The sequence below is a fragment of the Gallinula chloropus genome (assembly GCF_964237585.1).
Source record: "Gallinula chloropus genome assembly, chromosome: 1".
Lineage (NCBI taxonomy): Eukaryota > Metazoa > Chordata > Aves > Gruiformes > Rallidae > Gallinula > Gallinula chloropus.
Genome location: NC_140085.1, coordinates 132,060,295 through 132,204,473, shown reverse-complemented (window position 1 = coordinate 132,204,473; position 144,179 = coordinate 132,060,295). Strand labels below are relative to the sequence as shown.

General features: G+C 44.4%; 4 protein-coding genes across 5 annotated transcripts in view; 1 reads left to right on the top strand and 3 right to left on the bottom strand.

Annotated features, from left to right (window-relative positions):
- Positions 1 to 1,122, bottom strand: part of ACE2 (angiotensin converting enzyme 2) — a gene marked incomplete at both ends in the record, with an annotated part of 25,206 nt that extends 24,084 nt beyond the window's left edge. The window contains one exon of the mRNA XM_084270703.1: positions 940 to 1,122. Within this exon, the coding sequence (XP_084126829.1) occupies positions 940 to 1,122 (183 nt within the window). The remainder of the gene's footprint in view (positions 1 to 939) is intronic.
- A 13,070-nt stretch (positions 1,123 to 14,192) lies between these two features.
- CLTRN (collectrin, amino acid transport regulator) lies at positions 14,193 to 34,960 on the bottom strand (the record flags this gene model as incomplete). Its single annotated transcript, XM_084265644.1, has 6 exons — positions 14,193 to 14,349; positions 18,328 to 18,522; positions 21,962 to 22,078; positions 28,715 to 28,800; positions 34,467 to 34,525; positions 34,894 to 34,960. 6 exons carry the CDS (start codon positions 34,958 to 34,960, stop codon positions 14,193 to 14,195), a joined length of 681 nt encoding a protein of 226 aa, XP_084121770.1.
- An 8,703-nt stretch (positions 34,961 to 43,663) lies between these two features.
- On the top strand, positions 43,664 to 58,026 carry ZRSR2 (zinc finger CCCH-type, RNA binding motif and serine/arginine rich 2). The gene is made up of 11 exons (XM_084278721.1): positions 43,664 to 43,727; positions 45,715 to 45,794; positions 45,938 to 46,037; positions 46,326 to 46,434; positions 46,762 to 46,848; positions 48,941 to 48,979; positions 50,771 to 50,886; positions 53,832 to 54,045; positions 56,249 to 56,304; positions 56,431 to 56,540; positions 57,307 to 58,026. Exons 1-11 carry the CDS (start codon positions 43,681 to 43,683, stop codon positions 57,786 to 57,788), a joined length of 1,440 nt encoding a protein of 479 aa, XP_084134847.1. The 5' UTR covers positions 43,664 to 43,680; the 3' UTR covers positions 57,789 to 58,026.
- Positions 58,027 to 62,373: 4,347 nt separating this feature from the next.
- AP1S2 (adaptor related protein complex 1 subunit sigma 2) lies at positions 62,374 to 92,970 on the bottom strand. 2 transcript variants are annotated; one of them, XR_014618144.1, is made up of 6 exons: positions 92,718 to 92,970; positions 91,054 to 91,232; positions 84,115 to 84,223; positions 83,028 to 83,165; positions 75,188 to 75,282; positions 62,374 to 64,247 (listed from the first exon to the last, which is right to left on the bottom strand). XR_014618144.1 is itself a non-coding variant. In XM_084279569.1 (6 exons), the coding sequence occupies exons 2-6, from the start codon at positions 91,230 to 91,232 to the stop codon at positions 64,200 to 64,202; spliced, it is 483 nt and encodes a 160-aa protein (XP_084135695.1). In that variant the 5' UTR covers positions 92,718 to 92,970; the 3' UTR covers positions 62,374 to 64,199. The 2 variants fall into 2 exon arrangements, 1 of the variants encoding a protein (XP_084135695.1); XM_084279569.1 differs by lacking the exon at positions 75,188 to 75,282 and adding an exon at positions 65,109 to 65,117.
- Positions 92,971 to 144,179: the final 51,209 nt, after the last annotated feature.

The following is a 144,179-nucleotide window of genomic DNA, read 5'->3' as shown; positions in this document are numbered from 1 at the left end:
AGGTACAGGTTGGTGTTGAGAAGCAGGATCTGCGTTGCAAGACTGAGTAGGTACAAATGCTGTGGTCCTCCCCACAGGTAGAAGTTGACTCTCAGACTAATCTCCTACAAACTCCACAGCTGGCATTTGGAAATCCACAATCTCACTTCATTTTTCCCAGTTTAATACCTCTAGACCAACAGCCCTGACTATGAGAAGCCTGATGGGAGGACAGCGGGATGGAGGGAAGGGGAAGGTCCATCATTGAGTAAAGGGCGTGGACCACTATAGAAAACCATCAGCAAATATTTAATAGAATTTCTATACTCAGAAAAAGTTTACATTTTCAGTGAGAAGTTAACAATTTCAGCAACAGAGAAGAGCATTGTCTGTGTTGACAAAAAGACCAGCATTAGTTCAGTCTTATGAAAAGCGTGAGACCTGAGCTCACAAGGGTGCAAAATTTAAATCTCATTCCCTCATGTTTCATGGCAGGACCTAGCTTGGGCCCTGGAAGAAGACCCTCCCATCAGAGCTGTGCCCTTCCCAAGAGGAAAGGGACCGTGAACAGAAACGCCACACCAGGAGGCGCTGGTGGTGGTGGTGGACCCTGACCAGAAGGGTCTTTCTCCATCCAGCTCAGATTCTGGGGCTGAACGTGCAGCTCTCCCTTGCATTCTTCCCCCATGCACTGGGATTACTCGAGGTGATGGCTGGAGAAACGTCCAGCCTCTGGCCATCTCCATGCAGTGCAATGACTGCCCAGGCACCAACTGTAGGGCTGGCAGTGGCCCAGGCACCTCCAGTAAGGAATTGCTACATGGAACCAAGCCTCTCTGAAACTAAATCACAGCTACAAAAGAAGTAGCACCCACATTTCAGTCCACCTTGGTGGACTCAAACCTGGAAGCAGCTGTTAGATTCATAAAATGAGTAAAACCCACAGAATGGAGCACTTACCATTTTATTGGCATTCTCCTCGGTGATGTTGGTGTTGTAGTTCCAAGAGGCAAGGGAGCTCTCATAGCTGATATCTTCTGCCCTCCTGTTAAAATCTTCTAGAAACTTCTGGGCTTCTTGTGTGACATCCTGAGGGGTCACGACAGCGCTCAGACCACAGAGAAGCCAGAGGTGGAGCAACATATTTGTGCCCAGGCTGAGAATCTCCCAACAAAGTAGGTTTCCTCAGGGAAGCTTCTCTGCCAGGCTCTGTCTCATCAGCCTTCAAGCATGGCTCGCGTGCATTAGAAAGGCTGAATCCAATTTGCCAGGCCTTTTATAGGCTTTATCCATTGTAGGAGAGAAAGGAAAAAGTTTTTTTTTTTATAAAAAGCCAAATAAACAAAAGTCAATGATTAACTTTGGAAAAACATAATTACTCCTGCCATTTTATGGCCTTCTTATAAAAGGCTTTTACTTTTGGTTAATGTTTCCCAAACGTGCTGTCAATGATACAGCTGTATACTTCATCTATAGCCTGCCTGTGTCTTTGGTAGCTCAGAATCCATGAATCCTTTAACAGGTTGGTGATAAGCTGTAAAAATATTTAGAAACTTCACTGAAACACCAAGCCATGAACCTGAACTCCCAGTCTAGAAGCAATCCCCATCAGCCCCTCTTAGGGTACTTGGTTGGGTGTTTAGGCCCATGTGTTAAAAGGCTTTGCAAAGCCCAAGTGATTTGGAGAATATACCTCATTTTCAAAGCAACTGGGGCATATAAAACCTCATTTTTAAAAGTCTTCACTGAACTATCAAGAAGTAGCAAAGGGCTTTGTTGGATCACAGCATCTTGCATAGAGACCTAATCTGAACTATAAATCAACTGGATTTAAGTACTAAGATGACTGAAACTACTAAAATGACTCCAATTTAATATTTACATACCTTTGCTAATCTAGCTCAGAACCCAGCACTTACTGCAAATCAATGGGAAAATCAATGCATGAATTAGTTCTGGAAATGCAGCTTGGGTTGAGTGTTATCGATCAGGCATTGCCTTAGTACTTTTTAAATTAGCCTATTTCTGCTCAGGATTACTTGTTTGGTTTTGCTTCCGGTTTGTTTATTTGTTTCTTGTATGGGGAGGGGCTTTTTGCAACCCATCCCTGCAGCCACATCCATGAGGCTGGTTTCCAGTTCCCAGCAGAGCTACTCCAACACCACTACGAGTCTGTCTACATAGGAGCAGCAGGAATTGTCCCTTCCATTGCCAACCCCCAAGAAAGGAGATCCATCCCTCCCACCTGTGACAGGATGAACACAGCATGGCCTCAGAGGGCCACCAGCAACAGGTGTCCTGAGCAAGCAGAGCCAGAAACCAGGGACCTAGCTTGTTTCAATATCTCTGATAACCATCTCCTGTGAACCAGGGACAAGTGATTGTTGTTACCCATGTGCAATCATCCTTTTAATTTTTTTTTCTTTTTTTTTCTTTTTTTTTCCTTTTTTAAGGGAAAGTCAGTAACATTCACTCAGCCCTCCCCCAGAGGTCACATTCCCTAAACTACATGTTACACTTCTTGCTGCCACCCTGACTCACTACATTTTGTGCTTCCTCAGCCGTGGTGTCCAGATCTGATCATTACCAAAACCTTGTCGGTAGCGCAACCACCATCTGCATCTCATATGCTGCACCCTGTTGATACACAGATTTCTTCTGGCAACGTTGACCAGCATTGACTCATATTCCAGTTGTCACCTTTCTGGTAGCACCACCACTTGATCAGCCATTCCCCTTTTTCTCTGTTTCTAGGGTGGCACTAATTAGTGCATTTTTAATTTATTGGGGCTGAAGTTCCTAGCACTGGTACCAGACCATTTTTCCAATTTTTTATGCCCATTTGGAATTATAATCCCCTAAAGGACCCCCATCTTGGAAATGCCCACAACCTCTTAATAGGTAGGTTTTCTCTTCCCACATCCAGATCATATGGGATACAAGAAGACTCAGGCGAACTATTGGCTAAAATGGCCCCTTTTCTTTACTGAGAACCATGAACCCTTTCTTTTTAAGTAATTGTGGGCCTTTTCTGATCCTTGTCAGTGAGCCTGTCACATGATGAAATGTTGAGTTGTGACGAAGTGTTGAAATGTGGTGATGTTTCATCCATTGTTGGTCAGAGCAGAGAATTATGCCTGTGATTACCTTGATACAATTTCTTCTCCAGTAGACAACAGGGACTATGCTGACTATTTGTTTTAACTCTTGTATTTTCTCTTCTATGCTGGCAAGTTAACCGCACAATCACTGGACCCAATACTTTTTAGGGTACTGAACTTGGACTGGATAATCCTAAATTCTCTTTATACAGGCAAGTGTTTGGAGTTTTCCTGCTTTTGCAGCGCTCTGGTGCTTTCCTCAGGGACAGGCCTGGTACTTTGTCTCCCTGGCATGGTGCAGGAGTCACCTGTGCTCCCTGCTCCTGCCTGCAGCTGCCGCCTGCCCATGCACAGCCCCAAAACCCCAAGGGGCACCTGCATGACCCAGGGGTCCCCAGGCAGTGGGATAATTGGGGGTTTCTGGAGAGCAGAGAAGGGTGTCACCTTATTTTGTATGGGGAGTGCATCTGCACCCACAGTTAAGTGCCTGTACAAGCATCATGCTGAGCTGAAAATGTAGCAGGGTCTGATGGTTTTATCTGGGACAGAGTTAATTTTCTCCATAATAGCTAGTAGAGGGCTCTGGTTTGGGTTTGTGCTGGACAGTGTTGCCATCAAAATGATGTTTTCGTCACTGCTGAGCAGTGCTCACACAGAGCCAAGGCTGTTGCTGCTCCTCACCCCACCCCACCAGCGAGGAGGCTGGGGGTGCACAAGGAATGGGAAGGGGACACAGCCAGGACAGCTGACCCCAGCTGACCCAAGGGATATCCCGTACCATAGGGCGTCATGCTCAGCGTATAAAGCTGGGGGAAGAAGGGGAGGGTACACATTTGGAGTGAAGGTGTTTGCCCTCCCAAGTCACTATTAGGCATGACAGATCCCTGCTTCCCAGGGGATGGCTGATCTCCTGCCTGCCCGTGGGCAGTGGGGAACAAATTCCTTGTCTTGCTTTGCTTGTGCCCACAGCCTCTGCTTTACCTATGAAACTGTCTGTATCTCAGCCCATGAGTGTTCTCACTTTTACCCTGCCAATTCTCTCCCCAGTCCTGCTGAGGGGAAGTGAGTGAGCAGCTATATGAGGCTGAGCTGCTGGCTGGGGTGAAAACCACAAGAGTCCTGTTTAGCACCCAATGTGAGGCACAAAGGGTTCAAGATAACAGGAGATTTGATTAGAATGTCCTAGATCAAGTTTATAGCTGTAATTGCTGTTTAACTATTAATTGGCAGGCTCCTGCACTCGCCATGGGGCTGGATTGCCTTGCTGTATAGTAGAGTCTAGTGCTTGTTCATGGATGTTTTTTGTTTTCACTGCTCGCTGTAGTGCTGTACTGATTATCTCCGTCCTCTGCTGTGCCTGGGAACATTTTGATAACAGCGATGGCCATGCGCCTGGGCTGGCAGTTGACCAGGACATTGCTGCTCTTTCTGTGGTTTTGTACTGGACAGGCTCCAGTGTGAACCTGAGTCAAAGTGGCTGTGACCTGTGAATGAGTCTACAGGACACCCCAAAGCATCTGTGGCCACAGATAAGCCCATGCCAGGGCAGGTACATCTTGAAGCAGCTGCGGCCATGGTTATACCTGTGCCAGAGCATGTATTCCTCTGAAGGGATGATGGCCCAAGGATAATTCCATGCTGCTGCAGGTACACCTCAAAGCATCAGTGGCTGTACATGAGGTCATGCTGGAGCACCTGAAAGCATCTGGCCATGGATAAGCCCATGACAGTGCAGGTTTACTTCTGAAGGGACGGTAGCCATGGGCAAGGCTGTGTTGGAGCAGATTTCCTTCTCAAGGCACTGTGGGTAAGTCCACACTGGAGCAGGTACATCTCTGAAGGCATTGTGGCCCATGGAGAAGGCCACGCTAAAACCTGTGCAAATCAAAGCAGCTGTGGCTGTGGATAAGGGTATGCCCCAGCACAGATAGCCCTGGAGAGGCTGTGGCTCACAGATAAGGCTCCACTTGGAGCAAGGACACCTCTAAGGGACTGCCATCTGTGGATAGCTCCAAGTCAGAGCAGGGACAAGGGGAGGAGTTCATTGCAAAGTTAAACCTGATGGTCTGGTCCAAAAGGACCAGGAGTGGAGACTGTAACAGAGATACCTTTCAATTGCTGTAACACAATTCCTTGTTGTACTTTACTTGTGTGTGCAGCCTTTTCTTTACCTATGGAGCTGTCTGTATCTCAGCCCACAACGGTCCTCACTTTTACCCTTCTGATTCCCTAACCCATCCTGCCAGGAGAGAGTGAGCAAGTGGCTGTGTGGAGCTGAGCTGCAGGCTGGGGTTAAAATATGACATAGGGAGAGTCACATTGAATTATGCTGCAATTTTTCAGCCTTAGATTTCTAAGTTCTTTTCTGTTGCATACCTAAATGCTATTTTTCATATCCTATCTGAGGACTATTACAAAAATTACACTCTACCTTTCTTGCCATTGCCTTAACACAAGAGAAAAAACTTTAAACTCTGAGACAAATCATCACAAACTTACACTTTGAAAAACAACATTATGACAGGTGGGAGCCTCTGGGCTCCACACACATCATACTTTCACAGATGGATTTTCTCCCATGGAGCAGACACATAGGAGACGTCTGGATACAGACTTGTTTGTGTCAGCCTTACCACCACAGCAGGCTTTCTGCAGGATGGCTGGGATCCAAGTCTATGGGGAGAGGATGGAACCACTCACAGTTGAGCGGGGGTGGGCCTTCAGGTTGGTCTGGAAAGCTGGCAAGAGCATGGAGATAGTTTGTTCCACAGCAAAAAGGCAACAGCAAACAGCTGAGGAAGGGAAGCCCCTTGAGCCTTTGCAGGAAATCCCAACCTCCAGAGAGGGCAGCGAGGTAGCAGACTTTGGATTTGGGTAACAGGAGAAGAACAACTGGGAGTTAAAAAGCTGGTCTTGACCAAAGAAGTTGTATAACATGGTGGCCAGCCTGCTCAGCTCAAAGTGAACATTCTCGGTTTGCTGCCGTTAGAGTGCAAAGGCTGTGGGAACTCTGACATGAATCATAGAATCATAGAATGGTCTGGGTTGGAAGGGACCCCAAGGATCATAGAGTTCCAACCCCCCTGCCACAGGCAGGGACACAAACCTCCAGGCCTGGATCTACACAAGGTTGCCCAGGGCCCCATCCAACCTGGCCTTGAACACCTCCAGGGACGGGGCATCCACCACCTCTCTGGGCAGCCTGTTCCAGCACCTCACCACTCTCTCTGTAGAAAACTTCCCCCTAATATCTCATCTAAACCTTCCTTCCTTTAGCTTTAGTCCATTCCCCTTTGTCCTGCCATTGTCTACCCTTTTAAAAAGCTGATTCCCCTCCTGTTTATACACTCCCTTCAGGTACTGGAAGGCTGCAATGAGTCCCCGCACAGCCTTCTCTTCTCTAGGCTGTACAAGCCCAGCTCCCTCAGCCTCTCTTCATAGGGCAGGTGCTCCAGCCCTCTGATCATCTTTGTGTCCCTCCTCTGAACCCTCTCCAACAGTTCCACATCTTCCTTGTATTGCGGGCCCCAGACCTGGACACAGAACTCCAGATGGGGCCTCACGAGGGCAGAGTAGAGAGGGACAATCACCTCCCTGTCCCTGCTGGCCACCCCTCTTCTGATGGAGCCCAGGATACCATTGGCCTTGCGAGCTGCAAGAGCACACTGCTGGCTCATGTTAAGTTTCTCATCCACCATGACACCCAGGTCTTTCTCAGCAGGACCACTCTCAAGGAGCTCTTCTCACAGTCTGTAAATATGTCTGTAATTCTTCCAGCCCAAGTGCAACACCTTACACTTCGCAGTGTTGAATGCACAGGCTCGTTCTCCTTCGGGGTACCAGTCCTCCCCTCCACCCCTCAGGTCTGCAGCACGAGCTGCAGCTCCCAGCTCCTACCTGATGCTCCCAGTCCAGTAGTCCCCAGGGCTGTCTGACATCTGCTTAAATAGCCGCCTACCAACGTTTAGCTGTACCCTGGCTCTGTTGGAACAGTTTTCTGCCTCATCGCTCATGCTGCTGGCTGAGCTGTGCTATGAAACTAAGGCTGCAATAACAGAGGATTGCGTTTAGGGCATGCCTCAATAAGAAACCCCTGCCTTGCGTGTTGGGCACCACACACCCTTCAAATACCATGACCAGGCCGTTCCTCCAGGCAGGAGCCCTGCTTAAGCTCTCTGCTACACTTTGCCATTCTGCCTAGTGAGCAAAAGATGGATGTAAGCATTATCCGGTGACTGATTTGAGGAGTGGGGCTCTGAAGGGCTGTGGCTGTGTGGCCCCGGGGTCTGCCTGGCCTGGAGCATCCCCAGGGAGGACAAACCGCCATGGGACACACACCCCACCGCCTGCGCAGGGCTGTAGACACAGCTCCTCTGCTGTTTGCCAAGGAGAGGCTTACATCAGTTAAATACCTGGCAAATCCTTGCTCCGTGGACTCCCCGTGAAGTGGCTTTGTGGAGGCAGCGGACAGACCGGGGGTGCCTTCAGCCCCTCTGCACATCGCCTTGATGCGGCAGTAGGGCTTGGAGAGGGGCCATGCTATCACAGCTGCACCTGCGCATCGCTGGCGGGGGGGGGCGGAGAGGGGGCAATCCCAGATCCTCTTCCTCATGCTTCAAACTGGGGGCTGGGCAAACAGTCCTTTTAATCCCCCGAGCAGCCTTTTTCCCACATGACTAACTCTTCTGTATGCATGACATCTGCCTTTTCTCAGATGAAAGCCCTCCTGCCAGCACTGGGACTGGGTCGCTGGCTCCCAGGCTCACTAGCTGCCCTCAGCCCATGAAACAGGGGCTTTCCCCACACTGGGAGCCCCCGTGCAAGAGGGGGTTTTGGTGAGGTCCTTGTGTCCACTCTCTAGGCAGGGAACAGAGCTGTGTGGCAGTGAGGATGGATGTCTCTGCTCCCCATCAGGCAGGCACAGCCCATCCTGCTCAACCTCTGAGCCACCCAGGACCAGCTCCCATGCAAAACGCATGTACCAACAGCCAGTCTCTGCTCAAGCATCAGCAGTTTGGGCTTGGCTGGCTCTTCCTCTGTGGGAATGAGGCAGGGCAGATCAGCAGCCAGTTGGATTAATTCCCCATTGCCCAGTGAGAATGGAGGGCAAGGTGGTGACTGCAGAACACAGAGACTCCCCACCTGCTACCCCATGCTCAGGACTTCTGTGTCAGAGGGGAAGAAGCAAGGGGGGAGGTGCTACCTGGTTTGCACCCACCTCCTGCAGCTGGCTCAGATGTGCAGCCATATCCTGGTGACCTCCTGGAGTGGGGAGGGATTTGTACCCCACTGGCCTGAGTCTGGGGCCAATGACATGGACGACTAATCCACATCACTCCATAACCACCTGTCCCAAGACAGGCTGCTTCACTGCCTGGATTTCAGACCTAAAGAGAAGCTGTCACCTCCACACTGCTCTTTTGCCTCCAAGGAATGCACAGGCCAGTGGCTGTTCTCAAGTCAAAGTACACTTGGCATCACCAAGAGGGGGAAAGGTGCCCCATGGGCAGCGGCAAGACCCAGATCTGAAGAGAACATCAGGAACTCTGTAGAGATGCTGTCACAAAGCATCAGGAAACCAAGGTGTTTTTGCAAGGTTTACAAGAAAGCTTTGAAGCTGAATGATTTTTAGGAAGGCAGGTGGGTGTACAAACTGGCAGGTTAAATTAGGATATCATAAAGTGTCACTGCTGAAGGCCACAGCCAAAATCAAGACTGGGGTTAAGAAGGCAGAGGATTGGGAATCACTCAGGGACACAATATTTTGTATTTCTTACACCTTGCCCATTACAAAAAGCCTTCTTGCCCCAGCAGTGAAGGGAAAGGTACGGATTTTGTGAAACACAGCTTTCCATTGAGGCAACCCGTGTTTCTCATTTCAGTTTTACTAAGGTGGGAGTGAGTGGTCCCAGTTTGTTTTACAGTGATGATATGTCTTCACATCAGCCTCTACAATGTCATTCATACACAATACCATACAGAACATTAATGCAAAGTCTAAAATTCCTGTTGGGCCACAACTGATAAAAGCTACTCATTAATTTGTAGCAATTAGAATCTAAATTATAGGAGACAGGCAGAAATTGATAGATAATGCCAGAACATGCTTGCCATTTCTCCAGAATTAAATGTTTTCTATTTTGCCATTGCTGTAGCTAGTCAGGTGCTTTGATAGCTTCCACCTGCCACCTCCAAGGGAGAGGGAAACATAGTAGGACAGAAGACAGACTAGAAAGAACAAATGTTTCTTTTTGATCTCGAATCAAATTAAGTTCCTGTCGAACCTGCTGACTTCAGTGAGAACAAAGTTGAATCTGTGCTGTAAAGGTGGAATTCCTCTGGATTGATGCAAATATCAATCCAGCCACGGAATATCCAGTTAAAACGCCGATGCATTATGCTAAGAGCATACACAGCGCTTAATGCAGTCACAAAACTGAACACACTGACACATTCCCGCTGGCAAGTGTGTAATCACTCATCACTGGCAACGTGCTTCAGCTTTATGTGAGTTGAAAACCAGCAGGTTCAGTCCATCAAATTAGGCATGTCTAACTGCAGATTTTTCATTAGCAATTATCCGGTGGCGCAGGAAACTGTGGTGTCACTCCGTCGCAGACATCTATTCTTGCAAACCACATTAAAAGGAAACAAAAACCATGACAGGCCAGAAGGAACTGTTCGTAGAACACCGAGCACAGACTGCTCATTGCTAATGGGTTGTGGGCAGTTGGTCAATGCATTTTCTGTGAAAAAATCGGCACATTTAAAGCAGCTCATTTCATGTGTCACAGGTTACGGTGCTGATGAACTGACCAAGTTCCTGAGGGCATCTGAGCCACATTTTTAAGAGTATCTAGAAACACAGACTCCCACTTTTCACTGGGAGTTATTTTAAGTCTTTCCTCCACCTCTGCCCTAATTATTGAAATTTCTTTTGATCCCCCACACGTGGGAGGTTACACGTGAGAAACTCTTTCTGTCAAGATGTGATAATACTCCTTACTTCATCAAAATTGGCGCTCAATTCTTGGAACCAAATTATCAAACCAGAAGCTCTTGTGCTAATGCCATGACTTGTATAAATTTGGGAATTATATAATTTTCATGGTGATGAAGGAACAAGACTTGAATCCTGCCCTGAGGCTCCCTCTGCCCACTTCACCCTTCTCTTTAGCAGACAACAGCAGAAACAGTGAACTGGCTTCCATTCTCCTCCCTCAAAACACAGAACAGAGGTGTCCCTTTATGAAGGCATAGCCAGGAAAGTGTTCTCCATTAAGGTCTCTGCAACAGAAGCAAAAGTCATACCTGGACAAGAAATAGGAGCACACAGCCTGCAAGAGGCTTGTGAGGTGATCCATCCTTCCAGGTTCTTCAGCAGCAGCAGAGCCCTGGGGGAATACTGGGTCCAGCTGCAAGTACCAGACTTCAAGGTGTGCTAATATGGGGATGTTTGGAGGAGAGAACCCACAGACACTTTCTCAGGACTTTGTATACTGTCCTGAAAGAGGCAAATACTGATGTGACAGAACAAGCTTCAGTTTAATTTTCTCCAGCACAGGGTAAGCATCAGCTTGCAGGACAGAGTGGTTAGCTTTCCTTAAAGCACCTGGCAGAATTGCTGGAGTGAGGGCTTCAGCATCTGCCCATGGTTTGCAATCTTCCCTAAATAAATACTGACAAACAAGGACTACTAATTTCATTTACAGAACCTGCCTGCAATTGATATGATGCCGAAGGTCACACGTAGCAAATGGCTGTGTCACGACTGACTCGGTCCCTAATTTAAGGAGGGCATTGTAGAGCTCCCAACGTTCTCCAGCACTACAAATGGGTAGCTAATGACTGAGAGGATAAACGACTTACTCATGCATGATTTGTACTCATTCTAGCCTAGATGCCAATCCTCTCTCTGAAGTAAGCTGAAGAGAACAGCAATGTCCTTCCTGAAATGTCGACTTGCTGAGGATGCGGAGCTAGTGATAAGCATTGAGGATTTTCTTCAAAAACAACTTCTCTGGCTTTATTGCTTCAGTTAATTGAATTTTATTGTCTGTTCTCAAATGCAGCTCTTGAAAAATGCAACAACTGAGTCTCAGCCACACCACATTCCTTTATCAAAATTCATTGGCACAGCACAAACGGAACCGAAAGTAGAAACAACCCACTGGTTTTAGGAGGCAGTTACAGAGTAGTCTGTAATACTTGTTACTCACTTCCCCGTTTATTACCAGGTCATACCATGGCAGGTGGTTTAGAGAAGAGAAGGGGAAAAAAAAAAGCAGCAAAAGTTACAAAGTTACATAAAACATCTGGGCTGGGTCCTCAGGAGGTGTAAATTGTCGTGGTACCATTTGCCGACTCTGGAGGACAGGCTTTACCAAATCAGAGCACTCTTTGTTTTCTAATATGATCCTGCTGCACAAAGAGACTAGAAGAGAGATTTATTTCCTCTTTAGCATCGTGCCCTTGATTGACCTAGTTTGTGGTACCTATTTCAGTGAAGGAGCTAATACCAGCACTGACCTCAAAGCATTGCTAAGTGTGACACCTGCGTGTCTGTGAATCATTTGCTTCTCTCAAGCCATTTTCTGTCAGCAGAGAGGTGAGCAAGATCTATGCTGTGGGCAAATCCCACATCATCATTGGCAATTATGCCAAAATTAGAAAATTATGCCAAACTGCTGTAAAGTAATTATACGGCTAAAAGGTGAGTTGGGAGGAAGTCAGTGATTAAATACTTACCATCAGAGTCAGCCCACATCACATACTGTTTTCTTCAGAGGAGGTTTCAGTCTGTTTTCAAAGCACTGATTGGTTCCATGGACTAAACTGAACCTTCACTCAGGCCTTGAGAAGTACGCTCAGAAAAGCTCTGCCCTGCTTCATATGGAGTGAATTTTATTTCAGTATCATACAGTACAACACAGGACAACAGCAACTCTTAATCTGTAGCCCGAGGTTGCTTTTGCATCACCAGGCTATTCTCACCGAAATCGTTCATGGGTTCCTGCAGAGGGGCTGTGCTTGGAGCAATCCACCGTGGTCATGCTGCAGCGTTCATGTCATACCAAGAATGTGGAAAGTGTGATGGTTTAAAAATGCTGGGATCTGAATTACTCCAATAGAAGTGTCTGAGTGAAAGACCTTGGAGCAACAACCGAGGAAGCACTAATGCTGCATTCCGTATCGTCCCTCCAAATGATATTAAAATGCCAGTAAGCCTAATCTTTGACATTCCTGAGAGAAATATATCTCCATGTCACGGATGGTAATTTTGAAGCACTGAGATATTATCACTAATAACTGACTTTATTAACCTTTTTCCAGAATGGAGCAACACACCCAGGAGATGCAGTCCTTGTCCAGAGGGACTCACCAGCAGGACATGACAGATGACTGTGACAGATGAGACCACGTGAGGCAAATGATAAGTGGGTTCCAGAGTTTTATTTTGCACTTACCCCTCTTCTCCCCCAGCTCCCCTAGGCTGGGGCTTCCTGTGCTCAGCTGCCTTCCTTTGCCCTGCCACTTCTCCTTCTCCTTCCAATTTCTCCCCTTCTGCTCACCCCATGCCCAGGAGCCATCACTAAGTCAAAAGGAAAGCCAAAGGTACTCACTGCAGCTAAAATGCTGAAGGATTTGTACCTTGGAAGACATAAAGACTGTACCATTCTGGACACTGGAGGCTCCTGTACAAGCAGCTGTTAACCTGCTTTACCCTGTTCCTGTCTGTGAGGAGTCTGATTGAATAACTCTATTAAGTAAGTAGGTTCTCTAATTTTGCCTCCAAACATGACACTGCAATCAGGATATCTAATGGTCAAATCCTGCCTCCAGTGATGTGGGCAGCTGTTTGGTGACTGCTGATACCGTATTTTCCTTCAGCACACTTCCATTCTCACTGTGCAGTCAACCATGTGTACAACTGCCTTTTACTGGGGCCCAGGTCTGAAGGCAGGCTGACTTCTGTCACCGATTTAAAGGGGAATGGGACTGGGGCACAGGCAGCACAGTCTGTGCATATGGCTGACCCTGAACGAACCCCACAGTGCAGCTCCAGGTCTGGCACCATTTGATGCCCTCAGCTGACGGCCTCACAAACAGGAAACACAGCTCTGCATGGTCTCTGCTGCCTTACTGCTGCCTGATGACACGTTCTCAATCAGTCTGGGTGCATCGAGCCCAGCAGCTCCTGTTTCAAACACTGAATCTTTCCAAAAGCTATCCAGCTGTCACATGAAGGTTCCAGCTGACCCCGGGGTTCGCTATGTCTCAGAAAGTTGCTCTAGCTTTACTATTAAAAAAATGTAAGGAAGATACTCTCAAAGAGCTGTGAAAAGCCCTTGCAGATTTAATGAGAGCTGGGGCTACTAACCATGGATTGCACCTTTCAAAAACCCACACTTTTTGGCAAGTTTTAATTTGAACACGCTTCAAACTTTTATAATTTTAATTTCCAGGTCATATAATCTGTGACTTCTGACTGTCAAGTGAAAAACATTTTTAGTAACAGGTCCTAAAGCTACAGATGACCCAGCTGCTTATCACCTGCTCTTAGGGAGGCTGTAAAAGCTTGCAGGGGTGGGGTTTTTTTCCCTCTATAAATTAAAACTTTCATACACTGATCAGTCTTCCTTCCAAAGGCATACTGCATAACAGCACACAGAAGTAATTTTACAAGGTAACTTTTGCATATGGCTCGAAAGAAAGCCCAGCAAGAACTGGCAAAGAGAGACGATTGCCCCAATGACATCCAGGAATAATGCAGTTTCATATTTATGTCAGGGAAAACCAAGCACTAGACATATTTAAATAATCATTAAAAATTAAGCGCCTGCCGCAAGGCACGTTTTAACCCTGCTCTGCCACACGTCTTCTGGGAGTCTTTAATGGATATCATTCCAGGTCTTCTCATTTGCTCTGCTCATGAAGAAAAGCTTTGTAATGGAGGTTTGAGTGTGTGTGTTATCAGCAAAAGGTTCTCTCGAGGGAAATTAAGTGAAAGGACATTTCTCTGCTCTTCATGTTTGATATTCAAGAGTAGTGACGAGATAAGGTAGGCACAGGAGTTCTTTCAAAAAACCACTAGGTAGCAATGGCAACATTTCATAAGGATGTGAACCGTTCGTCATCTGCTGCAAAGACTCCATTAATGTGGCCTGCTTTTAAATCCAGCGTTTCGCAGGGAATCCCGTTTTCTACTGTTACTGTCACTTCACATTTCTCTTCTAAATTTTCTCTCTCTGTCAACCGTTTATTCTTTCTGAAAACAAGGGAGAGAAAATAATCTTATTCTGTTGACCTGCAACATTCCACCACGATTCCACAGACAGAAAACTGCATATTTAGTCAGTACTTTATCATAGGTTATGTCTGAGAGGCATAATCTGGTGCTCCTCTTTGCTACTGTAAATGTATCACAGGGAGGCCACAGATTGGAAGCCTGGGTTTAGCAGTTTGAGCTCAGGATTGGGAACCAGAAAACAGAGTAAATACTCTTAAAATATTCCTATTTAAAAGTTCCTTGTACTGTAAAACAACTGGCAGATGCAGGAGGAAAAGTCAGAGCAAAACAAAAATGGTAAAAATCTCTAAATGTGCTTTTGGTTTACGTCAGGAAGGACATCCGACCCTGGTATGTATGTCATAGATTTCACCCCATGATGTAGACAAATTCAAACATATTTGTTAAAAATGGATTGGCTTTAGACAACAGCCTCCAATGATGGAGATTTCTGAGTGCCCTCACACTCTTTGAGGATCTTCTCCAAAAGTCAGATACTCTTACTGCTGCGAATCTGCATTTTTGCTTCCAACATCGTTAACAGCCACCTTCCTACCCAGTATTTTATACTTTTGTTTCCTAGATCAAACAGTTTTCACCTTGCCGGGCTCCAGATCTCACCAAACGCATATTAAAATAGTTGCTGAATAAAATTATCTAAAAATACAACCATGAGAAGATGTAATACAGAAACATCAGTCAATATGTCATGATTTCCCTTTAATTCTAGATTTATTCTGACCTTGAGATCTACTAGTTCATAGTTGAGAAACCTGCTGTACTTTACAGCCTGCAGCATCAGCGGTTTCAGAGGATAAGAAACTCAAAGGTCAGCTCCACTGCTCCTTCCTATGCCACAACATTTACTGTAACAATCTGACTCAGGACAATCATAACAACTTGGCTCAGTGTAACTGCTAATAACAGCGATATTAACAATAATAAAACTCTATTGGCCTTTGGGAGATTCTTGACATTTAGAGACTTGCTAAAAATAAACATGGGAGGGAGCAGTAGAAGCCTCTGACCTCTGGTCACTCTATCTGCTCTTAGAGTTATAAAAGGAGTGTGTTCTTTAATATAAAAACTGTGGGGGCAGAACACAAAAGAAGATTCTGAGGAGAGGGTTTAGAAGAAAATAAGGGAGTAGAGATATGTGGAGCTTGTTGCCATAGGAATTCAGAGAAGTAGAAAAATTCTGAATCCAAGGGGAGACTCAGGAAGTTAAGGGAAAACATTGTGGGTTATCCAGTACGTGAAGACCAAACATAGTCCATGAAGGCCCCCAGCTGCAAATTAGATGCTGGGAGAGTGACAGAGGGAAGCTTTGTGTGTCCTTACTCTGTTTTCACTCTTCTCAAGGCAAATGTTTGTGGCCTCTGCTGAAGAGGGGAATTTTTTTTGGGTGTAGGGGTGGACTTCAGACAAGCCCAGCATAGACAGCAGAGGATGGTCATGCACAGAGTATGTGCCAAATCTATTATCTGAGGCAGAGGTGTCTTATTTCTGTGGTGACAGGAGAACAAACATAAGACTGGGAGATGATGTGTCTGATCCAGCTCACCATAGAGTCAAAGGACTACAGCCACATGAAGCTTTCCAGGATGCAGGAAGATGCAGGTTAGAATTTTTCCTGTTGGTAGTGATGCACAGTGACGACCTAATTAAGAAAATCTTCCAGTTCAAGAAATGACGCAGGAGTCTAACCCACTACTGAACCACCATTATAGGCCAGTCATGCGCCACCCTGAGCACGAACAGCCTGAAGCACGTGCTTCTGGGCTTATCTGAACCCAGGTATTTAGCTGGTACTTTAAAGGCCAATAAAGACCAAATGCCAGATTTATGAGGAGTCAACACCTTCCTTGGGGCCAGATTTCCACCACAGCTTACTAGGCAACAGAGCTGTCATTATGTCAGGTCTGAACAGGTTTCCAAGAAACCTCATTACTGGACATGTTTTGTCAAGTCTTTGACAACCAGGTCACATACTTTGGTGCCTGAAAAAGAGATGAGCGCTACTGAAATTCTCTTCTCTGGTACCCGGCTCTTATTCTGACAAGCCAAGTAGCCCAGACTTTTTTTCTCCAGTCTTGGCAACTGGAAGAAATACATACTTGCTTTACTCTCTCTCTCTCAGCCTCCCGTCCCTGCCTGCAGATGCCATTGATGTGAAAGGAGGGTCAGAGTTTGGTCACTGATGAATCCTCTACGAGAAAAAGTCATACATAAAGGCAGAGGAGGGAAACAGAGGGACCATGAAAAGAAGCGTAACAACTAAAAGGATGAGAAGAGCATGAGACAGAAAGGATGCCAAGCCACTGTAGGCAGGCAACAGCAAGATGAATACTGGTGGTATGCTGAAAAGAGCATGAAGTTTACACCATATTGAGGGGGACTGCTCAAGCTCAGCCGAGTTGTTTTCAAAACAGAGGGGGAGGAATGCTGTCTTTCAGCCTGGTATAAAGCACAAAAGAGTGTTTTAGCCTGAAGACTCATGCCTATTTAGCATGATTTATTTCTATTTCCCTTATTTGAAATGTTCAAAGACCCCCTTTGAGTTAAGCACTATAGAGACACACAGTCATGATAGGACACACAGGGCAAGCATGGGCTTCAGGTCACAACGTTACTCTCCAGTGTTACAGAAGAGGTTGCCTAGGTTCAGGGGAAAGAATAACATAGCTCATACCAGATGGAATGTTGTGACAGGGCTTAAGCTATCTGCACATCTCCAGCACCTGCCTAGACTCTTTCCCCAGCATCATCTCTCAGCTAATTGTTTGGTTGGTTTTTGAAAAAAGGGTTTTGCAAATTAATTCAACTCTTCTGAATGCAAAATAGTGGTTCTGACTACATTACTACGGGTTCACTATGACAACCACTTATCCTTCACAATAAGTGTGATTTTTCTGAGATCTTTTAACATGGCTCTTCGAGGTGATAAGGAGGCAGAAATGAAGAGCCTCTGCCCTACATCACTTTTCATATAGGAATCCCTTGCTGTCATATATTTGTGAATGCAGTCCACTATGCACACAGTAATTAAACATCATCTAGTTGCCAGCAGAAATTTACCCTTTTTCAGTTTTGCTGTTTCCATATAACTCTATTGCACGTAGTCATAACTTTGCATTAACCTAAAGTCCGTAGCGACCTAAACCACAGCAGAATCTCAGCTTAGCTGAGAAATTTTTATTCCTTGTGCCCAACTCTGAGCTAACAGAGATGGCAGGACCAAAACTCCACCTACTCTCTGGCCTGCTCCAACACGCCCACACTAGGGGAGCATGAATACCCTTCTCTTTTTCACCAGTGCCACTACAGGGCAGAAATTGAGAGGAGAGTATCTCTCTCCTACCGTACTGCCAAATAGCAAATGCCTAGGCTCATGGGGAGATCTGGTCATGAACCTGCAAAGGACTGGGTACTTTGGGCTCATCAGGTCATGAATGGTAGGTTAGACCATGCACCATTCCATGGAACAGGGCCTCTTCAGCTCTACATTAACCATTATTGTGTCCTCTACTGACGCTTCACAAAGTGCAGCAGCAAAACTTTTTTAGCCCTGCCGCCCTTTGACACTGCTGCCCTGGAAGGGGCCCAGTCACTGCCACCCTCCTCCCTCTTGATAGATATTTGGGTAAGAGGAAGCTCACCAATTCCACACTAAACCTCAAGAATGCTAGAAAATGTCTTTGTAAAGCCATCATCTCTATTTAGGGGGCCTCCAGGATTGTGTTCTTATACTCCCTTTTTCCTCATTACACCCCAGCATTATTATGGCATCTACACATTGCAGTTAAAAATTTTAGCCCCTTTAAAATGGGTTACCTTTACTAACAGGTGGAGAGGGAGCAAAGCTACCATTTCTCTGATGCTGATCTGAAAGCAAAACCAGCCCAGCTGACTTAACTTGCCAGTATTCAGATAAAACAGAAGAAAAGCTAAGCTTACCTCTTGCGTTGCTTGATCCCTGCAACAACAAGGAAAACAATTCCAGCCACAATGAGACAAAGAACAACACCAAACACGATAATCCAGACAGGCGTGGAGGGTTCAACCGGGGGTGATAAGGTTGAGGTTATCTTCAGGAACTGCAGTGTTTTGTCACTCAGTAGGAAGGCACTGTTGATTCTGTTCCGGTTCATCCTTCACAAAAACACACAGAACATCACCGCTCTTTAGAAAGGAATTTTATAAGTTAAAAGGATGGGGGGGTAGGGGGTGTAAAAAATTTAAAAATAGGATTTTCATGTATATGCTGTAAGTCTGGCAGAGCAGAGTTTGATCCAGCACAATGTGCCCCTGTACTCGGCATTGGTGAGGCCACACCTCGAGTACTGTGTCCAGTTCTGGGATCCCCACCATAAAAAGGACATTGAGGTCCTTGAGCAAGTGCAGAGAAGGGCAACCAGGCTGGTGAAGGGGCTGGAGGGAAAATCATATGAGGAATGGCTGGGGGAGCTGGGGGTGTTTAGCCTGGAGAAGAGGAGGCTGAGGGGAGACCTTATCACCACCTACAACTACCTGAAGGGAGGTTGTAGAGAGGTGGGTGATGGTCTCTTCAGCCAGGTGACAGGAGACAGAACAAGGGGAAATGGCACGAAGCTGTGCCAGGGCAGGTTTAGATTGGATATTAGAAAAAATTTACTGAAAGAGTTGTCAGGGCCTGGAACAGGCTGCCCAGGGAGGTGGTTGAGTCACCTTCCCTGGATGTGTTCAAAAAAAGGGTAGATGAGGTACTTAGGGATATGGTTTAGCTTAGGATGGGAATGGTTGGACTTGATCTTCAAAGGTCTCTTCCAACCTTGTGATTCTGTAATGTTGCTAGGATTACACAGACCTTCATTTTAACATAGATCCTGTCAGTAATCCAAGGACACTCATACACTTAAAAGGTTCTGAACACCAGATTTTTGTATGTATTGACCTAAAAAATTGGAAAATACAGATGAGGCCCAAAGTACAGTGTTATTACTTGTTTCTGCTTTGGGCTATGTGCTGAAGACATGGCAGATTGTGATCTGTATGTTTGGCTCTGCTGTCTTGCTCACACAGTATTCAAGATTGGCATGGGAATGGCAGATCTACCCCACAATTTTCAGAGGATTTACTCATCAGTGCTCCTTGATTCCTCAAATTGAACTGTCCTGCATGTTATGGGGAGGTACATCTGCTCCTGTTGCTGTAGGTTTTCTTATGTCCATAAAGCGTGGGATACGATTTGGTCCAGAAGAATCCCTACTGTGACGTGCAGGATGCAGCTGAAGGCGCCTGCACCTTGCACATTTTTTGCATTATGAGAAACTAAGTCTGAGGAATACAATTTTTCATATGAATAGTAAGACTGCTACTCTCTGAAGGATATCTTCATCCACAAACATTATTCCTAAGCATTTGCATGTATTTCTGAATCTACGAAGCCTTAAAAGGCTTTAGCAGTATCTTTCAGTAGCTTTTGTGAAATGTTCTGAGAAAACATATTATAGATCTTGGCCTTGAGAGGTTATTTGGAGTTGTATGATTTACAGCACCTCCTTCTTGTATACGATCCCATTTATTTACCACAGAGCAAGTACTTCCTAAGAAGAGATACAAGCTTTTGCAAATTTCTTTTCTTGGAAATCATAATGTTTGACTGTCCCTCAAACAGGAAGTTCTTAGCCTTAGTGGGAAGCCAGCATTCCTGGAGAGGACTGAAAGCCACAGCATATTATAAGACTCATAATACGGTAAGCCGTCTTTGATTTAGAAAATATTTTCATCCTTCCTGATATGAAAGGATCATTGTGAACAGCTGAGATAAGCATTGTTCACCCCCATCTAATGGCTGGAGTTACAGAACTATGTGCTGAAGCACAGGCGGGTAACTACAGGTGCACCTTCTATTTACATATGCATAAATATATCTGGCACATATTTATGCAAGACCTTGGGACTCATACAGAGCACTGAGAGGGTTTGCCTTCCTCTTTATTCTTAGTTTTTTAGAGAACGTCACATAATACAACCCTGGTCCGTGGGTAGCGTTCTTTTGTGCTGCTGTAGTATGAAGAATTAGAGTAATGATTTAATACAGAAGGCTGCAATCAGAAGCAACTGAATAAAAAGTGTTGTCGTTTTACTGACCATTTTATTTCTTGTTTCTAAGTCAGGCAGGAATTAAAACTTTTCATAAATAGCATATTATTCTTTGTCAGGCCACAGACAACAGTTAAAAACCAAACATGCTATAATAGCGTCCAATTTCTGTGGCAGGCAGGGAGCATAAAAGACTTAAATAAATCAGCTTATGCTACTGAACGTATCAAAGAATAACAGAAATGCAAAAGCCCTGCATTCCAGCACTCTTACAGAGAGCTTCAGTGAATAAATAATCTGCTTCCTCCACTAATGCTATGAAGCTATTGTTCGGTGTCTCTGTAGGAAATAGTTTAATCTGCTCATAAGCTTAAAAGTTAATCTTTCCAAAAGAACGCATACTCATTCATCAGGAATTAGGCATTACACCTCCACAGAGATAACACGAATTTTCAAGACAAAGTACAGAATGTCTTAAAACAAAGAGGTCTGTTTTCCACCCCGTGCTTGAGAAAGGTGCATGAGCTCTGCTGCCCGTGGGAGCCATCCCTGTGAAGCCCATGTGTCGGTTTGGTGGGGACCACTGAAGTCAGGATGCCTGTTTGTTCTTCCCCCCCCCCCCCCCCCCTTCAGTCTCCACACTCTGGCTTTTATTGGCTACCCAAGGTGGTATTTCATAGAAAGCCAACTGCTCCGTACTGCACGGCCCATGTGTCGGTTTGGTGGGGACCACTGAAGTCAGGATGCCTGTTTGTTCTTCCCCGCCCCCCCCCCCTTCAGTCTCCACACTCTGGCTTTTATTGGCTACCCAAGGTGGTATTTCATAGAAAGCCAACTGCTCCGTACTGCACGGCGCGTTGGAACAGCGACTGCTCAGCTACAATAGCGACTGGCATCCTGTAAAGAGCTGGTATGAAAGGAATGGGAGTACTACACAACTTAAGGCAAGCTGGGACACAGCCAGCAATGTGCACAAAGAGTTCACACAAGCTCTTCTCGTGTGAAAGCTGACATCTAAAGGCAGATGAACTGTACTTGAAAGGCGCTGAAAGGGAGCCTGTGGTCACTGGTCCGGGTGTAGGTGTGCATATGGCGTGCAGCAAAGTTAAATGATACAAAAACCACCCAGGAAGCGTGCAGTTCATCATCTGAGGATGAAAGCTCTCTCACTGGGAGACATCGCAGCAGGATGAGGGCAGTGTATGAGCCACACTCCAGACAGCAAATTACAGGTATTGCTCTGGAAAGGGACTAGATTTCATCTGTGGCTTCAGCACTGAGAGAGACTGTTTCCGAAGTCATAATCCCAAAGTTCATATGTTTTGCATTCAGTGGGAATCTTAAAAATCCTTCTAATCTCACATGCATGAAAGAGTACTGACCCCTTGCTGTTTGAACTGCTTGGATTAGTCTACCCTTCTAGAGGTGGAGTGCTCACTCATGGCCCAGACAGAGAAAGCTTCTCCAGTCAGCAAGGAAGAAAAGGTTGCAGAAGCAATGACTGTACCTGATGGCTGCCTCTACCTCACTTCCAGGAACAGTTGTCACATTTTTGGAAGGATCTGTGACCACAAACCAAAATGACACCCGATCTGTCACATTGCAGAGCAGCACGTTGGAGATTCTGTGGATGGTTAAAACAAAAATCATCATTAAAGAAGCATGGAAGGAATTATTGAAATATTTCAGATTTTCTTAAAATATTGCTTTCATCTAGAGGGGGAAAGAATTCTTATATTTCAAAGAGGTAACAATTAATATCCAAGAAAGAAACACTAGTCCACATTTCCCATTTCCCAATATGTTCTTTAAAAATTTAGGTTTACTGAGACCGAACTTGATCTTCAACTATGGCAAAGGCATTGAAGAAGTAAAAATTTAGTTTTTTACACCCAGTACCACAGGAGCCAGGCATGGGGGATTCCTCACATGACTTTCAAGTGAGTGCTATCCTTCTACACCATACATATGTCAGAGGGAAGAATAATTTAGTTTATGTTTGAGTTGGGTTGGGTTTTTTTACTTTCTTCTGCACAGAGTCAGGCACAGAGCAGAGAAACAGGCTAAATTTCTACATTATACTGGCACTGGCCTATGCCCTTTAGCTTATGCTATGACAAATACTTCTCTTATCTGTTTTAAAAGGAGATTGCTCAGTTATATGTGAAGTTAATAGTGGAAGGGTAAGGGCACAGTCATGCAGCTTTTCACAGCATACTATATAAAGTGTGCAAAATGTCTTTTAAATGGCTTTTCTATAACTCTTACAAATTTGTTTTCTATGAATAATACTAATAAATGGTGAAACTATTGTTAGGGAAACCTCACGGAATGACATCATTATGGGTATCCAAACTAAAGAAGTGAAGGCTAATACATTAATATCCTAATAGTGGCTGAGGATAGGTGGTGCCCCTAAGTTCTTCTATCTGTTCACAGTTTATTCCCTCAACTAAGAAACAAGCCAGGCAAACTCATGCAATATACAGGAATTGTATGAGGTGGTATTTATTACCCCATGACAAGGAACACAAAAGGGCAGCCAAAGCCTTTATGCATTCAACAGCAGCTAGCTAGACACATAAAAATGGGAAAAAAATACTTAGTTCTGTATCATTAGAAAATAACCCAAAGAATTTGGCTCAGAATTCAGACTCACTGGCTGTGCCCAGACCAGGAGCAGATACTCTGAAAGTCCAGAACCGACAGTCAGGATCGTTTCTAGTTCCAGGGAGCATCCTGGACTTGGTTCACTCTTGCACAAGGTCTACCTGGCCAGAAGCACCACAGGGCTGCTCTGCCTTGACAGACCCACTCGGGATGATGGGTCTTACCTGCTGTCCTGGAGAAGGAACCCCTGCAGTGAGCCAGCACAGACAAATGCAGCCTCTCTTTTAATTAACCGCAGTGATGTTTGTAATGCTCATTACTAACTACTATAATTGGCCTGTCCGTCATCAAAATGCGAGTTTTAACATTTCCTTTCCAGCCTGGGCTCTTTCTCAGGGTGACAAATCCCCGGCTGCCAGCAATGTCCCCTGCACAGAGCTCTGTTTCCTAGTGCCACCTGCCGGCTAATTACAAACATAATTAGATGGCCTCTGGGGTGACCTGAGGAGCAGGAAGCATGAGGTAGGAAGGAGTAGAAGGGAGCCAAAATCGTCATGAATGTGTAGTCTCCATCCAGAAAAGAACGAGTTCGCTTTTAGGGCAGGGTAGCATTGGCTTGATCACAGTAGATCATTATGTATATTTTGCAGAAATATTTTACTTACTACTGAAAGCTTTTTGGGGTGGTGTTTTGGGTGCCTTGGGTAGCAGAACCTTTGGTTTTACACAGAAGATACATATATTCCATAGAGAGATGCTATGAAATGGAAAGCAGTGATTTTACAGAGCTGAAATACCCGCTTTTACCTCTCTGGAACAATGTCCATTTTGCAAATGCAGAGAATTTTTATGGATAAAAGAGGAAAGCCATCCTCTGGAATTTGAAAAAACATGTTCACATCAGTTTGCTGGCAACAGTCAGAAGATGAAAGCAGATTTATTCCTCCCAAAACAAAAGCAAAGCATAAAATTTATGGGGGGTGGGGAGCAGGGGGGGGAAGAGTCTTCTTTTGGCTGGCGGCTGACAAACCCTTGCTGACTTCACAGAATATATCAAACTGCATTTGCAGACAAAGTTTTCCATCAGGAGAATTTATAACAGAAGGACTTAAAGCTTCATGTTACTGCAGTTCTTAAAGCTGGCATTTCTGTGGTGCAATCAAAAACTGGTCCTGGTAGAAAAATCTGGGTTCATGTTGCCCTACAGATGTTCTTGAAACAGGGTGAGTGAGTAAAGGTTTGATGCCGAAAGAGAAAGACAAATTTGGTAGATAAAGACTGGCAGGACACCCTGACATTCGCATTCTTGTTCAGAGACTCCAAGACTCTTCAGTCTGGGGTGCTCTCTACAAGTGCCAAAGCTTTCTGCACGAGATAAGGCAGCCAGTCATCATCAGGGGCAGCATCCCTCCCTCTTCAGAACAAACAGCACTGAATCAATCAGGCAGCAAACCCTACATTAGGAGTACATAATTTTTGTCTCCTTTCTGCTCCCTGTTGTATCTAAAATCCTTGCTCGATTATAAGCATCCAAAACCCGCCTTCGCCGCCGCTTTTCCATCAGCTGAGTCTGACTGCTGTAAATCCTTCCAGGCTCCAGAGAGAATAATTCCACTCACGAGAAGTTCAAAGGGGATTGAGTAAACACCAAAACAGACTCATTCAACAAGCACCAATGTGGCAATTTCTTTGCAGCAGGTCCTCCTTTCCCCTCCTCCCTGCCCCAGACCCGTGCTATTTGCAGACAGGCGTGATTCACAGCATGCAGAAGTATTATAAAACACTTCCTTTACCCCATTTAGATTTGAGAAACCAGACTTCTCCATGCACCATGCTAGTTAAGCACATTTGTAAACACATATGTGGACATCTTTATGTTTCTTTAGCAGATGATAGACTTCTGTCATGGGGATTACAGGGGACTTATCAAAACAAGAAGATCCTGGTTCTGCCTTATGGCACCATGGAAAAAGTCCAAAACTGCTTTCTATTTTTTTTAACACTCCCAAGTGAACACCAGTAAGTAGAGTGCAGGAAATCCTGATGGTTCCTTAGTCTGAAACACCATCACAGAAAGGATTGTTCAGGGATAAGAATGAGCTGCCAGAGACTCAAAGGGAGCTGGATGCCTACAGCAGCTGTTAGCTCATCAGAGAACCAGAGTCTCCACGTCCCAAGCATCTATCTCCAGCTCTCCCAAAAGTCATCAGGCGTCTTCTAACCCAGTTGCCTCCTCCAAAGGAACCTATTTTCTTCCTTTTTGTGAACAGCAGCCATGGGATCACCTTGATGTAACAGGTTTAACTCTAGAAGCTTATTTTGTTGTTCTAAATGGTCACGATATCTGTACCCTGTCTTTGGAAGATGGGTAATGTTGATGAATCTTTTTCTAGTCACTTCATGAGGAAAAGTGCAGCTTTTTTTTTTTAATCTGCTGATGGGAGGATCGTGTGCAAAAAATAGATTCTGTTCCTTGAATGAAAGTAAATGCAATGACATTCTTTCTGCTCTAAAGATTAACCAGTCTCAGGCCCAAAAGAGATTCATATTATTTCAAATGAGTCACAGATTAGAGGAACCTGGGTTATTAACAAGGACTAGAGACAATTTTTTAACACTGAGAGCTCAAAGGTTGTCTTGTATTGTTCATGAATGTATGGGTTCAGAATTAATTAAAAGGTCATATATAGAGCAGAAAATAAAGGGGGTTTGTTTCTTCACTGAAAAAGAAGTATTTTTAAAATTTGTATTATTAATTACTAAATAATTTGATGGATTGTGTCTTTCTTCTGCTCCCCACAAACTTGAAAATTTGACAAGCCTTTCAAACATTAAACACAGCTCCATGATTTCAGTTCAGAAATTAACTTTAGGAAACTTGATGTAATGTGCAATCCTGCCCGTTCTGTGCTCGGTCACACGGTGGTTACACAAGGGCAACATCAACTGCTCTTTCCAGCAGCGCATCCAAATGCTCATCATTGGCTTTTATCCAGCTCCAGAAACCTAACAAAAGGTGACTCCAGATCCCAAAAGTGATGGGACAGGCTGCAACAGTGGCTATGCTGATCCACCAGACATTATTTTTGTGGCCTGATCCAGCTTGCTGAAGGTAATGGCATTTGGTTTCATGTGGGAGTTCTTTGTGTCTGTGAGTTGCTGCAGGGCTGTGGGTGTGTGAGAAATTAATGGGATGTTAAAGAGGAGGTTTGTCACATCCTGGTGTGGCCCTGGGCAGAATTTATACCAGTCTTCGTTCAAACAAAAATCTTTAATTAACCAGATGCAAAGTTTGGGTAAATTTGGATGGTACCAGACTGCAGCCACAAGCAATCTGTTTGTTCTTTTAAGGCAGGCTAATGGAACATTGATCTTTTACAGCTCCTGAAGAGAATCTGTTGGCATTTATCTGTAAAAGCTCCTGTGGTGTAATGCAATTTATCTGCCACAAGCTTCTGCTGCTGCTTTCCTCTTCACCACACCCCAAGCCCACGCTGCTACCCTTACCAGCCATGCAAGAGTGCCGTTCTGTGCGAACGGCATGCTGCTCTACCCCCTGCCATGCTCAGTGCTCCCGCACCTCCATGCCCGCTGCAGAGGGGATGCAGATGGACTGGACTCCCTCCTTTACACCCAGTTCCTCCCAGCTGCCAGCAACAATGGTAGGGAAAGGAGTGCATTACTTCCAGGACTTCTAACAGGATGGATGGAGGCTTTCGTAGGTTTTCTGCTCCCATCTAACAGACAGGTTATTTGGGGGGTACTGGGAGATTCATCTAGTTCTTCCTCACTGAACAGGAACTCTGAGGTCCCTTGGGACCTGGGAGAGATCTGTGGGGAGGAAACTCCTTGGCCTGTTGCCTAGTTAGTTTTACCAGATCTCAGAGGTGCACGGCCATCCTTGGGTTGACACGCTGTCTCCATGTCACCCCAAAGATACTTAGAAGTCCTAGAAAATCATACCTCCAAGCTACACCTCAACAAGTTAAACCCAATGGGGAAGTCCTATACTGTCTTAAAAAGAGGTAAAGATGTCCATGCCTAGCTGTTTCCAGATATTATACTGACTTCTTCTCTGACAAACCTAATAGCAGGAAAATTATTGATGCATGCAACTCCACCTCCAAACTGAAGCAACACTGAAATTATCTTATTAGTCCATCAGAATACTCATCTTTGTAGGAAACTGAATTAAGCAAGCATAAATTCTGTGATTTCCCAGAGTGGATAGAGATAATTTCCATTAAAACTTGAACACCTTTCATACTGGCCTGATATTTTTCCCCATTCCCACACCAAGCTTTCCAGTATTAGCTGAGTCTGCAGAGAACCACGGTGCTTGAAGAGGAAAAAGATCACTGGCTTCTGACACAAGTGTTTTGTTGTGTGAAAGCACCATGACATTGAAGGAAGAGAATATTTTTTTTTAAAGGAGCTAAAATAAATATATAAAAGCAAACCTTTATGGATCAGATATTGGAAGAAAACTTTGCAAATTTGAAAACCTGAGGAAAATCCCTGAATAATCACCTTTAATTGGCTTGTATCTTAAACTAGTTTTTTTAAGTTTACTTGTAATTGGGTGCAGCAGCATACTTGGCTGTTTTTTTGTAGGTCGGTGAGATTGCTTTCTTGCTCAAAAGAGACAACATCAGGGGAATAAAAAAGAAACAGCAAGGAACCAAAAACTCTTGTCACACAGAGGGAAGGGAAATCACCTCCTATTTAAGACAAAGTGTGGCAGCCACAATAATCATCATCTGTCTGAAGTTAACTAATATCTTTTTAAATGTGGAATATGCTTCATCTGATGCGATGAAAGCCTGAAGGAGGGAGGTTTTTTAAGTAAATTGAGAACCTTATACTCATTAGCCAAGCAGAACCATAAATCTGTTGAAAAACAATGAAAAAATGATAGGCTTATAGAAATACACATGCAAGGTTTCTCATTTAAGAAAGATAAGAACATACTGAAAATACAGCTTGCTAAATGGTCTGGTTAATCTGGTATCTAATTTCATAAGTAGCAAGGATCAGAAGCCTGAGAAGAATATTCAATACCTCAGGGTAGATTTAATCCCAAACCCAATTAAAGTCTGATGTATGTCTGAACTGCAACATCTGAAACTCCTTGATGCTGGGTGACTCACCAGCTACAACATCAGGGCTAGATACCCCCAGCAGAGCACAGCACTGGCATAGCCACCCGCCTTCCAGTTGTCCAAGTCAGCTCATCCTCAGCATTCTGCTGAAGGTGTGCTCTCAGAAAACATGCACCAAAGCTGCTTATTCAAGGCTCTGTGCTGCATTTCTTGACCTTGCCAGGCTGCCCCTTCGCCTCCTCCCAGTATGGTCTCCAGAAGGTATCATGTCTCACCACCAGATTCTGCTCCAGCGAGCTGGCACAGTCCCACCAGGTTCCACAGCTGTGACACTTCACATCAACAGGGATGCAGCTCCAAAGATTTAACATTGCTTAAGACAGACAGAGTGTGATGTTCAACACGTATTTAGGTGTCAAAGAAATACTCTGGAACAGCCTGATTTTAGAAGCTGCATATAATGATCCCCACAGTTCGGTACGGCAAAGGAAGAGCCACTACATGCAGCAGCATTAATATGTATAAGGCAAATCAGAGTAGATGCTTACTGTGTTGTGCTCTTGCTGGAATATCTCCTCATTGCAAAAGCCACCATTGCTTTGAAGAGGTACTCTTCATTAGCATCCCACGCATACTGTAAAGGAAGATGGAAAATAATCAGTTTCAGCACCGGCGCTGGCAGCACGGAGAGGGAGGAGAGTCACTGAGCTTGAAATGCTGTATTGATCAAGAAAATGAATAAATTCTCTGGTTGTGCTGTGAAAATATATTCCTGCCCATTATTTAGTGTGCACAAAGGACTTTTTATAAAGCCTATTATCAAGTGCAAAGGATGTCTTTGAAAACTGAATGCATTGAATGTTTCTAAAAGTTGACCAAACCAGAGATTTGAAGTTTCTTGTACCAAAGACTAGCAGTATTACTAGAATTCTCCCCACACAGTTGCACCCATGGCCTTGCCTCTTTTGCTGGATAAACCCTGTTAAAATAAAAAGTTTCAATCCACTCTCAAAGACCATTTGTCTCTGCCCAAACACAACAAAAACCCCCAACCCAAACTAATATTGAAGGCAGTCTCTGGGAGCTGAATGTCAGGACATAAAATGAGATTATGGCTTTATTGCTGCACGGCATCTTTGCAACAAGAAACCAGATGCAACTATAGCACAAATTACTGCATCACACATGAGACAAGAGAAAGAAAATAGCATCCTTACTCCTTCAATAAAACACAGGCTCCAAAAAACTGTTCTCTGTTGTCTTGATGAAAAATCATGCTTCCATAATTACAGTTTTCTGAGATAGCTTCACTAGGTTCCCCTGGGCTTTCATTCACATATGCAATTCTAATGACCTGTAAGAACTGCACCTATTACATTTTTATAACAAGAGCCATGACTGAAGCATACTGATTGAATTTCCCCTTTCAGCAGATTACAAAGATTAATAGTTCCCTGGAATTATATTAATGGGGGTTAGAGGCTGATTTCTTCAGTCGATCAGAACACAAATCTAATCTTTAACTTTCAGCATAAAAATAATCTGCACTATAATCACCCAAACCAGAAACCCAAGGGCGTGGATACTTAACCCTGCTGACAACTTGCACCTACCTTTTCCTGGGCCACTATAAGACATTCAAAAACAAGCAACACAAATCAAAAAGCAATAAACAGCATTGACAGTGCCAAATCTTAATTCTGGTTTTTCAATTCTGAGTTTGGAAGCATGGAGCTACAACCTCTCCACAGAAAGAAGAAATCCAACTTCCAGGCACCAGCCCTCATTTTGCTTTGCCATCCTGTGGACTGGTAACCTAAGCAGGGAATGAGGCAGTCATTTAAAGGGCAGAAGGTCATACTGATCATATTTATCATCCCTAGACAAATGATGAGTTGTGAAATGGGCTTTCTTGAGATGTAGTAGGGCAGGGATAGGAAAGCTGAGCAACAGACAACTCGGATAACATTACAATCCAGATGTCGTGCTGGGAATCTGGGTTGTAACTCACCACTTGCCCTGTGAATGAAGGGAGGTGTAAGCATACTGTGATAATGCATGCCAGTCTGGGAACTTAAACTGTAAAGAAAAAAGAAAAACAAAAAAAAAACCAAACCCTCTGACAAGAAATTACAGAAGCCTGTATTTTGATCCCACTGAACTGATGAAAATGTGACAGCAATGACAGCAACTAATACTAAAAAATATATATAAAGTAGCAAAGGAATTAATCTAGATGAGAGCCATAAAACTATTTACCATCATTTTAAAGACATCTGTATTTAACCCACAGAGCACAATTTGCAGCTAGAAGGCAAGATCTTCCTTTTTCTGCGTGTGGGACTATTGGCTGAATCCCCACATGCCATCTGCAGTCTTTGAGAACAGGTCCAAAAGGACAGAAAAGAAATCCAATTTGTTATCCAGTGGATTAAACCACCCATAGAGACAATTATGGGTCCCTTCCAACTCAGTATATTCTATGAAGCACACTCCATTACATGCTTACATGGACACAAATGTAATGCAGCACTACCAAATACCTGATATGTTTATGTTTAGTGCACTACATGTATACATGCACAATTCATCACTATCAAGTATCAGTTTGCATAAATAATGCAGTACCCTCAAGCTTCTTTAAGTCAGAGTAACAAAAAGAACATCTCAAAACAAGGAAAGTGATTTGTAGCGAGGAGCTCCAGCCCCAGCTAGAAGAGTAATCACTTCCAAAAAAAAAGACAGAACAAAGAGAAAGCTGCAAAAAGTGGGGGAGGAGACCGGCAAGGAAAGCTCAGCAGAAATCAGGGGTCTGCTTGAGTGAGGGGAAGATGCTGCAGATAACCTTGTGGGCAGAAGGACAAGAAGCCCCAAGAAAACAGTTATCAGGCAGGAAGGTGAGGAGAGGGAGATGGCTGTGGACTCCTTAGAGCAAGGACATGTGTACATAACTGCATGCAGGAACACGCAAGGAGGAGGCAACAAAATGAGGAGGAAAACTCTGGCAAGAATAACTTCTAGCAAATAAACTGTGTGAAATCAGGACAAGTGGGCACGAGTTGCCAGAAGCTGATTTCTAACCATGGGCTTTCTCCAGTCAGAGGGATAGGTGCAATGGAACCTGAATCATTCTATGGGGCTTTCTCAGTTTCATCTTTATCCTCCAATTCCAAAGGCCTGAACTGCAGCCGATTGCTGAGGATGTTGCTTCTGTTGTTATGTTCCTATGAAGTGCAGCTATTGAAGAACGTTTTTTGCTGCTGTAGAATAAATACATTAAATATCACTTGCAACCACACACTATGTAACAAGTCTGCTGTCAGTGAAACCTTGATGGTACCAGAACTGTTAATGTTTGCCATCCTCTTTGCTCTACGAAGGCGCAAACACAAAGATGCACTCGCCATCCTCTGTATGTCAAGGAGGAGCAGAATTAGACAGAGCTGACTGTGAAAGCCAGTTGTTAGTGAAAGGGGAGGTCGATGAGAGAACAGGTAGAAGACGATGAGGTGAAATACTTAGTGCTCTAAAGAAGGAAAAATTTAAGTGAATAGAACAAGGTTATAATATTACAAGATTGCCCTGAGCAGCCTGATGTGGTTTCAGTTTTGAACCTGGCTGTGAGCAGCAGGGTCCTTCAGGGTCTCTTCCCTCCTGAATGGTTCTGTGTTTTACCTAGACAGCCATTCAAGCTGCAGTGTGCCTACAACCACAAGAAATCACTTCTGGGCCCCATTCGGTGGCAAGACACCAGGTGCATGTCAGCCTTTCTCCCCTTCATCCTCTACCTTGGAAGCAGCCTGAATACAGGAGCCTGAAGGGAAGTCACCTCCTACTTCACCTGGCTGCTGCCCCTGAGCTGCAGCTCTTTGACTCTCAGAGTTAAACCGAGTGGTGACACAGAGTTACATGGACTTCTCTGTGCACACCACTTCTGCTTACTCCTTAGCTGTCTTTGTCCCTTGTGAATTAATTCTACCACTCTGCTAACTCCCTGAATAGGAAGCAGTGAGGGACTAGCAGCTATTCCAGAAGCCACTCATAAACATAACACCATCCTCAGAGAGACTCATAAATCACCTGCCTTCCATTTAGGCTTACAGACACCGCGTTTCCTCCCACCAGTTAGCAAACGATGTCTCTGTCAAGTACACCCATTATTTGCAAATAAAATGATAACAGCTAAATACTAGCTGCTCTTTCCAGCTCCATTGTGATAAGGACTGTACAAATACACTAAATGGCACTCCCTGCCTCAAAGTACAGCCTACCTTGTGAACAAACTAAAAAATGGTGTCCTGCCTTTATTGGCCTCACACAAAGTGGATGGCACGCACCAAGCCATGTGGAAAACTACACTAACCTGTCTCCTCAGTCCCTGAATGTATATTTGAGTTATCCTGACAGTACTAGAGAAAGATGCCCACAGTATCAGGGGTTTCTGTTATCATCTAGCTTGGAAATGAAAGAAATAGAATTTATTAGCAGAGTATCATACTGAGATGTTTTAAGCTGACTCTGTTCTACTGCAGTACCATAACAGTATTACACTTTTCTTTGCTTAAATAAATAAAATAAAATAAAATAAAATAAAATAAAATAAAATAAAATGTGTCGTGAGTTCTTCAAACAAAATGAATTTCAGTTTGTAGCAGTTTCAGTTTCCAGTTTCAATCATTTGCAGAGAAGATTTTAATGGCTACGGGAAGATACGAACACTTGTGCACTTCATAAATTATTCATTATTTGTGGGTAAATTTGTATGACATTATACCACCTACAGTAAATTGTTCTAAAATGCTTTTCTAGGTCGTCCCATACTTAGGGCTTTCACACACTTTGTTATATGAGACAAACTACTGTGTACAAGAAAAATTAAAAAAAAGACTCCTCAGTTACTGCTTTATTCTTGTAATATAAAGTGCCTTTAAGATTAATGATTTGTGTCATAAACTTTTTTTACAAAAAATTTTAATAATCAAATGACCAAACAAAACCCCCTTATTTTACTACAGATGGAGGAATAAAAAGCACAAAGAAAGAGCATTACTGAGAACTGCAATTTTGATTCTTTGCTACTAATTTTGAACCAAGATTAAATCAAAATATTAGCAGCTATCATCAAGAGGAGCTTCAGTAATGATTTTGACATATTTTCAGCCATAGGATTACACTATTTTTAATAAATTTTTAAAAACCCATATTCACATTACAGTTTAATTAAAGTCTCTCACCCAAGATAATTAACTTCAATACAAATTTCCACAGACAAATACTTTAGCATGTATCTTGACTATTTCTTTCCAATTTGTCTGCTCTGTGATGCTGCCAGTGGGGTTAGGTCCCTGCTAATGTTAGTTTAAATTACCTGGCATTTTAGGGTAATTTTAGAACAGCTTCTATGGTCACAGAGGGATCGTTGTATCTCCAATCCCTTATAACATGTAACCTACAGCTTTTTGTTTCCCAAGGCTCCTAACATAATCAGACACCAGACTGCCAGTGGAGATGACCGTCCAAGACAATATCATACCTGATTTTACGCTGAGCCCTGTAACAGGCTGCAGATTTGCTCTAAGCGTTCAAAACTGCAAATGAAGTAGTGGGCTCTGCTGTTTGTCACAGATCAGGAAGGGCCATTTGGTCAGCCAATGTCCCGTTACCCCACGTATCACAGACCCTTACCACTCACGTCAGTACTTCTGTGTGAAGCCCAAGGACTTGAATTAAGCCAAAGTGTTTCAGTCCTCATGAGACTAGCCTGTGCACCACATGAAGAGAAGAAAGGTCACTATCCAAAGCCCTGTGTTGGTAGACAATTGCTGAGATATGCTTGAATGGCCTCTATATATCACGCTTGTCTGAGAGCCTGACGTAAAGTCTCATTTCATAAAGACCTAACAATCTTTTCCTGCTTCTCTTCCCCGAAACGCTTGACCTTACAGTTAGCCCTCTCGAGCAGAAGTGCTTTTCCCAAAATACAGGCTTGGATTTATGCAGCACCTCTCATGCATACAATGTAACATCTCAACTATTTCTCCAGGAAAAAGAAAAAAGTCTTTGACAGAAAATTATCTTTAGAAAAAGCAAGCTTTATACTTCTCTTAAAGGATGTCATTTTAAGGAGCAGGCTAGCTCAAATGTCAGGGAATGGGTGCCTGGATCATGACTTGAGCAAGCTATTACAATTAATACTTCAGAGGAAATTGCTTGGGCTAAAAAAAAAAAAAATAAAGTATATATTACTTCTGTTTTGGCAGATACTCAGTTAGGAAGAATATGTGAAGATACTTTACTTACTGCATTATCTCCCAAAGCTGTTTTGATACTAAGCCGTACTTTGAAAGCATTCTGCGCATCTGACACAAAGAGAAAAAAGCAAACATACATTGATAGTCAGCCAAAAATAGGATTTTAAATCATTTACTTCACTATTTCACAAAGAGCAGCTTCAAAAATGTGTCTTAACAGATCACCTGGTTAGGAGAACAGAAGTTATTAACATGAAAAAAAGCTGCAGCCCTACGGAGTCTCAGTGAGGTACACCACAACCTCCTTACGTGAGATCAACTTCCATGCTTAATTTGCAAACTCATAAAAGCAGTGAATGCTCAGCACTTCAGTCTTCAAACCGGAGACAATCAGTTAGAGAAGCTGTCAGCTTTGTAGGCATACACACATAGCTACATTTACCTGGGGAAGGATGGGAATCGGCTCCAAAACTTACCTGGCTTGCAGAGCTCGGCATGAGCAATGGTAATTAGAGAGAGAGTAAGCAGCAAAACCCGTAACATCCCGTCACCGTGGAAAGGTTGAGGCAAAAGAAGTGAGTCTCCCCTGTAAAGCACTCTTAAACTTTCTGTGACCCGGGATTAAAGCATCAGCAGCACAAGTGAGCAACCAAGTAAAAGGTTTAATAATTAACCCCCGTTATTTTAGCTAAAACGGGCACTAGAAACAACTGTCTGCTGTTAGTTATTTACTACCCCTCTCTGTAGTAAAAAAAAAATAAATAAAAGCGGCAACAAGTTTTTAATTTTCCTTCTTAGAACAACACAGGACTTCACACAGTGCTCCAGGCCAATCTCTGTTTCCCCCGAGATGCGATGTCAGATGGGTACACAAGATGTCTGAGGGACACTGCACCAGAGCAGCCAGCGACTGCAGCGGTGGGACACTGTTCTGTCACCCACACCAGCTGCATTTGAAGCTTGGCTGCCACCATATCCCAAAGGACTCTGCCACACAGCTTCCTTGGGAAACCTTCTGGCCCCACACAGGACGCTTGAAGATAAAGGAAGACTGGGCACCCTTTTCATTCCTCCCAAAAGAAATGCATGATGAACACAGAAACCCCAGATCCAAAGAACGGGGCCCCTCATTCGCCTTTGAACTCACAGCCCTTCTGCAGGGCAGACCTGGTTGTTCCAGCACTGTGTGTCCCCCCATCCCCACCCCAGTCCCACTCCTGAGTCCTGGCTCAGGAGCTTGTCTGACCATGGCAGAGTAAATGCCCGGTTCCACACAAACCCCCCACATCAGAGGCACTGCTTTGCACAAAAACAACACTTATAAAGCTGGAAAAATACTTTCCTGCTGTCAGAGGAGCATTATGGAAGCAACTGCAGTAAGAAAAGGAACCAGGAAAGGACTTGATAGAAAGCAGGTTGAATAAGGACATACATTTTGTTTTGTAGACATGACACACCATGCATACATACATGCACCTGTGTATGGAAATAACCACTCACTCTATTAGTCAAACGTGTACCAAGACAAACAAATAAATGCAGAGGAAAAAGAATTCAGAGCCCAAAACATGTAGCAACAGTCTTTGCAATCTGGGCAGCAAGACAGGATTATTTTACTCCACTCTGCTGCTGTACTCTCCCTTGTAGCCACTCTGATTAGTGGCTAGTTCCTAAATTAAAGCTCGCTTCAAAATTACTTTCAGTTGGTCCTTCAGCACTGAGAAGTGTGCCTTGAGACTGCAAAGGCCTTTGCAAGAATGACTACCAGTGCGAAGACTTTACTTAACTGGGGGACTGAATTGATGGAAAACAGTAACCAGGATTTACTATGTAGGAATACTTGGATTTTCAGGTAATGGAGAACTTACCAGTTCACTAATTTAATCGTATTTTTAGAAGCCACTGTTAAAGGACCTGATATCCCATCTTTAAAAGTCATTACATCAAGCTGATTCCTGGGCATCTGTTTACTCTTGCTAGGCAAACAGCTCTGAGTACGAAACTACTGGACACATTATCTGCTTAGACGTTCAATCTATGCCTACGGAAACAAAAAAGTGATGTATTCCTTTCTAATGGCAGCTTAGGTTCACACACTGTACGCACACACAGCAGGAGGAGAGCGCTAAAAACCGTACAGATGTATGGAAGTGTTTTATTTAAATTTCCTAGTTTAAAAAGCTCTTAAGAGGACCTGAACATAATCAGTTTCATGCTTAATACATGTGCGTTTCTTCAATAACGAGCATCCCAGCTTTTCTGTACCTGTGGCAGAAATACTGGAGAACTTAGGAAGAGAGCAGAAAAGCCACACGTTGCTTCCCTGCTGCCAGAAGGCAAAAGGAACCGAGCATCAATACATGGCACCGCTGTAAACCACTGTACATCAGATCTGTCGCTCAGAATCACATGGAGCTGGTGTCAAAGTACATCGAAGGCACCCAGAGCCCAGCAGGAGCAACCTCAGAGGACATGACTGGGTTCCTTGATCAGGGCTGCTGACTCCCAGCCGGGATGGCTGATTTCCCCCCATTTGTATTGCTGGCAAGCAAGCAAGAGGAATGATTGTTTTCCAGCAGTGAGGGGAGGAGGCCAGGAGAAGAAGCAGCGTGATAAACACCCCAGCTCAGAGCTCACAGGGAGAGCATCTTGCGGTTGATATACACGTTCCCAGCAACTTGGAGGCATGCCAAATGCATCCAGCTGACTGCCCGTGCCCTTATCTGGCTGTATATGCACAGAGCACTGCACATAAGCAATCGATTGCTGCACATCTATAAATCTTCTTCCAAAGCCGGCATGTTTTTAAAACAAGTCAGGTGGATGAGCAAGCCTTGCCCAGCTGTTAGTGGAAAGCTAGCTTTTCTTTAAGTCAATGATGTTTTAAAATACTGTCTTAAGAAAGCACTGTAACTTTTCAGGTTACAAATTGAGAAGAGCAGCATAATCTGAAAAGACAGATATTTTGACACTTCATCTCTCTGTAATAAACCTACATGTGTGGATAACCTTCTGACCAGCCTCTTTTCTCCCATTTTGGCAAGATATATAGCACTGTTTAAGCATGTCTGCATTTGTTTGTCACCAATTAACCAGTCAGGCACCAGTCTGCTTGAACAAATTATATGTATATGATACATGCATATGTTCAAGGTATGTTTTTAATTCAGCTCTTTGTCAGGTACTAGATTTTTAAATAGTTGCTCTTTTACAGTAACTTTGTTTTTCTTAGCTGCCTCTGAGCTACAGGTCATAGCCATGCAAAATCTCACACACATCCTAGGAACATCACTCATTTAGTGCAAAACATTATTTCTCCTCTTGTACTAAATGAATGCCTGCATGGTGGAAAATAACAGTACCTCTATAATTTTTTCAGTGTCTGTGACCTCCAGAAGTTCATGTATTATCTGCATGCGTATCCTTAACGATATGCCATAATTTGGACTTCCAAACAAGAGAGGACTGAAATTTCAAGAAAGCATATGACTTGGTAAAACAAACAAACCCCTTCCATCTTCTCCATGTGATCAGCAACGTTCTTTTCTGCTTCTTTCAATGTCTTTGAAATGGAAAATCCCAGGAAAGTAAAAAATTGATAGCTATCATATAAGTTAATTAACAGCTATGGCCAAACTTAACCTCAGTTTTCAAATTTGACAAATTAACAGTTTTAAACTCCAAGGAAGTTAATCTTTAGTCTTAAGTAGTCGTGTTCAACTCTTATGAGGAAAGAGTCAATGTGCTACTGTCAGCATTAGTCACTCATGGAAATGTACCTGGAGAACCGCGGATGTCACTGCAGACGGTGCCTTGCGGTGCCCCGGGTGCAGTGGAGACGACGAACGCGGCACGTCTGCCCCAGGCTTCAGAAGCCAGAGATTAGCATCTAAGCAAATGTCGCCCAGCAGACGAGACTGTTGGGCGGCTGACACAGGGCCAGAATTTATCTCATTAAATGGGAGTTTTTCCGGGAACTTTTGGGAGAACAGGGTGCTGAAGAAGGCCTGTAATCACTATCATCTCTTAACGATGCAAAAGTGACTCACGTTGTCACAGAGTGCTTCATCAGTGCTCACAGAAGTAGACGGTATGCAAGAAATCATTTATCCTTTGACACAGCAGCGTTGCCATGAAGCAGCAACTGGGAGAAGGACATGCTCTCCAGAGTTCACATGCATTGCTTTGAAACGTGCACTTCTCGGTGGAAATCACGGAGCATCACCCACACCAGGGCTAGCACCAAGAATGACCAACCACCAGCTACCAGCACAGAGGGGATGGTGAAGGATGGTGCTGCTGCTGTCACTCCACTAGTCAGTTTATAGTACAATCAAGAGCCATGAAGTGTCAGTGAAAACTGACCACTTTGCATCTCAGCCTCACTCTTCCTCAATGGCTCCTAGTCAACACGTGCTTTGCGAGTCAACCAAATCCACACTAGTGACTTGCTGCCATTTCCCATGTGTTCTCCTATGTTCATTTCCTTCAGCCAAGGAAAGAAAAGCTGTACTGTAAAGAGGAAAGGTACCCGTCTTCTACCAGAGCCTATGGCAGAGATCATGAGGACAGCTTTTAAATAATCTGTATGCCCACAAAATGCATCTTCCTTTTTTCCCCATGGGGCTTGGGCATACTTCAAAGAGAGTGAATGCTTCTTAGCCGCCTACCTCAGTCCCCAGCGGTAGGAAATACGAGAGAAATGGAAACCAGAAGACCCACATGGAAATGAAGTGCAAACCTGCGCTAAGCGGAGTACCTGTGCTCTTGCACTGGGCTGGTCAGCTGCACATGTACACCTCTGCAGACAGACCTTACGGGACATGCAGACTTATAATGCGACATGGTAACGTAGCGTGGGGATGAGACAAGTTTCTCTGCTCTGTGCCGTGAAGGATAACCAGCGCACCCCTGCCTCCCCGTGACAGTGTTCACACAGTACCATACACTGCAGGTATATTTCCCTTTAAGGAGCTCCACAAACATCTTGAAGGTTTCCACAGAAAAAACCCGTGCACTTGAAAAGGCCTCTGGTCCTGAACCACTATCAGCTACTGACCAGAGCGCTGCACAGCTCTGGATACGCAAATGGCTCCGGCCAACCTTGAAGAGCCCATTTGCTTCTTTCTGACACTATTATCAAGTGAATCGTATGGAATCCTGCGCCTGCTCTTGAATATCAAGCTGCTGTTATGTCTCTAAATTAACGAGAGCAAATAAGACGGAGAAAAAGGCAGTTATTGTATTCCTGTTTCAAAGAGGGATGACAGCTTTTTCCAGGATCATTATGAACATCTGTAATAGTGGATGGATTTTGTGTTTTCTTGTATAAAGGTCCTCCCTTTCACTACTGAAAGATACAAGCTTAAGACGTTTTTTCCCCCAGTATATTGGGAATATGCCATAATGAAATGCAGCATACTAACGGAAGGAATAATTGAATTTCTCAATTTTGACTTATAAAGAAAGGTTCTTGTTATGGCACTTACTCTGTTGAAAGGAGGATGAAAAGTTATAGTTCTAATTCCTTAACGAAACAAGATTTATGAAACACATTTGGTTGTGCTTTTCCAAAACTTTCATGGGTGTCAACAGCCCATCAATTGTAAAATGCACAACACTGCCATCTTCTGTATCTAAGCAGCAGGGAATCACATTGTTTTACATGTATGTTCAAGCACAGTGAAAGTGACAGTGGTGTCAACGCCTTCCTCTTAAAAGACAATCTAGAATCAGAAACATAGAGAGCTTATAGTCTGAATATTTATTGGTCCAACAGCAAATCTAACTGCTGACTACAGCAGTCGCATGCTTGTTTTGAGTAACTTCAGTGTAGATTCAGAATAAATAAGAGGATGGCCATTATGCTGTTAATGAACAGCACAGTCAATTAGTCTGATTTTGACAAAGCCTGCTCTGATATGCTTCACTGCCAGCAGCGCAGGCTATTTGTGCAATACACTACCTCCAGAATATATGAAGTAAGCTTCTACATTGTGGTTTACGACAGTAATTTAGACCTTAATCAACAGTGTACATTCTTAATGGCTATGCGAAACATACCCAAATAAAGCCTACAAATTCATCGCCCCTGAAGGCTGCGATTTATAATGCATGCGGCTGGGGCATTGATTACTGACAACTTGCATATTTCGACCCATCACATCCACGACAGCCTCTGCATTGTAACTCTTTTCCTGCCCTGAAATATGTTTCCAATCAAAACACATAGCACGCCTCAGAGATATTGAGCATGTATCAGCAGCGTCAGTTAAATTTGTCAATACACAAGCCTGGCATGCCCCAGCTACACTGGAGCCATAGCTTCCCTCAACTCAATTTTGAGAGGCCACAGGCCAGGGTAGTCACGTCCATCACCCATGTTCACAGCAGCCAAGAGCCAGGGTAGAAGCTCACCTCGTGGCCTCATACACCTCATGCTTCCACAATCACAGAATCACAGAATCACAGAACCGTAGTGGTTGGAAGGGACCTCCAGAGATCATTGGGTCCAACCCCCTTGCCAAAGCAGGTTCTTTAGGACATACCACACAGATAGGCATCCAGAAAGGCCTTGAATATCTCCAGAGAAGGAGACTCCTGCCTGTGCCAGTGCTCTGTCACCCTTACTGTGAAAAGGTTCTTCTGCGTATTGGTGTGGAATTTCCTGTGCTCCAACTTGAGGCCCTTGTCCTGTCCCCACAGACCACTGAGAAGCAGCTGGCCATTTCCCCCTGTGTCCAACACTTCAGATATTTATAAACATCCCCACAAGTGTTTCACAAAGTAACTGTTGCTACTTAGCAGAGCACAAGCTCTGGGAGCTCCCACAGGTAGGGAGCACCCACCTTGCTGAGGCACTGGAAGGGACGGAAGAAAACCAGGCCGGCTCTTGCGCTGCGTTACCATGTGCGCTGCTTTACTCGGTGGGGCCGGCTCATACGTGCTCACAGCAAAGGATTCAGTGGGTTGAGCCTTTTCTGGTCTTTAAAGAGGATTTAGTAAGTTGGAATTTAATATGCTGCTTTCCCACGCCTTCGCCGAACCCCAAACACTTCTGGCGGGAGGAGCAACAGCAGCTCCAGCTCATCTTCTACCATGCGAGCAGCTCCGCTCTCGGCACGCTCCCCTTCTGCCGGAGCTGTCCCTGCAAAGTTCAGAAAACAGGGCGAGTGGACGTAACAATCGTACCAGTCTCTCAGTGTATGAGTGCTAATATGTGCCATTGGATTGTTGTATGCTGCATCCTGGGCTCTCTACTGATACACCTGTTGTGGTCCATGCTCAAAGTCTGTGAGTCAAAGGTGTTTATTTTCAACAAAGTCCTTGGGAGGCCAGGTTTTCGTCCCATCATCATGGCACTCATCCATCATTAATCTATGTGACTCCCAGTGTAATGCCATTGGTACAACATACAGCAATTATAGCAATGATAAATATACAGTAATAGGCTATTTAGCAATAATTATAATAAAATTTCTACTTTATTAACTATATTGGCTATTCTCACCTGAAATCAGATCCCCCTGAGGTACACATCAAACTTCTCCATCCCTCTGCATTACCCACCAAGTACAGCTAGGTCCTTGAGCAAAAATAATCCCAGACATGGGTTTACCTTTGCCTGAAGCAGGGATAACCCAAACCGTCTTCCCTTGTATACTCTTCATACGCACCACTGAGACTCTGTCTCCTTCTACAGTATGTGGAAATTTTGACTGGGCAGGGCCAGCTCGATTGTTGATCCCCTAGAGTTAACTAACCACTTGGCCTTTCCTAAATGTGCATCCCAATGTTTGAAGGTGCCACCACCCGTTGCTTTCAGGGTAGTCTTTAAGAGCCCATTATATCTCTCAGTTTTCCCAGAGGCTGGTGCATGATAAGGAATGTGGTACACCCACGCAATGCCATGCTCTTTGGCACAGATGTCTATAAGATTGTTTCAGAAATGAGTCCCGTTGTCTGACTCAATTCTTTCTGGGGTGCCGTGTCGCCATAGGACTTGCCTTTCAAGGCCCAGGATTGTATTCCGGGCAGTGGCATGGGGTACGGGATATGTTTCTAGCCAGCCAGTGGTGGCCTCCACCATTGTAAGCACGTAACATTTGCCATGGCGGGTTCGTGGGAGGGTGATGTAATCAATCTGCCAGGCCTCCCCATATTTATAGTTCATCCACCGCCCTCCATAACAAAAGGGCTTTAACCACTCGGCTTGCTTGATTGCAGCACACGTCTCACATTCATGGACAACCTGTGAGGTAGCGTCCATGGTCAAGCCCACCCCTCGATCACGAGCCCATCCATATGTTCTGTCTCTTCCTTGATGACCTGGGGTGTCATGGGCCCATCGAGCTAGGAATAATTCACCCTTATGTTGCCTGCCTAGCGGACGTTTGCCCTGATTTCTGAACTTTGCAGGGGTGGTTCCGGCAGCCGAGGAGCACACTGAGAGCACCTCCGCCAGTGCGCCATGTCCACCCAGACAGAGGCGGCTGTCCTTCCCCCGGCTGCATACCGCGGCACCTTCAAACGGTTACCACCCCCGCCCGGGGAGGCAGCTAGATAACCACGACCCCCAACCGCTCCCCACGCCCCCCATTCCCTCCCCCGCCCCATGCCTCCCTGCACTCTCCTCAACAACCCGGCACCAGTCGCCTGGGGGCGGTGGGTGCCTCCGCCTGCCCCGACGAAGGACCCCACTCAGTCACCGTCCCGTGCTGGTTACTGCGTGGTGCTGAGCTGAGCTGAGCTGAGCTGAACTGAGCTGAGCCGAGCCGAACTGAGCTGAGCTGACTGCCCTGTCCTGCCGTGCCCTGCTCTGCCCACCGGTCACGAAGCAGCCCCACAGCCTGGATGGACGGACGGACGGACGGACGGATGGATGGATGGATGGATGGATGGATGGATGGATGGGTTGGTGGGTGGATGGATGGATGGATGGATGGATGGATGGATGGATGGATGGATGGATGGATGGATGGGTTGGTGGGTGGATGGATGGATGGATGGATGGATGGATGGATGGATGGATGGATGGATGGATGGATGGATGGATGGGTGGGTGGGTGGATGGATGGGTGGATGGGTGGATGGGTGGGTGGATGGGTGGATGGGTGGGTGGGTGGATGGGTGGGTGGGTTCGCGCGCTCTTCCCGTCCCGCCCCGCCCCGCCCCTCGCTGCTGCCCCGCCTGTGCGCAGCAGCCGGAAGGGATTTTGCGCCCTTCCGCCGCGGGGTCACGTGACATCCCCTTGGTAACGCAAGATGGCGGCGCCCATGTTGCTGCCCGAGTCCCCTCTGGGGAAGTTGAGGTAAGGCCGGGGCTGCGGCTGGCGCCGGCTCTTCTCGCTGCCCCCAGGGAGAAGGGGAAGGGCCCGGGGATCCCTGAGGACGGTTACGGTCCAGCTCCGGCCGAGGCCGCCCGGCCGCGCGGCGGCTGAAGTTGAGGCCGCCGCGCGGCCGGGCCTGGGAGTGGCGCAGCTACGTGCGGTAGCGCCATGGCCGACAGGCCGCCGCTGCGCAGGGGGGTGCGGGACGCGAGCCGCTGGCCGTGGGGGGCGGCGGTTGAGACCGCAGCCTGGCGCCGGGGGGCGGCGAGCGGAGCCGAGGGGGGTGCCCGAGGCGGGGCCGGAAGCGGGCGGGGCCGCGGTGGGTGGGTGGTGGGGGGGCGCGGCGGCGCTTGGCTCAGCCGGTGCGGGTGGGCGGCCCGGCCGCGGGGTGAGCCGCTGCCTCTGCTGTGCCCCGGGCGGCAGCTGCCGGGCCTGTGCTGCGTCCCGCCTGCCCGCGCTGCTGGCGGGGGTCGGCGCCCCGCTGGCTGGGGGGAAGAGGCGGCGGCGGCCGCGGGGCAGTGTGAGGCTCCGCGAAGGCCACGGCGCGGGGAGGCAGCTGGCCTGTGTGTGTCTGGATAAATGCCGTGCCCCATCCTCTCCGCAGGGGACGGGATCCCCTGTCCTGGTCTCTCAAGTTTTTTGGAAGCCCCGTATGCTCCACACTTGCTGGAGTGGCGTTGCTGGTCAGTGCTGTTTGGCTGGAGGAGGAGGAGAGCCCCAGCCCTTAGCAGCAGGGCTGCCGCTGTCCCTTGTGCCTCAGCTTTATGCCCGCTTCCTCGGGTGCTGCTGTGACCTGAGAACGAGCAGAGTTCCTTTCTCTTTTTCCTGGGCTTCGAGAGCACCTAGGAAATCCTGGGAACTGGGGAGGGGGTATGCTCGCTGGTACCCCCTAGCCACCCTCTGAGCAGATTCGTTTCAGGCAGGAGACACTGCAGGAGTCAGTAGGCTTGCTTGGTCAGAGATAGAAGTCTCAGAGGTGGGCAAGGCACGCAGTCAGGCATTGGTCTTTAAAGGCAAGTGTTCTGATGCCAGGATGGCCGCCATGGTGTTACTGGTGGCGTGCACAGGTGTGCAGATAGCAACATGGTGAGTAACCCTGAACCCCAGCTTAGAGATGCGGTTGAGGTTTTGGCAATCTGAGTTATACCTATGGAATCTCTTGAAATTACATGCTTTGAAACAGGAAGATTTTGATCTCCTGACAGTATTTGGTGTGGCAGAATGACAAGAGCTGGAGACCATCAGTCTACTCTTTTTCCATTATGAACTGACTAGGAAGAGACAAGCTGGAATGAAAAGTGACAGAAAAGGGTCACTATGAAGAGGCCTTCAGATACCTAGAGGGGTTTTAACCGTAATGAAAGCACGGTGCTGCTTGTAGGCAGCCTTGCAGGGTGGTTGGAAAAGCAAGGGTGACTCTGGTCAAACTTCAGTAGCAGAAGAAGAGACCTGAGTGTTATCCATGGTGCTTGTTAAGTGTGTTTTGCAGGCATCTATACATTAAGACTGATGCCTACAAAGAATATCAAGGGAGAAGGGAAGGGACTGAAAATTTCATACCCTGTAAAAGAGAGGAAGGTAAGAATGTGCTGACAGGTGTGCCAAAACTATAGGGTAGGAGATCCTCAATTTTTTTTCCCCTAATCTTACCTGGTGACCAACCTTCAGGAGCTGAGCTGAGGGAGATTTCATGGAGTTGGCTATAATGTCAAGTACTTCAGAGCTCAGGATGAGACCCTGTGTGTTGTGTCCAAATGTGAACATTGCTGCTGTCCACGTGCAGCTCTACCAGTGTAACTGCAGGTTTCCCTGTGATGTCAGGTGTCCCTGTAGAGGCACTGTTTCATATGAATAGCTCTTGAAATGTTTTTGTGGGGTATTGTGCTGCTGATGTAAAGTGATGACGTGTATGACAGGAAAACTTAGCTGTTTGGCTGTTTTAATGTGAATAATGTTTTCTCATCTTCAGCCATCAGAAGTACAGAGCGATTCTGAAGAAGGAGAAGCGGAAAAAAAAGCGTCAGGCACTTGCCAAGCTCAGGGACTCAGGTAACTCCAACGTGGTTTGTATTGTTAACAGAACTTGTGGTGATTTTCTTTTCTCTCTGTTTTATCAAAGGATCTAATTTTAGGCATTCTTGCTGGCTGTAACATCCAGTTATTTAGATGGATTGTTTTGTGTTTTTTCTCAGAAGCTACAGAAAAAGATGAATCGGTCTCTGAGGAGGAAGAGGAGGAGCTGGAAGAAGAGGACGAGGAGGAAGAAGAAGAAAAAAAACTTGAGGCAGAAAGGTGAAGAGTTTAGAAAATGGCATATATGCAGCAGATACATTTGCAGTAAAATCCATTTTGATACTTTGAAAAGTTTTGGTATATTCTGTAAAATAGAATCCTTTGTGTATATTTCAGGCTTTGTCATTTTTCTCTAAAACCTTCCTCTGGGATCAGCTGTCTCTTTAAGAAGATCAGATAAGCTGTAATTATTGCAGAACTAACTAATTTTAATTGTATGCATGACAATCGCGTCAGTTCTGGGTAGTTTTTACGTTTTGTCTAAGTAGTATCTGGTTTCCTTGGTAGACAAAAGCTACATGAGCAGTGGCTGCTGAGAGAAGAAAAAGCCCAAGAAGAGTTCAAGCTTAAGAAAGAAAAAGAAGAGGCTGCAAGGAAGCGTCAAGAAGAGGAAGAGGTAATGGATAAACTGAGTGTTAAAATTGTGTCTGGCAGTGAGGAAGACTTGGTGTGGTATCTTGTACTGTTATTTAGTGGACCCAGTTTTCTTGATGTTGGTATGTTTGAAAGCATAAGCTCTTCTTTTCTTCCATTCTAGAAGAGCAAAGTTAAAAAGAAAGGGGGTGGGGGGAAAAGACTCTTTAAAAGGTTTTTATCCAGGAATTTAGTTGCTTATGGTAACTGGGTGAAAATTTAATGGTCAAGGAGTTGTAATACAAGATCATAGTATTGAATTTGACTGATTAGAAAGCATTTTTTCTTTCTCTGTTTTTTTATCATAAAGAGGAAGATCAAAGAAGAATGGGAAGAGCAGCAAAGAAAAGATAGAGAAGTGGCACAGCAGAAGCAGCAGGAGAAGAGAGAGAAAGAGGTGATTCCTGGCAGTGGGAGGATAAACATGTTACATATCCTCTTATGTTATCAGATGCAACAGCCATTGCATGTTGAAGAGGGATGTTACTCTCATTAGCAGACGTGTAAATGTGTTTGTTCCTTCTCTCCATTCTGTCTAAATTCTGGAAACTGCCTCTCACTGCTAGAGGATCTGTGTCCCTGGAAGGATAACTAGTTTTAACACACCTGGCTGTTCATAGTATGTAATTTTTCACGTCAGTTAAACACAGAGGCACGCTGTGAATGCAGGTTCTGAACGTGCCCTGGTTGCATCGTGTGTTGAAGATAACCCCTGCTCAGCTGAGCACAGTCAGCTGTGAAGAAAAGGTCTGAGGAGGATGTGGGATATGGAATGACGTTGCTGCTGTTCCTTAACACAGTTAATCAAAAGATACGTTACAGCTCTTCTTTACCTGACTCATCCAACAGGACGTATCTTTTTCTCAGAGCTCCTTGGGTGGAGAAAAGAACAACACTGAAGATACCAGTCCTTGATAATATTTCTGTTAACAGTACATTGGTCTTAAGTTTTAGAAGTTGAATGACCTGGATGTAAGATGTCCATAAATCCAACACAGAAATCACCAGCAAAGGGTGCAGCTTCCTAGGACCTGGTCGTTTTAGTTTCTCCACGTTCACAAGAGATTCCAGTCATTTCCCTGGCAGGTGTCTTGCTGCTGGTCTGGTAGCCACAGCAGGAGGAGAGACGTGCACAAACAGTATTCTCTCCTGCATTTGGTAGTGTTTTGTGCCAGTGATTACACAGCTCTTGCATGACAAATGAATAAGAGCAGTTGTTGTATTTCCTGTTGTACTTCGTCTTGTGTTAAGTGTCCGTTTCTCTCTTTGCAGAGTAGGGAAAGGAAATGGTGCTCGTGTCCTTCGTTAGGTTGAGGTATAGTTCCAAGAGAGTTGAACCATGGTAATGGCAGGATTTTGTTTCTTCCCTCTCCTTGTGTTTGGGTTTGCCCAAGCCCTCAGTGGGCTAATGTAGTTCCCTGAACTAGATGGAAGCTGCTTTCTTTATGGTTTGTTTTGGTTTGGTTTTTGCTGGGTTACTGGTTTAGTGAGTTAAATTGCCCCACAGAGGCCATTGAGAAGCACCCAGAGGGAAACTGGGTACCCAGCTGGGAGTGGAGCCACCCATTTCAGCAGCAGAAAGTAGTTTGGTCTGTCTCTTGAAACAGCAGTTTATTCAAATTCTGACTTACACATTAAAAAGAATCCCTCCCTAAGATGAAAAAAATAGATTTTTCTGGTTTGGTGGGGGGTTTTTTGTTTAGTTTTTTTTTTTTTTTTAGTGGAGTAGATAATGTTTGATATAGTTGATGATCAGTACCAGATGCTGTCTGGGTCCTGATCTTGGACTGCACTCCTCTATTTTATTTGTTCTTTCTCTTTTTAAATTGAATTCTCTTCCAGATGAGAACAATGCCAGCATATTTTCTTGCATTGGTTGTGTTTAAATGTTCTGGGTTGTAGGGTTTTTTTCTTGGAACTTCTTCAGATAATTTGTTGGAACTAATTTCCAGTCAGTTTTGGAGAGTGACTTTATTGTTTTGCTCAGCCCACTCAGAAGAAGGAAGGGGAAGAAAGCATTGTTGTTTTTCCTATGCTTGGAATGCTAGATGCAGTGAGCTTGATATCATCGTTTCTTAACAGTTCCATGTATTGCTTTAACAGTGTGTTACATGAAATGTTCTGAGTTAAAATCCTCAGTGCAACTAAATGATTATGGACTTAATTGTAACCAGGCTGAGTACTTATTTAAGTACCGAGTGGTTCAAGTATAGTTTTGAAAAAGAAGAAAATGAAACTTCTGAAGTTGTCTAGCATTTAGATTAGAAAATCATCTACATGAGGGTCTTGTCTGGTGTATCCTTTAACAGCTTTGTAGAGTGGGAATTGCTACAGAGCAAAAGTAAAAATTTCCATTTTTAAAGCAAACCCCATCCAACTTTTATTACGTGCAATCATTAAGTATTGTAAATTAGGTTCTTAACTGAAGAAACCAGATGTTTTGCTTGTCCTCAGGGTTTTCACTAGTCCTGTGTTTGCACCATTTATAGGCAGCTGTGCAGAGGATGCTGGATCAAGCTGAAAGCCAGGTATGGATGCTCGGAGCTTGTTTGAAAAAGAACTGGAAAGTAATTTAATTGCCATCCGCTGCTTGCCTTCTAGCATGTTGTCCATCTGCTCTCAAGAGCCTAATGGCCTGAATAAATTTAATATGCAGTGGCTTGCATGAGCTGTAAACAGTTATTTGCTGGGTGGAGCGTCACTGGGCGCGTTCCTGGCTGGCTGGTGGCGGTGCCGTTGTGCATGCTGATTCCTCTTCAGGAGACCCGAGTCAAAACGGGTCTGGAGGTGCTGCTGCAGTGCTGGTAACCCACCGTGGGTGATGGTTTATTTGGGAGTTGGAAATCTAAATCAATCTGTCAGTCCTTCTGGGTGGCAAGACAAACTGGTCTTTTTAAGCAGATGGCAGGCTCTAAATAAAAGGATTCAGTGGTGGAGGAGGGCATAGATCCCTAAGAGGGGGGGAAGGTGGGGGAGGGACAAGCTGACTGCTCGGGTGCCTGGAAGAGCATGGATCTCAAGGTGGTGGCCTGTAGTAAAGACAACTGCAGGTTTTATTTGTATTTTAAAGAGGATGGATTCAATTTTTCATATTGCTTTAAAAAGTAATTTGTTTTTTTAAACCTGTCATATGGTTAAACTGCTGAAGAGTCTTGTTCTGCTTCAATCACTAGGATGAATCCAAAAATTATTCTGGTTAACCACTTGTACGTTGACTGATGTGGCTATGCTGGAACTGCATTCAGTTCCAAATTGTGTCCAAACAGTTATTTGGGTAGGGAAATCCCTGTGTCACAACTTGGGTAGAAAAATGCTCTCAACTACTACCTGGATGTGTTAGCAGACACGTCTGCAAAGTGATACGCGGGAGTGTACACTGGAGGCTTCATTATAGTATTTGTTCTGGGTTCAGTCAGTTACTGTTGAAGTGACAGTGCTGTTCTGTTGAGAAAAAATTATGGCCAAGAAAGTCATGAACAGAACTGGGATCAGGGTCAAATGCTGCTCGTAAATAAACAGAGTTTTCAATAGATTTAAAACAAGAACTTAGGCTAGTCAGCTTTACAGATCTTTAAAATGAAAGACAGATCTAACAAAATGAAAATTCCCTTTTTAAAATGAGTGTTGTGTTTGTAGTCGGTCAAGGCTTGCAACTTGATAATCCCATTCTGAATCAGAGGAACTGTACTGGCCCAAGAGGATTGGTATGGAGGCTTTTACTTCCACTGCTGGCTATGAATTTTTATTTTCATTTTTTTAAATTCTGGCCTTTGGCATGTTACTTTATTTTAGCCTTTTCTGGCTGCATAAAAAGCAATGATGACAACCTTACTGAGGTAAGTGAGTAGTCCCTGGCTTTCTGTCTGCCAGGTGTATAATGTGCTGCTCAGCAGGTCCCGGAGTGAAGTAGGTGACAGGCTTAGCTGAACGGGAAAAACCTCTCCCAGTGCATGTCACTCTCATGGGTAACACATGAAATTCCTGTTTGAGGAGCAAATATATTGCAGCTCTTGTGGTTGTAAAATCTTAAGCAGCTTTTCCTTTAGCCAAAGAGAGCATCCAGTTTAGTGGGTCTTTTGTTAAAAAGTTATAAATATTATAGTTTTGTTCTTAAAACTGAATGATGACCAAGAGAAGTGTTTTCCATCACCCGAGGCCAAGGCGTGGGGCAGCTTTGTGAAACAATGCTTAAAATAGAGTCAGCTTTCCTTGTGGGAACACTGCCCTCTGAGCTGCGTGTGGATGCGGTAGTTTTATTTGGACATTACATTTTTTTAATTCTTTGTTAATCTCTGTGTATTGTCATGTGCTTTCCACAGCTGGAGAACGGTGTGTCCTGGCATAACCCAGAGCCCCCGGAGAACATAGGAACGGAGAAGGACAGAGCGAATTGCCCGTTCTATATTAAAACAGGTTCCTGCCGATTTGGAGACAGGTAATCGATTGAGTATTTACCAGCAGAGAGGTGGAAGGGAAGCAGCTTCATTAGGTCCTGTGCAAGCTGAAGAGAAATTGCTGTATAAATTACTCTCATGTGTTTGGATGCGGTTCTGTTATTCATGATAGAACGAGACATCAAGAGCAGTAGAGTTGCCTGGCTGGAATGGAGCTGTTATTGTTACGGTGCATTCTGATGACACTGGTCAAACTGACTTTTCCTTAACTTTCATACATGCACAATTATATTCAGACAATGTATTTGATTTCTGTTACTGGTACAGGCCTGGTATGTCAGATGTTGGGTTTTTATCTTGCTAATTTGCATTTGCTGCATCATCCAAAAAATACAAAGGAAATCTCAGATGGACTAAAGCAAGTTTAGGTGCAGCTGCCCAGTTGGGAAAGGTGTTGTGTAGCTTCCAGGCTTGTCCTGTTTGTGTAGTTTAAATGCACAATACGTTCATTCTTGATATACTGTTATGGGTGCCCTGTCTCAGAATGGAAATACAGTAAAAAGCAAGAACAGAGAAGGTTAAAAAGGTGATCAGAGATGAGGAACAGCTTCTGCAGGAGAAGTGGCCAGCTCATCTGGACTCTGCTTTCAAAGAGGTGGTGGAAGAGGGCTGTGGTGAATAAGCATTGAACTCATCAGTAGGATGGGAAGGATTATATACTTTTATTATGAAACAGTTCAATTAAGTGTCTCAAGTGCTTACCAGCCTTTAAAAAAATAAGTACTTATATGAAACTAATGGCAAAACTTGTTGGCAGAGGACATGGAGACCAGAAGTGTAAATGGGCCTGTGACATACAGGTTCATCAGTGACCATTAATGATCCGAATGCAGCATCCAGCTAGAAAATCCCTGAAGTTTTTTGTGTGGGAATAAAAAAATGTCTCAGTAGGGAAAGAGTCTGATACTCAGTACTTGAATCTTCAGCTCAAATTAGTAAGGCTGTTTTACCAGTTTGTATCACTGAAACATGAGGTTCATCAATTACAGCTTTCCTTATCTTAGGGGTAATTTCTGTGATGTATAATATTGTGGATAATTATGTGAGAACTTAATCCTGTGGGAGCTTCCAGTCCACACCCTTTTTCTATTCTAAAATATGCATTGAATTCCTAAACAAGACTTTGGCCAGCTTTTTCACTGCAGGCAGCATTTTTGCTTTTCAGATGTTTAGTCCTTTGTAATCTTTGCAGTATTTTCATTTTGGAGGTCTTTAATAGCAGGGACCTCCGTGGATTAATTATGGATTGGATAAAAACCAGTTTTGCCTTTAACTGCAAATAGGCTTGGTCAATAAATACTGAGAAACTTCATAATCTGCCCTACTCTCACGTGTAGTGGATCTCAGCTACCTCTCCATCTTCCTTCCTCCTCTTCACTTACCTGTCTCCTTCATACTCTGATCATTTTAACCCCTGGTGCTGCCCATATTTGAAGGACTGAACGCAGCTAGGGTAAGAACTGGAAGAATGGATTGGAAGCTGCAATGGACTGTAGTGGTGAAAAACTGAGAGTCAGTTACCAATAAATAACTGATGAATCTTGCAAAGCTCAGTATGCCTTGAAGTTGAAACTGGATGAGTTCACTGCTATTAATTTCCTGAGTAATTCAAACCCTAATATTTTGTAGTGGATTCTGGGTCATTCATTTTCCTTGCCCAGGGAGGAGTGTCCTCTCGAGAGATTCAGAACCTGCTGGGACACTGCCCTGTGCAACCTGCTCCAGGCAATCCTGCTCTGGCAGGGTTGTTGGACTAGATGATCTCCAGGGGTGCCTTCCAACCCCTGACGGGCTGTGATTCCTTGGGGTTCCTTTTGTTCTGTCTCATGCTGTGCTTATTTTCTGTGCAGACAATGCTGGCTAGTTATAATGTTTTGAGGTACATTGTTAAACAGAACAGTGAAATGAGGCAGCTTCTAATTTATTTTTTTTTTTGTAAAAAATCAAATTATTTGTCTCCAGTTTTAGTTGTGTACTTTGGGTTCTGTTGGTTGTTCTTTGAATTCTGAGGTGCCAAGCAGAAAGGGAGAGTCAGCGTCTGACTGACTTAGTGTGGAAAGAAACTTTCTGAATCTGAAGTCTGGGTTGTAATTGCCTGTTTTGAGACTTGACCTCCCTCCAATTTGGCTGTGCTTTGCCAGTGCTAGACAAAGAGTAGACTAGTCTGACTGTTTTTCTGATCATGTCATGAAAAGGAGAAATGTGGTGGAGAGTGTGTGACCCAGTTGCTCAGGGAAGTGTTTAAAACCGAGATCTTAAAGCACAGTAAAATAAACAGGGAGGCTAAAGCCTGAAGGTTTGTGGGGAAGAACTGTGTTTCAGCATGTGGGAGAGGTAGCCTGAATGTGATGGATGATGAGGGAGATCTGTGGCTGCTGAGAAGACATAGATTAGGATCAGACTTACTTATGAGAAGGATTTTTTTTTAAAGTGGAAAAATACCGATCTCATACTCATCCAGCGTCAGGGCTAAATGTTCTTCCTCTCCCCGCTCCCCCACTGTGGTGAGAACAACTCCAGTTGAAAGTTGTCCACTTTGCAGAAGGAAGAGCAGGGACTTGCTCTACAGTGTCTGAGGAGATTGTCAGTAGTCTTTCTGTGCAGCCCTTCAGAAATGGAGGGCGCATCAAAACCGAGTAGCCTAGAGCAAATCGCTGTAGCCCTCGCTGTGTTGCTGGTGCCCGTAGCTTTTGCAGGCAGGCTTTTTCCAGCCAGGTTCTATCTATGTACCACAAAACCCATTAAGATCATACACAAACTCACTTCCCAAAGATGTGTTTTAATAATTGAAACGAGTTCATCTTCCACTTAGTGATTTTCCTTCGTAACAGCTGTCAAAATGGCAGGAGTCTCAAGTTTCAACCAGGGCCTCTTCTGCTGGAGGCGCTGACCTTTTCCCTCCGCTTTCCCCACTGCAAACGCCCAGGTGCTCTCGCAAGCACAACTACCCCACGTCGAGTAAGACACTACTAGTCCGAGGGATGTTCATTACCTTTGGCATGGAGCAGTGCCGGCGGGATGACTACGACACGGATGCCAGTCTGGAGTACAGCGACGAGGAGACCTACCAGCAGTTCTTGGAGTTCTACGAGGACGTGCTCCCGGAGTTTCAGAACGTGGGGAAGGTGGTTCAGTTTAAGGTATGCACCTGTGTGTTACCACGTGTTAAATATCTAACATATACTATGTAAGTTGTGCTTTACTAGCCTTAACAGGAATTCTGTCCAGCGTGCCCTAGCTAAAATCCCACATCCATTAGAGAACTAGACAGTGTCCTTACAACAAACTGTATCTCATGTCACCTAGAAACTTGTCACTGCTGTTAGCGTTGTCTTACTCAGGGTGAAACTCCTCTCCCATTCTCCTGAACAGTTATTCATGCTGCTCTGCAATCTGTTTACCCCACAGCCCCTTCTTCATTTAGCCCTAGACACGGTCTGCTGAGAGTGTTAGAAAATGTAAATATATCAGGGTTATTGTATATGTGCCTAAGAAATGAAACAGTGGGGGTACAAAATGTATTTGGACTATGCATCCCAACAGTGGTCATTTTAGGACTGGTTGGATAAGATGAGATCAAACGATGGTGAACTGAAAAGGCAGTAGATATTTCAGTAGGAGGAATTAGAAAAAAGGTAAGCCAGGTAAATGGTGGTGTGATTTGCCATCCATCCTTAGTTTCTGCATTTGGTTTGCTGAATGTTCTTTGCTGAATTTTCCAATTTGTATTTTGATTTCGTATGGGGGAAGATAAGGGACCTGTAGATGGAGCCCCATGTTGCCCCAAAATATACAGCTTGGATGGTGAAATCTCCTTGTAGCAGAACCTACTGCAGCATCCCTTTCTGCCTGCCATTCCGGAGCATTTTCCTGCAGTCACCAGGAGGCACGCAGTGTCTCTTCTCCTTTTGTTTCCATCTTCTGACAGCTGCCTCAGAACTGAGGTTGTATCAGCATTTCAAACAGGAGGACAGTAGAAAAAGTGAATTCTCAGTAGTTGCATAATGAGCTTTATAGGTAAGAAACCTTCACTGGTTTGGGGAAGCATCCCCTCTGTATTTGGACCCACAGGATATTGAGAAGCTGTGCTCTGCCCTCCCAAGATGGGAATGTAGGTTTCCAGTGAAGGGCGAGTTGAAGGGGTGCCTTGCCATCCAGCTCCGATCCTGGCCTCTGAGTCGCTGCTGTCACACGCAGCTGGGCAGAGCTGCACGTACATGGGTCCCTGTGACTAGCAACAGGGTGAGAGCTTTGAGCTCAGCTTCTGGAGTGGCTGTGCAGCTGTAGTACAGCTCTCAGGGGTACACGCCTTACACTGCAGATGCTTAGAAATGGCAAGGTGGTTGCAGGGCTCTTACCTGCGTTTGAGTCTCTGCTCCCATTTAGAGTCAGATGATACGCAGCTCTCTCCAGTTGACTCCCCTTTCCAGTGTAGCCCAGGGTTTTACTCTTGCTATTCTTTCTGGGAAGCTGCTCCAGCACCTGGAAGATCCTTAATAAACATGCTTCTTTCTCCACCTAAAAGCATCCGTGGTGAGATGTTTGAAACATTCTCCTTTGTTCTTGTGTCAGTGTTTATCTCAGACAGTCAGACTGCTCTAGTATGTCACAGTACCACTGCTTGTTCCAGTCCGAAGCCCGTGCCTGACCCAGTGCAGTGAGAGGTACTCCCCGAGGGTCGGCCAGGGTTCGGTGAGGAAAGGAGCTGCTTGCCTGGCCTGGTGTGGATATTGGAAGGGGTCTAGGGGCAGGAGAGGCTGGGCTTGCAGTTCACCCGTGGAGAACAGGGTTCTGCCCAGCTTGGCCCTGCCCATGCCAGAACACTTTGTAGCGACCAACAAGCTTTTTTTAAGTTAAATTGTGTTGTTTTTGAGAGCTTTGGATACACTTGCATGCTAAGTCAGTATGAAAAAAAGGCATTTTGGAAGTGTACAGTGAAAGCTAGTGACTTCAGCTTTTCTAACTCATCTCACAGGGATGCTGTGAAGCAAAATTGCTCCGAAGAGTCTCTTACTGTAACGAATCCCACACTTCCCCATGAGGATACTACAAGTGTTTTGAGAACAGTATTTGGCTGTTGCACAGTAGGGTTGGCCCAGACCAGTGCAAGACAGTTGAGTACAAGCTGTTACGTGAACTGAGTGAAGCAGAGGTCCCAGTGTTAATCAGAGCATGGCTCTAGGAACCTTTTAGTTGGCTAAAACTAAGTGTTCAGAAGAAAATCACGTGTAAGTTTACGCTGATGAGCTGTCACAAACCAGAATGGCTGCCATCTCAATGTGCCCAAGCTGCTGTAGAGCAAAAACCTTCCCTTGTACTGACTGCAGGTTTCCCTCCCCGTAGGTCAGCTGCAACTACGAGCCTCACCTGCGAGGAAATGTCTATGTCCAGTACCAGTCGTAAGTACTCGCAGTCTTACTAAGCTTTGTTCCCCTGCTGTGATGGGAGCCTGAAATCGGTAAGGAAGATCTGTAATGGCTGTATGAGGATGGTAATGCTGTGTGTGGCTTTTTTCCTTTTTAAAGGGAGAAGGACTGCCAGGCAGCTCTTGCTCTATTCAGCGGACGATGGTACGCAGGCCGACAGCTTCATTGTGAATTTTGTCCTGTGACAAGGTGGAAAACTGCTATATGTGGTAAGTCACATCAGGGCTCGGAGAAGGGAACGTGTTGTATTGGAAGAGTACTTACAGAAGCAAAAAAAGAGGGAATTAGCTTGTAGCTTTCAGGTTTGCATAATGTTCCAGTTCGTTTCATGTGTAGATCCAGGCCTGGAGGTTGGTGGCCCTGCCTGTGGCAGGGATGTTGGAATTCTGTGATCCTTGGGGTCCCTTCCAACCCAGCCCATTCTGTGATGCTGTGATTTGTGTTTGGAGACAAATAGGCTAACTTGCTTGTGTAGATCTAGGAAAGAAAGGGAATCCTTGTACCGTGTCATGTAGTGTGCGAATCGTTCTCGTGGATTGGCCTTGGACTGGAAAAGGAAGTTTGGATCCTGGCTTTGGAAACAATAATTTTAAGGTGGAAGTACAGCAAGTACTAATTTCTCTGTTCAGAAAGCAACAGCAGTTTTTGAATCATCAACAGTTTGTAGCAGTAACTGTCACATTTGACTTTAGTACCTTCATGTAAGAATGTAAATATAGGTAAATTATTTATGGAAATTGTTTTAAGTTAAAACCTTCATAGCTGTTAAAAAGTAATCCAAGAAAAGGACATATTGAAAAATAATCTTGTGTGAATGAAATTGGTAGGGCATCAGGTGCATGTTTTCTCTGTTTGAAGCAGCAAAATTCAGTTAAACAGCTTGCTTTCTGGTAGGTAGATAACAAAGAGATTTAACAGGTGTGGTTCATGTATTTAAAAAAGAAAAACCAAAAAGCAACCCCTGATGTGTTGCAGGCTTGTTTGAAAGGCAGAAGTGTCCCCGAGGGAAACACTGCAACTTTCTTCATGTATTCAAAAATCCCAACAATGAGTTTTGGGAGGCCAACAGAGACATACGTCTTTCTCCTGAGCGGACTAATCAGTTGTCTAAAAACTCTGAGAGGAGGAACAGATCGAGCCATCGAGACGACTATTACAGCCGGTCACGGAGAAGGGGCAGCCCCAGCCCGGACCACTCCTACCGGAGAAACGGAGAGTCGGAGCGGAAAAAGAACCGCCGCAAGAACAAGCGGAGGCGCCGGTCTGGCAGGTCCCGGAGCCGGGAGAGGAGGAGGTCTCGCAGCAGGGGGAGGAAGAGGAGGGGCCGCAGTCGCAGCAGAAGCCATAGTCGAACACGCAGTAGGAGCAGAAGCCGGAGTTCCTCTCGATCCAGGAGCAGGGGTAAAAAGAGATCGAGCAGCAGAGGGAAAAATAGCGAAACTCCCAAAACAAAGTGAGAGTTCCCTTTAGAAGGTGCTAATTGATCATAGAGCTGACAAGCATTTCCAGTAGGGCACCAGATACATTTGAGTTTCAAATAAAGTGTTCTTGCACATTAAAAATGTTTCTTCCTAATAAAGGAACTTTAGTTTATTGTGTGCTAAGCTTCAGAAAATTAAAAGCCCTATATAAGGTGTGAATGTCAAGTACTCTAGCTACTCTGTCCCTCTGAACTGCTGCAACACCCGGATGCGTACCGAGTACAAATAGAAAGAGAAGTAAAGCTTATCTGGTATGTGCTGATTTCTGTGTTACGTGTGTGTTAAGTGTTCGCTGTCCCTGTGAGGAGTTAGTACAGAACAGCCAGCGCCCTGCAAACTGAGCTGCCTGTAAAAGACTGCTGCTTGTATCCTTCCACCTGTTTGTGGGAAATCTCTCTCTAGGCACAGGAAACAGAATCATGTTAGGAGCTGGAGAAAAGGGACATAAAAGACATCGCTGTTTGCCTGTACGATCCTTGCCCAGCGTAGGAGCTTTGTGGTCATAAGTGTTGGATTTTTCTCTCCCCTGACTGAGCTGAGCTAATTGCCTGTAGGGATTGCAGCAGACTAAAACCGAGCAGGATGTACACAGAGAAACAATCAATTTATTCAGTACCTAAATCTTCGGGTAGGAGTGGAGACGGTGCGCTTGTAATCCTTGACTGAGGACAGCAAATACTTGGTGTGCCTCGTGGTTGTTTTCAACAACCTGCCTAACCCAGGCCGCAGAGGGGGCCGGGAACTGAAGATGGGTTGAGTGTTGAAGGCTCAAGACGGTTGCAGAGTTGCCAAAGAAACTGAAGGGTTTATACCTGACGGGATACTTTAGGGTTTTGGGGGAGAGGAGGACTTGACTTTAAGCCTTTTTAGGCTTCTATTAGAAACAGCTGACAGCACCCTACTGCCTTGCCTCTCGGTGGTCAAGTGGAGAGTAGTGCACATAAAAATTAAGTTATTGGGACAAAACCTTCTTGAAACGACAGCCATATTAGTGAAGTACTGGCAACTGGATAAACCCTTACACATATCTCTTCCCTCTGACAGGAAAGCTTTGTGCTGGTACATGGACTGTACTTCCCATGGCTTAACTACTGGTACTTGCGTTTTGTGGCACTGAGGGAACAGCTCAATGCTGCGGAGACACCTCCCTCTCTTTAGCCTCTCCAGAGACCTGGGGCTCCTGCCCTGAGAGGACGGTTTGGGCCACCGAAGTCATAAGCCTCAAGTAGACTTGAAGTGCTCCCAAACAGATGCTTGTTATGACTTCAACCACGCAGTGTGAAGTCCCATAGAAAATTTGGGTATCCAAACTATGATAGCATTCCTCACAGCAAGGACCTTGTTCCCCCAGGATAGTTAAGAGTGAATGAACATTGCTTCTGGATACGATATATATATTTTTGCTTTTCTAAATGCATACCACACCTAGCATGCTGATGATGCATTTTCCTTCCTTCATGTGTAACTGTTGTCCGATATGGAGTAATACAACAAAAGTGCTATATATTGTTCAGTTCAGACCCGACCTTCACTATGTATTGTCATAACCATAGGCGGAATTATAGCTTAGTTAATTTGATTAAGTGTTTTAGTTATTAACAGATGTAGGACTTGTAATTTAATAGCATAACTTTTGAAATAACAACTTTGTTTGAAAGGCATATTTCAAAGGACAGACAGCACGAAGTTTTAAATTATATTTGAGAAATTTCTGACTGCCCGTTTCTCACCATGTATCTCTCTCTGGCTGGAGCTTACAGACGGGTTTCCCCGGAGGTTTCTGTTTCTCCAGAGATGCTCACGGGTCTAGTTGGGTCCCTTGTGCCGAATGCAGCACACGGTTTGGTTCCCCGGAGCAGAACCGAGCTGGCAGCTCCTGTGACCTCTGCACTTCACCACAGGTGCTGCCTTGTGTCCCACAGCTCGTGCTGCTCAACTAACCTGCGGGTTAGGGGTCTCGGGGAGCGGGGGGGGAGCTGATCTGCACCACGTGCAGTGCCTTGTACATCCTGTGTCAGGCGGCCGCTGAGCATTAGCCGAGAGAAATCGATTACGGGGCTCAGACAGAAGGGGAATGGGGTGGGAACCTGGGACCAGGCAAGTGAAATAAGGAAAGCAGGCCTCTAGGATTAGGGACCATGTGAGAATTCCGCAGGTGATTAGGCTCCTTGTCCCCCCGGTTTCATAATAGGATCTGGGAAGCTAAACTGCTGTATTAAAAAAGAACAAAAAAAAAAAAAGTTAGTTATAATTAAAGCAAGAAAAACTTGCCCAGATATGTTATGTCAGAATTCACTTTATTTCTACTACAATAATGGCTGAAGCTTCAGTTTCTTTTCTTTGAGGTCTGGACCCAAACTTGCCAGCTGTATGGGTGCAGCGTAGCTGTAATTATCATTCACTTCCACGTGCAGCCTGCTTACTGCACAGAAATTGAGTGCTGTAGATCTGACATTAGTTTGCATTTGTTAGCATGAAACCTGGAATTCAGCCAGTTTTCTAACTTGGGAGTTCATGTATTTCAGTATTATTTCCCTAGTTCATACCTTAAGTAGCGTTATATGCATGGCTTTGTGTTTCCTTAGTAGCCAAAAGCGAGCTATTTATTCTGAAGAGGAGAAGAGACTACGAGTTGTTAAAAGTTAAGCTTAATTCTTTTTTTTTTTTTTTTTCCAATGGGGAGAAGCTCCCAAAGAACACAGAAAGGATTTAAATTGGCAAGGACCAGCTTGTTCTTGCTGCGTGTTATTCTGGGTATTCCATGTAAAAAGACCTTACAAAGTGAATTTTAAGTTAATTGGCCAAGTTCTGTTCTGGCTTGTTCGAAGGGCTGCTGAAGAGCAGAGGCTTTCAATGCCAGGGTGTTCTGCTCAGTTGCGGGTTGTGCGAGGATCACTGAGGCGCTTTAGAGTGACAGTGAGAGCAGGCGTTGGTAGAGGGCTACAGGCACGTGGTTAGGGTGGGAGCTGGACCCCCCACAGCCCCTCCAGCAGTTGGGGTGAAGCAGGTGCTGCCTCTCTCCTTTGGAAGGAGGAACACAGCTGAGCTGGGCAGCACCATGGGGCTTTCTCCAGTGGCAGAGGGGGAACAGTGACAGCGTGGTACTGGTGACAGCAGTGGGTGGGCAGGCACAAGGGGAGGGGGCTTGTCTCCAGGCAGCACCATGTCCTGCTGTTGTGCCTGGCAGCTGCTTCCCTGTGACATCCCTTGCTGCCTGTTCAGAGTAGCTAACTGCAGTCACAGGGTGGATGGGGCTTTGCTTTTCAGGCTTCACACCTGAAATGTCCGTCCTTCTTCGGCCCCTCCCTTCCTTGAAGGGCAGATGGTCTGAAATGGGTCCTAAGGGGCTTCCCAGCTCTCTGTCCTCTGGCTGTAGCATGTCCTTCTGGGGTGCAGTTCTGCGTTACCACACTCGGTGTATCGGGAATTGCCCTGGAGCTTACCAGTGACAGTGCTGTGTGCTAAGGAACATTTTCCTGACATAAAAGCAAGAGCCTGTCTGGAGACTCTGTTGCTTCCTGTCCTGGATCAGCACTTTGTACAGAACATGAAAGTCTCTGCTAATTAATAACTTAAAGGCTTAATTTACTTTCTTACATCATCTAAAGAGTGCAGCTGATTTTGCTTTCACTGTAAGTGTGTTGTAATTAAAATAAACCCCTACTATTCCACATACCCTTCTATTCAGCACTGATCTGTTGGCTGAAATCTGTGGTTTTGATTTAAAAAAAAAAAGAAGAGGTAACACTGACAAGTGACACCTGGGTAAGTGATGAGGCTGATTACAAAGCAAGCCACACAGGCACGACCCATGGCACATGGTGACTTAACAAGGCTGCCACAGGGTGACCATCACCTCAGCTTAACCAAAAGGAACAGTGGATGTTTAGGAAGGCCCCTTTGAGCTTAAGGCTCAGAGATGAAGACACTCAGGCCAATAACCACTTGCCAAAACAATCCAGAAATACTGATTCTTTCACTCCCTCCCCCTTCCCCCTCCCCTTACAAGACAGGAAATTTAAGGGACAGGATTTTCCTTTCATGCTATTAAAGAAACACCCTGAGACAGTAAGCTTTCCCCATCCTTGTGCAGGTGGTATCAACCAGTTCAGTTTTTTCAGAAAGACGGAGAACAGATTAGGCTGAGGAATTTTTGAGACTAGGAGGACTGCGAGCAGTGCACTGACTTGCTTGTAACACCACGTAAGGCACTGGAGATTGAAGCTGTATTATCCAGAACCATCCCTCAAGCAACATGTGGTTTGGTTTAATTTTCCAATGAAGCGGCACAGCCACATTGATTTACCATCCCCTGTAACAAACTTTAAGTTTCACGTGGTAAGCCTTCCCAAAACTTGCTAATTTATTGCTTTCTGTACAATTTGAATGGGTGTAAATAACTTAACTTGGACACAAGATACTCTCACATTTTTTTAATAAAGTGCTCGAGAACAGGTTAAGCACTGAAATAAAAGTTCCCTTTTTTTAAGCTCGCCCTGAGTAGCCTCTTCTTTCCCCCACAAGCCCCAGACTGCAGTCACACGTAACACACAGCAACGGTGTAAAAATGGACATTTATTACAACTAAACCAATGTGACAGACAGGGGTCAAACAGTTTATTTGTCACGATCACAACAAAGCTCAATCCAGCCAAGCACATAACAAGTGACAGTGTAAACTTTAAAAACACATTTAATACATATAAAATCGCTTCAGGTTTGACTTTAGGTAATTTTACCACTCCAGTCTCACATACAAGGTCATCCCGCTACCGCTTGAACCTCACCCAGCCCCACAGGTTGTGCGCTGGAGACACCCCCCCCCCACCCTCCGCTTTTGTGTGCCCTGGGGTAAAACCGGATACCCTAAAGGGTGCAAGTAGGAAAACTCTAAGAGGGTGAGCTCCCAGGCTGGCCCCGCTGCTGCCATGAGCATTTATCCTGGCATTCACAGCTTGGGGGGCTTGTGATGCAACACTGAGCCGTTCCTGGTGGGCTGAGTATCACCCCAACCACACCAAGCCTACAGCCCGGCTCTCCAGCTGGGACAGTAAACACTCGCCCCACTAGCGATGCCAAAGCCAAGCTCTGAGAACTGGCACTGCTTGCTCAAGGGAACAAAAACCATCAAGTTCACCTTGAGGAAGGGAGGGGGACAACCCCCCGCTTTCTCAGGGACCTTGCAGATACACAACAGAACTTGGCTACTCCAAGGTGTGGCACTGGCACCTCAACAGTGGAAAGCAGACAGGAATTCCATTTCCTCCAGTGAAACAGGGCTAGCTCATAGCTACTGAGAGTCTGCAACAGGTGTCAAAATGTTACCCAGTCTGTCTGCTCTTGCTGCACATCAGCTGGTTCAACTGGGAGTTGTGCCAGGGATGTCACACATGAGCAGTGTGAGTCAAGGAAAGCAAGTAGAAGGATACTGACACTTAGTGGGGGTCAGTTCCTACACACCCACTCAAGCATGACTATAAAACACCAATCAATACAAATTAAATTTGTAGAGTTTGAAAGAAAAAATAAGAGAAAGTCCCTTATGTAAAGCTCCTCCTTTCCCCTCCTCAGAAGTACCCAGTTTTCACTGCACACCTCCCTCTGCAGTCAGAAAGCCTACCTCCTTCCTTGCTAACAGCAGAGCTAGAGTTTCCTTACTTGGGTGGGTTGGTTGGTTTGGTTTGCTACATGCATTCCCTTTTCTGTATAGTAACTTGCACAGTTTTGCTCAAGGTAGCTACAACTGAAGTACACCTTCATTTCCAGAGAGTCGAGTAGTTTGCAGTTCTCCTGCAAAAAAAATAATCATCCTATCTCCTTAACAGTTTTCACCAGCTGGATATGTGGCTCCTAACAGGATTCTTTGGTATAATGACAAATTCAGTAGTAAACAGGTATTTCCAATCTCGATGCATCAACTGAAATAAGCAGAGTTACCACAAGTGGTGACCAAAATGCAGATGAGCGAAAGTCTTTGGTTGCATAAACACAATTTCTACACCGTAACACTTGGTATCTGGAGTTGTCCACGTAGCATCTTGTCGTTGAGAGATACGCTATGTCATAATGATACATTTACTTCCTGAAGTCAAGTTTGCTTATAAAAACCAGAACACTTACTGAAGTCAAACGCAATCTTCCTATGAACGCAGCGAAGGGAGACACTGAGTCAATTTAAATCTAATTCCCTTTCATTTATGATTTCTGGACTTGAGTTTCTCGTTCCCTTTTCAAAGGAGTATTTTTCTTGTAGGCCTGAATAAAGCAGCTTAGCAAAACAGTTAATACTGACAAACAGCATCTTAACACCATTAGCTAAACATTACAATGAAGGCAGTGAACATTTACAGTATGAAACACTGAGATGTCATCAGCTGAAGTGACGATTTATGTCAATCCAATCTCTTCAAGTACACTACGTGGGGTCTCTGCTTCCTACGGAGGGAAAACGTGAGACAGTGGTAAATGGACCCGGTGCTGCCACCGCATAGTTCCGCACAGGGGTTAGTACCAGAGATGCTTAATTAAAGAAGAGAAGCTACCAGACACGACAGCAGAGGAGTTCTGCAGTCGGCAAACACGGTATTAGCCGCGCCTCTCAAAGAGCCGTTAATTAGATTGCCACGGTTCACAGGGAGAGCTGGTAGATTTTATTGCCCTTAAGCGTAATAAACATAAAGCAATTCAGATGTACCAGCAGGGAACAAATCCCAACCCAGGAAGAGAGAGATGATTTGGGGAGGGATGAGGAAGCATCTTGCAATGGAGTCAGTGATTTTTGTGGCGAATTGTTTCATGGGTCTCAAAAAAAAAATCTGTTAGGGAAGTATGAATAAATGGAGGAATGAAGTGACCGACACCACTAAGATACAGTATCCCTTCAGCTCTTCCTAAAAAGCCTGGGTTTTATTTTCACACCAGCCCCATGCTTAGTTGATGAAATCAGATCAAGGCACCTCGGTACACCTGGTGTCAATAAACTGGCCACCTAAAGAACTGGACCAGCTGCCAGGATTTGAATGATATTATTCCACACCAGGCATAAAGTTTTAGGTTAAATCTGATTAATAAAAAGCTTTGTTTAGACTCAGGGCAAGTTGCTCAATTCAAAGCTCCAAAGTTATCACCAGTTTTGTATCCATTATTGCTACAGCATCTGAAAAGAAACAGCAGTTTAATTAGAAGCGCCAGGCTGCCCTTTGCCATGGTTATTAACACCAGCAGAGTGAGTGAGAAGGGATACTGTGTCCTCACTGAAACAGACAGTTTTAGTACCCAGAGTATGAATAAACTTACTTTAGCATCCTAAAACAAGACATGTCATGAAGCAGAAAAAAAGGCAGATAACAGTTAAGGCAGCAAACAAAATTTTTCAACTGCTAAGTATTTATTAGGAAAAAAAATTTGTCAATAAAATACATAATTAAGCACCTTAAATCTTGCAACCACCCCCAGAACATGGTCCCTCTCAATCCTGACTACACAGCACTAAATGATTGAGTTTACAACCATCACTCAGTTCATGTATAAGGTGGATTCAGTATTGAAGGAACAAGAAGTCACGACCTTCTAAAGGCAACTTCACTTGAGAACAAGTCAGTGCTTGGAACAGACCACCACTGAGCACTTCCAGATGGCTTCCAGAATCCAGCAGCAAATAACAAATTGCAAGAAAAAGGCAAGTGAAAACTGGAAACAAGACATTTGGCATTATTTCAAGAGCTGCTGTTTGGGCTTTTTTCCCCCCTCACTGATGCAATATTTAAATATTCTTAGAACTGTGGTGACCTTGATAAAGCCTGGCAGGATGGCAGGATTAAAGATTTACATGTGTATTTTAATACAAATCCTCCAAAAGACAATACTAATTGAAGAAAAAAAAGCTATATAAAGTTCTTAATACAAGCTGTTGTGTTATATTCCCGTATTACTCAGAGTATTCTCACAGAATACAACTCGGAGCATTTAAGAGTTGTGAGAATATCCGTAATAAACCAACATCTCACATTTCATTGATTAGAGAGCAGTGAGCACTTACAGTTACTCCGTGGCAAAACAGTGTATTTACTAAATTACCTGGTAAAAAGCTGCTCAGTAGCTACAAAGAAACAGTGCCCTGCTGCCGCTGCCTTCAGAGCAGGTCAGTATTACTGTCTCCGCTGCCAACTCGAAGTTGCAGCAGGTAATTTTCACCAGGCATATACTTCACTCCAGATTAAATTTCTTCCAGTAAATCAAGGTCACCTCTAACAATGACTGTACAGCCACATATCTCAAGGACATCAGCTACTTGCCCACAGACACCTCACTGGTAAAACTCAGGGAGATTTTAGCTTTTTAATGCTACAGCAGTAACCTTGAGGCAGACATGCCGCCTCAGCCTGCGCACTGACAGCCTGTTCTCCAAAGGAACAACTAATGGCTAACATATTTTGCTAGAGGAATAATTTCATCAATTATGACTTGAGACAAACAGAATGAATTATATTATGTTTTGTTCGTATAATTTGTTTCAGGAAGTGTCAAACATTTTATCCAATTGTTATGGAAAGCATTCTGCAGTATTATACACTACCTGCAGCTCAGAATCACCCAAGGCAAACAATGCAAATGTGAAATATATCAGAACACAGATGAGGAAAAACTCATTCACATGAGACAAAAGTGCATGCAATACTTTATTTCAAACATGCCAGGAAAGCTAATTCATTACCTAGTCATTTAGAAGCAAGCAGCTGTATACAGATAACAAGAAAAACAGCATCTCATTACAGCTCAATGCACAGCGTTTTAAGCCAACAGGCATGAAATAATGCAGGCTGAAGCAGCATTAACCAGACATTCAAACACGTTGTTAATGTCTTACAGAGAAAAAGGCAAACTTGGAAATGGAAAACCGTTCCTATGATCTCATTTCCTAAGATTTCAGAATGCTGCAAGTCCAATCCAGACCTTTTGTGCAGTCCCCTAAACCTTGAGGTTTCATGTCAGTGTAACATTTGGAAGGTAGTGCATTACCACATATGGGAAGTACAGGGAACTGGCCAGCTGCGGTTAGTCTCGGTAGCCAGCTCCTTGCTGATTACATGTGAACAGTTCTCAAAACCAGCACTGTTCTTAGGTTGTGAGTTATTCTCTTCTAATAGGCAAGCAGAGGATGCAGTACGTGCTCCCTCACTCTGCCCACAGTTTTTAATTGAATGGCACTTGTATTCACACTCGTGGCAGTTCTGATTTACATGGTAGTCTGCACTTAAAACTGGAAATACCAGTTGAAGGAGACATTTCAAGTATGCTGTTAATGGTCTTTTTTAAAAAAACCCACCCTTTCCAGCCCTACACCTTGTAGCTTCATATTTACACATGTCATTCTCGCTGCCCTCATCAGTTCTGCCTTCCTCCTCCTAAGGCAAATCACACTATTGTGCCAGGCTCAAAAAAGGACACTGGTATGTGCACCTTCAATGGAGATGCAAGGTCTGCATAGAATTGTGTGTAGCATCATTTAATACTTGTGGGTATATACACATTTCACACACTACTACTCCTTCACAAGTTTTTCTGTAAGTTTAAACTTCATCTACAGGTTTTATATGTACCTTTAAATACCACAACTTATTTGAAGGATAAACGCAGGTCAAGTAATGTTACAGCACAGATGTTGCAGTATATAGGTGTTCAGCTCAGAGAATTCTACAGAACTCCTAAGACTTCAAGCTTACACACAATAAAAAAGTTAAAACCATATGCCAACAAGCACAAGTTTTGTTGAAATGAGACACGTGAAGAGACAACACTGTAAAACAAGAGGGGGAAGAGGAAAGTACAACAGCAGAGAATGGTTGTGGCATTCTATTAGATTCCAGATGACTGGATTCACCAAGCTGATGGTAATGTTCTGCCATGAGTAAGTCACAGGTCTATCTCCTCTGAAATTCTGCATGCATGATGAATGAAGCCATTTAGTACACTGGGACATTAAAGTATTCATGACGTGGCTACAAAAGAAATGTACATATTCTTATACGTAACAGGCAGGTGGACAGATATGCAAGAAAACAAAAAGACTATCTCACTACTGCATCTCTGACAAGAAAAAGACATTTGATACAAAAACAGAGTGCCGTATTTTTGACTACTCTAGACCCTCAGGGGGTGGAGGGTTAGGAGAACCATTGTTTTACCCACCCCCATATCTGCATCCCAGGTCCAACAACTTCTCATCCTAAGCACGGTATTACGTAAGCTCGGAGTTTCTTCTCAGCCAAAAATTGTTTGAAGATGATCTACTGTTTGAGAAACAGACCACCCTACAGATCTGCTCCATTCTCACCTCTCCAGAAGGCATTAACTACTAGCTACTATTGGAGACAGAGCACTGGGATAAACCAACTTCTGAAGTCTCCTACCACATCTGTTGTGATAAACACAGCTGGGTAACAGGCCTCCATAGCAGGCCTGTGGGCAGCACCGTGCCAAGGCAGCACAGCAGCAGCACGACTTCCAACAGAAGAGGTACCTCAAAGAGAGCCTGTATAAAACATCCCAGCTATCTAAGCCACCTCTGGGAGCAGGCAAAGTTTTCCTTGCTTTCCAATTATGCCACTGAACTTAATACTCTATTATTAGCATAACTATCACTGTACAATTTGTTGAATAATGAGTTAGAAAGCAAGCAATAATCAATGTTCTGTATTAATACAGAATTAATCAGTGCCTGAAGACACATAAGGACATTTTTAGTGGAGCAACAGTAATTTGGAGGTATCAGCCTCACATGTCCATTACACAGCTTCTGTGAGGAAAACAAAAAAAGGCACAACATACAACTCTTATCAATTACCATCTTTCACAATGTACCAATTAAAAACGTCCACCTACTTCAGTATAATGACCCCCCAAATTTATAGAAGTCTTACAACAGAACTGAGAAAGTTCCCATTTCTTCTAAACCTAATAATCTCCTCTGTGCTGAGAAGCAGGAGCTCTGCCTAAGAAGAAAACACTAACTCCAGAACTGCTGGAACCTCCACAGACAAAAACATTCCCAGGAGATACTCATGGAAAACTTCTGCTTTACTTAAACTGCTGGCATAATAAATTCATTAAGACAACTGAAAACCCAGCATATTGTTACAGCCTCAAATGCCCAGATTTTCAGTTTTTACCTGGAACATATATGCACACATGTCATTGTGATTCTCCTCCTCCTCCTCGAAAACAAAACCCCTCATGTCTTCCAGTGTTTCACCCTTGGAAACCTGGAGCCAAAGTTGGTGCCTTCACTGAAATGCCTGTCAAATCTTGTAAAGTGAAGAACTCTGTTACAGTAGCTCTCTGGGCAGAACGAGGAATGAGAACATCTCATTTTCTAGCACTCTTACAAGGCTGATTACCATTTGCTTGTGTTCAAGGATTACCCCAGGTGGCACCACACTCTTGAGCACACTCTTTGGCCTGGGAGCTCTGACCATCTTCCCCTTTACACAATCAACATGAACAAGCCTGACCCAGAAGTGTTCTCGTTTATCCACTTATCTCTCGGTACTTTAAAAACTTCTACACCACCCCACCCCCCTTGGGGTATTCCCAGCCCTGTTCATATTTTCAGTGGCTTGTAACTCAAGGAATTAACTGTCTTTGATGTGAAAATCCTGGTATGCAAAATTAAATGATTGACTCAAATTACTGTTATGGGATTAGTGTCTCATCTTGACAGAAACTTATTATCTACTGATAAAGCCAGACAGATTGTCAGATAACAATAGAAGAAAGTGGTTATTTCACTCCTGGCAGCTTTTTAGTTTACAGAACATATAAACACCACCTGCAAATAGACTAGGAATAAACTGACATTACAGAGGTGAATCTCAAAGATTAAATGGAAGACAGCAGTGACTGAGATACGAAGCGGTAACACAGCAATGCTGTGAGATGGAAAACACTGACATTTCAATGAGACCTCTGTAGCCCACTGAGGGCATCCAAGACCATCAAGCACAGAGGGTCCGGCACTGTGGACAGCCTGACAAACAACAGAAAGGAAAATAAAGGTTGGGCAAATAACTTGCCAACAGAGAACCAGTTGTCACAAGCCCCAACTATGCTTAATTTATTATATATATATATATATTTTTTTTTTTACACTGTTCCCAGCCTCATGGTCTCCAGAGCAGCCACTCTGTCTGAATACCAGAAAAGACACTTTGAGGGTACAGACAGATGTCAACTTCTATGATCTTGACTACTTCGGTTTCCTTTTGTGAGATTCCAGAGACCTCAGACACCTGAGCGTGTGCAGCACATCCTGAAGATAGGTAGCTATCTTGATCTAATCAGTTTACAAATGAGTTGATCTAGCAGCTAGGAAGAGTCAGCAGTATCCTTACAGCATGACACAATGGCATACTAACATGAAATCCCACCACTGAATAATCACCGCCTATCTAAAAATTAGGATGCAAGTTGTCTATGTAACACATATGTCTCAGAACCTAGCTTTGCCAAAGCAGTAATAGCTCCGCAAGCTGCACCTTGCAATTTCACAATCTTTTAAAGCTACTAGAATCCATCTTTTTCCAACTGACATCTGTGTTTACAACTCATTTTAAAAAGCTGGTAATACTCTCTGAAATTTTCAGCCTGAGTCATTAGAGATTTTTAAATTAGAAAAAATGGGAGAGTTGATTTGAGGCAACAGAACTATTTAGCTACAGCAACCCAGCTGACATTTTTCTCAGCCAACTTTGTCATGACCCAACCTAATTAAAAATCATAATCAAACTCAAATTACAAGGGACTTCATTCAAGTCAGTCCCCTGAACAGCATACCTGTTACATTCCTGAGAGATATTTAAACTGCTAAAGGCATGCAGCGATGAAAGTTTTTTTAATGCTCCCCAGGCAATCTACTTAAATGCTTCATTATCAACACCACCACTGGAAAAATTGCCTAGCATCTACTTAGAAATTATTTTCTTGCCACAACTGAAGCAATTTTATGTCTGCAGTGGACAAGTAAACAGTCATGTTTCCTCAGGCAGGAGACACAAGAAATAATGCCCCCACCAAAGGCCTGAAACCCGGCCTTCAGCAGTGCCGCCATTTTACAGGCCTCCCACGGCAGCGACACAGACTTTCTGAAGGCCTTTTGCAGGGTGACTTTGCCTACGGTTGTGTTTTAACTTTCTTCCCAAAACCAATAATGCCTATGAAGATGAGCCATGTTAAACAGCAGGTAAACAATTCCAACTGCTGCCATTTGCTGCCTTGCCTCCCCCTCACCTCTGCCTCCCCCTCCAACATTCTAAACAACCCCCCAGCTAAAACAACAGACAAGCCATGGGAGCACAGAGCCCACAAAATACAGGCTCAGCTGTTTGGGATCAGTTTGACAGGAACAGGCTATGGGAAAAAGAAGGATGAGGGCTTCTGTTTAGAAACATTAATTTCTTATAGTAGGGGAGATTTACATTTAACAAGCACTTCAGCAACGCTTCAGAAGCAATTACTTATACAGTCTACTTGTGAATCCTTATTAGGAAATATTCCTAATGAAAGGCTGCTGCTGCTCACTTGCATTTTCAGGAATTTCAAAATAGTAGAGTATCTGTTTCCCAATCTTTGGTTAGCTAACTATGCAGAAACTGCAATTACATACTTACTGGCAAAATTCTACTTTACTTTCAAAGGAGAGCAAAGTGTTTCTCAGAGAATCTACAAGTGCCCATGAGGTCCTGAACGTGTTCAAACACAAATATTAAGTATGGCACTATTCAAAAGCAAAGAACAATCCTATATCAATGCCAACTTCAAGTCTAGATCTTGCCTGCAGCTTCCTATAGAAAGGGAGCAAAAAAAGAAATCTTTGACATTGGTGCTAACAAATTAATCAGCACAACATTCAACCAGAGAGTGAAACACTAACAGTCATGACACAAGTTTTATTAGGTTATCCAAGCACATGCACACACTGTCTGTAAAATATCACCTCAACAGACCAGAGCAGAAAGATATAAAATCAGTAGTGGCTTGTGTGCCTTCCTCTTAAAAGCAGAGGTAAAAATATCAATGGAAACTTCATGTACTGTAACTGGATAATGGTGGGTGCTTCCTGCCTCTTAGCTGCTATTCTGATCTGCTGGATCAGAGGTGATAATAGCTCCAGGAGGCAGTGCATTATACCTGCCAATCAGCTGCTATGCAGTGAGCTTTGAAGAGTTGACAGTCTAATCTTTAAGGGTCAGGGTGACTCTAACCATCCACTGGAGGCTCCACTTCCCCACCACAAACACACGAGTGATTTAAGCAAATACTATTGCTGAATACATTGTACCATGAAGCCAGAGCCAAAATTACTACAGTTCACTGATTTCTCTATCAGATAATACCATAGTGTCTGTATGTTTGGCAGATTGCCAAACTACACACATAAGGATTCATTCATTTATTATTTTTCCCCCCAGCACTGCAGCTACACATTTGCCTTACTTATTTCCCTTTGCTTAAGGAACCATTTCTTCAACTGCAGGGCTGTATCTTTGGAGGGAGGACCAGAACACACTGCAGTAACAAGCCCTGTCATACCCAATATCATTCAGCTTCCATGGCAATGGCATTTAAGCACTCCCCTTCCTTCCTGTTCCTGCAGCCACCTCAGAGTTGTTTGGAGAAATGTTTGCAGGGCCAAGTTGTAAACACGAAGAGGAAAGCTGCTGACTGTATGTTTTGAGAGATGAGCAATTTCAATTGGATGGGTTTAAATGGACCTGAAATCCAGCTCTAGAATGGGCATATAAATAACTTCCCTGGCACAAAGAAAATAGGGAGGGAAAGGACAAGTGAAAACTCCTCAAGTCAATACTGCTGCAGAAGCTTCTTGCCACGGTCCTACGACTCAAGCTAACAGCAGGGGTGCATCTTAAGAGTAAATTAGAACTTACCTAACCATGCTAGCTGATTTGGGGGTTCACAGCAGACATGAGTCAAGACACATGGGGAACGCTGTCTTTTTAAAACACTTAGTATGTTGTTAATTGTTAAAAATAAAACATAATTTAAGACAGCCTATTAGCTTTAGCAGAAGTCCAGGCTGCCATCAAAAGCAGCTCCCTTTTACTTCCATTTTCAACGTCACTGCTTTCCTCCTGCTGGCACTTCGGTCATGCGCCCTGGCACATTCTTAGGTTTTAGCTAAGAAGCCAGGAGCCACAATCACAGGGCACGTGCATCAACTCAAGTCCCACCACAAAGGTGGCAGCAGGAATGGATTTGGCCTTCCCAAAAAGGAGTCACTATCAATGTGGTTTAGGTGATGACTCAAGACCATGACTTTAATACCTGTAAACTGCTCAATCCAAAGCCTAAATTCTTCTGTTCAGTAGAAGTCAAGCGCACAATAGAAATGTCACCTGCCAAGCACACACCACTTAAGTTTTTCAACAAACTATAAGGCTTTCCTTAAATTTCACCAAATTCTTTAGACTGCTTCTAAATATGTGGCATATTACATTTGCTATACAGCACATGTAGACCTCAATACCCTAGTTTACAAGCGAGTCTCTCTGAAATAACCCTAAAAAAACCAAGATCTACTGATTCAAGTGCTTTTTTAATCCTTGATCAAATGACAGAGATTAAGTAATTTGAAGATGTGTAATCTATTAGTTAAATATCAGGTTAACCCAAGCACAGTAGCTCTATGAGTCAAACTCCTCCCCTTGCCCAAAGAAAAAGATCACCTGAGGTAAAGGACCTTCTTTACCAGAGATGATTCCTATATACAAGCTGCAGCTTCTTCCAGCAGGCAAACTATCTCCATCTCTTAGTAGGTGCAACCATCTCTCTGTCCCTTGCCACTCACCCCAGCAGATGCCATCCCTCTTTCTCCATATTCTGTGCAATCATGACAACCATGCAGAGCACTGTGTACAGCAACTATTCCTTCAGTCCTTCCAGGAAACAGTGGCCTGTGGGCATCTGATAATACCACTGTTGAAATTAATGGGGACAAAGACACTTCCTCAGCTAAAACTGCCCACACATAGAATTCAAGGGCATGCTGTAGACAAGCAAACTGGAGTCCCACAGAATTGTCTACACCTGAGCTTGCATGATACTGAGCTGGTCTTTGCAGCCATCTAAGACAACAAAAATAATATTAAGACTCCTAAGTCTTATGCTTCTCACAGGTCCCAAACAACATACATACTTTTTAGTCACAAGGCAACTTTCACAGTGGCAATATTAATGCTAGCCTCACCGTGACAATGTCACTCCTCGTACATAAACTTCTTGTCACGAAGAGGGGAGAAAAAGGATTAAACATGAGGAAAACACGGGGAGAGAGAACGGGGGGTGGGGGGGGAGGGAAATCAAGCTTGTGCATTTAGGTTTTGTTCTTACTGGTTTTGAACATGTCCAAACTCACATAAATTCTATTTTGAACAAATGACTTGTTGGCTGCCCTAATTCTACAGGTCTAATACACGAGCAGATTATTACCTGCTCCCTGCTCCCCAAAACCCAACAGCTGTATCACATCTGATAACTTACATGGCAAACACACCCATACACACAGTGAATCCGAACACGTTACAAAATATTTTTGTCTATTATAAACAATTTCCTTTTGTCTGGAAACTAAATCCTGATATTTATAAAGCTGCATATGAAATTAGATCTATTACTGCAGTTCCACATTACAAAAGCCAATTTGTTTACTGAACTACTTGTTTATCATGATATCAAATAAGCAGCAGACTAATTAAGTTTCCTCCAGCCAATAATTTTTCATGTGTATTTTAAGCTTGCCTTATGTATAAACAAAATCTTACCTTTATTAGTCGAACTGCCACAATGTATTCCACTTATGCTTTGGACAAAAATATGTTGCAATGCACTATATATGCAAATAAGCTTTGTTCTGTCATGCAGCATCCGGCACTTGATACACAGTCAATTGCAGCAGCAACCAGTCTTTTTAGGGCCTATTTTCTTTGCACAGCAGATGTAAACAGCTCATTTTCCAGTAAATACACGTTTACACGGGTTGATTGTAAGTAAACAAAGCCAAACATCTGTTTAGTTATTAGTTTTGGTATCCATTTCGCTAACTTGCATTATCCCACTTAATTATCACCACCAAAGAAAGCCAGTAGAAGTCAGACACTTGGAGTTGATGCGGTTAGTACAAAAGAGGAAAATAATAGGGAACACTCAAAGCACTCTTCAGAGACCATCATGCAAGTGTTGCAGAAAGTTAAGCCCATCACCCATTTTCCGTTTACCCTTGCAGGGACTTAATTACACGTGCAGCAGTCTTTGCATAGCACCCATTTAATCCATGCCACCAAAATGGTAAACTCGGTAGTTACCAATCATTTAGATGGGGGTCAAAAGGGCTAATGCCTTAGAATGCTCTTAATCATAAGATATCCTCAGACAAACCTCCCCAGTCTTCATTCTGGCTCTACAAACACAAAATCAAGCAGCAGTGAAAATGTAATACCAACTACTTCATTTAAAAAAATAAATAAATAACCCCCCAAAACACAAACACCAACACCCACCCCCCCCCAATCATATACAGCTTATTTCCATTTACAACAAAACCAAAATATTTTAACCTGCATAGATAAGTACATTTGGTTATTTCACTCAAATGTATTGTGGCTCTTGTTATTCTTTACATTAATACAAACTTATTAGGTACTACTAAGTCCGTTGTTAAGAAAGCAAACAAATGCATCAGTAAAAAATATCTGTTCAAAGACTCCAAGTAGGGTCATTAAAAAACCTCTTAAGTTTATTTTTCAATTCTAAACAAGATAAAGGATCTTAGCACATTAAAAGAGTAAGCTCTAGAGAGTTGTTTAGAAAGCTTCACCTGTACTTGAAGGTATAGTAGTTCAAAGGCTTGGTTTTTTTAACACAGAACTTAAACTCAGTTCTTTATTGAGCGTAACAGAATAGAATGCTAACAAATTTACATATAGTTAATTCAGTGACTAAGTGTTATTGCTAACATCACAGAAACAATCTTACTTTAATATTTAAGGGAAATTTGCTACTAAGTTATCATTACTGTTTGCTGAGCTGTATGTGATAACCCAGTCATTATCACGTAGTAATGCCTGGTGCAAAAAGTTTAAACACATAGATCAATGTGAAAGCAGAGATTTCTCCAAGAACTGTGAGCTCTTCAGACTTCTTTTTGCCTTTTTAAAATCTAATTTTCAGCATAAGATTTAGAATATATACATTTTTAATACAGCTCAATATGTACCACCAGAACTACTACTGCTGCTAGATAGCTTGGCAACAAAAAACATAGCTTCTCCTTTAAAAATAATAAACAAAAGCCCCAAAACACATACCAGCAACGTGCCTGACATCTGCACGACACACAGATAAGACCACAAAGAAATGAGAATCTAAAAACCAAACACAATGGGATGCCTCCTGGGGAGATTCATATTCTTTTCACCTACTATTCTGTGGAGCTCTAAAACCGCCTTCGCGGATAGCGAGAACGTTAGGAAAGGGTAGCAGCACTGCAACATGACACATCACCTCAGAAAATTCTCAGGCACCACAGTAAAAATGGCATTTTCCCCTCACCATCTCAAGGCTCAAACATTAACATCAGTCTTTTCAGCCTTCTCCCAGACTCAGGGAACACGTTCTATTAAAATGCAGATTAACGTGCTCCTTCAGAAAGAGCATCTGATTCCCAAGATAAGATGCTCCTAACTGTCAAGTAGTCTTCTGCAATCGTTCGCTAGATTTACTACGTTTATTGACCAAAACCCCAGGACAAAGCTTCTCAGAACAGCTGTGGCATATGCAGCAGTGCTACAGTTTCCATCCCATCACCCTGATGCGGTGCTTCTTCAGAAGGCAGCAGGAGAATACCTCTGGAGAAAAACCCTACTGGCTCAGCCTAGAGGTGATACACATTCCCGTAACAGAATCACAACCTGTGGGGAGTTTGGTGCACTGTTAACGTGCCCTCAGCACGGCCTACAAGGGTTGCTTATGTCAATGAATGACCAGCTTAGCAGGCAGCTTTGCCAAGTGGATGATGTTGATCAGTACAGGAATTCACATCAGAGAAGGTACCCACCAGGCAAGGGCTTTCACTTACACCAATCTGCCCTACTGATAACTGAAACTACCTAGTGTTTCAGTTTGCAAAATCGACTGAATGCCTGCTTGATACTTATATGGAAGGCTCCTTCTGCAACTTCTTGGTTCTTAAGAACTTCTAATCAGCATTTTGGAGTGGGATTACTCACATTCTATGCGCACATACATTAAACAGAACATGAAAACAGGAGAATATTCTGCAGACAGATTTAGTAAAATCTTATTTTAAATATCTGCACAAAAGCTGCTCAGGTGAAAAGCAGATTGCTTTCTATCATTTTCACTTTGTAAAGCCAAGAATAGATTAAAATCTGACAACATGTTTCTGGAAAGACAACTGGATTTCTAAAGCATTTCAACACCACAGCCTGCAAGTCTATGATAAATCCGAAGCATCATAACACATCCAGAAAAGCAGGAAAGTTCACAAAGAATGCTATAGGTACTGAACAGCATTTCTGGAAAGATAATAGAGACTTACAAGCAAAATTTAACTTAATCAGGAAAGAAGTCATCTGACAATGAGAGAGCAAGCAGTGAAGTATGTTATAACTCCATGGAAATGCAGTGCCACTTTTTCAAGGCAACATTTAGAACTGAAACAGTTAACTTCCCCTCCTCCCATTCCTACTTGGGAGAACAGAGATGTAGATTCTACTATTCATTTTCTGGACAAACTCCTATTGCTTTAAACAGAAGAACACAATTTGTTAAGTATTTGCAGAAAAGCCTACGCTAGGGTACAAGGAGGACAGTTAAAAGATACCTATTAAAATACAGAAATACGTTTGATATCAAGGTTTACAGACCTGTCTGCTATTAAGTTTACAACTAGCTGTCTTGGGAGGTTTGTTCCAAAAAGAAGTGATGTCCCCATGACTCCTGATTATGTGTATTATCAGTTCATTCCATCTAAATTCCAGCTGAATTTATATTAGATGTTTATGAAGCTATGAAAAGGTCTTTTAAAATGTTGGCAGTTTCTATAAACTCTGTAGTCTATAGTACAGCCAACGACAAGCAAAACAGCCATAAACATACTTTTATACATATATATATATATGAATGGAGAAATGCAATTCTGTAAAAGATTTTAAGCTACTTTTCACTTGAACAGAATGCTACAGAGAGCCAAGTAATTAACACAACACACACAAAAATAGTTGCTAGCATGACACGGCTTGGAACTTTAACTGACATGTATGAAAATGCCACGCTCACACAGACCCACACAAGCATTTTGCAACTTCAGTACGCCCTTGCTCTCCATCCTGCAAATACTCAATTTAAGAAGCAGCATAGCTTCTTTATCAAATAAAACTAGAACCAGTTTAATTTGGTGTTTTTAAATAATGTCTAGAAACCAACACCATAAACCAGCTCGCGTTATTTTTGGTTGACATTTACCTCCAATGTAAATGGACAAAGGCAGACACTTCACAATTAAACCAAAACATCAAACAATATAACTGTATTGTAGCATCTTCCCTGCTAAATATTTTACATCCTTCAAGGACTGGAGTCTGAAATGCATTTTACAGATGTGTCAGCTACAAAACCACTAAACTTACTGTGTCTTCTACAAATTGGAAGGGATTTCCAGTCCACAAAGATCACAGCTATTTCCAAATCCTTAAATTAGGAATGAATAACATATTCCTTTCTCATTCATCGTAACTCTTTCAGTTCCCCCCTCCCCCCCAGGACCTACTGAACTGTAGTTACAGGTCCTTATCTGTGACTAAAAATCAAGCACACCTATGTCTTCAGAACTGTAGTCTTAAACTGACCAAGCTGACTACCTGAAATTGACCCAGAAGTTACACACAGAACACAAAATAATCAAAGCCATCAAATTTCCATCACGATAAAGATTTTATCATTCATTCTTCTTTCACATTGAGAAGAATACAGGTGTAGCCAAGGCAAATAATGCTGCTGCCAATTTAGGAAGGCAGTCTATTTCAGTAGCGTATATTTAAGAGCTAACATTAAGCAAAAAGACTGCATTAATTGCATGAGGAAGTTTCTCAGGAGACTAGTAAGAAACTGGTGCTTACAAAGGCTGCTTCCTAAACCAGACAAAACCCCTTATATTCCCACTCCCTCCAGGCTTAAGTATCAGGGATTTTCTTTTGTTATTACTAATGCTAACTTTCCTTTACTTGGTCATATCTCAAGGACAACCTAATACCACCTCTCCACTACGATTCACACCTTCAAGCCTATGGTTTCCAATTAGCATACTTCACCACTGAGGAAAAAATCTCTTCATGACATACATAGGAAATCAACTAAATTCTCTTTTCCAAAGACACTCACTCCAAACTGAAAAGCTTAAGCTGACATAGTAACCCTAAGCACCTAACACAAGTCAGCTGTCATGAACAGTTTAAGCACCCTTCTGGATATAGGATGAGGTAAGGGCTTGAAATAGCAAAGAAAATAAGGTTAATGGACAGAGTATCTATTATTCTTCATGCGGAAGGGCTAGCAGAGACTACCTGAGGCCAAACTGCAAAAGCCTAAGAAAAACCAAAAATATATATAGCTTCTAAATTTTTCATTACTAAATAGCAGTGGAAAAGTCACACTTGTTTGTTACAGTAGACCCACCAGCCTTTTTATTGAGACATCTCTTCTAGAAGATGTCTTTTTACATGTTTTATACATTCTGCAATCAACTACTAAGAGAACACATGTAAGCCCTACAAAGGAATAGGGTGGGCAACATCAGGAGGATTTTCAAAATACTTTTCCATGTAAGCAGAATGCATAGGATGAATAAGTAAGACAACTTTTTGGTAAAGCAAATATTTAGGAACTTTTTTCCTACAAAAGATGAGTAAGTCTGCACGGTTTTGCTTTCAAATGTATACATAATTGCCTGGCTTAGATACAAGAACTATAAACTCCCTGATTTTAGTGTTTTAGCATAGCAAATGACCGTGAACTTCCAAGCACCATACTGAATTACTACGAAATAAAAGCCCAGCAGTTAAACTTCTAAGTGAAACAAATCAGATCCTCTCTTTTCCACAAAACGTATTTTCTTGCTAGTTTCATGCATTATAAAATTAAGTATCATGAAATCATGCACAGGACTCTCTTAGCTGTTCCACACACTATATATATATAAACTTAACTCATGCAACAACATTCTGCATCCACTAGTTTTCTTCTCTCAGCATACCTGAGCTGCTGGCACAAGCAAACACACACCTTTACAGAAAGGCATGCCTTTCTAACCACTAGTTAGGTATTGAAACTTTCTATAGCAAGCAATGTATAAAAATATCAAGGCATGTGACAGCATTCTTTTGAACAGAAGTATTTCTAGCAACAGAATTACAACACAGCAGAAAAGCACTGGAACAATTAGGTTTTACTGCCATTCATACATATAAAGGCCAGTATAGACAACTAACTGACTATTGGTAAATTACCAGTTTGTAATAAGTGAGGGGGTGGACAGGTAGGGAATGAAAATCTGAACTGAGGCTGTTATTAAAGAACAACTAAGTAGAGGTGAAAAAGGCTTAAAAAGTTCGTATGTTTTAGTCACAGGAACTCTAGCAGTTACTAAGAGGACTGCACAGCACCAAGAATGGAACTATAGGTGCTCAGAAGCTCTGGGAAAGCTGCCTCCAAGAACACAAGGAGGCAAAGCTATTAAGAACTAATTCTCTATCCAGCAGTTTATGCCCCTGCATACTTTCTTTTAACATCAAGCAAATAGCCACTTAATGTATTTGTAATGATCTTCCTTTGTGTAAGTACTCTGTACTGCTTTTCATCTTTAGGGTGCTTCATACATTAATGAATGTAGCGTCACTAATTAATAGTGTTGTGTATTCAACACTGATTAATAATTTTTAAATTAGGCAATATGAGTATTCAGGGCCAAATAAAAGTCCTTTTCTTGCACTTAATTAGGATGTGACATGGTCAAACACAAACACACAACCACCCTGCTGGAAATGGTTTGGATTTGGAATCAAACCACATTTCATTCCAGTAGCTTTGAAATATTCTGGGAAGCAGAAATTAACTGAAAGCACCAAGAAGTCTCCAGTTGTGACACACTATTATTTTAACAACCCTCTTCATCAGACTCAGCATGCACATAGCAGCAGCTGATACAAAACCAAACCTCTGCAGAAAGTGTGCAACTTTATTGGAAGCTCAATTTAAATATGAACTTGGACTACTACAGGGTTTATAGCTAAAAATCAGATTGAGGAGCAGTTTTACACTTGATCAACAGTTGACACAATGTAACTATGAATGAAAAACAAAGTCAAACTTAAGTGATAAACTGTTACATTTCAACTTAACCAGAAAAGATTTAATAAGCCCTGACGGAACAGAAATCTCATAGAAATGAGGAAAGGAAGGCAATCCAGTAAAGCTACTGGGGCAAGGGAGAGTCTCCCACTGAAAATGTTATTTCCTTTTACAAAGAAATTGTAATTAATGAATTTTTCCCGTAGAATGCATTTAGCTATAATGCATTTTGCTTTAGAAGAGCTCTAAGAAAACAGTGAAAATAAAATTCAAAACCAGTGAGAATGAGAAAACCACAGTAATTCTATTTTATGTATAATTAACTACGCATTTGCAGGAGACAGACTAGAATAGATAAACTGTTACATCTGTTTTCATATAAAGAGCAGCAAAAAATTTAAGAGACTAAATAGATTATTCCCTCCTTGGTAAAATGAAACAGTACCTCTGGTTAAATTAATTACTTCTAAGAGTAAAGGGCTCAACAAAAGCTGCATTAGAACAGAAGTAAATTAGCACATGTATTTCCTTCCTATAAAAATAGGGTAGCAAATCCTTGTGTGATGGCTGACCTTGTTCATGAGGCTAACTAGCTGTTGTGAGAGGAGAACTGCAATGTGTTGCGGATTTGCCTGTACTCTGAAAGGATTAAAAACACAACTACAAGGGTAAAGAACATTATGTGTTTCCCCCTACTATTAATACCACATTCAACAAAAAAAACAGCAACAACAACAAAAGAGTACCAAGTGGACACACAGAATGCTTACATGACAATTAATTAATTAACTTACGGGACAAAATAACAAACTGAAGGTTCACATGAGGGGAAAAACAGAGGTGCTAACATTTACATGCAATCTTACCACTGAATCTCAGCACATTTAAAAAAAAAAAAAAATCAAGGCTTGTTATCCCTGTTAAACCTTATGTTCCACTGATTCACACACAAGACTGATTCCCCCAGCATACCAGAGTTTTGTGACTCCCATTTAGACATTCAAGATCCTCAACAATGACTTCAAGATTACAGCAATTAAGTAAGCAAAAAGCCAAACCAAATAAACCCTCAGCATAGGCTGGAGAAACATGGGGAAATTGTACTAACGTTTTCTATAATTGAACCCCTTCCCATCAAACGTTTTCCAAAGAAAATGGTAGAAGTGCCATCTGTCTGGCTTCAAAATTAGTAATAAGCAACAAAAGCATTCAAAGCAAAAAAACAAGTATTCTTATACTTCAATCTGCATGTTTCTATGTCACTACTATTACTACGTTGTCAATTTAAAAGACAAAAATGTGCCAAAGTAAGCAACCTATAGCAGAAAGGCAGGTCTTTAGAATAAGAACTATACCTGAAGGAGTCTCAAAGAAGAGAGTCTAGCTTCTGGATTTCAGCAATGAAACAGTAAAGAAGTGAACATGCATCAGGTATGACAAAAAACTAATGGTCGATTAATAAAAAGAAGAAATTAAAGACATGAAAAAAACTAAGTAGAAGCAACATGAACTGTAATTATCTAGATAGACACATAAAACAGCCACTTGCATTTCTAACAAAACACAAAATCACAGCAGGTTACAATATACATATGCCAAACAAAAAGAGAAGAGCAGACATCATCATCATCATATTGCACAATTAGTACAACTAAGTAGAAAGTACATGCTAAGCATGCTAAAAAGCATCTTCTACAAGCTGAGAGAAACAGAAGCTTTTTCTAGTCACAGCTTACCATGCTATCTGATACTTTGGCTAGAGAATTTGAATTCGCTTACCTCCTGTAAGAGATCTGCCTGTTCAATGGCTTTGAGAACATTTTTCTTGGAAGTCTCCTGAACTTCCCCTCCTAAAAGGAACTCATCCAGAATGAAATAGGCTTTTTCAAAATTGAAGATGATATCAAGTTCACATACCTAAAAAGAACATCAGGCATTACTGCAGAAAGAGATTATACTATCTATTAAGGTATAGCCTCTCACAGACCTGAGCTTGTTCACACCTTTGCCAAACTTCACCAAATCAAGATGTTAGGCTCAAGCTATAACCTCTTAAGCCATGTGTGGGGAAACCAAACCTTTGAGGAAAAAAAAGAATGTTTTGTGGGTTTTTTTGCTTGCATTACAAACAGTTGTAGCAGCCTCTTTGAGCAGCATTTCCATTGTTAAAAAGGGTTCAATTCAGACAGTCTAATATGGCTTTTCATGAGGCAGAAGAACACCCCTATAACCCAAGTTCTCTTCTCGCCTGTGCTACCCAAAGACAGGTCATATAATCTTATGGAAAAATCTGAAAACAGGATGAACTCAAATTTCTTATTTATCTTGTGCATTTCATAGTCAGAAGAATTAGGAAGGCAGAAAGATGAGCAGCAGTTTTTCTGAGAGCACTAATGTACGTTACTACTGCTGCTTGTGTTTGCTATCTGGGTAAGCAGATGTCAGCCTTTTCTTTCCTGGCCCCTCCTGCTAACTCATAACCAACTGCCTCCTTCGGAAGCAGATGTTCCAAGTGCTCACACAGGAGCGTGGTGCCAGGGAGAAGAAAGCTGGGTGCCTAGATGGAAAGCTGAGGCTAAGACTTTTATGTGACCTCACGTGAGTACTACAACATTAAATAAATATAGGCAATTAACACCAGATTAATAGCAGTTCTTCTCCCAGATTAGTAATTTAATTTTGTATGTTTTAACAGTTATGTAGGCAACTATCAATTTTGTTTGATCAAGCAAGCGACATACGTGTTAGATACACCTTTTCAACAGCTAGTTGATCATGGGTTTTTTAAGTGCTGTGGGCATAAAACAAAATGATACAATACAGAGAGACTGTGAACCTATAAATTAAGAAGAAATTACTAACTCACACTGCCAAAATACTTGTCAAGAAGTTCTACATAGCGATGAATTATTTCCAGAGTTATTAGTTCGTTGTCCTGATCTTCAATAGCACAGCAGAAATAGAGGCTTGCATATCTGTAAAATCAAAATAATCTTGATTTCAGCATAAGAAAACTCACCAAATGAATGCACCTGACATGCAGTATGTTCTTAGTGGTCCTTCATACTCAACTTTACCATACTGTTAATCTAAACCAACAGCCACACAAGTTCCAGCAAGGAATGGCTGAAAGACCAGCTGACGTAGGCACGTACAGAAGGGATCTGCCTCCTCGAGTCAAGCAAGACTTCAGTCTTTACCCTGCTTTAGCTGATGGAATTAAATTAGGCTGCGAAGTGGCAGGAAAAAGTAAATGGATTTAGGTTTTTGACCTCCTACCAGAGTTTTGAGGCAAAATATTTTCTCTGTCTGCAACATCAAAACACTGATATCAACAGATAAGAGATCAACAGATTTAATCCTGAATTGGTATCACAAGCTACACAGATATTCCAAGCTATAAAAAGTCCTCTTGGGAAATAAATTGAATTAGCAATTAGGATTTGGTCTTTATAGAGAATTTAACAAATGCCAAAAAATCCCTCCAAAGCTAACAGTAATGGCATATATCCCAACTGCTGCTAAGTCAACAACTCAGTCATTACCAACTGTTCCGGTACCAGACTAATGAGAGGCCACTGACTAGTGCTACTTCCACCATAGAAGGCAGGGAATTCTTTACTTCAAATATGATTTCAAGATCCACTTTTACAAAAAGACCATCCAATTCTAATGTGTGCTCCCATACAGTTATTCAAGTCACATTTTAAAAAGCTGTTGCAAAAACAAAACTGGAATGTAAGCTGAAAACCCCACTGAGTCTCTTCTGAAGTGCCAAAACCATATGCCATACAGACACACAAGGCACAAGTGAGACTGAGGAACACCTGTTGTATCTGATAATTCACACAAACCAAAGCCAGCTTTTGTTTGCCTGTTTACTGGGGACAACCAAACACATTATGCGCTCTGAGTAGCCAGCTCAATTTATAAAGGAGTCATCTGGATGTGAATGCTGAGTTTAAGATGCTTATTTGTTTCCCATACAAAGAAACACATACATCTTTTCAACACTACACATTTTATCAGCTGGGATTTTATAAGCCCCGAAGAAACAGTCAGGATTTTTGTCTGTAAGTCCTGCAAAAAAAAACCAAACAGTTGTATTTTGTAGTAAATTCCAATTTGTCTCCCAGCCACTTAACTAAACTAACCTATTTTATGACCCAAAAGTCACGCGTGCACAGAACTCTCAGTCAAACTGCTACAGCTTCATCACAAACAACTAATCACAGTAATTTTTTAATAAAAGTTTGAAACTATTATAAAAAATACTGTCTGCCACTTGTTTCCATTCTATCACAAAACATGATGGGAGGAGAGGGGGAAAGAAAGAAAAGAGTGCTCCATTGAAGCACTTAACTTTAATTCCCTTGCTCTTTCATCTCTTCACCATGGTGACTTCTCAGCTCATCAGAAGTTCTATCTGAGCATAGTTCTTTTGATTTTACACTGTTGTTTGTGCCTCACTAATTCTTCAAGGACATTCACAGCCCTTGTAGTAGCTTGCAAGATTCAATCTGTATAAGGCATCTTTCAGACAAAGCTATTTTAAAAAGTAAGTATTGGAAAGTGATACCATAAAAAAAAGCATGTTTTCAAACTTACAGAGGAATTTAGAAGTCAAACTCTAAGATACTTTATTTCACTGCAGAAAAAAAGTCTTTGGCACATTAGTTGACATTTACGGTAATTACCAGCACTCAGGCAAAATCCAGCTCAACAAAGCTTCCCTCCTATTCAGTCGAGCAGCACTGATCATGATCAAGCGTAGCTAAACTGTTCCCTTACAGTGCTTAAACACAAGTTTTTAAATCACATACCAACAGAGCTTATCAAATCAAATTTGACTCATATTTGAAATGTATCCACATGGGACAGTCTTTTGCCCTTCCCTGTTGCTCAATAGGCTCCTGATGTATATAACTACTGTATGCAAACACCCCCCACCCACCCCACCCACCCCCCAAAAAAAAAAAAAGAGGCAGCAAGGGGAGAAGGGAGAGAGACTACCTAGCATAAAATATTTTCCCAGGAAGTGGTCTGTGGGCAGCACCCTCTTTCAGAAGAAAACCTAACAGACTTTTGAGAGACTTTATTTGGCAGCTGGCGAGTAGACCACACATTTAAGCTCTGCCAACTGCAGTTTTGGAGAAAGAATATTGACATACTGAAGGCCTGGGTGATAGATCACTGGAACAGGCTGCCCAGAGAGGTAGTGGAGGCCTTATCCCTGGAGATACTCAAGGTCAGGCTAAATGGGGCTCTCAACGACCTGATCTAGTGAAGATGTCCCTGCTTACTACAGGGAGATTGGACTAGATGACTTTTGAAGGTCCCTTCCAACCTAACACGTTCTACGATTCTGGGTATCTATTGTTATAGACTCAGAGTATTTTTCAATGTATTTTTTAAGCAGCACCCATAACTAACAGATCACTACTCAACAAGCAAAAAGTTCCTGTCATCAGGTAGATGAGCATAGCATTTTTTTGTGGAAGGAACCAGAAATTCACAAGACAATAGTTGCACTAGTTCAGTGGTGGGAAGCCTCACAATTAGCAGTCGATGCTTTGGAGTTCTCCACTACTACTCTGGTTCCAGCCAGAGTCAGAAACTAATTCTGCTCAGGGATCAGGTCACCATGGGCAGAGCGTAACTTGCAAATCCTATCAGCTCTGATGAGAGAACACCTGCTTGCAGTCATCCCTGGCAGTCTGTCACCAGAAAAAGCTGCAAGCAGTAAGAGTAGTGGCATCCACATCACATTGCATGCAAATTCTAACAGCAGAAATTTGAGGCCTACAGTTTGACAGGAGCAGAGCTTAACTGCAGAAGACAACCAGGAAGAGGTAGATAGGTGCTTAAGGGAGCCCGAGAATCAGGAGTTCGTGATGGCTTACCATAGCTGACCCAGTGACAACTAGGACCACTGAAGCTGTGCTTGCTAAAAGATTCTTTTCTTTCTCCTCCTCCATAAAACTTACATATTTCTTTAACAAGAAGTTACGAGACTCCAGAACAGGCAGATCAGTCACTATCCAAAGATACAGCAACCAATAGTAACAAACATTAATAGCACTAACCAAGATAAGCATTTACAGTTTCTCATTTCAGCAAGGAATTAACATAAGGTTGGTACTGGCAGTTCTCTAAGAAAAAGCTGCTGGGTTTTGATGCTGAGGTCCTCCTAGTGCCACACTAACTAGAATCCTGCACAAAGATGACTTGATCAAAGCTAAACCAACCAAACTTATTTACAAATGCATCCAGTCAGTTTTAGAGAGTCACCTAATCAACACCAAAGTAACATTTTTAACAGAAAGCCAGCAGTTAAGACATACATAAGGAAGCACAGGGATCACATCAACTCCTGAGCACACACCACTAGCAACACAACTGCACCTTAGGTCAAAGTATTCTGAGCCAAAGGAGGACACCACATGCAGATTGCACTCTTCTGTTGTTTTCTTTCAGTCTGGGAAGAGTACAAAAAGTTTTAAAACTTACTTTTCCATAAGTCTTTAACTCAGCCTATGAGCACGGTTATTTCACATGTAACTAAGATGATTGCCACCACAATAAGGGCAGCACAAGCTAGGAGAGATACAGTTCCAAACTGACACATAAAACCAAAGCCATAATCCTTAATCAAATTACCAAACAATAATGGTGTCCCACGATCTCAGCCAAACACTAGCGAAGTAAAATTTACGTAAAAATCAGTTATTCTGCAACTTCTGACTAATACTGCCAGAAGGCAAACAGTAACCAGCTGAAATATTCAAACAAAAAAAAAAGGGGGGGGCAGAATCTTAATTTTTTTTTTTTTGTAAAATTAGAAATTTTGCAAGTGGGAAGCTGCATAAACAGCTACCAATGCCACCGATGCACCAATACTACCAGTTAGTTCTTTAAATGACAAAACGTAGAGAGCAATCGTTAATTGTGTCCACTAGGTCTCTAGTCAGCTACCTGCAGATGACTCCCTGTTTTCAGAAAGTGCCACTGCTGTTGGCTTCCAGTATTTTTTTTTTTTTACTTCCAGCAAGTCACTTCCAATCTCTATTTCTCTTCAAGTGAGAAGTTTACATCCTCTCCTAGTGTCCACCAGCCTGAAAAAGCCTTTTCCAAATAGACTACATGATACATCCATCCTAATCAATTAACCATGTCAAAAACAAGGCATCTTTCCATCTAGGTCTTGTAGAGCTAAAGAAAAAAAAAATAAGGGCATGATGCCTGACCCTATTTTGTAGCCATTACCAATACTACACGTATGAAACCAAGGAAAATTGTTATTCACACACATTCAGATGGATTTTAAAGACATTTAGTTCTATTTTCTTTGAAGCGTTTTTTCAGAAAGCATCATATGAGGATAAAATTCTACAGAGCTAAGAGGCTAATCAAAACAGTCCAGCTTTCCTAATAAATACCAGGATAAGTATCAGAAGGCTGGAAAAGGTACTGGCTTGCCAATTTTGCATTTGAGTTCATCCTGTTCTTGCAAAAAGGCACATCAATGAGACCCTTGAGTATACTTCTAATAATGCCAACCATTCTTTGAGTTGCACTATCTAGGTCAATTCCCTCTTACGCCTGAAATGTTGACAGTAAACACACTCTAAAAACAAGAATAGCACAACAATTTCAGCAATTTAAGACTCATACTAGCAATATGCACATGCAACATGTACAACAGCACTATGTACATACTTTTACAGCTTATACTCCCAGCAAGAGACCAGACAAGAACACATGCTAGCAGAGATGCTCAAGAGCCTCCTGTGTGCTAGCAGTAGGGAGCACTTTGCAAACCACACAGAGTGGTTGCAAGTGTGTTGCTCTTTTAGCGACCCACCTTTAGACTTCACCTATTATGGCTGTCTTCTCAGGATTATCTATTTCTGACCTACCATCACCCTTTTCAAAAAAATCCACACTAGCTGGCACTCATCAATTTTAATGATTGGATTGGAACGTGTGACACTTGGAAAAATGCCTGCCTCAAACCTAAAAGCTGTTACCTTCATCAGATACAAGAACTAAAACTACCACCTCTTCTACTCACTCCTGGTGATGTTTTGGCCTCACAAAACTCACCAAAAAAAAAAAAAGCAAAACAAGATTTGAGATGTTCCTTAGCTTGACACAAGCTTATCTTCAGCAAGACTTCACAGGCCAATCATGCCAGGTCAGTTTGCAGACAGAAATAGGCTACTGCAGTCAGCTGTGCACACCAGCAGTCTAGCAGGTGGAATGCAGTCTTCCTCCAGATGAAATCAGTCTGGATTTATCCCCCAGGAAATTTCTTCATTCTTCTTGACCACAGGACCCACGGCACCCTACTGAGATGCATGAACACCATTGCTTTTGGCACTTTAGAGTCACACCCAAATTTCTACCAGTTCCCTAGGCACAAAAGGATGAGTAGTTGTTAACAGCAATGAACACAGGAAGGGGAAGCAGCTGTGTGAACCAGTGAACTGTAAGAACTTCAAGACTGGGCAAGGAAGGGAACAGACCAACCTACTCTTAATTTTTCCGATCTAGACCCACAAAAGCCAGCTCAAAGATAACTTGCAGGTATTATTGCTTAAGGAAGCGGACAAAGAATTTTAGCTCACTTGTCTACATGTAGGTAGCAGAAAGAGAGAAGAAACAACTGTGTATGCTTATTTTAAGTTCGTGCCATACACATTTTTCCTCCTCTTTCCTCCTCTGTGTTAAAGGTCTTCACACTTTAGACAGACTAGTAACATTCACATGCACCAATGTATGCACAAAACCAGGACTTAAAGTATCTAAACTTTTTCAATTCTACCTCTTTGGTACAATGGAAAAAGAGTTGCAAACTTCATCTCAGCTCAAGCTCTCTCTGTCCTCACTACAGGACAGAGAGACAGGAATGCAACAATATTTATTGTAGGGCACAAATTATTTACCACCTTAAAGAAAAGATAAGAACACATAAACCCTCTGAAGTTTATAACTAACTGAGGAAGGGAGATAACTCAAGGTTATGTAGCACCAGCTTTAGCTGGAAGAGAGGTAGCCTACCAAATTAGGATAAGGATTAGTGTTATTTGTGGAAAAAATTCTTTTTCCACTACTTCATTATAATACATTCTAAAGACAAGCACAAAGCTAAAATTGCTCACCAAAGGCTCCTATAAAAGTTAGGGAATAACTGAGAAATGAAACTATTGCAAAGAAAATTATACTATGCTTGCACCAAAAAAAAGCTAGCCATGATTTTCTCAGTTAGGAGAAAATGCTTTCTGCATTCATAGAAAGGAAGAAAACAAAACCCCCACCACCCAAAAAACAGACTAGGTACTCTGAAACAATGATTTCCTTATCTCTATGAGCCTTTAAAAGCAAGTTACACTTTCAGGCGATTCATGAAGTCAATGCCCCAAGTTATGAAATTAAGTTTTTCTTTACTACCTATTAAACCTCACATGCTTTGTATTTGTACACATTTATGTACTGTGTGAATCCAAACAGAGCCCTAAGAGCCATCACTCCTTAGGAAAGTAGAAGGAAACCTCATTTCTTTTCTTCAGCACATTTCTAAACGCATGAGTGATTCTCCACACATGAATGATTCCTGCTTGGTTATCAAATTAGATTCAAAGGAAAAGTCAGTCGTCTTCATAACCAGCAGAGGGAAGGGGGGAAAAAAATCCAACAAGCAACAAAAAGGGGAAAAAAAATAATCAGCCTTCATTATTTCCTTGCTACTTATTACACTGTTTGTGATGTATGACAATTACGAGGTTAAGTGAGACGGAACAACCTTTTGTAGACAATCTTCAGGTCTCTCCATTCCAGGAAGCTGCACATTTTCGGTTTGCGGGCTAATACTGTTTGAACAAGTTCCCTTGTGATTTTCTTCTTTTCTTTGTCAGATAATGGGACATACCACTTCTGGAGTCTCAGTTTCCCCTGGCGACTAAAAAGCAACATAAACTGCATCTGTTGAATTAGAAAAAGGGAGGGGAAAAAAAAAAAAAGATTAATCTCAGTCTCTTAAAAGACATTTCTGTGGGGAAAACCAAACAGGAAACATAGATAGCCATCCCTACCGCTAACTACACGATGTATCTCCACAGCGGTGGGTGGCAGATGTTATGCAAGATTTGGAAGTCCCAATAACACAAAAGATTCCGCTGAACAAGGTCGGTCAAAGCCAAGACAGCAGAAGGGATACACAAGTTTCAGGAACGGGTGTCAGAACCGCCAGGTAGCGAGCGGAATACAGCCAAATTTCAGACAAGCCACGCACAGCACCGGCACGGCTGCGTTTACTACGGAAAACGACCAAAAGAAAGAAAACCCACCCAAAATCCCCAACACAGCCGCCTTCCCCATATATCCAAACTCATTTTGCAATTCACCCGATTAGAGCCTTACGGCAGGGGCAATTTGCAGTGAAGATCTTTCGGAAAAGCCTCGGAATACTTTAAAAAGGCATTAAGCCTCCCAGCGGCACGGCAAAGCCCAGTCTGTCCCCGCGCTACACAAAAGGAGCCGAGATGAAGTGCTTTCCCTGCGGTCCTGTGTTCCAGCTCTCGCTTCCTCTGAAGGAGTGATGTTGCAATAACGTTTTAGGAGGAACTTGCCGGCTGCGTTTTCCAGCGGCTGTAACAGCGACGGAAAAAGAAGCTGCTTTTTTTTTTTTTTTCCGGTTTTGTTTGGGTTTTGTTCCTTCTCCTCCCCCCCCCCCCCCCCCCCCCCGCCCTTTTCCCTCAAAGTTGCGCTGAGCGGAGGAAGTTTCCCAGGCAATACGGCTGGCGTGAAACACGATGCCAAAGCCCAGCCTAGTCCCGGGTGACAAGTCCGACCAGCGCCAGCACAGACAAGAGGCGGCGGCAGCAGCGGCGGCTCCGAAGCCCGGCGGTACCGGGGCTACTCCCTCCGTGGGGGCAGCCTCCTCCCTGGGGGCAGCCGTCCGGTGCCGCAGCCGCCCTCCCCATCTCCCCTCCAGCCGGCCCCGCCGCCACAACACTCCATCGCGCTCCTCGGCTCGCAGGCGAACCCTCCCGGCTCCCCGCCGCCCCCCAAACAGCCGCCACGGCTCCTCCCCACCCGGGAGCGGTCGCCCCGAGAGTCGGCCGCCGGCCACACGGGCGAGGGGCAGCCGCAGAGGTGCGGGCCCGCCCCGGCCCGCGAGGAGAAGGGCGCCAGCTCCCCTCCTCCCCCGGGCGAGGAGCAGCCGCCGCCCGTCCCAGCCCGGGGTGCGGAGCGACCCGCTCGCCGCGGCGTGTCGGCGCGTTGGGAGAGAGAGCGGGGGGAAGCAAGAAAGGGAGCCGCCGGCCGCTGGAGAGGAGGGGTCCCGCCATCCGGGGCAAGGGAGAACAAACACCCCCCCCCCCCCCCCCAACCTGCGCGCCCCACGGCAGCCTCTGCGTCCCGATGCGGTGAGAGAAGACGAGGCCGCCTCCCCGCGGCTGTGCTCACCGTGCCCCAGGAGGAGGAGGAGGAGGACTCGGTGCCGCTACCCAGGCTGCTGCTGCTGCTGCCGCCGCGGCTGCCGAGCGGGACTGAGGGGAGGGGAGAAGCCGCCGGTCTCAAGCCTGGCGCGGGCGCGCGCGCGCCTCGACAGCCACCCGCCCCCCTCCGCTCCCCCCCGAACTTGGGCAGGCCGGGGCGGGGCCGGGCTCCCGGGCGCCGCTGCCGGGTGGGGGGGGGGAATGGAGGAGGGGGGGCGGGGAAGGAGGGGGCGGGGCCAGGGGCCGCCGCTCTGTCCCCCTCCCCGTCCCCTCCGAACTAAACTTTATTAGCTCGGCGCGGCTCACGGCGGCGCCGGGTGTGCTGGTGACAGGGTGCGAGACGCGGGCATGCGCAGTGCGGTAAGGCGGGGGGGGGGGAGCGGAGAGGGGGACACGGCACGACGGGACGGACACGAAGCCTGAGCTCGCTCCTCGCCACCACCCAATGGGGGAGCTCAGCGCCGCGGAGGGCGGGAGGAGTGGAAGCAAGGTGTTAGCCAATGAGAGGGAGAGAAGGGCGGCGGGGGAGGAGCTGGCGGCAGGAGGCGGGGTTAGAGAAGCTGATCCGCGTGGCCCGAATTAGGATAGGGCAACAGCAGGCGCGGCAACAGCCAACCGGGAAGCGCAATGCAGATAGCGGTCCGCAAGCAGCCAATGAGCCGGCGAGGCGAGGAGTTGGGGGAAATGACATCAGTCAATCAGGCGCCTGGAGACCGAGGCTCCTCCTTCGACCTCCCCATCGCCGAGGCGGGGGGGAGGGGAAGAAGGGGAAGGGAAGGGCGGGGCAGCCGGCCCGTGCGCCTGCGCAGAGCCGTGTTTCCCTCTAGCACGTGCGCGCCCCGCGCCGGGGGCGGGAGGAGGAGCGGGGGGGGGGGGGGGGGGGGGGGGAAGGCAAGGCAGAGGCGCGCGCGGGGCGGGCGGGCGGCCGTTGGGCGGGAGGCGGCGCCACGCCCCCGTGAGGTGCCGGGGGCGGCTCCCCCGTGCGAGGGGCGGGGAGATGCCCGCCGAGCTGCTCTCCCAAAGTCACCTTGGTTGCGAGAGGGGCTGGGAGTCGCCAGCGTCCCCGTTTCCTAAGCGCGGGTGTAATGTCTGTGGTGGTTAGCTGCGAATCGGCGTGCTGCCGCTGCTGAGGAGGCTTTCCGCGCCCCAGCAGCAAGACCTGGGGCTTTGTTCCGTCGGCTGGTTTGGGGGGGGGTTGGTTTGGGGGGGGTTCTTCCTTTTCCGTGGCTGAGTTGGGGTTGTTTGAGGGTTGTTTTGTTGGTTTAGGTTGGGTTTCTTTGATTTTTTTTTCGTTTCCCGGCGAGGTGGGCGGGAAAGACGGGGTGAAACGCTGACTGAAAGAAAGGGAGATGTGTCTCCTCCTGCCAAAGTTGGAGCACCTCGTAAAAAAACACCCAAACCCCCAAAAACATAGCCACCTGAGGGCCCACAGCTCTCTACAACGCTGGGGCTCGTCCTTCCGCCAGCGTTAAAGGTGACAGTAATGAGGGGAAAAGGAAAAAAAAGATTATTTTAACTAGCTGGCCCTGCGATGGTGTAACACAGTGACTGACAGGACTGGAGGAAACAGTTGTGCTCCTCTCTGTAGTTCTCCATTAGGAGTAGCTCCCAGCGCTTTGGGATCTGTCATGCTTTTATTACTTTTATTATTAACGCTTTCTAAAAAAAAAAAAAGTCTATTCTTCTGGCTACAAAACAGCTGTGGCAGCAGAAAACCAGTGTCGGAAAGGCTTTTGTGTTAAAATACGGGTGGTCTGAAAGGAAAGGCGGTTTTCTGGCATTTCAAGGAATGCTGTCATCAGTTGTACTTGAGGAAAACTGGAAATATATTTCCATTTTATAGCAGGGGTTATAGCTGTAAGAGAAAAGGGGCATGAGAACAAGGAGGCAGGCATGAAACCAAACTGAACGGGTAAGGCAATTATAATATTAGCAGTCATGCAGGAAGTGAGAGCTACTATGGCTTGTTCCTGTCATATTTAATGCTTGTTTAGCAGCTGTCAGTTGAACTTGCTTTTCATCAGCACAGAAACCTCTGTGTATGGATCTGTTACCTGATAGAGTCTTTGCTTGTACCAGTGTATTACTGTGTCCTAAGTAGTTGCCAGTTACTGCAGCTCCACTTGTGAGGCTATTCCATGGTCTGAATTATCCTTTTGTTAAGAAAGCTTTCATAAATGATGTCTTTCCTAATCTGCACGTTGCTGTTCTTGAATTTAGTGTCCTATATCCTATGAGCTCTCCATTATGAGTGCATGCACACTTCAGGAGTTTCTAGGTCTTCTAAGTCATTATTTAAGCCAGAAACTAACTTCTTTCTTCATCAGAGCTACTTCCAGTATATTACCATTATTACGGTAATGGGAGCTCAGCAGTGAGCCCACCTCTCTACAGCCTCTCTTCAGGTAGTTGTAGGTGGTGAGAAGGTCTCCCCTCAGCCTTCTCCAGGCTAAACATTCCCAGCTCCCTCAGCCATTCCTCATAGGATTTGCCCTCCAGCCCCTTCACCAGCCTGGTTGCCCTTCTCTGCATTTGCTTAAGGACCTCAATGTCCTTTTTATGGTGGGGAGCCCAGAACTGGGCACAGTACTCGAGGTGTGGCCTCACCAATGCCGAGTACAGGGGCACAATCACCTCCCTAGACCTACTGGCCACACTGTTTTTGATACAAGCCAGGATGCCACTGGCCTTCTTGGCTGCCCAGGCACACTGCTGGCTCATACTCAGCCTGCAGTCAGCCAATGCCGCCAGGTCCTTCTCTGCCTGACAGCTCTCCAGCCAACCTCCCCCAAGCCTGTAGCACTGCATGGGGTTGTTATGTCCCATCCATAGGGTTGTTATGTCCCATTCATTGCCTGCCAGGCTGCTTTTGGCTGTACAGGTGAGGATGCAAGACACAACTGAGTGAGTTGGCTTTGGGATCACATCTGGCTGTTGGGAAGGCAATGACAAAGAGGTAATGCTCTCCTTTCTGTTTGTGCTGCTTCTTTCAGGAACTTCAGAAGACTTGCTGTTTACGTTATTATCAGTGTTGCATGCAATTTGTACTAATTACCTCTCTTTATGCCAACCCCATCATTTGTTCCTGTAAGAAATTATCCTGTCACACGCGCATTGAACTTGCAATATATTGAACTAGCTGTAATTATCAAATTGATAAAGATACATATGATGCTTAAAGCATTAATATGATGGCTGTTGAGTATTCTGCTCTGGTGAGCTGACCCTGGCAGGAGGCCAGGTGCCTCCCCCAAGCTGCTCTGTCACTTTCCTCCGCAGATGGGCAGGGTAAAGGGAATGTAGTGAGAGGCTTGTGGATCGAGATACGGACAGGCAGAGATCACTCACCAGTTACTATCATGGACAGAACAGACTCAGCATGGGGAAAATTCATGTCATTTATTACCAATCAAATTGGAGCAGGATCATGAAAAATAAAACCAAATCTTATACTGCTTTTCCCCCTCCCTACTTCCTGGGCTCAACTTCACTCCCATTTCTCTCCCTGTTTCTCCTGAGCAGCACAGGGGGATGGGGAACGGGACTTGCAGTCAGTTCATCATACATCTCTGCTGCACCTTCCTCCTCAAGAGGAAGACTCCTCAAACTCTTCCACTGCTCCAGTGTGGGCTCCCACTCATGGGAGACAGTCTTCCACGAGCTTCTCCGTCATGAGGCCATCCCTTGGGTGCTTCAGTTCTTCGCAAACTGCCCCAGTGTGGCTTCCATGGGGTGCAGTCCTGCAGGACTGGACTGCTCCAGCATGGTCCCCCACAGGGTCACAAGTCCTGCCAGCAAACCTGCTTTGTCATGGGCTCTACTCCCTGTGGGACCACAGGTTATGCCAGGAGCTTGCTCCAATGTGGGCTTCCCACAAGGGTCATAGCATCCCTCAGGTATCTCCACCTGCTCCAGCCTGGGGTCCTCTATGGGCTGTAGGTGGATGTCTACTCCACCATCATCTTCCACGACCCTCAGGGGGACAGCCTGCCTCACCTCTATGGGCTGCGGGGGAATCTTCGCTCTGGTGCCTAGAGCACCTCCTCATCCCCTGCCTTCTTCACTGCCCTTGGTGTCTGCAGAGTTTCTCACGTCTTCTCACTCCCTTCTCTGGCAGTAAAAAACTGCTGCTTGGTTTTTTTGCCTTCTTAACTATGTTATTCCATAGGCACTACCACCGTCGCTGGTTGACTCAGCCTTAGCCAGCAGTGGATCCATCGTGGAACCAAGTGGTATTGGCTCTGTTGGACATAGGCAGAGCTTCTAGCAGCTGCTTGCAGAAGCCACCCCAGCAGCCCGCCTGGTACCAAAGCCTCGCCATGCAAACCCGTGACAATGCATACGTCATGCAGCTTAATTTTAGACGTGACACAGTGAGTCTTCTGTTCATTAGCCTTTGTTTATTGTCTTATTACCGGTTTTAACAAGATGGATTGTAAAGAATGAGCTCGGTATTTTGGTTTCCAAGCCACAAATGATAACCCCCTAGTTTATTATGGATTAATTTTTCAATTGGTACAGTTGTAAAATCCTTGGTATTCTATTTTAAATGTAAGGCAAGTCTTCAGGGGATATATCCATTGACCATAAGATATTTGAGGTCTGCAGCCAAGAGTTTGCTCTCTAGCCTATTTCCAGCATAACATGAGACGCAGAAGAGAACTGCCTGGAGCTGGGGAGAGAGGCAGGGTGGGAGGAAGGAAGCTTGCATCAAATAAGATTAAATTTGCTTGGTTTTGCCTAGTATGGTTCATGTCAATTCTTGAAGGCTTTTTTTTTCTTGATTGGTTATTTGGGGTTGGGGTTTGTTTGTTTGTTTGTTTGTTTGGATTCTAATTAATTAGAATATGGTAGATTTGTTAGGAATATTGGGTCTTATACTAAAATTCGTAAGGCTGACATCTTGGCATTTGGCTGTTCATGCACGGTGTCAAATCGGAAGTCCCTAAAAGAGTTTTGTTGTGTTTTCATTGTTAGCCAAAACGATGGGTAAGCCGGAAGGCCTTTGTAACAGAAAATGTTTATTCCAAAGGAAAAATTGTTTATTAAATTTTAACACCTTTTTTTTTTCCCTTCAGGAAAGCAACCCAGTATTTAGTAAGTCTGTTCCTGCCTCCCTTTCTCAGCACCTTGAAGAGAAGGGTAGCATAGTTTAAAAGGGCATACTGTATCTTTGCAGGTCTTTACTAAAGTAAGCAGTGAATGTATGAGTGAGACTCATTTTATTGTTAATTTATCTTCTTCATGCTCAATATCAGACTCCATTTTCATTGACTGAATAACTGTGGAGTCATTATGAAGGCAATAAGAACTGAGTTACTAGCCTTGAAAGTGATTACTGCTAGATTTCTCCCTCTTAAGCCTCCAAACAGGATGTTACGTTATTATATGCAATTCTCTTCCCTGATGTACTGTCTGAGCGTTGGCCAAACTATCAGTATACCACTGTACCACTGTGATTCATGCAGAACACTTAATCTCAGTAGAGCCAAAGTAAGTATACATGAGAACGAAAATGACAGTTTTCATTGCTGTGTTCCTTTTTTTTTTACGTGGAGCTCTCTCTCTTGATGAAATACTATTTAGTGCAATCTAGCAGCCTGATTGCTAGGTGCTAGTAAATCATCAGATCATGCCTGGAATTCTTACCCGCCTGTCTTTCCCGTGGAGGGGTTACAGGTTTGACTTCTGGATGTTCAAATTCTTTTAAATACGATTTCTAGCAGTCACGTGTAGCTAGCTCTCCCTCGGGATCGTGGATGTCAGGCCACATGTGTGATAGGAACAGCTACGAAGTGAGCATCATGAATGTTTGTCTGTGAAGTTGAATTTTCAGGGCTGAAGGAATAGTTTGAAGCTGAAGAGTTGTCTTCCAGCCTGCTTATGAGAATTACAGAACCTAAGCCATGGCTTACGTGTGTCATTTGCTTTGGAAAATAAAAGGCTGCTTTTGAAAGTATCTAAGTATGCAGAGATGAGGTAAGGGAACGTGGTAGCTGGCAGTCAGCAAGGGCTTCCTCTTACTTACAATGTTCTTTAGCCTGAGCCTGTGCAAGGCACAGCAGCTATTTGAATAAAAGACACGCAAGCCAGCTGGTAGCATTGTGTGTGTTGGTCTAACAAGCAGCAGGCTTCTCTCTTTTTACTGAGGTGGTGTTCTTATCTTTTGGTTTTCAATATTGATGCTGGAGTAGTGCTCAGAGGCCCCAGAAGTCACAAAAGGAGCTGCTCTGCAGACAGTTCTGAAAAAATTGTCACAATTCCTGATGCTCCTTCCTGTTCCACTGCTACAAACTGTGCCACAGTGCAGGGAAGAATTGGTTTCTGAAGCAAGTGTGTGTGAGGAAATCTGGCTTTTCTGCCCTGCAGGGCAGTTGCTGGGAGGAAGGGAGAGATGGGGAGAGAGGAAGGGAAAGAGAGGAGGCTGGGATTTCTGAGACTGCGTCAGTACTTTAAGGAGTTGTTGAATGCAGCATCTCGCATCTATCTTGCTCATCCTCTGGCACTCCTAAGAAAGCAGTAGCTGCCGCTGCAGTTTGTGAAGTGGCTGATGCTGCAGGTTAAGCGGTACGTACTTACTGGATCCAGCCCCTCAGATGAAGAAGTGCCTGGACAGGCTTGTGCAGAGCTGCTCAGTTTCACTCAGCATGAGGAATTTTTTTAATACACCAGAACACAGCTCAGGATAGGACACCTGTGAAGTCAGACCCATTCAGAGCAAGGCAGTGTGTAGGTTTTCTGGAACACGGTTTGATCACCCTAAATCCACTGAAGTTCTCAGGCATGTATGTTCTCTTCTGTCCTTGCTATGAGACATGCCCCGCTGATGATCCTGTAAGGCCTCTTGATCTGACTGTGTGTGGAGCCTGGTCTAACATATCTCAGAAGGTACTGCCATTTTCAACAAGGAAATAATCTCCTCTCCAACTTCTGACTTTGCCATATTGGCACGTTTGTGTAACCAGGACACAAGATACAGACTTGGATAGCATGTGTCCTCATTTTCAGCAGACAGAAACTTTTCATGGAAACTTGGAAACTGATCTGAATATGAAATGGTAACCCAAAACTAAAGTGTTCCATGTTATAATCAGACTCCTAAATCTTCCAAGCTTCCACGCTGATCCTACAGTATTACACTAAGCTTTATTTCAAATCCTTCTGGAAAACTCAGTACAACTTGCTCTGTCATTGTAAAGAAAATATATTACATGATCTGCCTAGTTCTTGCTGCTGCTGTAAAGGGACAACACAGTCTGTAAGACCTTCATTTATTGCCATTTTCTTTTTGGCTGAAGTGTTTAAAGAGAGCGAAACTGGGACATCCCAAGCCCTGTGAACCATTTACTCCCTAATGTTAAAGGCTCAATAACAATTTAAAAGATGCATAGATTTTCGTGATGGCAGTATCTGCATGTGAGAAAATTTTATCTGTGTGGATTCTTGTTCAAGCTGTCTAGACACCCTCTATTGCCATTATTGTGTAAAGCCTGGCTCTGCAGTGCCACCCCCTGAACAGCGAGTACAGCCAAAAATCTTTGCTGGGGGAATGTGTGCATCAGTTGAAAGTGTGTAGCTGGGATCTCAAGTTTTTGAAGGATTTTGAAGAAATCAAAAGAACATAGGAAATGAGTGTGATAAATCTCACTGTGATACCTTATGGAGGGGGAAAGTGGTATTTGCAAACAAAATCTCTGTAAACAGTTGACTGTCTTCCTTTATGTTTTCGCACCCCCATACCCAGAACCACCAGGGCGTGTGTGTTCAAACGGTCTGGCCAAGATAAGGGTGTTGATTTTGAAGTCCTCATTCTGCCTCTAGGTTTCTTGATTGACAAAATAACCCATTTTGGACTTGCTTTTTATGCCCTCTAGGAGAGGGTGGTGGTTGGGATTATTTGCCTTGCTATTTTGTTTCACCCTTCACAACTTCACATGTGTTACGAATGTCTTGACTTCAGGTATTTTATGGCTCTGGGCTTGTTCTTTGCCTGGTTTGAGTCCTTATCTTTAAGTCAACTTGTTCCTTCTCTTCATTCACGTACCTTTCTTTTTAGTATGTGTTCCACTGCTGCTTCCAGTTCTTTCACACATACACGCTTTCACTCACATTCCATTAATACCAGTCCCAATGTTTGTTACCAATTGCTGCAAGAGAGCCAAGGAGCTTCTCTTTTTACCCTGAACACTTTATTCCCCAAGTGCAAGTCTTGCTTTTTATTTCCATCTCTACAGTAGCATATCAAATACAGTTAGAAGCCTGTCCTGGTACGAAGATTCCATTTACTCTCTGACTTGAGCATTCTGCCCTATTCCAATGGGTCATTAGTGGAACAAAGCCAAAAGGACATTCAATTATTTGCTCAAGTCTGAAAGGCCAGTGTTTCAAAACTGTGGAGTGTGCTATTAACAAGGATGAATCCTTTGGCAGTGTATCCTTTCTGCTGGAAAATACTTGCTGCGTGGAACCTAAGACCCTTATTACAAATTCATGAATGATTTTAATCCATCCTGGCAGCTTTCATAAGCATTGCAGTCATCTGGAAGCAAAAAAAAAGATCACTGGTTTGTGCAAAATAATACAGCTATGCTCATATTTGATCTCTCTAGTGGGAAAGGAATACTTAAACTTTAAAAAAAATAATAATCAAGCGACATTTGTACTCTATTACCTCTCACTGATCTATTTAGAAGTCATGTTGAATAAGCGATAACAACTCAATGTGGAACATAGGCAAAAGAAAAAAATCTGTCTAAATTGTGCTTAGTCCTAGATGTGTTGGAGGAGCTATAAAATCACGTTGTAAAACTTAACTACCAGTCATCAGAAAGTAACACTCTAATAGGAGAATCTGGCTATCAAGAAGTCCTCTCATTTCTTCATAATATTTAAATGCGAGTTTCCCTCCAAGCTCTCATAACTTACAGGCACTGGTTGCTGGAGAGAGAAATCTGTCAGAAAGGAAATCAGATCTGAGAGCGAGCAGCTTTTATTTCCCTGGGGCACTCTGGTGCAAAATGATAGCAACAGTCAACAAGTAACATTTATTGTGGTAGATGCTTGAAGAAGCACCCAGTAGCTGAATTCTAGTACAATTCTCATAATATTATTTTTCCCAGTCAGCAGCTGTTGTGGAAACAAAAGAGATATTGTATGATCACGAATGAGAGAGAGGAAGCATGCATGGGAGAGGCTGCACTGAAATCAGTAGTGTTCCAGAGCAGCTCTGTATAGTACAGTTGACACTGATGTAAAGCCAGAACTAAAGACTGAGACTTTCAAAATTCTGTCTCTTGTTTGTGTAGAGCCAAGCGCAGCGAGCTTTGGGTAGGACTTCTAAATGCTATGAAGTCTCTTCCTTCTTGTCCCACTTGCTCAGATTTGCAAAAGAAACCAACGTAAAGAAAGCTTATAATTAATCTCTCTTCCCAGTCTTCCATGAAGAAATTAGTTTTACAGCTTGTTTTGCCACCAAATAATCAGAATTAGGCATCCTTCCTCTCTGTTCCATCATGAATAATTTCTGTTGAGGGGTACTGTAGAACAGTGTAGTGAAGTCACCCCCAGGCAGCTAACCAGTCTGTGTGTAAACCACACGTAGATTTTTTTAAAAAAAGCCAAACAAACAAAAAACCCCAAGCCTGAAACAGAGCAACGAGGCAGGGAATGTTTAGGTTGGGTTATATTTATTTGCAAACGTTGGTAGCAGATGGTTACCAACATTTCATCAGTATGGCTCTTTAAGCAACTTAAAAGCTGTAACAAACAGCACAATTTATGTAGCAGCTCGCCTGCTTTAGCCCACTCATTCTCACGTTACCCAGAACAACTCCCATTACAATTCATCACGCAGCTAAGTAGCTAAAAGCGAGGAAATAGGTACAAGTGCAAAACCAAGAAAGCAGCATGGTTGTCCAGACCTGGAGATCAGTGGTCTCTCTGTCGTGGATGCCTGCTTTGAGAAATAGTTCTGCGCACAGAAGATCATTTTCAGAACATTTCTTCCTCTCCTCAGGACATAATGTGCCTTCGTTATTAAAGGCTGTAGAAGCTATAGAGGCAGGCACTACCTGAGCTGCTCAGTAGGCATAATTTATCGATCGCACCACTCTCTTCTTAAGAGAGCATGTTTAGCAGGAGAACTCACCGTGTCGGCTTTCTTTCCCCACGTTACCCCTTTATTTCCATAGAACACCCAAGCTGGCTAAGATGAGTGATGACTGGCAGATGATGGTAACTAGTCACATGGATACCTATATGATACGTGTTGGTTAAAAAGAAAATAAACAAATCCAAATGGGGGTCTGGACTTAGTTTCCCAAAACGGCAGCCTCATAGTATCACACCTAGTATCACACCTCGTAGTATCACACAGGATACGCAGTACCTCCCACAGAAACGGTTTCATTCAGCTGGGTTCCTCTCTCTTGGATACCTAATTCACTCACAAATTCATAAAGAAAGATCATGCCTTCATAAGCCACTAGGCAGACCTATGTGTGATACCAAAGTGGAGGTAGAAGAAAGCATCAACTACATGACCATAAAAGGTATGGGCAATATAATAAGCAAACAGTGATTTCAAAATGGAAACACAAATGCTTGCTCTATAAATATTTACCAGAAAGCTGCCTTTCCTGTCCTAGCAAGTGGCAAGGAGCAGAGTTGTCACTTGTTAAAGAGAAGTTCCACTGTAGAGAGCCAGAGAAGAGGGTGGCACCACCATCAGCTCACTGCCTGACGACCTTGCAGCCTGCCTGGCTTCAGAAACCTCCATTCAGCAACAGCTCAAAGTGCCCATGTCCACGTGCGTGCGCGTTCGTACCCCAGAAAGGATTGCTGGCTGTACACTAGCAAACTCAAAGAGTTATGGATTACACTCAGTTGTGCCTTCCTGGAAAACACTGTGTTCACCAGTGACACAACTATAAAAAGCAGCGTCTTTACTGGAAATGGGTGTAGCTTGTGCTGATCTGATTGACTACATTAAAAATACTGGAAGGCTGAGAAAAAACAACAGTTTGCCTTTCCTGTCTTTCATTTGTATGTAGCAAATCCCACAAACATCTTTCACAAGCCTATCTCCTTAATCAGGAGTGGTGTGCTTTTCAAAGACTCTTTCTGTGTAACTGGCCGTGTTGCACAGCAAGTGTTACTGAAGAGCAGGGTGGGTGTGTTTAGATCCAGTGCTTGCAGGGTGCGTTTCGCTGAGGTCCCCTGTCAGCAGTGAGGAGCTCTGTGCCAGCACATCAGCCCAGCGTGGGAGCATTTCTATGCCGCAGCGTGACCGGCGCTCGCATCGCCTCGTTGTTTCTGTACCAGCTCGTGTGTAGTGGAACATGGAGCCGGTGGCACTCTGTGCTGGGACCGGAGCCTGGGCACAGACAGGGGTGGCAGGGCAGGGTGACAGGGATGCAGGGCTGCCATCGCTCTGGCCTGCCTGCACCTTTGCTGCAGATCCACCCAGTCCTAGAAACACACTGGCGCTAAGGTCTGTTTTGGGCCTTAAAGCAGCATCAGACTGAAGTCAGCAGACTGAAGATTGGATGACGGATGGGTGCAGGCTACAAGCTGGCTCAGAGCCCTGAATACCTCTCCAGTTTAGATATCACCACTCTGGAGGAGACTTTGGCAGCATCTATGCTTACCTTCCACTGAGCACTGAATCATCCTGCTCAGCTGGGGTGAGCGGCACCTGGCCAGGGAAGGGATGCCAAGGGATGCTCCCGTGCCAAGGGGCCATGCCTGGCTGGGGCTTGGAGCAAGTTTTGGGGCTCAGGGCACTCCCGGTTTATTGGGTGCAGGCAGAGGCGGCTTCCCAGTCATGCAGGGCAGGCGCCTCCGGAACCAGACGGAGCCAGATGCGTGGGGTCTGTCTCTGAGAAAAAGGCAGATTCACCAGATGCCAGGCAGGCAGATTTATGTGGCTGCTCTTTTCTCCCTGTGCTGCAGCGTGGAGCCAGTGCCTCACCGCCTCTCGGGAAGCAGAAGCTGTGGGCCTTGCCAGCGGTGTAGGCAACAGGCGCGGTTAAGACTTCTCTTAGAAGTTGCTGGTAATGACATATTTAGGTTACAGCAGATCACATTTTCATTAGTGGTGCTGCTTCTGGAGAGGAGCGCTGAGTAGTAATCATTATTATTGCTTTAACAGATTGTATCTGTGCACGGCTGCCACCTGCCACTCTCAATACTGCTCTGTAGAGACAGCCCAGGTTTTAAATCCTAGTGAGTGACCTTTTTATCAGTTCCATGTTTTCAAAGCCCACAGAAGCCTGCCCCCAAATTATACAATTTAGAAATAAATGCATCAGAGAGTTCCATTTCTTTGCTATTTGGCTTCTGGGTCTTTAACATCCATACAGGTCATTTTTCACTCTTTCTCTCTGCAGCAGGCTATAATTTTAGGTGAGGGAAAGAGGGAAGGGAGGAGGGGAGGGAAGGACAGAAGAAAGGAAGGAAAAGAAGGAAAGGAGAGAAGGAGGGGAAAAAGAAGGGGGTCAAGGGAAGCAAAGGGAATAATGGAAGCAAGCAAGCAGAAGAAACTAATTACTATAAAACAACTGCAGGAATTCTGCCTTTAAGAAAAGTAACAGGTAAAATAAGTTTCACATGCAAACAGAGACAATAGCTCTGTCAAGACTTGGCTCGGCAAACAAGAGTGAAAGGCAAAGTAAATGAATATATTTTATCCAGCAATAGCTTGTCAGCTGGAAATTATCCATGCCAGCATAGACATTAAGAGGCTGTAAAGCCACCCCATTCACTTCTCATAAATTCCCTGGCTTGAATTCATGAACTTGAGATTACTTGTCCCCTCAGTACTTGTGTTTCTTGGGACACTACCCCACTGCAGTCCAGGTAATGCATTGCGTTGGTGCTGAATTTTACTTGATTTTCCGAAGGGAGAAGGCTGGGATTGCAGGCTTTTACACTTGACTGCTGCCTTTACTTTCTGGACTATTGAATATGCAGGTGCAGAAGGACAGAGTAATTCGGGATCTCTTGTTTCTGCAGTTGGCTGAGTGTCACAGAGGTGGTATTTCAGAAGAGGAATTAAGACAGCGAGGAAATTCAGGAATAATTTCTTTGGTGATGCTACAGAAGTGCACAATTATTTTAGAGAAAACAGAGTGCTTTGAGCTATGTCTGGAGGGCTAACCTTCCTAAGACCTGTCCAGGCAGTCAGCTGGGTGAGCAGGAAATATGGTATAGATTGTTTGGAACGTGTGACATTGGATAGTTGTACTGTAGAAATCTCTACATTCACCAATTTAACGGAGATACAGAATCATAAAATCACAGAATGATAGAATGGTTTTGGTTGGAAGACCATCTAGTTCCAACCCTCTGCCATTGTCAGGCACACCATCCTCTAGACCAGGTTGCCCAAAGCCCCATCCAACCTGGCCTTGATCACTGCCAGGGAGGGGGCAGCCACAGCTTCTCTGGGCAGCCTGTGCCAGGGCCTCACCACCCTCACAGGGAAGAATTTCTTCCTAATATCTAATCTAAATCTACCCTCCTTCAGCTTTAGGCCATTACCCCTTGTCCTATCACTCCATGCCCTTGTAAATAGTCCCTCTCCAGCTTTCCTGTAGGCCCCTACGGGTACTGGCAGGCTGCTCGAAGGTCTCTTTGGGGCCTTCTCTTCTCCAGACTGAATAAGCTCAGCTCTCTCAGCCTGTCTTCCTAGGAGATGTGCTCCAGGCCCTTGATCATCTTTGTGGCCCTCCTCTGGACTCACTCCAACAGCTCCATGTTTTTCCTGTACTGGGGACCAGAGAGCTGGATGCAATATTCCAGGTGGGGTCTCACAAGAGCAGAGTAGAGGGGCAGAATCACCTCCCTCAAACAGCTGATCATGCTGTTTTTGATGCAGCCCAGGACACTGTTGGCTTTCTGGGCTGCAAGCGCATATTGCCAGCTCATGTTGAGCTTCTTATCCATCAACATCCCCAAGTCCTTCTCCTCAGGGCTGCTTTCAATCCATTCTCCACCCAGCCTTTAGTTCTGCTTGGGGTTGCACTGACCCATGTGCAGGACCTTGCACTTGGCCTTGTTGAACTTCATGCACTTCACAGGTGTCCACCTCTCAAGCCTCTCAAGGTCCCTCTGGACAGCATCCCTTCCCCTCTGTGTGTGGATTGCACCACACATCTTGGTGTCATCAGCAAACTTGCTGTACAGGTTTACACCATTGGCAAGTTTGGGGGCATCTTTCACTTATAGTCCAAGGCTTTTGTCACAGATCTGGAGAAAATTACCCCAAAATGGGATCCTTGACCCTGGGAGCAGTGTCATTTATGCGCACACTGTGGTTTGGCCGCAGTCAAAGGTATGAGGTCTGCATTGCTTCTGTTTTAAACCTGTGAAGAAAAGAATGGATTGTGTAGTTGAAAGCCTGATAATGCTGTTATCCTTGTTCAATTTTTTAGCACCATCTGTTCTTCCCAAGCAGAAATTCCTGACAAATCATGTGAGCAAAAAAACTTACTTTATTTCTCCATGCAGCAGACGAACCATTAGAGTTACGGAAATCTGGTTGGGCAAAGAAATATGTTTATAAAATGATTGGTTTAAGTCTTAGTTGCCTGAGAAAATGACTTTTTAATGTACTGACAGCTGTCTCCCTCTGGCATGTTTTCAGTTTAACAGTTTATGTTGGAGCCAGATCATTTGTTTCATAACTGGCTGTAGCATAACAAACAGCACTTTTAAGTCTCCAGCCGGCCCACGTGTCACATCAGTGTTATCTGTCCCAGTCGGGATACTTTTCCAGTCACTGTATTTTCTTAATTGTGCCTGAAAAATACGTCGATAATATGGCCACATGGCAATTCTCTTCTAAGTCACATAGATAAAAATGGGAATTGGCTGAAACATTTGGATCTTTTTATTAGGTCATTTTAATTTAGAGTCAAGGAAGCTACCCAGCACTTTAATGCATATGTATTTATTTGCTAGAATAGTTCTGTAATGCTTAGTTAAATCCTAGCTAGAAACCAAATATTATTATTATTTTCTCATCCCTAGAGCTTCTAAAGCCCAGTGTGCTGGGCACCATGCAGATACAGTTGGGATGCTTATAGGCTAAATCAGGGATTCATTTCAATATCTTCATACCTCGCTTTCAGATAAGAGGGCACTGGGCTTCAGGCTCTGATCCCTCCATCTGTATCCAGTGGTGTCCAGTGGGCTCAGGGCGCTTTTGCGCAGTGAGTGCAGAAGTCTGTGCATGCTTTGCTGTCACCACACCGTCCCTTGAGCACCACACAAGAAGGACACCCTCACTGCCACCCCTTTTTTCAGCAGCGCCTGCACCTTGGGATCAAAACTGCAGTCTGAATGCAGAAATTGTGATGTAGTAGGGGCAGCTGGAAGTGAAACAGAGGGAAGTTGTCTTCATTTCCATCTAAAGGGGTCTTTCAACATCATTGTGTCTTCTTAATGGTACATGGCGGACATGACACGGAAATGGCAACACTGGAGTATTATTTCTTTTATTGGCTCTGTGATGCTACCTTTCCCTGTTTCATAAAGACTGTAGGCCAATTGATCTTGCAGGTGCCCTGTGTATATTCTGTGTACCATTATGCCACCACTACTCATTGGATAAGGTTTCCTTAATGACATTTTGAAGAGATGCTACTGATTTCACTGATTAGATCCACTTGTCATGGAACCAGAGGAATGTTCAAGGTTTAAATTCATTCTTTGTTCCTGAACCATCGCATTTGTACGCTCTCCTAAATCCCATTCTTCAAACAAATTTTGCAGCCGAGGTGGGAAGGATCTACTGTGAGCAGAAAAATGTTCTTGCTAACTAAACAGTGAGTGTCACTGGTCCCTGGCGTATTTCTGAGGCGCATCTGTATCTGCGATCTGTCCCTAGGCTATATACACTCTAAGTGAAACATTTATTTTGTGTCACAATAATGTGCTTATGGACCATGTAAAAACAGAACAAATATTAAAACCTTTCCAAGGCTTATGCCACAAATGAATAGATGCGTGAGGAAGGAAAAAAGACAAGCTCTCTGTAGAAATAAGCGTCTGGATAAAACATCTGCGAGGGACAATGTGTCTGGAGGATAGGTTTTAGATGAAAAAGAAGCCACATTAAGTATCTATTTGTTGGCAGGCTGGTGGAGGTAGCAGCATTGTGTAGGAAAGGTGGTCTTCCAACCTGAGGCTTCCAAGATATAAACTATAATCTGTGGCAGTACTAGTGTGACACAAGGAACTACAAAGGCAGCATTACCGAAGTTGTAACAACTGTGCATTGTATGGCTTCCTTTCCTTTCCTTTCCTTTCCTTTCCTTTCCTTTCCTTTCCTTTCCTTTCCTTTCCTTTCCTTTCCTTTCCCTTTCCCTTTCCCTTTCCCTTTCCCTTTCCCTTTCCCTTTCCCTTTCCCTTTCCCTTTCCCTTTCCCTTTCCCTTTCCCTTTCCCTTTCCCTTTCCCTTTCCCTTTCCCTTTCCCTTTCCCTTTCCTTGATTCTGTGTGTTCAAATGTGGTAGCTCTTGCAAGATGCTCTTTCCTCTGAAGTCTGTCCTACAGTATATTTTTTTGCACCTATTTAGATGACAGTGGAGTGTCAGGAATGTCACATTAGGTGTGTACGGATATGTAATAGCATTCATGAGCTTCTGTGATGACACAGGCTTTGTTGAAGCTCTCTGACTATAACAGATCTCAAATAAGTGATTGTTCTGAATAAATTGTCTATGCTATTGTTTTCCCACTGCAAACAGAGGAGACCCATTTTTAAACAGACTGGATAAAAATGACACAATTCAATGTGTGAAAGAAAAGGACAATTTCTATTATATTTCCCCTGATATTTTCTGATCACTTCTCTTTTTTCTTTTTTTTTTTTTTTTTTTTTTTAATTGCACAGTTCTTTCAGTTGAAGAACAGACAAGTATTGGGAAAGTGTTCCCCCACCGCCACTAATAAACATGGGAGTAGCTCACAATCATTCACTTAATGTTTTGGAACAAGGAGTCTCTTATGCATCTACAAAAGAGACAGAGCTTGGGAAAACTTTGATATGGCATTTCTCCAAGCCGCAGCTGAAGAGAGCTGTGCTCCCATTTCTTAGATTTCAGCCACTAATTACAGCAGGATACTTGTCCAGTGCATTAGTGAAAGCCTTCAGTAACACAGAGGTGCCGCAGCAGTCAATATTCGTGGTTTGGCAGACAAAGTGAAGCCTCAGTATTTTTACTGGGGAAGATGGTGCTGTCTTCCTGATGAGCCATTGTGGTGGGTTCATGACCTCTCATGGTCATTACAGACCCCACATTGAATTCTGTGAAGAGGTGCTGTCAATCCAGTATAGATGATAACAGCCCCACTCCTGAAACTCTCACTGCAGCTTCAGCCGGATGCAACATTTTTGCTGCCTTAGGTTGTGATTTACGGAACGTTCATAAGATATTTCACCTCAGAGCAAGCAGAACAATGGCAGCAAGTAGGGTAGTGAGCCTCAGCAAGGACTGATGTACACAAATGCCCTTAGAGGAACAAGCTTCGGAAGGACTGTGATTTACACGGCGCTCTCTTGTCCAAATAGACTGATGTTTTGGGGGATTTCACAGGCTGCTCTAGATGCCTTTCTGTAACATATACTTTTTACCTGCTTGCCTTCCCCAACCCTGCCCCCACTCCTGCTCTCAGGGATGCCTGTTATCCTGGCCACCTCCAGCTCAAAGGGGCATCACTCAAACCAAGGGTCAGATTTCTTGCCATCAGGCAACGGGTTCCTCCCTACCATCTCCTTCATCACACGGCTCCTCTTTAAACCCTTTCCAAAACCAGATGGTGGTGAATACGCTGATGACGATGCCATGAAGCAGAAGGCAGTCTAGGGCCCCACTGCATCTCCTCTCCCTCTCCTCTCTGGGGGCACTGGTGTCCCTGAGGCAGTGCTGCTGCTGCAGAGGAACGTGGCATTACTCGGGGAAAAGAAATGTCTGAGGTTGGAGAGGATCCACACTCATGTATTGGGTCCCTAATTGATGCAGTGCTTGGAGACTGGAAAGGTACTATTTAATAGGGCACATAAGAAATAAAAGACATTTAATTTCCAAAGTCTTCTGTCTTAGACAGCAGTGTCAGCTAAAATGTGTGTATTTTTAAATTTAGCTTTCATACTATGTTCAGTTCCAGAGCCAGTCACATTTTCCCCGTGATATTACTGAAGTAATTCTCAGCTGAGTCCGCAGCCTTATTTTGTGTCTCATTGCTCTCTGATAAGTGGGAACATACTGCAGGTACTAGGCACGTACTGGAAATGCAGGATTACAGAAGAAGGTTGTCTCCTCTTTGAGAATGACAAAGTATGGGGCTGTCAAGACCGGTTGTCTTTTGGAGTAATTCACAATCAAAATGTTCTCTAATCTGTCCTAAGGATCAGCCTTCCCTTGAGAAGCCTCAGAATGCCTGCATTGGATTCATGGTGGAGTCAGATTACTGGGGTGGGTTTTGTTTGTTGTGTCTGTTGTTTTCTTTTTAATTAGCGCAATTAATTAAAAACATTTAGTCGAAATTTTCAGTAGGACCCCTGAATGGAGGAAACCGTGGCTGGGGAGCTTGCTGCTCTCCATGTTTCGCTGCTCCGGTCCTGTGCCACTCCAGACAGCGCCCTGTGAGCAAGTGCCCTGCCCGACACGGCTTTGGGCGGCTGAAACACCCACCGCCGCCCCGCTTTCTCCTCAGAGGCGTTCCCGCCCTTTGCCGAGCGTCGCTGTGAGGACGAGACGCCATCTTGTGGTCCGGCTCTCATCTCGCAAGCCCGAGCTCGCTTCTCGGAGAAACTGGTTCCATGATCCCTCCAGTTTGGGGACCCAAAATAACTAACCCAACATTTTCGGCCTTCGTTAGAAGCCCCCGTCCTCCGCTGAGATGTACGGGCTTCTGCAGCAAAACCCAGGCAGTCCTGAAGTAAAATTGCCTGCTATTAGTCAGAACCTACAAATTGGCATTTGGAGATAATAATCATTTTATTCTTCTTTTTTTTTTTTAAGTTATCAAAGCAGTATGCTGATACATGCAGTTTGCTTTTTTCAAAGTCAAGCAAACGTATTAATTTTGCAAAGTGTAATCATTTTGTACAGCTGCTTGGAAAAAGGTGGCGCAAGCATTATTCAAGGGAAAGCTTGTTTTCCGTAATTTAGGGTGATATAAATAGCTCTCAGGACTACCTCACATTTTCCACATTTCCTCGCTCCTCAACCTCAGACACAAAGCTAAATAACAAGAACACCAAAATGTAAAAGCTGCTTAGAGTATGAAGCTTACAGGCTTTGTGAGCACTTAAATGTAGATTTTTGTCCAGCTTGTTACTCAAGAATTACCCATGAAATTAAGATGCAGTCTATTGCTTTTGATGCGCCACCGCCAGTGCTCTGGTAGGTTTTAGGCAGCATCAAGATCCGCTTTCTTATTCCAGCCTCTTCAGGCAATGAAGAAAAAGCCAAGGGTACGATTGCAGAAATATTTTAGCAATAGAGGACAACTGCCAGCAAGGCTTTGTCACCAGGACTGCACCGTGAGCTCCAGTACAGGGCACATGGTAGGCAGAGCAACAGAGCCCGGATTATGTCAGAGGGAACTCCAGCCTCTGGAACTGCTGAGGAGTGAAAGCAATAAAACAGATACGAAGGTGCTTTCCCTCACATTCCTTTTGGGCTACAAGTTCAGTTTGGCTTGGTTTTAAAAACCGGTGTTTTTATCTGTTGGACCTGCTCTCTGGGCACAGCTACGCACTCTCTGCATACGGCCCCTGGCTGTGCTGGTGGGCTCACAGGCATGCCAGCCATGTTCACCAGTCTGTACTCATCAGCAAAGCAGGTCCAGAAGCTTCCCTGGGCATCAAGACCAACTGCTGGGGGACAGCCCATGTCCGTGCCAGTTCACCATCTGGCTTGCAGATGGAGGCAGCTGTAGATGTGCTGCCTGCTAGCAATGGCCCCCCTGCTGCTTTGACTGCCAGGCTGTGCCTGGAAGGTGCTTTGGGGGAGCCCTAGCTTGGCCAGAATGTGGGGCACGGCAGTTTAGGGTAGATAGTCATGGTCCTGTGCTCAGGATTGACTGGGATGGATGAGCATTGAGTAAGAAACGTCAGAGGTGCTACATACACAGCCAGGGGAGGAGCAGAGCAGCACAGACTGTTACGGGCGATTTATTTGATGTAATACTGTACGTCACTCAGCAAAAACAAAGAGCTTGGAGGATGAGGGAAGGGAGGAAAGCAAAGGCTCAGTGATGGGACATGCCTGGCGAAAGCTGCCAAGCCAGCCCATGGCTGTGCTGTGACCAAAACACCCACTGATGGAAAGAGGAACCTGCAGCTGGGTCCCGGCAGTGCTGCTGTCCCAGTCGGCACCCAGCCTTGCACCTTTTCCAAGCAGAGAGATGCGGAGAGGACTTGCCACCTCTGTGCTGTATCAGCCTCCGTGCTGGAAGGCAGGTGATCAAGGCAGGTTAGGAGAAGAGAGGAGCGGGGAGCTCTCCCCAGCCAGCCATTTAATAGCTCTAGACAACGTGTGCTGCTGCCTCTTAACTGGTGTCAATTTGTGGAGGAACATAATGGAGTAAAGGTGCGAGTGCAAGCAGGGGATACAGTGAAAAGAGACTCTGTACTGCTGCCAATTGATTTTTTTTTTTTTTTGGCAGCAAAGAGGCTTTTATTCTCACTGCATCGCAATGAGGGCTTCAAAGCCCATTTAAGTGCCTGTTTACCTTTCCTTTTACTCTGCATTGCAGCTGGCATGCCGAAAAAGGACAGCTTGCTCTGAATGCACATTAAGGCTTGGCCAGCATGTGTGTAAAGCAGAAGTGGTATGCCACCATTTCATAGCCAGCAGGCGCTGGGATCAGAGAAGAAAGCTGAGGGCATGACGATGGCGTTCCCATTCCTCCCAGGTGCATCCTCATCCGTGTCAGTGGAGGCACAGCCATTGGCACTGTGGGCTGCGCTCAGATGTGCCACACCACAAGGGATGGAACTGCAGAAACACGAACTACCGGGGCCCGTTACTGGGATCTGAGCGAGTGGTTTCTGTGTGGGCACTTCTGCCTGCAAAGGTACAAAGGTGGTATTTCTCTGCATCCACACGTTTGTGGTGAAATTTTGATCAAACTGGCATGAAATTTTGTACTGAGTGTTGGTTCTTTTCTCTCTGCCTCCCTCTTTTTTTTTTTTACTTTTTAAAATTAATTTTTTTTGGTCAGCTGCTACACTGATTGACATTAGGAAAAAAAATAAAGTGAGGAAAATGCCTTTTTCCTTGTTTGCAAATGTTTAGTTTCCCTCCTGCCTGTATCTGCCAAATCTGACAAGCAGCAAATAGAGCAGCACAGCATCTGCTTCGGGTCAGGTCAGGAGCACACGCTGCTGCAAAGTCAGCATGGTCAGGAACCAAAGTATCTATAAATGTCAGGTGTATCTTTCATAGACCGTAGAGGTGAAAGGAGTTCCTGTGTTTGAGTGCTCTGGTCTTCTGTACCAACAGACCACAGAGCTGTTCTCTGCAACTGCATGACAGCCAGCTCGGGAAGACACTTAATTTCATTTTAAGAGCCTGTGCAATTCCCCTGGTAAATCATTCCAGATGTTAATTTCCCTGCTTCAAGGAAATTGTGTCCTGTTCCAAGGCTAAGTTTATCTGGCAGAGATCAGCTTCTAGCTACTGAGTCTTGGTAGGCTACTGCCTGCAGGGTGGAGGGGCCGGGCCTGGAGGAGCTGTGCAGGTTTCCAGGGGAAGATAGGGGAATGTGTGTGGGTGTTGCTCCTGTATCACTAACAGGGTAAATGCACAGCCTTGGCCAGTGCCAAGAGTAGCTTGCAATCCCACTAAGGTCCTCTTCCATGCTCCTTCCTGTGAATTCCTGCCTGTAAAAGTAACCCCCAAGCCTAGAGTGTCTAAAATGATTCTAAGACCTAAACACCTAAAATGATTGTAAGATCTCTCACTCTTTCTTGAACAAAGTAGGTAATTCAGCCCTTCTGCATCCTAGGAATCCTTTCTGGATCATTTTCTGTGTCCTTCCTCTGAAATCCCCCTCTCCAGCACCCTCTCTGGTGGCACGCTATTCCAGCAGCAGTCTTGCAATGACTGCATAGAGAGGCAAGATCACTTTCCAGCCCTGGCTAATGGATTTTGCCGTGTTGGAGAGACTGCCAAACTCCCAACTCATTGCTTTCTGTGAGAAGCAGTACGTTCCCTCAGCTGACAGATACGTCAATGTACCTCCAAAAAGGTGATTGAAAAGGCTTCCCAAAGACAGACTTGCCTTCCACAGGGGTATTGTCCCCAGGTCAGGCCTGGAGCTCGTCTTCTGCTCTGATATCCACAGTCCTTCTTTGGTTGCTCACCCAGAATGGTCAGCACAGGTCTTGGTGCCGGGGGCTCTGTTTAAAAGGTTAAGCTCCTCAGGTGTTTTTGCTGAAGTTAAGTTTCTGCTTACCTCTTGATCATGATGATCCTTCACTGACTATGAGTTCAAACTTAGGTATTGACATTAAGAAGAGACTCTTCCCTCTGAGGGTGGTGAGGTCCTGGTTCAGGCTGCCCAGAGAAGCTGTGGCTGCCCCCTCCCTGGCAATGTCCAAGGCCAGGTTGGATGGAGCTTTGGGCAACCTGGTCTGGTGAGAGGTGTCCCTGCCCATGGCAGGGGGGCTGAAACTAGATGGTCTCTGAGGTCCCTTCCAACCCAAACCAGTCTATGATTTATGAAAACTTGCATGTCCTGGTTTTGGCTAGGATAGAGTTAATTTCTTTCTAGCAGCCCGTGGAATGCCCTGTTTGGGAGTTAGGATAGGAACAGTGCTGATAGCAGCCTGATATTTCAGTTATTGCCAAGAAGTCAAGGACTTTTCAGTTGTTCATATTGCCCCGCTAACGAGAAGGGGGGGGTGGCACCCAGGAAGCTGGGAGGGGACACAGCTGGGACAGGTGACCCAAGCTGGCCAAAGAGAGTATTCCATGCGAATTACATCATGTTCAGCATAAAGGGGAGCTGGTGGGGGGAGGAGCACACAGCTCCAGGACACACAATTTTGGGGGACAGTCCAGCTTTGGGATGGCTCTGAGCTGTACAGCCTGAGTTGTGCAGTTTGATGAGAAACTGCATTTGTGTATCACCAGTTCCATATATTTTTTCTCTAAAAGTCCAGTTGTTGTTATTTCTCTTTCTTCTGTCCTAGTAAACTGTCCTTATCCCAACCCATGAGGTTTGCCTTTGGAGTTTTTCTTTTTCCCGTTCCCCCTCCCCCTCCACCCAGAGTGAGTGGCTGCATGGTGCTCAGCTCCTGGCTGGGGGCAGAACCATGAAATATTGGTAGATGAGAAACTTAACATGAGCCAGCTCAGAAGGCCAATGGTATCCTGGGCTCCATCAGAAGAGGGGTGGCCAGCAGGGACAGGGGTGTGATTTTCCCTCTCTACTTTGCCCTCGTGAGGCCCCATCTGGAGTTCTGTGTCCAGATCTGGGGGCCCCAATACAAGAAGGATGTGGAACTATTGGAGAGGGTTCAGAGGAGCCACAAAGATGATCAGAGGGCTGGAGCAGCTCCCCTACGAAGAGAGACTGAGGGAGCTGGGCTTGTTCAGCCTAGAGAAGAGAAGGCTGTGGGGGACCTCATTGCAGCCTTCCAGTACCTGAAGGGAGCTTATAAACAGGAGGGGAATCAGCTTTTTAAAAGGGTAGAGAATGGCAGGACAAGGGAGAATGGATTGAAGCTAAAGAAGAGAAGGTTTAGATTAGATATTAGGGGGAAGTTCTTTACAGAGAGAGCGATGAGGTGCTGGAACGGGCTGCCCAGAGAGCTGGTGGATGCCCCATCCCTGGAGGTGTTCAAGGCCAGGCTGGATGGGGCCCTGGGCAGCCTTGTGTAGATCCAGGCCTGGAGGTTGGTGTCCCTGCCTGTGGCAGGGGGGTTGGAACTCGATGATCCTTGGGGTTTCTTCCAACCCAGACCATTCTATGATTCTATGATTATGTGACCCATATTTAGTCACCTAGGAAGCTTTTAAAATTCAAAAAATTAAGAGAAATACTTAAATCTGAGTGCCACCAGGACATAGCTGTCCAGAAACCAGGAACCTCTTGCACCCTGGCACCAACAGCAGCTCCCAAAGGGGAAATTCTGTGGCAAAATAACCTGTCCAAGTACAGTCACTGACCTTCTGCCAGATCCAGCCCTGGTTAAAGTTTAGTTTGTAGAAGCTGGTCAGGATTATTTTGCAACTCTAACAGTGTGGATGATACTAACAAGACCCTGCTGCGGCATCTCAGTAATTCTGTCTGAAATGACACTCCTGGAAAGATCAAAACAGCAAAGATTAATTGAAAATTCAGGAGGCCACAATCACCACTCCCACATCATGCAGGAACCTACTTCTTGTTCCTGCTAGTTAAAGCACCTGGATAAACAGACATCACGAACTAGTTTTCAGATTTTTTTGGCCAAAGTAATTTATTTAAAAAAAAAATTATTCAATGATGTTTATCTATGATGTTTTATAACTGCCAAATGGGGGAACAGTGCTAAGAACTGGAAAAATTCCTCCTCTTCCAACATACTTATGTTCTCACAAAAAAAACCCCACCCCACCCAACTGTGCATTTAGAACATGAAATAGGCATCCAGTTTCCTGCCTTCACCTCAGAGGCATCAAAACCCACTGCACCGTGTGTTCTACCCAGATCCATCAAGAAGGGATTGCCCCTCGCCACACCCACCCTCAGTCCAAGCTCATCTTTCTCTGTTAATATTTAACAGGCTCTAACATGCTGGGATGCAGTGACCAAAAAGGTCTCTTACCAAGTAATCCCATAGTCAGATTCTTTTTTAAGTTTCTAACACTTCATCATTGCCTTTGTGAAATCCTTCTGATTCCTTAGAAATTCTGACATGGCCTTAATACATCTTTCATAAAGAATTACTGCAGAAGTGACAAGTTAATTTCGTGGTGCAAAATATGAGGACAGCGGTAATGTATTATTGGCAGAATTTAGTCACAATAGGAGATAATTTTTCTATTAATATAAACATAATTTTATCTCTTAGTTTATTATTAATGTCTTTAATTTGCAGTTATTCAGATGTTTTCTGTGTATTTAATTGTTGCTCCCCCCCAACTCCCGAATAAACTTAGTGTATCTTTATCTATAAATAAAATATTATCTATGTTCAGCAATTAAAGGAAAGCAACACCATTAGGATTGTAAATAATTGAACAGTAGAATTTATTTCTTACAATAACCCATGAAATAAAACTGAGGTAAAGAAAGTCTTGGGCTCCCTTTCTAATTTTAAGCAGACTTAAGAAGTATACTCCCATCAAGGGCACAAATCAAATGTGTCATCTTTATTAATTTTCTGGTCATCCATTGTAAAAATGCTACTCGGGGTAAATTTGTTCCATCGTGCTATGGAAGCTCCTGCATAGCCTCAGCATAGGAATTGCACAGTGTCAGAGCGTGGCAGTGAAAGCAGAACAGCTCTGCTCCTCAATGCATTTTAAAAAGAAAAAAAACCAAAATCCCAACAAAGCAAAGGAAAAGGCATTTTAGTTTGTCTCTTTGTCATTTATGTGTCCTATGGAAAAAAATAAAACCAGAAGACTAATTAATTATATCATACACCTGCCCTCAGGCTTTTTATGCAACCACCAGCTGTGAGATCCAGTCCCCAAATCTGTACTGAGGCCGTTCTTTTTCTCCTGTCTTGGAAGTAAGTCAACCGAATGGGTTATTTGGATACCTAAATTACCTAAAATAGGACAAACAGAGGCTGCAGTGCAAGAATACATTCCCCACACCTGCTCTTAGTGGGAAGATGAGTTATCACTCCAGCCTTTAAGGTGGAGGGAACAGTACCAAGCATGGGAAAAATTCCTCCTATTCCAACATACTCATGCACCCTCCTTTCTTTCACCCACAATGTGTCCCAGCCGATGCCTGGGTGGGAGAGGTGGGGTTTCTGTTGTAGGACAGTTGAGCAAGAGACCAAAGGGCATCAGATTGCTTAATTTGTGAAGCCTTCCTGACTCCCCCTCCTGCCGGATGCTGCCATGGGCTGCACTGTGTCCCTTGGAGATGTCGTTTCTTGGCTGTGGAGATCACAAAGGACTACTTTTATCCAAGGAAGATAAGCGAGGTGTGAGAAGCCCTCCGGGAGCTGTGTGATAAAACCAAGAGAAGGAAAACCTAGTGAAAAGTTTAAAAAGTCAATGCCTACCTAGTTCTGTGCTAGTGCATCTGCAAGGCTTCAGAGGCCACTGGTGGCTCTGGACCAAGCCCAGGAGGCCACTAGCACAGATGCAACAGTATTGTAACCATGCTGAGACCCTCCACCTGCAATCCTGCCCACCCTGCTGGCAGTGGCTGAGGCTGAATGGGGCTGGAGCAGCGCTGCAGGGTGCACCTCCATCTGTGTGTTAGTTTGGCACAGGCGTGAGCTTTTGAAGCGAGTGTCTTTGCCCAGACCCACTCTCTGCGCATCAGTTCAGTGATCACAGAGCACTCCTGGGTTGCAGGGGCTGGATTTCATTGGGAAAACTGAAGGGGTTGAGGTGCTTCATGGGTGCAATGAATGCATCACTGTCTTAGATGAGCATCTGGTTTACAAGGCTAAACTACAGCTGGATATATGTCCTGTATAGGATGGTTGTAGCATAGGATTGTGTCCTCAGCACAACTGTTTCACACTAGAGACCCACGCCTATTGACCCATGTTCCCTGCTAATACAAAACCTCGCTGAAGAGTGACACCCCCTCAGCTCCCTGCCTGCCTGCACCAGCCTGTGCTGTCCCTTGGGTTTGTTCCCCTCAGCCCTGCCAACCAAGGTCTTCATAGGGGCTGGATCACTGACAAGACCCGACTTCAGAATGAGAAGAAGGGCTATACTTTGCCTAGAGTTGAAGGACTTGTTTGGCACAACCAGGGGCACAGCATGCTGCCGTGGGGCACAGGAGGGAACAGCCCAATGTTGGGGAAACACTGTCATCGTGTTACTGTTGCTTAAAGTTTGCGGAAACGCCATTTTCCTGTTGGGCTGACAAGAAGCTGAAACCTACTTCCTGAACACCTTTCCCACACCAGCCTCCTTTCCCTTATTTAGCCCAATTAGTAGGAGTTTTTGAGGTCGACTCAGTCAATTTTGGAAGAACACAAACACCACTGACAGCTGACACTTGGAACTCAATAGCTGTGCAAAGGTTGCTCTAAGAGTAGACGGTACATTGCTCATTATTCTTCTGTGCCCCGGCCCCATGATCTACTCATGAGGGCAGAAGTATTTTAATACATTAACTGGAATCTCTGCCAGCTTTTGGACTGATATAATTTGTGGCCGATGAACTCCTGTAGCCCATCATTAAATTCCCTATTAGGTTCTTTCACAGGCTGCTGCTGAGGAAAGCTTGCCAAGTCTGAACAATTTTTGTCTCAGGGGTTTCCCGTGTGCTTCCAAACCCCTGGATGGAGCCTGAGAGGTTAACAGAGAGACCTCGGGAAGCGCCTACTGTTTCTTAATGAACACCTTCTGCATGGCATCTTCTTGAATTTCCTGGTGGAACTATTTAAGGCATAAGGTCCAGTTGTTTTAAAATACCTCGTAATAGAAGATTCTATGAACTATAATGCTGAACTGAGGTAGAATAAAAAAGCTGTCTGATACGGTGGTGGACTTGTCTAGTTGACTGAAACGACTTAATTTCTTTTAAATTATTGTTTGATTATTGACTCTGGTTGATGTGGAAATCAGGATTGAAATATTTCTCCACCAACTTTCTGAAAATCAGGCAAACTTGCATCTTGCCAGCGTAGCTGGAGTCAAAATAAGGCTGGTAGGAAAAGTGACACAAGTAAAGGCTTTTCTAGAAAGGTTTTATAGAAATAAAAGGCTGTTTGCCAGGTGGTAATTTGTCTAGAAGTCCCAGTAGAAATGACAGCAATGATAATTAGAGGACAACAAGGTTTCTAAGAGTTCCCCTTTTTGCAGATACATGTGCAATCTTTCCGTGTCTTCCTCTTCCCCTAAGAAGCATTTTCTGTTTTTTGTTTTTATAACTCATGTGGGGTTTCTGAAGCTGTGGCTTACTGGTTTGTCACTGCCTGGTGTCTGTCAGGAAGGACTTAAGTCTTGATAGCATGCAAACTTAAGAACAAGACAGCAAGTTTATTCTAGAAAAGGGAATTATTGAGTCATTTTATCACAGAAATTTGAAGTAGAAACACATAAAAGAGAAAAATAAATCTATGAAGGGCAATTCTGCATGATGTTTAGCAATCAGAGATGCTCCCACATCTCAAATAACACAAGGGCCTAACAATATAGTCTCTCCAACCCAAGGTATGATTGTGATTGAATTTTCTCTTTTTATCTAACATATAGTCTTCTCCCTTCCTGTCTTGTCAGCCTGCAGGATGCCCTTCCCACCATTTCTCCAATTCTTCAGCACAGCTTTAGCATCCCCAAGCTCTTCTATCCCTCCTGCCTGTGATCATTTATGGTTCTTCCCTTCTGAGCAGAGGGACCCATCCTCCTCTCCCCTCCCCTGGAACTGGCTTCTGATGTTCAAGCTACAAAGGCTTTAAACAGGACACATCCCAGTCCTGGGACCTCCTCTGCACATGCACTGATTACGCTGCAGTAACTAAGCTGGTCTTTTCTAGCTTAAAGGGTCTTCTTACCTTTCATCTCATTTTCAGGATCACTACAGAGCTTTATAAAGCTTTTGCTATGAGGAAGGATTTGCAGTGCTGACACCTGATTACATCCACAGTCTCTGGCTCAGTGATAATGCACTGACAGGACTACAGGTGACAGAGATGGGGGTGACAGACTTGGAACTCAAATCAGAGTATCCAGCGTGTCCCTTTTTCACCCCCCTCCACCTTTTTATTTGTCTTCAGGGTTCTACTTAGGTTTCATAACTGGGCAACACAAGCTCAGCTTTGGTTGCTGGACAGAGCAGAACTAGGGCTCTGGGGCACTGGAGATGTTTTTAAGCACTGAAACTACTGCTGCTGGCAAAACCTCTGCTGAGCAGCAGCTTTCTGGAGGTGCAAGGTCCTGTGATATGAGAAAGGGGGTTCTGGCAACCCCAAGCAGGGACTCTGCGAGTCTGGGGTTCAGGATTGACAAATCCTGCAGGCGGGAAAGCCTGCTGCTCCTGGGGGAAGGAGTGGGCACCTTCCCCTAAAAAACCCTGCCACTGGGCTTGGCCCCACGCGGGGAGGTTTTGTGCCCTGCAGAGCTCTGTGCAAGGTGTGCCTGAGCCACCAAGCCCTGACAGGGGGATGGTACCAGGGGTGCTGTGGTTGGGGATATCCTGCTGCTGTGGGAAGCCAAGACCTTTTGGCCAGTGCTGCATCATGGCACTTGCAAGGCTGAGCAGCAAAGTTCCCTGAGGCTTCTTGAAAACTAGCGGTGTCATTACAGCAAATGTATGAAAGGAGAAGTTTGTTTGGCCACGGATGTTGTTCATCCAGGTTACAGCTTCCACCCAGTGTGTGCTAGGTGCCTTGACTCTTTCTCACCCTGTGTCACAGGGCACCCTCCTTACTTGCCTTCAGTGCTGTCAGATGCTCTGGGGAGAGCTTGACACTTCCCTCTTGTTTAAATTTGTTGGGTTCACAAAGATTAATAACCATGAATGATGCTCTATCTAGCAGCCATCTGGGAAAAGCTGATGACAAGTCGTGCAAATCTGGTGTCTCCTAGCAAATGCAGATCCGCCAAGAGAATAGCAGCTGGAAAATCAGTTGGCCTCGCGCTGTCAAGATTGTCCTGGCAAGATTTAGCAGGGAACCCGGCGGCTGAAGAGCACCAATCCCATCTCATCCAGCATGGAAGAGAGCGCCGTGACCAAAGAATACACATCCCTGACAGGAGTTAGAAAATCACTTCTCAGGGGAGAAAAGAATTCGCTCTGCCCACAGTGAATAATTCAACTGAGGAGTTTTGCTTTGGGCGTCTTGTGGAAGTAGCAGAATTTCATGTATAAAGTGGTATTTCTGAAAGCTTTACCCATTAATTTATCATGGCTTAGCTCCATTCCAGCCTTCCTTGTACAGTGCAGTCTGTCTTCTGCTTTGCTAGTCTGGACTGATCTATTCCTCCGTGGTGTGAAGCGAACCAGCTGCTCTTGCAGATCTTAATAACCCCCTTCCCACGGCAAAGCAAAAGGGGAGCTTCGGAACAGCAAAGGAAGTCTTACAGAGTTTCCAGTACACTCAGCAATATCTTATTCATTCTGTTCTATGCAGTACTCATTTAGGAATAAAGATGTTGTAAGAGCCAGTTAAATATATGGTTGTAATAAATATTCATAACTCCTTTTGTGAGTTTTTTTTTAGAAATGTATGGAAAGCCAGCAAAGGTGTTGCAGGGGTTCCTTTCTCCGTAGATTTCTAGAGATATTAACAGCTGGGGAAAACAATAGGCAAAGAGGACTCCATAATCATGGGTGACAGTCTTGTAACTTAACTTGTTACTTAAAATTGGACTTTATAGGCAGTTTTCTAGAATGCAGAACACATGCAGAGATACAGCAAGTCACCTGGGGCCTGTATTTAAAGAAACACAAGCTGTTTATTGACTAAGTTCCAAATATCATCAGAAAACATGCATTAAACACACCACCTTAACTCCACTACTGTTGAGATGTTCGGTACCACAATAAAAGGGCACGCATAGAAATCTAACGGAAGAGTAGTGCCAGGAAAAGGGCAATGGATGGTGTGACATCCAGGGCCTGTTGCAGCTTCACAACTGGCCTGGATGTCATGTCGTTCTCCTGCTGCTCTCCATGTACCACTTGAGCGTACCTGCTGAGTGTTGGAAGGCTGAATGGGTGTTTGGGCTCGGCTTGCTTTTTTTTTTGAGAGGGGAGTGGGGTGGCGACCCTGAGGGGAAACAAGTTTCAGGTCTGACCACTTTCAGGTCTGAAACTGGAAGAGGACAGATCGCACTACAAAGTTGAAACAATTTTACAAGCGATTTCTTTTAGCAGTGCCAGCAGGCATCTTCCTGCTTTGAAGTGGGAACTTGGCCCTTTTCAGCGGCAGAGAGCTCGCCCTGGGTTTGGGGGCATACCTTCTTCTTCTCCTGGAAAATCGCCCACATTTGCCGAGTTGCAACATTTAAACTAGTGCAAATCCGCAAAGGCTTTTCAACTCCATCCTCTGAAAGCTGTCCAGCCCAAGTGCATTCCAGCTGCTCAGGGCTGGAATAAGCCTGGGGTCGCAGGAGCAGTCATCCTCAATTCATCCAGTAGCAGAAACAGAATCTCCCTCTTATTTTTTTCTCCCAGCAAAGAGACTTTTGGGAGCAAGAAGATGTAGCAAGGGAGGTTGGAGGACAGAAGAGAAAGGTAAAGAGAGAAGTTTTGAGGGTCTGGAAAAAAGGTCATATAATGAAAGGCTTAAATCTTTCAGCCTATTTATCTTATCTAAAAGCAGGTTCGTGGCTGATGCAATTTCTGTGACTTTCACTAGGTACTAAAGCAGTCTGTTGACCTTGAGAGAAAGATTCAATGGTCAACTGTAACAACATCTGAGGAAGCTGCATTCAAATATAAAAACCCAAGCAAAGTTGTCAAGAAAGGAAGCGTAAACACTGGAACAAATTCTTAAAGGAAGGAATCAGTTTATTGCTTTTTGTATTTTATCACAGAAGCGTAGAATAGTTTAGGTTGGAGAAGACCATTAGGATCATCAAGTCCAACCTTTAACCTTGTAGCTCTGCCAAGTCCACTGCTAAACCGTGTCCCTGTGATTCTGTGATCACCATGTTTACACGTCTTCTAAATACCTTCAGGGATGGTGACTCAACCATTTCCCTGGTCCACTGATTGACAACCCATTCGGTGAAGACACTTTTCCAAACATCCAATCTAAATGTCCCCTGGTGCAACCTGAGATCATTTCCTCTCTTCCTGTCGCTTGTTACTTGGCAGAGCCCCACACCCACCTGGCTACAACCTTCTTTCAAGGAGCTGTAGCTACTGATAAGGTCAACCCTCAGCCTCCCTCACTCCAGAACAAACAACCCCAGTTCCCTCAGCCGCTCCTCATAGCACTTGTGCTCCAGACCCTTCCCCAGCCTCGTTGCCCTTCTCCAGACACGCTCCAGCACCTCAATGTCCTTCTTGCAGTGAACAGCCCAAACCTGAACACAGTACTCAACATGCATCCTCACCAGTGCTGAGTACAGGGGGATGATCACTTCCCTGGTCCTGCTGGCCACACTACTCTGATACAAGCCAGGATGCTGTTGGCCTCCTTGGCCACCTGGGCACACTGCTGGCTCATGTTCAGTGTTAATATGATGAAGAGAGAGACCATATGGGAAAAAGGGCCCAGGACCTCAGCTGAGTACTTGAATTATTAGATCATAACCCAGAGGGGACCCAGCTAGACTTGCATGCCTGGGACTTCATAGCAACCATCACTATTTAACTGGTGCTTCTAGGAACAGGAATACCACAAAAATGAACTCTTTTTTTTTTTTCTTTTTTAACGCTGCCAGCAATTGAGTAGCACCACATCTGTTGGTAGATATTACTATGACTGAGTACATTTGTTGTTAAAAATCAAAGGATATAGTTTCTCACTGTAAGGGCTTAATCACTTGTTATGTGATGTAAAAAAGAACAGAGCCATTATCTGCACAAATGATAAATGAAATGTTACATTTTCAGTCTATTTGCTAAGTTATTCTATTTTCTTATCTAAACCATTCTTTTTATGATGTACTGAAGCAATAAATACTTAATAGCAAACCTTGACTTCAGTTTTACCGCTGCAAGCTTTCTATTAACAGAAAATCAGCAGGAGTTTCTTCAATTTCCTCAGAGTGTGACTCCCCTTTTCAAGTGTCTATTTCTGTGGAGGCATTTTCATATTCTTTCTCACGTTTGAAGACCCTTTTAAAGAAGTAGCCTGAGAGGTTCAGCTTCTCATTTGCAAACATCCTCATCTCTTGACAATTAAGCACACGACATTTCCTCCTACAAGCAACAATCTTCAAATCTGTCTTTCCTCTGGAATGCCATTTGCACTGCCAGTGAATTGCAAGTAGATGATGAGACAAATGGTAGACAAGTCGGGTTTGAAACATCAAATATAGGGATGATACCAGCAGAGGGCAATAAATAGACACCGTCCCTGACAGCCAGCTCCCCAGCAGCCTGGAGGCTGGTAGCTCAAGGCCCCCTGTCCATCGCTTTTGAAAAACAGTCATAGGTTCCTTCAATAAATTACAAAAAGAATAGTCAAAAGCAGCTTTCTTTTACAAAATCTGTTTAACCATCACACAGTCCTTTGATAAAAAGCCTTTTCAAAGTGCTCATAGCCAGCCATAATAAAGAATAATAATTAATAATAGGTGGAATGAAAGTCATAAACCATTGAGTGCCTGGTTGAAGACACTCTCACACAGCCAGTATGTGCACAGGCACTAAAGTAGGTGCTCCTTCTACAGCTGGAGAAAAGCTACTTGTTATCTTGATTTACAGCACTTCCCTTTCCTTTTAATGATGGGAAATAGATTATTAGAAACTATGCAACCAACAGAAATGAATGCTGAATAAAACTGTGCAGTTGTCACCCATGGAGATACAGAGCCTTCAGAATGTTTTCTTTAAAATATTAACTTCTAGGGTGAAGTGTGTGTGTGTGTATGTGTGTGTGTACGCACAGCATATGCTGGTTTTAATCTTTTTTACTTCAGTATGATCACGTCAAGGGACCATTAACTAGTCTTTAACTTTCAGCTTGCACACTGTGTTGTTTGTGGAAAAGGTGTTTGCTGGAATAGGAGAAAAATTGTATTTCTATCTTAATGAGGCAGAAAACACTTCAGCAGTTCCCTAGGATATATTGTTAGATAACTAAGTGCCTTAGGCCTACTCAGCATCACCAAACTTTTCAGCACTTAAATTATTTACAGGTAGTTAAGACCAAATGTTTCGCCCATCATCGGGGGGATGCTCTGTTTTCTGTCTCAAGGCTATTTTAAGGCAGGTTCATTAATCCAGGGAGTCTTGTAAAAAGGACAAGAAAATAAATCAAGGTGGGTTGGGTTTTTTTCCCCATTCTGAGCTGTGCAGCCCCTGTGGCTAATTCCAACTTGCATAATGCAGATCAGACCCAAGGCTGATACTCAAAGATGTCAGATCATAGAAAAACAATCCTGTTCTAAGTGTATCCTGTGAAAATATTGTCATCCTATACTGGTGCTTTAACAATGCATTTTGTTTCAATAACCTCTATGCTGGCAATAGCAATACTTCTGGCAGCTGTGTCTGAACGGCTTTATTGGGTCTTCATTTGGGAGTTAAGCAAGTTAAATAACTTTTGAATTGTTCTGCCTCCCATAACATTGTTATTGCTCATTGGAGTTTGCTGCTTTATTTATGTATTTATTTATTTAAAATTGCTACAGTGGTAGCCATTAGATGAAAATCTAAACCTATTCTTGCCACATTCTTGTTTAATGACTGTATCACAAATGCATGCATGAAATTATACTGCATTGTATCCTCCCTCTGCAACAGCTACCTCTGCTGCTGAATACACATCTCCCCCTTGTGACTGTACCAGACAGGCACGTTTCCCTCAGCGCTCCTTTCCTCCAGCAGTCCTTGCAAATAGTTACCTTTTGGAGCCCATCATCAAGGTCAGAAGAAAAACTAAGGTGCCCATGTAGCCACACAGCTCCTGAGGAATATACCATGGGCCTGAGCCCATGTCAGGGGTACATACCAGGGCACTTCTGCTCCAGCTTCTCTAACATAACACAGGCACCCTGCCCAGCACCACAAACCGACTGGCATGATGTGAAGAGATACCTTGAAAGAGCAAAATGGAAAATATCCACACCCTCCCAAAGGTCTGTGTGAACTGATGCAGGACACATGGCTTGGACCAAACTGTTGACCTGCTAGACCATTTGAAACAGCCCTCCAGGGTTCAAGCAGGAGAAGAAAGGAAACCTTCCAGTTCCAGAAAAGAAGATGAGCCTCAGGTACTGCCCCAATCCAGGGCAAAATGGGTAAGCAAAGTCCAGGGCTGTCAGACTGAGGTGCCTCGTCACATTCACGTCTGCTGTTTTGCATGAGGAAAGGGCCTTCCAGTGGTCTGGGCAGTTTGCTGTCAGTCCCTGGCCATCAGCAGCTCTGGAATTGGACTCATTGGGAAATTGAAGGTGTGTTCATGTTACTTGGAAAAAAAATACTCTGCAGTTCTTTCCTGCAGTGCTAGCAGGTGTGTGCCTGACTTGCCAAGGTCATTACTAAGAGCTGTATCAGTGGGACTGTGTTTGGTTGACCCCACAGTCTGTCTAATCCAGTGTTTTGGAGCTGGAAATAGCCAACTGATTCTCTCCATGCTCTAAAAAAAAAACCCACAACAGGGCTGGGGTATGACAGACTTACCTATAACAAATGCAGTTGCTTAGGATGAAAAAGGAAAGACATTTTCTCCCTCACACTTAAGTTTGTATACATCCCCACGGGTTACAGAAAGTGAGAGAGATGGGGAATGGATGTCCCAGCAGCTTATTAGTATTCAGCTCTCCGAGGCTGAAGGTTGTATTAGCCCTCCTTCCACAAAGGCTCCTGCGCAGTGCTGTGTGCCCCTACACACGCAGGGAATGAGGTCTCGCAGGGAAGAACCATTCCACCTCCTGCTTTAAAGATAAAAGGGGGACACATACTTTTTTTTAAAAAAAAGGCATTTTCAAATTGGCTGAAATAATTCCTAAGTTCTAGCCAAATTGACAAAACCATTTAGAGTGTTGGAAAAGCAAAACGCAGAGACATTTGAGAGCATTTTTGGACTCTTAAACAAAATATTGATTTTTCATTTCAAAGTGGAGTTTTGTTTTCAACTACACCTAAAATGTAATTTAAAAATGGCTAAAGCACCCTGGGATCTAAAATATTGTCTTTATTTTCTTTGTTCTTGGACTTACAGATCAGAAATCCTTTTAATATAAGCAGGGCAATGCATATTTTGGCAGCTTCTTTCTTTGTTGTCATAGTCCAAAGACTATGGCGCTTGTCAGCTCTCTTTGTGCTTTGTCCCAGAAAGAAACAGAGATTTGTTTTACTGAGCAGGTGATGGGGGAGGCAGAAAAGCAAGAGAGTCTGGGAGGCATCTCACAGCCTCTGTTTGAATTCAGAGCTCAGGACTTTCCAAGTTCAGGAAAAGTCAGAATTGCTTTTTTTCTCCAGCAGCAAAGGTCTGCAGAAGTCAGCAGGAGGATAGCTCTGCCTGTGTGAGAGACTGAATCAGGCTGGTTGCAAGCCAACAAGTGAGGAGCACAAGCCAATATTAGGAAGGTCTCATCACCTCTGAGGTTAGGGGACACTCTCTCCTTACCTCTGCCTTCATAGGTAAATGTGAAGAAGTGTAAAGGAGCCTTTAATAACATAATCTCAGAAGAATGCTAGGGATGATAACAAATCTTTCTGGGAAAGCACTGTAATAGATGCTCGGGGTTTATAATGTGTTGCTCACTGTAGCAGTGGCTGTTTAGGGTTTCCCACTGCAGCAGAATATTGTTCTACGTTGGAAATGCAAGCACCTCCCTGTACCAGGCTCTACCCATCATCAGCCAGCCTAATGCTGGGTTCTTTTCCAAGGCTGCAGCGTGCTGCAGAGTGATTTCAGCACGCTGTTAGCTGATGTGGCTCTTCGCAGCGGTGACCTGTTCCAGCCGGGAGCTGTAGTGGGGATGAAGCCGAGGAGATGTGATGGCACAGCCTGGGGCAGCCCTGCAGCACAGCAGTGCTGCCTGCTACCAAGGCAGCCCTGAACTGCCTCTCACAGGCAGCATATACACCTTTTATTATTTTTTCTCTTCCTCCCCCCCCCCTTTTATTTTTTTTAAGCCTGGATTAGGGGTTTGGCTCTTGATCAGGGACAAGTCTGGTCTGTTGGTGCTGTCAGTCCTTTTCCTGCTGTGAGCCTGCTCTTTAGGAAGTAATCACCTTGCTGTGAAGCAAAGTGATACGTTCAGCTTATTAATGGTCACAAAGCTCTTTCTGTGCCAGGGTTTCCAAGCACTTGCTATGCTGACAAAGGTTTAGCTCAGCTATCAATTTGTATTATGTATTCACAGTTAACTTCAAGTGTAAGATTTTCAGAGACAAATTAATGAGAACTTGGCATCACACACACCTCTGAAATGCTCAAGAAAGGCTGCTTCTTGCTCGTAGGTATCAAGAAGCCTTTAATGGTCTCATTGTAGGATGTTACTATATGCCTTTATATCTCCTCTTTTTTGAGGCATGTAATTTATCTTCTTATTTTGGTACAAATGTTTTAACTTCTGTTTCCAGTCCTGGTAGCTTGTCATATCCTATGGATCTGAGAGCTCTTTAACTAAGTTTGGCTCTCACATGAGTTCTTAGAAATTTTGTTCAAACCCTTAACCCTCTGTTGTGAGGGTTGTAAGCAATATGAACTGATACCCAAATGTTTCACAAGGAAAGAACATTTCTCACTTCTCAGATTGACTTTTTTTTTCCCCTTCTCCCTTCACCACCTGCCTTTGTTTTTGCAGCACCCCATGGAGCAGCATGACTTGGTGTGGAGTTGTACACACGCCCCTGCTCAGGCCAAGGAAGGGGCAATGGTATCTTCTCATAGCTGGCAGTTTGTCTCCTCTGGGGCCCTGTTAATGCTTTTGACTCTATGGTTGCAGTGGGTACTCAGGTTCAGTTGGCTAAAAACAATGTGAAAGAAACAGTCACAGCTTCCCAGGACAATGTCTCACATTCTGTAGGATCATTTGGGTTGGAAAAGACCTTTGAGTTCATTGAGCCCAACTGTTAACCTAGCACTGCCAAGCCATGAAGCACTAAACCATGTCCCTCAGCACCACAGCTAATCATGTTTTAAATACCTCAAGGGATGGTGACTCAACCACTTCCCTGCGCTGCCTGCCGTAGTGATTGACAACTCTTTTAGTGAAGAAATACGTTCTAATATCCAATCTAAACCTGCCCTGATGCAACATGAGGACATTTCCTCTCGAGCTACTGCTTGTTACTTGGCAGAAGAGCTCAACACCCACCTGGCTACAACCCACCTGTTGGGGTGGTCTCCCCTCAGCCTCCTTTTCTCCAGGCTAAACAAACCCAGTTCCCTTAGCTGCTCCTCATAAGACCCTTCACCAGCTTCAGTGCCCTTCTCTGGACATACTCTGGCACCTCAATGCCTTTGTTGTACTGAGGGGCCCAAAACTGAACACAGGACTTGAGATGCAGCCTCACTGGAGCCAAGTACAGGGGGGTGATACTTTCCCTAGTCCTGATGGCTGCACTGTTCCAGCTAGAGGCCAGGATGCTGTTGGCCTTCTTGGTGATGGGAATTCCTATATTCCTATATATATATAACATGTTGAACATAAGCCTTTAAATTTCTCTACCTTACCAAACAATTCAAATTATACTCTCTCAGTGACCTAACACTTTATATTATTTAGCAGTACCCAGTCTTTTCTGTCACTTGCACACTCCATCAGCAATATATCATTAGTAGGTATTTTGATTTCTTTTTCCTGCTATGTGACTCATCAGTCTTTATGAAAGACATGCTGTCAGTGTGCTGTGTTTCAAATGTTTTAGTCTCAAGTATTTTAAATCAAGGCAGAAAGAATTTTCCATGCTTCCAGACGAAAGAGGAGCCTCACAAGACCTAAATGGTTCCCCACTCAAAGAAATGGGGGAAGGATGGGAGGAAGTGGCAAGGGGAAGGAGGGGAAAGGATCCCAGCAGTGGCAAGATACCCCCTTTATCCCTGAAGAGATTTGGGCCCCAGTTCTGCTTTTACCTACACCATTTTCCGCCCTAAGGAGGACAACCAGGCTCTCACAAGTGAAAAGGAAAGCTAACCGCCTGTATTCCTGCGGGTGGCACTGGGAATGTGCGTCTCCGAGTCCGAGACAAACAGGCACCTGTAGAAATCATCCCGTCGCAACCTGCAAGAGGCCAAGTGAATGACTGCAAAGGGCACTGAGATAGGATAGGTGTAAGAAGGCCTGAGGGACCAAAGTTGGGTGGGATGGACACTGCCCGTAATGATCACCTTCTGTGTGGTGAACCCCGCCTTGCCATTGGCAGGCGCCGGAGGAGCCCTGGTTACACCCAGCTCGGCGAAAAGCCGGCGGGTAAAACACGAAGGCGCCCCGTTTAATCCGAAGCAAACACATCTAACTTCTTGCCTTCCCTTCCGCGTGTGCCCCGCGCTGCTGCTGCCGCTGCCGCTGCTGCTAGGGGCCGTCAGCGGGCTGCGGAGCCGGGCCCCGGTCGGGCCTGCTGCCGGCCGCGGGGCCGGGAGGGGGGCTGAGGGCGGGTGCATGGCACAGGCGCGGCCAGGAGAGGGCCTCCCAGCCCTGGGAGTTGGGCGGCGCCTGGCGCTCTCGCCGAGCGAGCGAGCGGCCTGGAAGCCGCCTGGTCGCAGAAGTCGCCGGAGTTCGGAGGCTTCTGACCGCAGGGAAGGGGGGAAAAAAACCCCACCCGCAAAAAAGAAATCGCGCGCGCTGTCGTGGGAGAGAGGAAAGGAAGGGAGGCGGTCCGGAGGGTCAGCTGAAAACATTAGTGTTAGGAGGCGGAGCGGGAAAAAAAGAAAAAAGAAAGAGGCCATGAAAAGTGCTGCTGGAAGTGCAGGGAGGCCTTGCCTTTCCTCACGGCAGCCTCTGCATGATGAACATCCCACAAGGTCACTGCTCTGTGTGCACCTCCGGGTGCCCCACGGGTTGTGGAGCCATTCAATCATAACGGCGTGGGTTGGAAGGGACCTCAAAGCCTAGCTAGTTCCAGCCCCCCTCCACTAGACCAGGTTGCCCAAAGCCCCATCCAGCCTGGCCTTAGACACTGCCAGGGAGCGGGCAGCTACAGCTTCTCTGGACAATCTGTTGCTAATATTTCATCTAAGCCCTCTTTCAGCTTTAGGCCATTATCCCCTTGTCCTATCATTCCATGCCCTTGCAAACAGCCAAGGGCAGGCAGAATCCCTTCCCCCAAGCTGCTGGCCATGCTAGATTAAGTGGAATTACTCTGTACCTCTTGCTCCATTAGGACCAGGTAGCCCACCCATAGGTAGTCCCTAAATGCCCCCCTGTCCTGAAGTCCCGAAGTAGCAACTCCTCTTTCCTGTCCAGCACCACCTCTGATATACTGATCAATATCCCTTTGGCTAGTTTGAGGCAGCTGTCCTGGCTGTGTCCCCTCCCAGCTTCTTGTGAAAATTAACTCTATCCCAGCTGAAAGCCAGGACAAAGCCCCACCAATGAGCCCCTGCATGTGGCCCTGTTAATATCTAGTTAGCCATGATGAGCCTGTGCATGTCAGGTTGGGGTCCGTGTGCAGGAAACATTACACAGGAGTAGCTACCCATCCAGGGCCCAAACTCTATACTTCAAACCCTTGTACCTTAGTTTCCATGTGAAACTACCCAAATGGCAAGGAGATGCTGTCAGTTCTGCTGATGGTGGTGGTGGTGGGTACTGTCAGGTTTCCTTGTTGGTATGTTATCATGTGAAGTTGTTCTCATTCCGAAAAGAGACTGGCACTGAGATGGAGATGTGTCCCTTAGTTGAAGCAGGACTGAGATGGATCTGAAGAGCTGGAAGCAAGACTTTGAGGGACTGCCTTTTTCTTCCACAAGAGGAAAGCTCCGCTTGGTGCTTCCTTCTCAATATGATAAACTCTGCATTTAACTTCAGCCAGATGAAAATAATATTTCCTGACATTCTCCCAGTGCCCCAATCTGCTTTATCTTCTTCAAAGTACTGATGTATTGATCCTGTTGTTTAGTGAAGCTTCTAGCTTATGAAATTTAGCTTGTATGAGATTTGCTTCTTTAAGCAGCCAACCAAAATCTGTAATAACCATCTTTACTGCTAAAATCCAAGACAGCTTTACCAAACCAGGCAAGCTTCTCCATATATAGACCTTCAGTGTGGTAGAAACAAGATAAATGGTAGCCATGGTGACATCATCTTGAAGAATCATTCCAGAAAGCCATTCTTTGATGCATTCTTTATCCTCAGACTGCCTAATTTACATGTTTATTAATTAGCTAGAGATGATATATATCACCCAGCAATAAACTTAGTGCCCTATGTTGTTTTGGTTTAATTTCATTTGCATTTACCTCATGATAGCATATCTTACACATATATCAAATATTTTCAAATGAAAACAACCTGTCTCATTAAATACCTTACCCATTTTAAGAATTAAAGCAACTTTTCTTCCTCACTCCGTCAAAACACATTCCAGCTCTAGCAAATTAACACATCACAGAACTTACTGCCCTATCCCCTAAGGAGAAAAAAAACCCAAACACTGACCATACCAAGTGTAAATCTCTCTCTTTCCACTGTGTACCCCAACAAGGCTTTAATTCATTCAGCCCTTCAATGCCAAAATTCCTTTCATCCTAATAAGATCACACGGAACGTAGTAAGATTACTACAGACACAGGCAAAAACATCAACCATAAGTGACTGTTGCACTACATGGTGAAAGCAGCCCTTTACTGGTCTCACCATCCTTCGTGACTCATTCCTGGTTTTACCAGGGCAGTTCCTGGAGACCAGCACAAGGAGTCTGAATTATAGACATTGATCCTGAGCTACAAACTCAACTTTCAAGGGGGATTACCAGGCTCTGGATTAGCTGTCTTTTCAAAGCATCTTGTGAAACCATCCTCTTTACCAAGACGTATGGATTGCTGTAGGTGAATACAACAGAAAGGAAAAGAAAGAACAAGAGCCCAGGCACTTCATAAAAGTCAAAGAAGAAGATGTCATAATGCTTCCTTCCACTCCTGGCAGAGTGCTCCATCGCCACATCCTCAGCTTTCACCAGGATGCAGGGATTTACGTGTAGTGTACGCTGTTACTCAGATACCATTAAGAATCTCCAGAAATGAGCTAAGAAGTCTCAAAGATGCCTCTTTTGGCTGAATCAAAAGAAAGTAGGGATCTAAAGGAGCCACTTTGCTTATTATATAAGCATTATATAATTTATATATAAATTATATATCATACTTCTGCACATCCAGTAAGCACCATCTGCAGTCAGGGAAGCCACTGGAATGAGAATGTCGTAACAAACAAAGTGGATGGAAAGTATTTTCAGAGTTCTTCAACCTCTTATGTTAAGAAACAAAGGTTTCTGACACTCAGGAAAATAGACAGATCAGCTGAGCCTGCCAGTATGATTTTAGGAGATCAGAACATAATAGCCATGAATCCAGAAGTTACTCTTTTGAACATGAAAAAATGGAGGTGGGAGATGTGAGAGGAAGGTGCTCAGGAATGACACACACTGCCACAAATGTATCCTGCAGGCCATTTGATAACACTAAGGCAGAGTGATGCTGGTGTGCCTCTGTCCTACCAGGTTAACAACCGAATTCTTTTTTTCTTCCTAAATTTGAAAAAGTGGAGAGAGAAAGAAACCCACCTATTTCCAGTCACAATCAACTATGTGTTGATATCGGGGTTTTGTCCTGAGCGCCACAGAGACTGAAGTTACTGTTTGAATTCATGCTTGCCTCCCACATCTCATCCCTGCTCGAACAAGTGCCCTGGCTCACAGAGCTCCTGAATCATAGAATCATAGAATGGCATGGGTTGGAAGGGGCCCCAAGGATCATAGAGCTCCAACCCCCCTGCCACAGCCAGGGACACCAACCTCCAGGCCTGGATCTACACAAGGTTGCCCAGGGCCCCATCCAACCTGGCCTTCAACACTTCCAGGGACAGGGCATCCACCACCTCTCTGGGCAGCCTGTTCTAGCACCTCACCACTCTCTCTGTAAAAAACTTCCCCCTAATATCTAATCTAAACCTTCCCTCCTTTAGCTTTAGTCTATTCCCCCTTGTCCTGCCATTCTCTACCCACTTGTCCTACCTGCCTTTAGCTTCAGGACTATGCAGTCAGCATTTGCTGAGCCCCACTGCAGCTTTTTTTAAGGCTCAGCTAATCCTTTTGTACATTTTTATTCCTTTTTGGTTTAAACCTCTGTTTACACCTTTGGGTCTAACCATACGCCAGGACAAAAGATGTCTCACCCCAGAAATGGAGCATGCTGTCTCCATGGGTGTTGGGTCACATGCAGCACACATCAAAAGATTTTTGGCACTAGCAGACCACACTGCCCAAACTGCAGACTAAATATTCCCCATCTGCAGTCCACATGTAACACAGAGGTAAAATATATGCTTTCCATAGGTTTGTGAAGTAATTATTTGCTATACAGAAACACCTGCAGTCCCCTGTGGAGATTGCACTCGTCTGCACTTGTTAGGACATGCAAGAGAACAGCATATACCAGTGTCCTCCAAAGGGAGAGAAAAGCACCAGGGAAAGGGTTGGTGAAGCTTGCTTTCCCTTCAGTGAGCGGGCAGGCAGAGGGCAGCCTGGGATGCCTTTACAGAAGCTATCTTAAGCTTATCTCAGTATCATCCTGAGACCCTGGGACAGACCTGTGGATTGAATTCAGATTTCTCAATACATGGTCAATAACTTTCATCCAAAGCAATTTCCTTCTGTCTTGCTGACAGGCAAATTGGAAATGTGACAGATGACAGACAGGCTGGCAGGGTGACAGGAGGCTTTTGGCTGCAGTCTGCAGAAAGGGCAAGAACATCCATTTTTCTCCCACACCAAATACTCACTCCCACCTTTCCCTCAGCTCCTGTTTATATCCTGCTTTGCCAGAAAAGGCAGTTTCGTTTCTTTCATGGAAGTCCTTTCAGAGCCAGTCAACTAGGACAACTGAGCATAGGCATTAAGATAATTACAGTGAAAAGTTATTATATACTGGCCAAGCCTTGTGCTGTGCCTGCTCGATTTTTCTGAATACAGATTTCTTGCAAAATTAATCCCCAGACCACACTATAAATACTCACCCGTGGTGAGGCTCCCCAGAGCTTTGATGTGGATCTGCATGAATCTTTTCCCTAAAGTAAGGGATTCCAGTTGGGGAGGGGGAGAGACGTGGGGAAAGAAATGTGAAACTGGATCTATGAAAACAAAACTCTTGAACCAACAAAAATGCAGAACTTAGAAAAACAGAAATTAAAAGGGTTTGTAAACAAATCTTTGCCTTCTGGTTCCATTGAAGAGAGGGACCAATCTCATGTCCCTCTTGTTAGTGCAGCAGCTTTCAATAATAAAGGTCACGCAGTCCCACCTGAGTCCTTAAGAAGAGTCTTTCCTACTGTCCCATCCAAGGCCTGGTTGTCTGCTTTCTGTTCTTCTCAGCAATCAGTCTCTGCTCTTGTTCTGCTTGTGTCAGATGTGATAAAACCCAAGTATGGACCTTGAGGTGGAGACCAGGCAGAGACCTGAAGCAAACCATACACAAGAGCAGTGTGAGGTAGGAAACAGGCTGGTTATAGCCTGGCATCTTGATGAGGAGGAAGAAAAAAGGAATGCCAAGTAAGTCAGGAAAGAGATCAAGAAAACACCAGGCCCACTGTGAAACAGCATGGGCAGCACTGCACAGAAAAGGTGCACCAAAGGGGTGTTTGTGCTGAGCCGTGTCTGAAATCGGTTTGCAGCGGTGAGTGAAAGAATAGCCACCTTCTGTCGGACTGCCGTGGCGGGCAGGGAAATGGCGGCCTGCACACACTGCTTCTAGGCTGCTTCACGCTACAAGCCATGCTCTTGCCCAGGGGAAATACCCAAGGGGACCCCATAGCTTTGTTAACCCACCGGGTCGAAAGGAGTAATCGTATGCACAGTGTTACAGTTGGGTTTTGGCGGCATTTAATGTATTCATTCTGGGAAAGGTTTGGATAATGGTTCTGATTAATACAAATGAATCAAATTTAAAGGAGGTTGTCAGCTGTCCTCCCCCTAAAAAGCGGAGTGATTAATGATAGCAAAATTACAACAAGAAGGTAATAATAGCTTGCACTCTGCTTTTTAAATTGTAAGGAACTTTACAAACATTCACTAATTGATTTAAAGGCTCCGTTTATCCGCTGGTGCGAACACCGAGAGTGTAAGACAAATGTCTTAACCAATGAGATAGTGAAATTCATCATGCTCCCTGCTGAAGTCAGTGTCCACCTCTGTTAGAAAGAAGCATTAGAATCTTAAGCAGTTGATAGTAGAGAGCAGATCTTTCAGTGGCCACAGACCCCGAGGAAACCACAGTGTTTATACCAAAGCTGATACACTCCTAGTGATATTCCCTACTGTTTGCAACAAGGAGGGCTTCCATTGACTTGTGTGCCTTTAGAGCATGCTCACATGGGGAAAAAACGGACATAGAACTCCTTGAAAGAGCTCAGCACAGGGCCACCAAGATGATTACGGGAGTGGAACACCTTCCTTATGACAAGAGCCTGAGGGAGATGGGCCTCTTTAGGCTGGAGAAGATTGAGGAGTGACTTTATTAATGTTTATAAATATAAAAATGGCAAGAGTCAGGAGGACTGAGCCAGGCTCTTCTCAGTGATGGTCAATGATAGGACAAGGGGGCAACGGGTGCAAGCTGGAGCACAGGAGGTTCCATGTGAATGTAAGGAGGAACATTGTCACTGTGAGGGTGACAGAGCACTGGCACAGACTGCCCAGGGGGCTTGTGGAGTCTCCTTCTCTAGAGACATTCAGAACACGCCTGGATGCATTCCTGTGTGATTTAGTCTAGGTGATCCTGCTCTGGCAGGGGGTTGGACTACATGGTCTTTCAAGGTCCCTTCCAACTCCTAACGTTCTGTGATTCTGTGAAACTAGAATACCAGTGTTAACACTGATGGCTAGCACGCTACTAGCACCCTTGCCCAGTTGTGAGGCCAGCTCTGAAGTGAAATATTAGTTCCTGTGTCAAGGGATGTGAGATTGAAACTCAGCCCTTACTTGCTAAAAGCTCTCATTTTCTGCAAGACAAGCCTGGCTATCTTCAACAACGCTTCCTTGCCTTGAGGGAAAGGAGGTAGTATCTTGGCTTAAGGGAAAACTTCATTTTAAGATCTGAAAGTAATTGCTGTACTTGAGTAGTCTCAGTGTGGATACATCTCCTTTTGATCTTCAGCTCCATAAATTAGCATTACAGTTTGTTTTACATAGAGATGTATTAGCACCGTTGGACTGCTTGGCAGGTCTTGTTCCACTTGTGTTTATCTTTTGTAAAGGTCGTGTTCCTGCTTACAGTGGTATTGGCAAAAGGGGTTGCTAGCAAAAAGGCTTTTTTGTACAGAAGTGTAAAGGACTTTGGAAAGGAGCAGAACCCTAAAACAGCCACTGCAGACATTTCATAGGGCTCTCATGTTTTAGATTGTTCTTGGCCAAAAAGTAATGATTTCGGGTTTTTTTTTTTAATATATATACCACACTTAACAACACAGTAACAGAAGACAAAGTAACTACAATAATCCTTCAGATACAAAATGAGGTAACCTTGAAAAGTGGAGTCCTGGCAAATGCAGTGCAGAGGCACTTGAACTGCTTCAGCACAGAGCGGGCTGGTTCCAGAAGCAGTACAGCCGTGTTGCACTGCTGGGCTGAGCTACAAGAACCTGACCAGCAGTTTCCAGATGTTTTGCTTCAGTGCCTAGGCTGATGTGCCTGCACAGAGCAATGCAACACCAGGGGAACTGCCTGGCTGTGGTGAGGCTGGAGATCTCCGCGCAGTGTCTGTTACGTGGTGTGAGCATCAGGTGGGATGAGCTTTTGTGGTACATGAAGCCAGTGTAGATAGAAAAACACACACTGTATTTGAGCACATACCCTCAAAAACATGTTGCTGCTTGGAGTACTAACTGACCTTGATTAAAAGCAGCAAGCTTCATGCCCAGATGATTACAAGCCCTTGAGTGAGCAGCACCCCTGCTTTGCCTGTTTGTGTAATGCAGCTGGTTACCTTCTGTAAACTCAGTCCCTCCAGAGGCAATGTGAAAAGGAGAGGTGCATGTTGTTTGTATAACACCAATATACTGTCTGAACACACTCAAAGAGTTACAGTTGACAGCTCAGTGTCCAACTGGAGATCCTCAATGACAAGCAGTGCTCTTCAGGGGTCAACATTGGGACCGTCATGGTTTAACATCTATGTCAGAGACATGGACAATGGCACTGAGTTTGCAAATTTGCTGCCGATGATATGCGATCAACACACTGGAGGGAGGGGACACTGTCCAGAGGGACCTTGACAAGCTTGAGAGGTGGGCCTGTGTGAACCTCATGAAGTTCAACAATGCCAAGTACAAGGTCCTGCACATGGGTTGGTGCAATCCCAAGCACTGCTACAGGCTGGGCAGAGAATGGATTGAGAGAAGCCCCGAGGAGGACTTGGGGATGTTGTTGGATGAGAAGCTCAACGTGAGACACCAATGTGCACTTGCAGCCCAGATGGCCAACAGTGTCCTGGGCTGCATCAAAAATGTGTGACCAGCAGCTTGAGGGAGGTTATTCTGTCCCTCTACTCTGCTCTTGTGAGAACCAATCTGGAATACTGCGCTCAGGCCTGGGGTCTCAGTACAAGAAGGACATGGAGCTGTTGGAGTGAGTCTAGTGGAGGGCCACAAAGATAACCAGAGGTCTGGAGCACCTGTGAAGACAGGCTGCAAGAGTTGGGCTTGTTCAGTCTGGAGAAGAGAAGGTGCCAAGGAAACCTTAGAGCAGCCTGCCAGTACCTGTAGGGGCCTACAGGAAAGCTGGAGAGGGACTGTTTACAGGAACATGGAGTGACAGGACAAGAGGTAATGACTATAAACTTAAAAAGAGTAGATGGAAATTAGATATCAGGAATAAATTCTTCCCTGTGAGGGTGCTGAGGCCCTGGCATGGGACTGCCCAGAGAAGCTGTGTCTGCCCCCTGCCTGGCAGTGTCCAAGGCCAGGCTGGATGGGGCTTTGAGAAACCTGGTCTAGGGGAGGGTGTCCCTGCCCATGGCAAGGATGTGGAACTAGATGGTCTTTGAGGTCCCTTCCAACCCAAACTAGTCTGTGATTCTATGATTCTAACAGTGGTGGTATGAAATATCTACTGCACACTTAAACTGGTATTTGAGTCAATGTCTTCTGACCATTCCAACTCACAGTTCAGATGCAGATACTGACAAAACAGTAGAAAGCCGATATACCTATGTGATGTTCTGAGAGAGCAGGGAGACCAGGGCTGGTGGGCCAGTTCTCCTTTGTAATCTATTTAGCTACTTTGGGAAAAACAGATTGTAGTGAATCCCTTACTGTGAAGCGCTGACTGCTGCAAAGAAGACCAGGAGGAACATGGATGGACAGATGGCAGCTTTCTGAAAGGCGGGTTCAGCTGGCTGGGCACAGCCTTGCACAAGTGCAGGCAGGCTTCCTCTGGGACCCCAGCACAGCGACCACCAGTCCCAGATGGGGTTACCTTAGCGGCCATCATCCCCAGGTCAGCCCTGGGATCACACACACATCTGGGTGGTGTAAGCGTCCCATTATCTGGGTTTAGGTTGGCATTGGCCACAACAGAAATGAACGTAAGCTACAAATAGCTGTCATTCATCTTTGGCACACAGGAGGCCTTTTGAGCACCAGAGCTTGGATCTGCTCTGCTGGTACACAGTAAGTCATAAACTGCTCTGAGGAACCTGTGAATCCGCCTCTTCTGTAGAAGGGTGGATGACGCGATGTATCCTCCCTTGGCAGCTCCATGGTGGTATCACAGGCAAAGTCCTGCCTCTGAGGGATGCCTTGGGGCTAATTTGTGAAGGACTAAATCACTCCCCTACTGGGGGTCCTTCAGAATGTCACTGGCATCCTGCCTTTTCCAGCCCTAATCCTAATAACTTTCTTCAGCAGCTCGGTGCATTTTCTGTGGCTGCGTTCCATCTCACCCAGCTATCTCCAGCCCTCTGCAGAAATCTGCTGCTTCTCCTGAACACGAGTAAATCTGTTCAGAATTATTTCAAATGTTCTCTCCCCTGTTCTTGTGCAACAAATACAGACCATGACACTTAAACCTCATGTTTAGTTAGCCTCAACTCCTTGAATAACAACATTTAAAAATGTGAATAACAAAAGAAACAATAATTTGCCCCAAGACCTGGGGAGCTAGGGATGGCTGAACAGGAAAATGTCACTTTTCAGCAGCTGAGATTCTGTAGTGCTTGTCAGAAGAAAAGGTCTGTATCAGCCTCCAATTCATATTTCTGCTTTGGAAACACACGGTCCAAATAGGCAAAAGCAAGGTTTGGCTCTCTCCACTTCACAGAAGAGAAAAGTGAGGAACGGCCAAATTAAGTGGGGCAGTGGGATGCAAGAAAAAGACAGGAACAGGACTCAAATTGAAATGCAAATCAAATGTCTTAATCACAAGGCTGTCCTTGCCTTTCACGCTGAGGACGTACCTATTTGAAAGCTTTCTTGAAAAAACAAGAGCATAGAGAAAAACTGCAGCTGATTGTGCAGCACTGTCATCCCTTCTGCATGCTAAACATTTCGCTTGACACTGTTCTTTCAGCTGTGGCAACTATGTTATATGGCGTTGGGGCAAACGTGCCCACTAAATCTGCCACTGGATCATCAGGTATTTAATGTGGGGTTATTTTAGCAGAAGAAATTTTAATCATTCTAATCTCAGGAAAGCAGTCCTGCAGGAAAACAGCTTATCATTTATCTAAATATTTATTGTAAGTGATGAGAGGCAGATGACCGTAAAATGAAACTTCTAGTCCTGAGTAAACTGAATCTGAAGTCCAGGTTTAAGAAAATGTTTAAAAGAAAGGCTCAGTATTTGGAGGGAACAAGGAGAAGGGATGTGCGTTACTTGCTGCAGGAGCAAACCTAACGCAGTCCTCAGCCAGGCCTACCAGCCAGGCTTTCAGAAGGCCTCAAGACCGAGCTGCTGGAAGCACCAGGCAGGATACACAGCTTCCTTACAGTGGTTTCAAGGTTAAGCACCACACAGGCAGCTTGATGGAAGCTGTTTGCATAAAAACCACATTACTGAAAACGAGCCCCAAAGCACTGGCAATGTGTCAGAAAGCTTATTTACAAAGCTCTCAGGTAAAACACGCCTTGTAAAAACGTGCAGATATCCTGTGCCTCTTTAAGGGTATTTTTGGACCCCCGAGCCAAAAAGCATCTTTCTTCCTCCTTAAAATGCCTTGCTTCTCTCTCCCAGCCAGCCTCCTTCTTCATGCCCCTATATAGGTGCTTTACTAAATGACCTCCAATCTAAGTCTTCCTGCATGTTGATTACTGTAAGATGGAGTCCTGAATGTTAACGATACAATATATTAAATCTGAGAATAATTAAGGTAGGTTTTTTTTGCCTCACACCTTTAGTGAGAATGATTTGTATTCAGCATGCCAAGTTTTAATGCTTGACAGGTGAACCTTAATACTTTTTATGCAGTTTCAGAGACTGAAAGATTCTATTAATTTAGACAGTCATTGGGGGAAAAAAAAACCCCACCAAACCCTCAAAATTATAATATAAAGAACTGAAGATCACATTCAGTAAATACAGCCACAGAGGAAAATCACATTTTTTGGTGTATTTATGCATAAATTTACCATTTATTTTATTTTAAATTATCTGATGCTTTTTCCAGGGATCTTATCAAACTTGTGCCTCAGTGCTTCCTTAGTAAATATCTTTGAAACCATAGTCACCTTTCTGCTGGTTTAAGGAATTTAAAATAAAGCTGCTTTGCTGGCAGCCCGGTAGCAGTGCTAAATGCTCATTTCCATTTCATCGCTTTCAATGGTCTACCCAGCTTTATTCAAAGTGAGAGGAATTTCTACATCTTTTACAAATCAAATTGACTGCAGACGATTTCTTGAGGCTTTATCCACTCAGCATGTCCAATTCTTTCCTAAATGACCTGAAACCCATGATAAAACTCACTGTCCAAGATATTTTCTCTTGAATTTGAGTATTATTTCCATGAGTGAGCTTACTGACCCTTAGCATTACACTTTGATGCAGACTTACACCTAATGCCTTTAAAAGCATTTCTGCCTTCACAGTATGTCACCCTGGCAGTGAATGAAAGCGGTATGACCTACAGATGAAAATTCAAAGAATCTCAAAAAGTAAGGATCAAAAAGTTTTGACTTCAGCTTACACATAATGCTTTAAATATGATTTCTTGCTCTTCTGTGTGTATCATTCATTATTGATGAACAAAAGCAGTACAGCTTTGAAAAGAAAATGTAAGTAAGTCTCTAAGCTAGAAAAATGAAAATGGAATATCTCAGAGGTACTAATTACTGAGACTGGGAAAAATGGTGTGGTAGGGGCCGGAAGCATGGCTCAGAAGTGTTTGTACTTTTCCATGATATAAGTCAAGGAAATTATTACCAACTGGAAGAATTATGAAGCAATGAAACAAGGCTCCTTTCAAACAGATTGTTTTATGAAAGTATGAGGATGCTCCGA

Coding starts and splice junctions, on each gene's coding strand:
- ZRSR2 (XM_084278721.1), top strand. CDS start 43,681: ATGGCGGCGCCCATGTTGCTGCCCGAGTCCCCTCTGGGGAAGTTGAG. Junction 46,435..46,761: donor AGCGTCAAGAAGAGGAAGAG/GTAATGGATAAA, acceptor TTTATCATAAAG/AGGAAGATCAAAGAAGAATG. Junction 46,849..48,940: donor AGGAGAAGAGAGAGAAAGAG/GTGATTCCTGGC, acceptor CACCATTTATAG/GCAGCTGTGCAGAGGATGCT.
- AP1S2 (XM_084279569.1), bottom strand. CDS start 91,232: ATGCAGTTTATGTTGCTTTTTAGTCGCCAGGGGAAACTGAGACTCCAG. Junction 84,224..91,053: donor CTGAAGATTGTCTACAAAAG/GTTGTTCCGTCT, acceptor TTGATTTTACAG/ATATGCAAGCCTCTATTTCT. Junction 83,166..84,114: donor TTGACAAGTATTTTGGCAGT/GTGAGTTAGTAA, acceptor TGTTCTTTTTAG/GTATGTGAACTTGATATCAT.